Source organism: Medicago sativa, chromosome 8 (genome assembly GCF_051527215.1).
Source record: "Medicago sativa cultivar Bolivia chromosome 8, Bolivia_mono, whole genome shotgun sequence".
Taxonomy (NCBI): domain Eukaryota; kingdom Viridiplantae; phylum Streptophyta; class Magnoliopsida; order Fabales; family Fabaceae; genus Medicago; species Medicago sativa.
The window spans coordinates 4,511,823-4,636,402 of record NC_140756.1 but is presented as its reverse complement, the minus strand read 5'-3'; the positions used below and the strand labels follow the sequence as shown (position 1 = coordinate 4,636,402).

General features: G+C 31.7%; 9 protein-coding genes, 3 long non-coding RNA genes, 1 other non-coding gene and 2 pseudogenes across 31 annotated transcripts in view; 6 read left to right on the top strand and 9 right to left on the bottom strand.

Moving 5' to 3' along the window:
• Positions 1-1,885: 1,885 nt before the first annotated feature.
• Positions 1,886-2,952, bottom strand: LOC146896312 (uncharacterized). The gene is made up of 2 exons (XR_015023560.1): positions 2,296-2,952; positions 1,886-2,172 (listed from the first exon to the last, which is right to left on the bottom strand). It is a non-coding gene; the product is annotated as an uncharacterized LOC146896312 (long non-coding RNA).
• A 3,341-nt stretch (positions 2,953-6,293) lies between these two features.
• On the top strand, positions 6,294-17,027 carry LOC146896311 (protein PIN-LIKES 3-like). Of its 3 annotated transcripts, none has more exons than XM_085732299.1 (11): positions 6,294-6,437; positions 12,380-12,564; positions 13,925-14,004; positions 14,097-14,221; positions 14,325-14,446; positions 15,068-15,277; positions 15,364-15,456; positions 15,697-15,797; positions 16,015-16,067; positions 16,158-16,343; positions 16,721-17,027. In XM_085732299.1, the coding sequence occupies exons 2-11, from the start codon at positions 12,427-12,429 to the stop codon at positions 16,843-16,845; spliced, it is 1,233 nt and encodes a 410-aa protein (XP_085588425.1). In that variant the 5' UTR covers positions 6,294-6,437; positions 12,380-12,426; the 3' UTR covers positions 16,846-17,027. The 3 variants fall into 3 exon arrangements, with proteins under 3 accessions (XP_085588425.1, XP_085588424.1, XP_085588426.1); XM_085732298.1 differs by lacking the exon at positions 6,294-6,437 and adding an exon at positions 12,009-12,132; XM_085732300.1 differs by lacking the exon at positions 6,294-6,437 and adding an exon at positions 12,208-12,228.
• Positions 17,028-18,090: 1,063 nt separating this feature from the next.
• On the bottom strand, positions 18,091-24,333 carry LOC146896310 (protein PIN-LIKES 3-like). The gene is made up of 10 exons (XM_085732297.1): positions 23,843-24,333; positions 23,501-23,580; positions 22,453-22,577; positions 20,446-20,567; positions 20,085-20,315; positions 19,765-19,857; positions 19,410-19,510; positions 18,999-19,051; positions 18,708-18,893; positions 18,091-18,343 (listed from the first exon to the last, which is right to left on the bottom strand). Exons 1-10 carry the CDS (start codon positions 23,975-23,977, stop codon positions 18,219-18,221), a joined length of 1,251 nt encoding a protein of 416 aa, XP_085588423.1. The 5' UTR covers positions 23,978-24,333; the 3' UTR covers positions 18,091-18,218.
• Positions 24,334-26,240: 1,907 nt separating this feature from the next.
• TRNAG-GCC (transfer RNA glycine (anticodon GCC)) lies at positions 26,241-26,311 on the top strand. The gene has a single exon. It is a non-coding gene; the product is annotated as a tRNA-Gly (tRNA).
• Positions 26,312-26,866: 555 nt separating this feature from the next.
• Positions 26,867-28,505, top strand: LOC146896308 (uncharacterized). Its single transcript, XM_085737445.1, has 3 exons — positions 26,867-27,288; positions 27,424-27,541; positions 27,987-28,505. The coding sequence occupies exons 1-3, from the start codon at positions 27,255-27,257 to the stop codon at positions 28,339-28,341; spliced, it is 507 nt and encodes a 168-aa protein (XP_085593571.1). The 5' UTR covers positions 26,867-27,254; the 3' UTR covers positions 28,342-28,505.
• A 10,275-nt stretch (positions 28,506-38,780) lies between these two features.
• Positions 38,781-44,809, bottom strand: LOC146896307 (uncharacterized). Of its 5 annotated transcripts, none has more exons than XM_085732829.1 (8): positions 44,620-44,809; positions 43,869-44,009; positions 42,621-43,032; positions 41,954-42,264; positions 41,809-41,865; positions 41,323-41,583; positions 41,190-41,233; positions 38,781-39,252 (listed from the first exon to the last, which is right to left on the bottom strand). In XM_085732829.1, exons 3-8 carry the CDS (start codon positions 43,007-43,009, stop codon positions 39,106-39,108), a joined length of 1,209 nt encoding a protein of 402 aa, XP_085588955.1. In that variant the 5' UTR covers positions 43,010-43,032; positions 43,869-44,009; positions 44,620-44,809; the 3' UTR covers positions 38,781-39,105. The 5 variants fall into 5 exon arrangements, with proteins under 5 accessions (XP_085588955.1, XP_085588958.1, XP_085588957.1 ...); XM_085732832.1 differs by having other exon boundaries at positions 42,621-43,027; XM_085732831.1 differs by having other exon boundaries at positions 43,869-43,977; positions 44,620-44,759.
• A 399-nt stretch (positions 44,810-45,208) lies between these two features.
• On the bottom strand, positions 45,209-48,735 carry LOC146896306 (FKBP-like peptidyl-prolyl cis-trans isomerase family protein). The gene is made up of 7 exons (XM_085732828.1): positions 48,636-48,735; positions 47,256-47,331; positions 46,955-47,169; positions 46,693-46,802; positions 46,155-46,263; positions 45,973-46,049; positions 45,209-45,483 (listed from the first exon to the last, which is right to left on the bottom strand). The coding sequence occupies exons 1-7, from the start codon at positions 48,700-48,702 to the stop codon at positions 45,364-45,366; spliced, it is 774 nt and encodes a 257-aa protein (XP_085588954.1). The 5' UTR covers positions 48,703-48,735; the 3' UTR covers positions 45,209-45,363.
• Positions 48,736-50,217: 1,482 nt separating this feature from the next.
• Positions 50,218-51,757, bottom strand: LOC146896305 (uncharacterized). The gene is made up of 4 exons (XR_015021540.1): positions 51,626-51,757; positions 51,468-51,531; positions 50,970-51,047; positions 50,218-50,783 (listed from the first exon to the last, which is right to left on the bottom strand). It is a non-coding gene; the product is annotated as an uncharacterized LOC146896305 (long non-coding RNA).
• A 6,853-nt stretch (positions 51,758-58,610) lies between these two features.
• LOC146896304 (uncharacterized) lies at positions 58,611-60,552 on the bottom strand. The gene is made up of 4 exons (XM_085732827.1): positions 60,429-60,552; positions 60,250-60,313; positions 59,054-59,131; positions 58,611-58,879 (listed from the first exon to the last, which is right to left on the bottom strand). The coding sequence occupies exons 1-4, from the start codon at positions 60,432-60,434 to the stop codon at positions 58,722-58,724; spliced, it is 306 nt and encodes a 101-aa protein (XP_085588953.1). The 5' UTR covers positions 60,435-60,552; the 3' UTR covers positions 58,611-58,721.
• Positions 60,553-64,305: 3,753 nt separating this feature from the next.
• Positions 64,306-66,295, top strand: LOC146896303 (uncharacterized). Its single transcript, XR_015021820.1, has 3 exons — positions 64,306-65,380; positions 65,620-65,661; positions 65,745-66,295. It is a non-coding gene; the product is annotated as an uncharacterized LOC146896303 (long non-coding RNA).
• An 11,992-nt stretch (positions 66,296-78,287) lies between these two features.
• LOC146896302 (hydroquinone glucosyltransferase pseudogene) lies at positions 78,288-79,872 on the bottom strand (annotated as a pseudogene). The gene has a single exon (XR_015022067.1). The product of XR_015022067.1 is annotated as a hydroquinone glucosyltransferase pseudogene (transcript).
• LOC146896301 (actin-related protein 2/3 complex subunit 5A-like) lies at positions 78,288-85,373 on the bottom strand. Its single transcript, XM_085733914.1, has 4 exons — positions 84,975-85,373; positions 84,800-84,872; positions 83,963-84,063; positions 78,288-81,269 (listed from the first exon to the last, which is right to left on the bottom strand). The coding sequence occupies exons 1-4, from the start codon at positions 85,070-85,072 to the stop codon at positions 81,134-81,136; spliced, it is 408 nt and encodes a 135-aa protein (XP_085590040.1). The 5' UTR covers positions 85,073-85,373; the 3' UTR covers positions 78,288-81,133.
• Positions 85,374-86,390: 1,017 nt separating this feature from the next.
• Positions 86,391-88,428, top strand: LOC146896300 (hydroquinone glucosyltransferase pseudogene; annotated as a pseudogene). The gene has a single exon (XR_015021124.1). The product of XR_015021124.1 is annotated as a hydroquinone glucosyltransferase pseudogene (transcript).
• A 2,528-nt stretch (positions 88,429-90,956) lies between these two features.
• On the bottom strand, positions 90,957-94,099 carry HAT3 (homeobox-leucine zipper protein 3). Its single transcript, XM_085731491.1, has 4 exons — positions 93,418-94,099; positions 92,612-92,952; positions 92,249-92,328; positions 90,957-91,594 (listed from the first exon to the last, which is right to left on the bottom strand). The coding sequence occupies exons 1-4, from the start codon at positions 93,584-93,586 to the stop codon at positions 91,264-91,266; spliced, it is 921 nt and encodes a 306-aa protein (XP_085587617.1). The 5' UTR covers positions 93,587-94,099; the 3' UTR covers positions 90,957-91,263.
• Positions 94,100-123,349: 29,250 nt separating this feature from the next.
• LOC146896298 (transcription termination factor MTEF18, mitochondrial-like) overlaps positions 123,350-124,580 on the top strand; it is an 8,716-nt gene continuing 7,485 nt past the window's right edge. For all 11 annotated transcript variants that reach the window (XR_015022066.1, XR_015022062.1, XR_015022064.1 and 8 more), the window contains exons 1-2: positions 123,350-123,702; positions 124,187-124,580. The exon at positions 124,187-124,580 is cut by the window's right edge. Coding sequence is in view for 1 of the 11 variants with exons in the window: in XM_085733912.1 (XP_085590038.1) it covers positions 123,365-123,702; positions 124,187-124,580 (732 nt within the window). In the remaining 10 variants the exon portion in view is untranslated. The remainder of the gene's footprint in view (positions 123,703-124,186) is intronic.

The window sequence follows — 124,580 nt, the reverse complement described above, 5'->3', positions numbered from 1 at the left end:
TTACAAGGTCGCTATTTTATAGGGACTAGAAACATAATTAACCCTAAAATAAAAGATTTGATCTTTTGTAATTTAATAACTTGTGTGTTTTTCTTCCCTAAAAAAAAAAAAAAAACTTTTGTGTTTTTCTTTAACAGTGTAATTTTTTAAAAAGATAAAATATAGAAATGGGAAAGAAAAAAAAATAAAGGACATAAACATTACCTAAAATTAAGTTAAGGGACAATTTGAGTAATTTTTCCTATTTTTATTGACCCCTGAATCATCTCTGTTTTAGCCGTGCAATCTTAATTGAAAAAAATAAATATTAGTTAATTATACATTTTTTATGTGATTTCATATTTATAAATTACTTTTTTTATGTTATTTCATATTTATAAATTACTTAAACCTCTAATTTTACTAAATACTACAAATTCAATCAACTATGCGTATATCATCAGCGGTAAGTTAACTTATAAATCATCCAATATAAATTCATCTGTTATAAGTTAGCATAATGGTTATACTCTATTTTTTATCAAACAAAAACCTTAACGTGTTATCAAACAGTTATCCTGTATTTAAGTTTTCCATAAATATTATAGATATTTTAAATTATATGAAATTATTATTTCAATGTTGTGACTAAGGAATTATTTTTGTGTAATATGTCAGTGTATAATTTTTCAAATGATTAAAGAACTCGATTTAAGTATGAATGATTTTGGAGAAGGTGAATACAATGGTACATATGTAGTTTGGTTGAGTATAAATTAAGTATAAAGCGATCATCTAATCAAAATGATATGTCGTTGTTTTATATTGATTTATTTTTAAATAAAATCAAATGTTAAACAAATTTGTTTAGAGGATATGGATATTCAACTAAATTCAAAGGTACCAAACAATTTACTTTTGGGGAACTTTGATTGAAAATTTGACAGAAATATTTTTTTTTATGAGACTGTACTTCGTGTTACGAACTATCGAGACTCATTTCCAGATGATTAAGACCAAAATTATCAGATGTGTCTTATACAAACTATGGCTAAGAAAATTATATTGCGTCCTTTTCTTTTATGTGTATATATATATATATATATATATATATATATATATATATATATATATATATATGAGGCAGGATCCGTTGACACCAGGTGTAAGTCAAAAGACTTACACCATATCTCAACCGTTAAAACTAATAAATCATATGGTTTAAATTATATCCACAAAAGAAACATAAGAAACGCATCACATGGGATCTCGTTAAAGCATTTCATCTGAACCAACTACAACCTTCGATTAGTGTCGCCAGAACAAACAACAACGAAGGGTTGTGTGTATGGAAAGATCAGAAATCAAAGGATCTAGATGCAATTGAAAGTATTGAAATCTCAAAACAATCATTATTGTAATTATTGTAATATGAGTATAAAATAGAAGACTTCAATTGGTGCAGTAAGAATCATATATAGCATAGTACCCATACAATTTTCCATGATCATGAAAAGAAACGTGAAAAGGGGATAAAAAGATAAATTGATTTTTTTTAAATTACTTTGGATTCATAAAATTGATTGAATCTCGTGATTTGCCATCCATAGAAAAGATTGGCGTCACATTAGGAGGTTTATTGAAGACTAACACTCTGTTTGGTTGGAGAGATTTAAGAAGGAGAGAGTTAAAGAGGAGAGAAATAGAAGAGAGACACTGAATTTCTTTTGTTTGGTGAGCAGAGAAAGAGAGAAGAGAGAAGACTGCAGCGTGGGCCCCACTCAAAATCTCTTTCTTCTCTCAACAGCGAAGAAAGTGGAAAGAAAGACACTGTTCATTTTTTTTATCCCCTTTTTGCCCTTTTCTTTTCTTTTTGCACTATTGATGTATATCCTGGACAGAAATTAAAATCAGCAAATGTAACAGAACAATAAACAAAAACAACTGATAATTACACTGTTTTGATTCATTCATAAATTAATAGTGAGTGTGTCTATGACTTCTGGTGAATGCTTTGATTTATCAATAGCAAAACAGCAACAAGCACAGGAGTTGAAATGATAACAAGAGCCAACACAAGATTTGGAGTTGTTATTTCTGGAAAAATAGCACTGCCATACTTTGTTACACCTGCACGGCTGCACCACCAAATGAACCCACCACTAGTTTTGCCACATACATTAAATCCTCCTTCTGTTTTACATACACTATTGCATGTGTATTAGCAACAAGTAGTTTAATTATGAATTTATCATAGCTCAAGAGGAAAGAAAATTAATGATAAATAAAATAGAAAAAATGGGGTTGAGATTTTACTTGAGATGAATAAGTGCTAGAGTTCTGGGCTCGAACAACAACACTGGACCATTTCCTCCTTGTAGGGAAGATAATTGATGATATTAAGGTCGTGAAGTAAAATTAACCCTCAGCTGAAAACGCGATAAGTTGCAATATCTTACACTATTTAGCCTTATTTCCTATTATTATGTTGTTGAAATTCACTTTTTATTGTGTTTGTGTACTTCTTCTACAAGATACAATGATAAAAAAAAATATTTGGTTATTAAAAAAAATCACTAAATTTTGATTGTTTAAATTTTTTTATCGAGAGCAGGATCTCACCCAAAATTAAAATAATGAGCTTTTGTAGTGTTTTGTAGCAATTCAAGTTTTGGTAATAAGAGTGTTAAATTGTTTTGTAAAAAAAAAAAAAAGTGTTCAATTGTTTCATTATAACAAGGCTATTTTTGTCAATGTCTAAAATATTGTCATTTCTCTCTTCTCACTTTCTACTCAACCAAACAAGAGAGAGAGGAGGTTTACACTTCTCTCCCTTCTATTTCTCTCATCTTTCTTTTATACCAAACAACCTCTTAAATCTACTCTATTTCTTACATATTTCTCTCTTCTCATTCTCTCTCTCACCTCTTTCTCTCTTCCTAATTTCTTCTCTTTGCCAAACATAGTGTAAGAGATGAAAACATGAAGGCATAAAGTGATGGTAAATGTGAGATTGTTGGTGACAGGTTGGATCTCAAGCCACAGAATCACAGGTTTCATTGTTGGAGAAAAAGCTACTGTGAGGAAAGAGAAAGAGTGAGCCGTGTTCCAACATCCAAATTTTACACCGTATGATTTATTAGTTTTTATGGTTGAGATTTGGTGTAAGTCTTTTGACTTACACATGGTGTCAACGGATATATATATATATATATATATATATATAGGATCCGTTGACACCATGTGTAAGTCAACGGATAAATATATATATATATATATATATATATATATATATATATATATATATATATATATATATATATATAACCTTAGATGAGATAGATCTTTGAAGGACTCAATGAGTGTTAACAAAGAGTTTTATATATCACTCTTCAAAGATATTTTCAATGGGTGTAGTTTTAATTATTTGGTTCAACCGATTTTAAAAGTGTCAGCGTGAGTTACCTCACGCTAAAAAATTTCAAACATAAGTTAACTCACGCTAAATTTAAGGAATAAATAATTTTAAAAGGGAGAAAAACAATTTTCTTATATTATGCATGAGTCTCCTTGATGCTCCCTCCAGAAGAAAAAAATGAACTAATGTTGATTGACAAATTCTATCGCATCCTTAAATGCACGAATAATGCGATACCCAACACATTCTCACATGACATGACACGAAATGTTATACTCAGCATCAAGCAAGCACCAACATCAACGCTACCATTCCATTGTCATTTCACTACCAAGTTTTAATTGTTCTTTGTCGATCATAACAATATTCTCCAATGATTTCTGTCATATTTGTATCTTACAACTACCATAAGCAACACATATCAACGTTGCACCTAAATATAAAGTATATTCACAATTGATTTCAAGGGTCCAATCCAATTTCACCGTTCACTTGTGCGGCCCCTATCTAAAGTTAGAGTATAGTTCTATATAAATTTAGTCGACCAAAATTGATAAACGAATGCAAGATCTTGAAAATAATACATTATAAAGTCTCAAGACAACACCACTAAACCAATTCAAATGTATTACTATCAATTTAATCATCAACTTACTCTTGAAATGACTAATATAGTAATGAGTTTTGCTAGAAGACACCTTTTATGAAGGTGTCTTTTAGCAAGTTATTCTATGAGCATTTACTAAAAGACATCAACTAATTTTTATGAAGATGTCTTTTAGCAAAGTTATAATTAAAAAGTGAAAATCACACCTTGAGGTGTGGGTTGCTAAAAGACACCTTCATGGGTGGCTTCTAGCAAAACCCTATAGTAATATGGGTAAAATTTCAAAGACTTATTTGAAATTGTCCACACTAGATTTTGTGATTTACTCGATAATCATCTGTAGTTATTTTTTTTTACCAATAACCATTCGTAGTTGATTAGAAAAGAAACTGATTATATCAAAACTCTTTAATCAATATATGAATGTACCGTACATAGAAATTACGGTTATTGATACATTTCCCCGTTCGCAAGTGTTTCTTTTTATTTTTGTACAAAAAGAGGGTAGAGCCCAAGAAAAAGAAGAAAAAAACATAAGCAATTAATCGAACATTCCAAGGCATGCAAGCGCCATAAATGTCATTGAAAAGGAGACGTTGAAGCTCTCTAGGAGGAGTCTCAATCATATGTAAATCAAAGGAGTCCAAAGATTGACCAAAGTTAGCTACCCAATCTGCTGATCTGTTTCCTTCATGCCATGTATGGTTGATCTAAACATGTCAACTCATGTTTTTTAGGTCGCGAATGTGCCGAATCAAGGTAGGAACATTCTCATTGATGTTACATTTCCCTGTTACCATGTCAACTAAAAGGGATGAGTCATCTTCCACTTGCAGGTGTGTGATCCCGTGTCTCTGAGCCATATCCATACCAATATACATGCCCCACATCTCTGCATGTAACACGCCGTATGAACCAATCTTACGAGCATAGCTATTCAAACAATTTCCACTGCTATCACGGAGAAGGTCGCCACATCCTGAAAGATTAACTGAGCTTTTATGCGCGCCGACAAAGTTAAGTTTAACCCAACCCTCTCAGGGTCTCTTCCATCCAATGAAAATAGTGTCAGTAGGCTGAAGTCATTCAGTTACGTGTGTTTGCTTGTACTTATCGATCTCCATAGCCATCTTAAGAATCACATCAATTGAATTGAAAGTGTTTCTACTAAATGCACAAACCTAACTTGTCAAAATTTTTATGGTTCTTCCTAAAAAAAAAAATTGCATGGTTCTTGTCACAAGAATCAAGAAAATGAAAGTGACATTTGTGTTCACACGAAGTTCATGAATTTTTGTAAAGTAGATTTTTTAAGTCCTGTAAAGTGTGATTTGGTACCGGTATAACATAGATAAAATTAATTCAAAATTTGCATTGATTTTAAAATAAATTAAATATGTGTATAATATATTTTTTATTATTTTATTCGGTCTCAATTATAAACATAAAATTGATTTTGTAACCAAAAACAACATAAAAATGAGTTTTAGATTTGTTAATGTAGGATAGACAAATTACATCAATTATCCAATGAATTTAAAAAGTGAATTGTTGTTTATGACAAATTACATCAATTATCCAATGAATTTAAAAAGTGAATTGTTGTTTATAATTGAGATAAAGTGGAATATTGTTTACATGTGCCAAACAATTAAAAATTATTTCATACACTTTTTAAATGGATTTAAAATAAAATGATGAGACTCACATAAATTTCATCAAGTAAAAAAGTGAACGTTAGATTCAATGTTAAAAAGAAAATTTTGATAACACTTTTCTCCAACTTATATATATATATATATATATATATATATATATATATATATATATATGAGATTTGCTAGAACACACCCACTAGTTTTTATGTGGAAGTGTTTTAGCAAGCTACACCTTAAGGTGTATTTAACTACTTTTTAGTTATAACTTGCTAAAACACACCTTCTAAAAAATAAGTGGGTGTATCCTAGCAAATGCCTATAGGAGTTGCTAACATACACCCACTTATTTTTTAGAAGGTGTGCTTTAGCAACATTCACCTTAAGGTGCATTTAACAACTTTTTAGTTATATCTTTGCTAAAACACACCTTAATAAAACCTAGTGGATGTATCCTAGCAAACCCCTATATATATATATATATATATGTATGTATATATATATATATATATGTATGTATGTATATATATATATATATATATATATATATATATATATATATATATATATTACAAATTACAAACATACACTCAATCTGTGTTGAATAAATACACGACACTCGAATTGATTCTATAAATTATGAAGTTGGTGTTAGCTTCATTAGATAAAAAGAAAAAGAGAGGAATTGAGGGGGCTGAATTCAGGGGAATTTATTGAAAGAGGCAAAGAAAGAAAGAAGCAAAGAAAAAGCAAAGGAGGTGGGAAGCTCAAATCAGAGGTATATGATTTTCTGTGCTTCGAAATCTAACTTATCTTATGTGGATATAAGATGTGATACCTGCTGATAATATATGGTTCTTTATATATATATATATATATATATATATATATATATATATATATATATATATATATATATATAAACAAACATTTGTTTGATACTTCAAGTATAATAATTCTTGAAATTATTTTTTTTCTATTGAAAATTATTTAACGGCGCAACTTTTTGTCAAGTTGCCTCCACTCATGTATAATTTTCTGTATAAATATAAATTCATTTTTTATGCATTTAAAATTGGTGAATATATTTTATAATATAGAAATGAAGGACTGAAATTATGAATTAGAAAAAATAGTAGGATCAAAATGCAATTAAGTTATATATAGAGAGAGAGGGAGGAGGAGAGGAGAAAGAGAGAGAGAAAGAGATTTTACACAAATAAAAAACAATTTGATATGTATCAAGACCCATCAAGATTAAGGTCGTCTCATATGTTTTAATTAAACGTCGTCAGCTATATAGTGGACATGAGAATTTTTATGTGTTTATACACCTTTAGATTAAAATGAATGGTTGAAATTAAAACACCCAATTAAAATGCTAATAACATGAATAATATTCCTTCTACATTCTATTTTTTGTTGACAGAACAAAAATGAGTTTAATCATGAAGTCTCCATACACCAAAAACTAGTTAGACTTCTAAGCATGTTAGACCGACCTTATTGGTAAATGGTAATCTAAGAGTGTCCTCTTTAAAAACGTAGTTTGACTCATTTGTGTTTTTTTTTTCTCATGTAACAAAAGAAGCCTTTGAAAGTAATTCACATTTCTATTTTTCTATTTTTCTTTCCATGCATCAAAAGAAGCATTGGAACAAATTAATGTTACCTCAAACTACTTAATGAAATCTACACATCAAAATCACCTAAAAATTAAAAGTGTATTAATCATTTTTTTTGCATAACTCATCTATCTTTTTCAAAAACCCGCACACTGACTCACCACATGTGCATCATATCACATGAAAACATCTAAGCCTCACTAATCACAATCAAATTTTCTGTTTTTTGTTTTTTTAAATTCACTTTACATTCATATATCGAATCATATTCAAATTTTTACATAACTCATCTATCTTTTTCAAAAACCCGCACACTGACTCACCACATATGCATCATATCACATGAAAACATCTAAGCCTCACTAATCACAGTCAAATTTTCTGTTTTTTGTTTTTTTAAATTCACTTTACATTCATATATCGAATCATATTCAAATTTTTACATAACTCATCTATCTTTTTCAAAAACCCGCACACTGACTCACCACATATGCATCATATCGCATGAAAACATCTAAGCCTCACTAATCACAGTCAAATTTTCTGTTTTTTGTTTTTTTAAATTCACTTTACATTCATATATTGAATCATATTCAAATAGGTGACAATTATTTTAAGATATTGTATAAAATTGACCTTTTGCAATATAGTACTACTAAATGCGTACCTATGGGCTATGGCCCCTAGCTTTACCACTTATGTAATTTGGTTTTCAACATTAGTGCTTAATTACTAGATTATTTTATATTTTTCAAAGGAAGAAACCACATAATATACCAGCTCATCCTGCACTAAAACTCAGCACATGCCATTAACAGTTGTTTTGTTTAAACTTAAAAGAATTTTGATTATCTTTATTGAAAATTTTCTCAAGTTAAAGTGTTGTATTTTAATAGTGACAATTAAGTTAGTCAATTATGTTGACAATTTATACTATGTTAGTTTAATTTAACTTTAGCCTAGTTCTAATAATGAGCCAAATGGATTGGCCCTAGTATATATGTGTTGATCTCTAAATTAAACCTTTCCTTTAATGGCAAAGACATTCATTTATTTCATTAACTATGATTGAAATATGGTTAAAATTGATAAAGTCGACTAAGAGGAGTGTTATAATCACTCTTTTTCAACATTATCTTAACTAGGTAGGTTCTATCATTTTATGTGAAACACATTTTTAAAGTATAAGCTCCACATTCTTTAGGTGTTTGGTTTTGAACCGAGTTTTTCGAGGTTGAAAAAAAAACTCTCCAGATTAACTTGATTACATAAACTTAAAAAACAATGTTGCTTCCATTTCTCAGTGAACTAATTGTTATAAGTTATAACCATGCACAATGCATACATAGTTATGAGAACTTGTTAATTTTGAGCTGTACCATAATTAATCAATCAATGTTGTAGCAAATTTAGGTACACCCTCCGGTCACTAATATAAGCAAAAGTTTGATTTTTAGATTCATTCATTAAATGACGTATGTAACCTATAATAAGGACTACATACGTCATTTAATGAATGAATCTAAAAATCAAACTTTTGCTTAGTGACCGGAGGGTGTATGTAATAAGAGATTTGACAAAAATAGAATGAGTTGAGTGGCGATGTTAGTAGAAAGAAAAAAGGAGAAAGAATTAGAATGGTGACGTAACTTTGTGTGTGGTGGTAAAAGTCAGAGAACATAATATGGAAGAGAAAGTGGAGCACCACCTATAGATAGGGACATAGTGTACAACCAAACATTTACTTTTTATAGCATAAATAAATATTTTCAATTGTAGCGTGCACTGTGCATTATGCCATTTCTATTCGAATTCTGGAATTCCATTCATTCATGATTAAATACGTGTTTCACATTCCCACTTTTATATGCGTTCCAATTATATCATCTTGTCTTTTTTTTTTTTTGGTTACTATCATCTTGTCTTGTTACAAAAAGGAGAAAGAAAACGTGAAAAAATTTTACCACCATTATTCTATGGGAAGTTAAGAAGCCTACAAAAGAAATTTTATCTTGGGATTGATTCCATTCAACATATTGATTTTCTTTACATAAAATTTAGGGTCTTGTTAACGAGTGCCCCCGGGACACTCTTTAAGCATCCTAAAATTAGTAATTATTCTTTTGAAAAGTCAACTATTACAATTTCCAATGCATTCAATACACAACTTTTCATTAAAAACTTGCTATTTAAAGTGTCTAAAGAGTGCACCGGAGGCACTCGTTAACATTTCCCAAAAATTTATCATGTTAGCAAGACCCTTATTCTTTATTCATTCAAAATTTGGAAATAACTTTTCAATTTCTCCTTTTACATTTATGCTTAGTAAATATTCCATCAGATAGCTGAAATCGTATAAACATATTACCATAACATACAATAATTTTATCAATATTTCAAAATAATTCATGAAATCATAAAATATTAAGCAGGTTTGTTTCTCACTAATTCTACTAAGTTAGTTTTAAATATATCTCCAACAATATTACTAACTTAATGTTTTTTTCCCAACAATCTAAAATGATATATACCACATAAAAGTTTTTGCTAACACAAGATATGCCAAAGGAACTCGAAAGTTTTGCAACCAATCGCAAACAGAGAAAAAACGAAAGAAAAAACATTATGTTGTGATAAAGGGTGTAAAAACCAATTATGAAAATCAAAATCTAAACAAGATTTTTTTATTTATTTCAACCACAAGAAAGACAATAGTCTGAATCTATCTAACAGTTGAGCAATTTATTCCTCATTATTTTTAAAACACTAGTTGTTCCTTTCTTTCCAAATTATCCATACACAAGCATACAAGCATGTTATTATAGTCTCTAAATACCAAACAAAAAACAAAATGATCACCATTATACTTATTTAAAGATGGGTCATGTTAACTTGTGCCCTTAGGGCACAAGTTGAAGAGATTAAAAAGGAAATTAAAAATAAATTTTATATTAAAAGTATAACTTTTGCAACTTTTAAGATATTTTTTTTTGAATGGCTAAATTTATTAGGCACCCAACCTCAAAAGAAAAGAGGAAGGGGCGAAGCAGAAAACAATACAAGGCAGCAGCGGCTGCCAAAGCAAAACCGCAAGGCAGCTGGACACAACACCAGAAAAAACAGCAGCCAGATAACAGACAACAGCACAAAAACCAGCAACAAATTAAACCAACTGTAGGCTAAAACACACTGCCGTGCAGTTGGGCTATTTGTACACCGCACCACAATCAGTGGCGGATCTTCTTGGGAGCCCATGGTAGTCATGGCTCCCCCCAGATCTAATATAAATACCATATTACACAGATACTATCAGAAGTTGTGCCTGTGTCGCAGCGGAAATTGAAGTTGTTTTGCGTTATTTGGTCGTGAGTTCGACCCCTTCCATCTCTTTTTTCTTCATATTTTTATTTTAATTTCACAAAAAATGGCCATGCAGGACTCGAACCGTTGATCAAAAGGTGGTATCCAAGCACTATGAACCAACACACCACATATCATCTTGTTTATATTATGTGAAAAAACTTATATATATATATGTAACAAATATTTGGCTCCCCCCAAATATTTTGTCAAGATCCGCCACTGACCACAATCCGGGCAGCTGCACCAAAAACACCAAAAAACCTACCTAGATAAACAATCCATAGGGTTCCAACACCATTCGAAGAACATAAAGGCACCAATATCCAATCTATTGAGACACCAACACCAAGATAATGTCTTGACCGCATCAAAGATCTCCCCCACTTCCTTTTTGGCCCCTTTGAAAATCCTATCATTCCTCTCAAGCCAAATAGACCAAATGGTAGCATGCCAAATCAACAACAAACCTCGCCTCAATTTTTTAGAACTAACCTCATTAAACCAACAATCAAGGTGAGTAGTCAAAGACGGAGGAGTAATAAATGCACAAGCTCCAAGAAATTTTTTCTACATTTGTCTTCTTAACTTATGCCCCAAGGACACAAGTTAACATTTCCCTAAATTTTATAAACAGTGGGTTAAACATTATCATTGTATCAATTTGGTTACTCGTTAATATTCTAAAATACTCCATCCCTTTTAAAATGAGTGTCGCTTTAGCCAATTGCACACAGATTAAGGAATAGAATAATGTTGTTCAAAGATATGATATTTTTACTAAAATAGCTTTGCTAGTTATTGGTGCATTTGTCATCATTATAAATTAAAGTACAAAATGATACTTTGGAAGTTGTGTGGATAATAATAATTAAGGGTACTATTGAAAAAAAGTACTCCCTCCGTTTCAAAATGAGTGTCGTTTTAGGTGTTTACACACATATTAAGAAATGCAATGATTAAAAGAAAGAGAATAGTTATTTTACCAAATTATCCTTATTAACTATTGGTTATTTTTAAAAGTAATACTTTGGAAGTAGTGTGCAGAGTATTAATTAGAGGGTACAATTGAAAAGAAAAAGTTATTATTGCATTGGAAACTGAAAGTGACATTCATTTTGAAACAAATTTTTTTGGCTAAAGCGACACTCATTTTGAAACGGAGGGAGTAATTAATAGTACATTGAAAAGTGAGAATGACATTCATTTTAAAACAAATTATTTTTGCTAAAGCGACACTTATTTTAAAACGGAGAGGGTAATCTTTAAAGGGTATTGTTAACTTGTGCCTTTAACTCATTAATAAAGTGACAACATATGAATGTAAAACTTTTATAGGTGCATATAAAATAAACTCTTCTACTGGTAGCCAATTTGATTTCGTCATGTACTTTTCATATAGTGCGCTATATATGCATATATAAACTAAGCATTTAGCACTTAATTACCCATCAACAATTAGTCCCTTTGAAAACAGAGCATCATCAGGTAATTAACATTTTTTATCAACATTTCTTCATTTTTCATTCTAGCTAGTTGAATTAAGTTGTTTTTTCTTTGGTTCTTTCATATATCGAAGGATATGTAAGTTACTCTCTCTGGAACGAAATATAAGTAAACAATATATTTGATCTAAAAGAATGACTAATTTTTAGAAGATTAAAATAAATAAATTATAATTTTCATTAAACATTTATTTGATGTTTATTTAATTGAAATTTATTTCATGTAACAGGATTGTATTTTTTGTGATACACAAGAAAGAAGATATAGAAAAACAAAATGGAATTCTTGAAGCTTTTTATTGTAGCATTGATGCCAGTTCTTAAGGTACTATTGATCACTGTTCTTGGAACATTCCTTGCACTTGATCGTTTTGATATACTCAGTAGAGAGACTGCAAGGAAAAACTTGAATACTGTAAGTTTCATTTCATCTCTTTCTTCCATTAATTTATACCACAAGTGCTGTTTTTTTTTTTTTGTTCTAAAGTTTTTACTTTATTCATGTTAATTTTTCATTGGAGTGCTATAGAGCTTTTCAATGGAGATTATGATATTTTGCAAAAGGGACATTAGATATAATTGATAGTTAAGGAATAAAGTAAATGAATGAGACTAAGTGTGTGTTTGTTCACACGTTAAATTGAATGCTGACGTGCGTTTCAGTGAAGCTAGGATATAAAGCTTCTTGAAATTGCACCAAAATTGACTATTAAAACGTATAACCAAACAAGCTATAAGAAAATTGAAGGAGACTACATGATACATATCGATCACTCACATCACAAAAGAAATGAGTTTTTTTTTTTTTTTTTAAAGCAACTTTTACCTTAAAGTTCTTAAAAGCCACCAAAATCTACTTTTTATATATATTTTTTTCTTCTAATTCTGACCCTCTTTGGATTTGCCAACCAGGCATTTACCCATTATAAGGATCTAAATAATGATTCAATCTCAAGTTATCGTGATTTCATATTTAACATGTTGGTTTTATAGCATGAGATGACATCTAACCTTGTTGCATGTGATACAAGTGGAAGTTACATTTATTTAAAATGACAAATAGTGTTAGTATTGTTGCATAACATACATTTTTTTTATATATGTTATATTTTTCTTGCTGTCCTTTATTTATAAATAAGGTTATTCTTTTTTGAGAGGCTATAAATAAGGTTGTTTTTTTTGAGAGGCTATAAATAAGAGTGATTGGGTGATGATGGAGGTGGGGGGGTGTATTTCTGTTTCCATAAACAACATAAACGCCTTAGAGAGAAGCCCATTACATCTATCCAATGGACACCGAACCACATTTTGGATAAAATAAAGTTGAAAATTGCTTTTCCCACTTCACACAAAACTAAGAAACACCACGAAATAATAAATTTAACCTCAAATTTTATCGGTAATTAACCACCATCGGTTAAAATTCAGCGGCAGTTAACTGCCGTTGAGGTTGAACTTGTTAGTTCATGGTGTTTCGTAGCTTTGTTTAAAGTGGGAAAAACAATTTTCAATAAAGTTAAAGATTTCAAAATAGTTCTTAAAAAAGAGTTTAGAGAAAAGAGGGATGATATGAATAAACTATTTTTGACGCTCACTTTGATATCAATTTTTTTATTCGGTGAAATTTACACGAATTTCATGTTTTGAAAATGATTTCACATAAAGTGGTAAAATGGTTCACATGAAAAGAATGTTAAAAAGAGTGTTTTTAGTGTTTCTGTAGAGAAAAATATAACGATACTACTTACATAACTTTTGTCTCTTTTTCCATGTAGATTGTATTTTTTGTCTTCGCTCCTGCTCTTGTTTGCGGCAGCCTAGCTGAAACAGTAACATCAAAGAGCATCATTACGTTGTAAGTTTATCTCTAATATTTATGCAACATTTTCTCTAAACAAATTCCATATAACTATTGGATTAAAAAGTTATGTCTCATGAATTATGTAGGTGGTTTATGCCATTGAATGTTCTTATCACATTTATAATTGGGGCAGCTCTTGGATGGTTGCTAGTTAAATTGATGAGAGTTCCTCATCATCTTCAAGGTCTTGTGTTGGGGTGTTGTGCTGCAGGTACAAAGAATCACTTACATTTTTAATGACTAAAAAACATTGTAAATCAAATAAGAATATAAAAAAGTTGATGTTAAAGATGAATTTGATTTGATGTCTACAGGAAATCTAGGAAATTTGCCCTTGATTATTGTCCCAGCTGTATGTAAACAAAGAGGCAACCCTTTTGGAGATGCGGATATTTGTCATAGAAATGGACTTGCTTATGCTTCTCTATCAATGGCGGTACGAAACTGAACTAATGCATATTTAAATTAATAACGGTGAAATTGTCAGAATCACAGTAATCATGGTATTACACCATATTTAATCAACTATAGTTAGTTGATAGGTTAACTAAAGTTATTAGCTTGGTCAAAGTTATTAGTTGGAGTTAGTTACTCCAACTAACCTCTATATATAGGAACACACATTCTACCATTTTTTTTATTATTCTTTTAACAATCTATTCATTCTACTATGAAATTCTATGAGTATCTCCCACATGAATACTTCCATGATTGCTTTCTTGTTGATCACTATGATCTATATCCATAAGATTTCATGATTACTAACACATAGAAAAACTACAATTTATAACTTCAACAAAATTACAATGTCACCAGCGAAACATACCCTTTATTACAATCGAAACATACACTTTAAACATTTAGAATTCAAGTATGAGATTCATTGTAGGGTAGGCCTTGGCATGAGATTCGAGTGAGAGTATACTTTAGCAATTAAATTGATGGTTTAATCAAAAAAGATATTATACCCACATCTTGGTCCATCTCTTAGTGGTATCGACATTTCTTAATAATGTTGAACTAATTTTTGTTGTTCTTTTCTTTTCTTCTTTTTCAGATAGGAACCATTTACATTTGGTCAATTGTGTACAACATTGTTCGCATATATTCAAGCAAGATTTCCAATGAAGTTAAAGTTGATGATTCCATGATTAGTTCAAATTCTGCATTAGAAAATGATCCAGAAAACATTTCAAAGGATAGATCACATAACAATCATGTGAAGCAATTTGAAATTGAATGTACAAATTCTAATGGACAAGTAAAGGTAGCTTTATATAATTAGATTATGAAAGCATTGTATTATTCGATAGAAGTTATTATGATCTTATATTTTTCAAGAATTTTACATAGGTATCAAAAAAGGAAAAGATTATGAAACAAGTAAAAGTATTAGCAGAAAGGATGAAATTAAAGGCACTATTTGCACCAGCTACAATTGGAGCGGTATGTCATATTTCTTCCTTATTTTTGTATAATTTTTCATTTAACCCATTCCTCATAGAGAAACTATAGCTTAGATCACACATGAACATAATTCGACAAATTTCAACTTGTGTTTAAATACTACGGTGTATTTACAAAATTAACAAACTAACTTAATTTTATACTTAACTTATGACAATTAAGTTGAAATATAATTAAACTTCAATTATTTGTTAACATTTTTTCTTTGTTTGTAAGCAGCTTGTTGGTTTAATAATTGGCGTAGTTCCTATATTTCGAAAACTGTTGATTGTAAACAATGCTCCTCTTGGTGTTTTCCAGGACTCTCTAGTCATGGTGGGGTAAGTATTCTAAAATTGGTCAATATATCCACTGCATCCATATTTTGTTATTATTAGGTTAGTATACTTTGACGTCGGTGTAAAAACGTTTTACAATGTCAATAAGTTACTACTCATATTATTAAAAAAGTTTTGTACAATAACTACTTTTAAAATAATTCATTTTATTGGTTTTGATTTACTAACAGTATATACAAAATTATACTTTGATTTGTAGGGATGCAGGCATTCCGGCAATGACCATATTGGTTGGAGCAAATCTTATAAAGGGTAACTAATTTTTTTTATTTTATTTTTGTCAAAATTTAGTAGTTTATTTGAAAATGAATGTGATAACAAAATTGAGATTTTTTTTTTCAGGTTTAAAAGGATTAGGAAAACAAGTTCCAATTGTTGTTGGCATAATTGTGGTTAGATTTATAATCTTGCCAGTAATAGGTATAGGAATTGTTAAAGGTGCCATTCATTTTGGCTTGATCCATCCTGATCCACTGTATCAGTTTCTTCTACTGCTTCAATTTGCTCTTCCACCTGCAGTAGCCCTAAGTAAGTTGTTTATGAAACTTAATAATAATATTTGTTTTTAGAAATAATTATGTCATATTCCTAAAATTAGTTTTTTAATTAGTGGTGATTTTTTTAATAGGGAACAAATAAAATAAAAATTATTATATGTGAATTGTGATTGAGGCCAATTTTACTAACTAAATCATAAACTCAAACATTATAGTTTAATGATTTATCACTATATTGTTGAATGACTCCATTTTTCACTATAAGCTTTAAATTAGTTGTTATTAATAAAATAAATATCACTCTTTCTAAACTTGTTTGCATATTTAGTATTTTTTGCTCGATTTTCTGTCTCTAGAAGATTTGAACTTTTTTTGGTTGAAAATGCACTTACTTTATTAATGTTACAGGTACAATTACTCAATTATTTGGAGTTAGTGAGGGTGAGTGCTCAGTTATCATGTTGGCAACTTATTCTTGTGCTGCATTTTCACTTACTTTATGGAGCACATTCTTTATGTGGCTTGTACTTTAATTATTTTAAATTGCAATGCTTCAAGTATACTATTTCTAGATGTAAATCTATATATAGTATACCTAAATTAGGAGTGATTTTAGGCAAACATTTTTTTTAACTATATTATTAGTGGGAAGTATTTGCTTAGACAAACAATTTTAATAAATAAAAAGCGTGAAAAGCGTATATTTATATAACAACTACATTTATCTATCACAGAAAGTTGAGTATTTTCTGTTAAGCAAAATTATCCCTTTATTTTTTTTTTTTTTAGAATTTTATATTTTTCTAAATGACTTTTGTTTTACTTTTTGGATATTAATATGCAACAAATCGATGCACAAAATCATAGGTTTTTGTTGAGCTTGTTCAGTACCAAGCTTACTAGCATGATGAGGAGAGTGAGAGGAAGTGTTATCATTACGAGTGCCCAATGTTTATGTCATTTTTTTTAGTTGCGCTTTATTCATTACTATATTTTTTGATTTTTTTTGTTGAAATTTTAGTATACAAGTAGAATAGATTTAACCAAAACTGATGCACATGACCTTTGAAGAAATGTATAATTTTTTTGAAAAAAGAAAAAGAAATAGGTTTGGTTTGCATTAGAATTAAAGAAAGATTATAGTATGGAGGAAGCGATGTTGGTGGGGGAGATTAGCATCAATGCTGTTTTGTCCCTAAAAAGTCATATTGCTACTATTGGGCTACTATATGAAGAACTAAGATACGGTGAGATTGGACAAGGAATTTTGATGGTACACCCCCACCTTTAACGAGCATGCCATTATTTTCCTTTTTTGATGAGTGGATAGTTATTTAACTAGTAAAATTCCATCAAAATTTCACATTAAAGGATTAATTTACGAGTTTAAAGACTGTTATAAAAAGATTGTAATGTATGTTGGATTGATTTTACATATGTTAGGCATGAGGCTAACCAAATTTGGGTGTGATCATCGCAAAGTCTCATATTTAATTATCCATGATGTCAATTTTGATAGATTAGATTGACTTCCTAAAAAAAAAATCTCTAAAAGATATTTTCAAGTAGCCTCATATTTAGATACAAAGTTAAATAGTGTCGGATTGATGTTCTTGTTCCGGTATATTCATTTAATTAAAGGTTATTCTAACAACAATGCAACCAATAAAAGACAATATTTTTGTGACAACTTTTGGTATAATTTTTAAACTTTTTTTTTTTTAAGATGAGAGAGAACTATCCTAAATGATGATACAACTATCATTTCTCATAATTAATTATAGTCAACAGTACCTATATTATTGATCTTAAGATGAAAAATCCTTCATATTTCAAATTAACATTCCACACTTCTATGCTGAGCAATCATATTATACTTCATTGATAATTTCGCTAAAATTATAGTTTATAACACAAGCCACATGAATACGGTGCACCAAAGGGTAAGTAAAAGTGGAGCAGAGGAATAAGTTGCAAACATGATAAGCGAGCATTCACTTTGACCAACTCCAAGCAATTGAGTCATTGTACCTAATACATTCATAATTAAAGTTAGTAACTATCCAAATTCAATGTCAAAATAACAATTTAGGATGTAATAAAAATATAGAACGATAACATCGATTAACATGCGTTTGATTGACAAAAATTGATTTTGAATGATTTGGTTTTATAAAATTGGTTATGGATGAAAGTAATTTAAACCTACATTGATTTATGTTTGTATACATTCATAAAAAGTGATTTTATAAATTTGTGTTAGAAAAGTTTGGTTTAAAATTATAGCTTTTTAGTACTATATATACATACTACATAGTAATAATTTGATAAATACATGAGGAAACAAGTAATAATAATAATAATAATTGTAAAGTATGATAAATAAACAACTTACTAATGGATACTGCAGGAGGAACAACATAGTGAAGTAGTAAGACAAATTGATATAATGGATCAGAGTTTATCAAGCTGAAATGAGCTGCACCTTTCACAATGCATATACCTATTGCTGGTAATGCAATATACATAACCACAATAATGCCAACAACTAGTGGAACCTTCTTTCCCAATCCCTTCAAACCTGAAAATTATTCCCTCACATTCATTTTCAAATGTAATTAACAACTCAATTGAACTTAAACACAAAGTTGAAAATTTCATTTCATTGTGATAATTGATTCATTACCCTTAAGAAGATTTGCTCCAACCAATAATATCATTGATGGAATGCATGCTTCCCTGAAAATAAAAAAAATTGCTAAAGGAAATAGTATATAATTTATTAGAATAACTATATATTTTAATATAAGGACCTAATTTAGAAGCATTATCATAACTTCATGAATTTGTTTAGATGCTTTTTTTACGCTCTTTCAAAAATATTGGTGACAATTATCCCATCATTTTAGTAGAGAATAGTAGGAGCAAAAATATTGGTGTCCCTCTGAGCATAACTCGGTTAGTAGAGACATTGTATTATATATACAGTGGTTAGGGTTCGACCCTAGATTTTTCATTTATTCACCTTAAAAAGGTGAAATTCTACAATATACTTGAAAGAAAGAAAAAAACCAAATAGGTGGTAGAGGATACTCACCCCAACATAGCTATAGAGGTTTGAACGACATGGAGAGGAGCACTTTGACCAACTAGTAGTTTTTGAAATTGAGGAACTATACCAATTATTACTCCAAAAATCTGCATGAATATATTCTTAAATCAAGATCACAATGTCTCTATTAAGCTTTAGTGTATAACAATCAAATTGTTGAAGTTTGTTTAAAGTAGACATTAACATTAACTCAAGCATATCAAACGAACAATTAGTACTAGGAGTTAGTTTGAATAAACTTCTCTCTAAACACTTAAGAAAAATTTGTATACCATTTCCTTATTACTTGATTAAAAATAATCATAAAACTAATGAGAAAATAATAGAATTGTGGACATACCGATCCCCATAATGCAGGTGCAAATAGTTCCTTCAATTTGATTTTGTCACCTAATATTTTCAGATGTTTCATAATGTTTGGCTTTTCTGGTACCTGTGAAACACTTGAAAGTATAAAAATTTCTTTCTTTTAAATAATTAAATTAAATCCTTAGTGCATGATGACATGCCATTTTGAATTCAATTCACATTATCCTTTCTACAAATACAATACAAGAACCTTTACATAAAGTAAATTATATACTAGGAGCCATTAGACAAAAAAAAAAGTTGATCAAAAAGAAAAAAAAAAGTAAATTATATATTAGAAAATACACCAACCTCTTCTTGATCATCAATCACTTTACATTCTACTTGAAGTTGATCAATATGACCATTAGACAATGATTCTTCCTTAATTGGAGTCAATGCTCTTATGGAACATTTAGAAAGATTTTTTGGATTATTAATTTCTTCAAATTTTGTGGATTCATCAAATTTGACAACCTTTGTCTTAGGTGTATATATGCGGAGAATGTTGTACACAATAGACCAAGCATAAATGTGTCCTACCTGCAAAACAAGAACCACGTTTAAAGTAAAAGTTTTAAATAGTTTATAAATCTCAATTAATTCCACTATATATGTGATGCACATATTATATATACATAAATTTTTCAAATGATTGGAGTTAGTGTCATACTGCCATTGTTAGAGAAGTAAATGCTAGTCCTTTATGGTAGCAAGAATCTACGTCTCCAAAAGGACGACTTCTTCCTTTACAGATAGCTGGAACTATGATAAGAGGCAAAGAGCCCAGATTTCCTACATACATCAATTACCACACAATTAGAACACGTGATATAATATTTTTTTGGTGGTGGTCGTGATTTGAATCCCGGACCTTGTATATATTATGCATTGTCCCTATCAACTGAGTTAAGCTAACAAGGACAGAACACATGATATAATCTAAATAACTTTAAAGCATACGGAAATTCTTGATCATTGTCTAATGACAATAGCATAGAAAAGATTTTTTTTTTATTTTTTTACAATACATAGATATTTCTCTCAAACTCCTCACGACCACCGGTAAACCCACACTCTCCAAGAAATAACTATAGTCTTGATCTCCTTCTTCCTTTATAAGACTAAGCATTGAGATTTTTTTCAACACGTATCATTTCAAGCATCACTAACAATTTTCATCTTGATTGAAAATGATACATATATGCTTTTATCATCAACACAGATAATCATAGTTCAACCAAAACTAGCATACTTCACCATACAAATTAGATTTCACGTAAAGTCAAACCACTTTAAGAAATTTCACATTGTCTTCACCGACAACCATAATTCAAAAGAACTATCATACTCCATCATAAAGAATACACTTCACTTTAAGTTAAAGCACTCTAAGAATTTCCATTTGTTGAAAATCAGACTGAAAATTTATGGTGCAACTTCTTGATGGCCGAAAGTTTTTCAACCATTGACATAATCTCGCAACACACCTTGCATCAATGTAAATCAGTGCCCATATACTAATCAATAACTTGTGCAATTTTGATTGTATCAACGAATCTTTGACTTTAATACTCAACAAGACAAAAGTTGATTCTTCCATCAAATGTCTATAACCTAAACTTCACATCTAAACATGAGATTGCAACTAAATTCATACCGTAAATTCTGCACAATAGAGGTTGTCAGGAAAGAGAGGCGGAGTCACAATGGACACACTAAAGTATCAAATATTTCCCAACCAAAACCTTTACAAGTTAGCACTCACCACCCTTATTTTATGATGTGAAATATCAGACAATGATATAACCATATAGAGCATAATAAGAATTCTTATCCCTAGATGAAACCAAAACTCTAGTAACAATCGTTGAAGAGTGTTAGAACTCGGAAGCAAAAACGGGTCAATGTTTTAGGACCACAAGAGAGGGAGACACCGTGTGTCAACCCAAAATCTTAATTAAGATATTGAAAATATGAATCACGTTTTTTATATATCTAACATTTAATCGATTTATAGTTGATGTGAGATTAACACTCACAATTAATTATTAGGACATGGAGTCTTCTCAAGGATTGTCCACCTAAAAATATTTTGTGCGACATATCAAGGGAATTTGAATCCTCAATTGAATTCGAAATTTGGGGTTTTCAAAACAACGTCATTGTGTAGGACTAGGTTATTTAATTTTTGTTTAAATTATCTCAAAGTTGATTGATTTTTAGAGATATTAAGTAAACTAGAAATTTACTTGTATTTGTTTACAAACTACAATTAAAAAAAATAGAAATGATTTTAACAGTCTCTTCCATATATCACATTCGCTTAATCAGATTATTCCTCATACACTACTAAATTAGAGTAGCTTTTCATTATTTTATACGTTTAAGATTATTATTATTATTATTATTATTATTATTATTATTATTATTATTATTATTATTATTATTATTTTTGAAGGGGTTTAAGATATTTATATTTTGAATATTTTTAAAAGTGTTTATGTCTAAAAAAAGTGATTATGTTTCTTAAAAAATGATTTTAAATATAAAATAATACTTTTTTTTAGGGAAAATATAAATAATATAATTAAGCTAGACTTTGATTGGTATATCAAATCTATAAGATATGATTAGATCATTAAAGAAAAAATATATATAAATGTTCAGATAAACCTGCCTGCAGCACAACACCCCATCACAAGGCCATGAAGATGACGAGGAACTCTAGTTATTTTAGTAAGAATCCATGCAAGAGTTGTCCCAATAATATATCTCAGAAGAATATTTAACGGCATAAACCACCTATAAAATTAATTCATCAAAGCACCCCTCAAAAAATAAATCATCACAATAATTAAGCATCTCTTCTAAATTCCAAAATCAATTAAACCGAGAAATAAATTTTAAAATGGGGCCTTTTAAAACAACTGAAATAAGAGATTATAAGGACATGTCCTGTTAACACTCGTAAGACCCATAATTTACAGATTGGCATCTCATTTGGAATTGGAAAAAACCACACTGAATTCAAACATTTGTTTGGTTAATGGCTCATTAGAGAAACTTGACCCATCATAAGCGCCATAAATGGATTAGATTAGTTTCTTCTAATTGTTTGCCTCAATGTTATTATTATTCTTGCATGGATTAGGGTTTTAATAACCTTATTGAGAACATTTTTTGGTTCGAAGAATTCGAGAGTTAGTGAAAAAGGATTGGTACGTCAATTTCAACCATACTTGGTGTGAGGAAAATTGCTGCGTAGATTAACTTGCGAACTTCAGTCTTAGCTTAAACATTATGGATTTTCTCATCGTTCACAATATTCCTTTGGATGCGTTGAAGATTCTCTTAGTTGATAATACCTCTCGAGTCGTTTCTCCTAGGCTTGTTAGAATATTTTTAGGTTGTGATTGATTGTTTCTTCTTTGGCGGTCAGGCCCTCTCTTTTACCCAAACAAAAGGGTTGACAAGTTGTGATTGATTGTCGGTGCAAAAAAGTTTGCACCGACAATGTATAGTTTTTAATCTCTTAAAATTTAATGAGGAACTCTTTTAAGTCGATAAGAGACCTATCTATTTTTTGATATTAGACTATCCTTAAAAAAATCTATGGAAGCAAAAGCCGAAAGCAAAGGCTTTCCAAGCTGGTGGTTAAGTATAAAACAAAGTCTATGGAATGAATGAAATTACAGTTAATAACAAGAAAGTACAAATTAACTTACAGCATAATCAAGCTCTTCAAAGTTATGGTTTTTGCCAGACTGCTATAAAGAAGAGCTGGAGTGAAGACAAAATATACGATCTGTACAATAAAAATATGCATTCAGAAATATAAATAATTATTTTGTTGCCAAGTAATATTCTATTTTTCCCTCAAAAAAAAAGTAACATTCTATTTTCATCTACTCCTTAATTAAAAACAAAACAAGAGAGGATTGAAAGAAAGACAAAAAAAAAAAAAAATTGTTCATAATGAGAATGATTTAAATTTTAAACCTATATATGAGTCATGATAAAAAAAAATGGTGGTATAAAATCACAAACCAAAAAATTAATTAACTTACAATATTGAGGTGCTTCTTGGCATTCTTTGTGAGTATGCCAATGTTATCAAGTGCAAGTACAGCCCCAATAATAGCAATGAACAAAGTGTTCACAACTGGGGCTAATGCAACTAAGAAAAGCTTCAAGAAGTTCATATTGATATATCTTTTTGCACCACTCCAAATCAAGTTGTATATTATATATATGAAACAATTTCAGCTTTCAAATAAACACCAAATATAATGAAAGGGATTTTAATATTTCTCTTAGACAAGAAGGTAATCACTAATATGATTATTTTTGTTAACACAACCAATTGGATTATGGACAAAATGGCTGTAGAGTGTTGAAATTAGCCATTTTGAATTTATAAGGACTTTTCAAATATAAAATACATTTGAAAATTTAACAACCAACAGCAGCTAATTTTAATGTTTATTATAATTAAAAATGATAAAATAAATTATCACAATTTTTTTCATAACTTGAGCAAACACGCTTATTATTATTCTTTGTTATTATTTATATTTATATATTTATATTATAACTATTTGTCATTTAGAACCATCTACAGCCAATTTTGTGAAAATAAGAAAATAATATTGTCCTGGCTATACAATTACATGAACCCTACAATACTTCTAATTAATGAACAAAATAAATGAAAACATATGAATATATATACCCTAATTAGATAAATGATGTCAACCGAGTCAAGATAATTTCAACCCATCTTTTTCTATTTCAGTGAAGGGTTAGGCAGCAACATTCCTCACCCCCACATTTAAAAAAAAAACATTTCTAAAAAAATCACAAATGATTCTAGAAACTTCAGGACACATAACTTGTTTAAAGTACTTTCAGACGTTACAAAATTCATTTTTTTCTTCAAATAAATAAAGTTTATCCCGAATTGTTATGAGAGTTTTTTCCCTTCGAATGTACACTTTCAGACGGGATTTACCTCCGGACGGAATTTGTCTAAAAGTAAACTCACTCTCACTAAAATTTAGACTTAATACTCAATTTACTCACTCCTACACTATTTTGGCACACTTTATCATTGATTGCTTACTAATCTGATCCAAAATCCCTTCTTGCTGTTGTTTTTTGCATTTGTTTTTACTTTGACTAGTATTTTCCGAATGTGTACTTTTTTGTGCACATTTAAATTTCAAATGTTTGCATATGGAGAACCATTCTTTTTCATTCTACTATGTGGGATAACCCTTTTGATTGGAAGCAAAACATGGGAAAATTGATTGGTACAACCTATTGTTGAGTATCATGATTGTGTACAATTATGACAACTATTTATGTTTCAATATGAGATCAGTTTCATTTTTTGTTGAATATTTATTTCAGAAATTTATAGTGTTCGAGATGACCTATTGAAATGAGTTTGAAATGAAAAACCATTATTAGTTTTTATTTTTATTACAAGGTTAGATCATGGTGAAAATAGAAGAAAGATGACATTGGTATTGGGATGTGAAATAAAAAGAATACAAGAAATTGTTGGAATAAGATACATGATCCATAAAACGTGATTGTCAATTCAGATTATGAGATGTGCTTTTGACCATTGGTGTTTAGAAGATTAGTGTATTGTGTGAAAGTAACAAAAAATATGGATCAAAAACATGATCGAAAGTAACAAAAAAAAATATGGATCATGTATTTTTACAAAAATATGGATAAAAAAACATGGATCATGACAAAAATATGATCGAAATACAATCGTGATCACATTGTCAACATGTTTTTGGTGAGATTTTTTTTTTTGAGGGAAATGTTTTTGGTGAGATGTAATTATGAATTGATTAGATCTTACTAAAGTAACAAAAATACTTTATGCACTTTTAGTGAAGTTCTATTAAGTTTTAACTTGGTAATAAAAAATTGATTCATTAGATGGAACTGATATATCGTGAAATAAACGAATTAATAATAAAATCTAATTGTGTGGTTTACGTTTCAGGTGATCTGTTTTAAATTAGGTGAAAGTGATATTCAAACCGATAGAAATCGAGTTTGATTTGGACCCAAACATGAAGGGGAAAAAAAAAAACTAAACCAATTTAACTGGTTTATATCTTTGAGTTCATCGAGTTATTGTTTTGATTCTTACATATCCTGAGATCTGATGAAACTTTTTAGATGGTCCAATAAACATAGAGCCGATTCATATTTTACAAAAACATGAGTTCAATCTCTTTAATCCTTGAGATGTGTCTCACACCTTCATTAGCATCAAAAACCCTAACTAATGTAAATTTTCTTTAATGACGAAAAAAAAAGTGATTAGGAAAGATTTCGTTCATGTAAAATTGATTGGTTATTAGTAAAACAATCATGTTGTTCACTAATCAATGCCATGCTAATATATATCGATAATGAGAGAAAAGAAACAACAAAGCACCAGTGGTCTAGTGGTAGAATAGTACCCTGCCACGGTACAGACCCGGGTTCGATTCCCGGCTGGTGCATTTCTTTTTATCAATTTCATATATTTTGCCAAATTGTGCTTTGTAAAACACAGGTTCGATTCCCTAAAAAATGATTATAACTTTTCTATCTCACCTTACTCAAACAAACACAATTTTGTTACTAAAATAACAAAAATATAATAATTTTTTTCTTTCAAATTTATTATTCTTTATCAATCCATGTCTTCTTCTAGATAAGGGATGATTGAGTTTGTTTCTGGTATGAAAATATCAGAGACTAATTTAAGTTTATTTTTTTGCTATATAGGTTGAATTGACCTACACGAAAATTGTGAGAGGTTGAATTGAATCTTCACTCTTTTTATTATGCGAAGAGAATATCATTTAAAAAAATGTGAAGATAATATATGTTGAGATAAATAGATGAAAATTGCAGTTTGATCAAGACTAAAAAGAAAAATTAATGAGCTATTTATTATTTGAGTAATAAACTAAACACTAGTTAAAAGTTAAGTGAAAGTTAAAGAGTGAAATGATAATGAGGTCAAAAATTCTATTTTTCGTTTAAAAGATAACACCGGATAGGCGGATAACATAATAACATTTCTCATTCCCTCCTTCTAAAAAATATCATTTTTCATTCCAGCATAAAGATAAGCATCAGATTCTTCAAACGAATGATGTTATACATGTACTAATTTTTCAAAATTTGAATGTATAAAATTGTTAGGAAAAACAATAGAACAAAGATGAACCCTATATTTGATATGGAATCTCAAAGCTACATGCTCTTCCAAGCCAAGAATCTCACATATGAAAAAGAAAAGAAAAACATAACTTAAATCCTGAACAAAAAATACTTTACTTTCACCAAAGAAACAGATATACTCACTTCCTAGGTCCACATTTTTTCTTAAAATATATACACAAATATATATTTGGTAGCTTTTGTGGTCAATCATTCAAAAAATACAAAAACATCATGGGGATGATCATGAGTTACATGGGAGGATCAGGTCTCATGTTCTTTTATTTTCTACCTTTAATTCCACTAGTTTTTTTTTATTGCTAGGTTCTATTTTAATTTTTTGTTTATTATTATATATTTGTCTTAAATTAAATTTGCACAAAAATTTAACATATTTCATCAGGTGAGGGAATAGCATCCCAGACATTAGATCTTGTATCAGGAGCACTCTATGATCAATTTATGAAGAAAGAAGTTAAAGACTTTGAAACCTTCCACACTGCCATTCTTGATATCTTCAAGTAAGCATGTCATTTCAATGAAAATTTTAATCATTTTACTTGTAAAAAAAAAAAAAAAGGAAAGTGGGGAAACTTTAATTTTTTTTTATTTTTTTTAATTTCAAACTATATACTAGTATAATGGTATAAATATGAATATTATTTTAAAGGAAAATGATTTTCAAATAATCATCTAAAATATGGTCATGGTAAAATTAAGGATTATTTTAATTTACAAATTCAAGAACTAAAAAACCAAACCTTTTGTCATGCATGGTATGTATTTGCCACTTTTGACAAAATGATAATCAAATTTATCATGAAAGTAGAATTGAATACCCTTAAATTTATGCAACTAAGGTATAAAGTAGAATTGTTAAAAAATGTAATTAACAATTTCCATATTCAACATTTGATATCAATTTGGACTATAGTTTCTGACAATTTTTTTCTTGTTTTTTACTAGCACTATTAACATGGCCTTGCCTGGTAAGCATTATGATGTACCATCACACAAGGAAATTAAGGAAGTTTTCGAAAACTGGAATAAAACATCCGAGGAAGATAAGAAGAAACATATTTTCATTGATTTCATGATCAATAAGGTAAATATAAGCAAAGTAGATGATTCTATGATGATAACTGGAATAGTGGCACCTCCAGCAGCTATGGTAGCTAAGAGAACAGGACAATCTGTGCCTCAACTAAGTGTTATGAAAGCCATTCCTGATGTTATCTTTGTCCCAACAGCTACTATTTTAGCTCTCATTGCTGTTAAAGTCACCAAAAGTATGTCATTGAAGAAATTGAATCCTATTTAATTTTCACTTTTAATGTAATAACATGACTACTAATCTCCAATTGCTTGTAATTGTGCTATGTTAATTAGAACTTGTCCACTGATGTTAATAAGGCAGTGGCTCTTATTGCTGTAAAGGTTACCAAAAGAATGTCATTCAAGAAATTGAATTCTGTTTAATTTTCACTTTCATGTAATAGCATGACTAATCTTTAATTGCTTGTGATTGCAATATTAATTTTCATCTCATTTCCAATGCAAATACTTGTGAGCTTTGAGTTATTGAACAAATCTTAAATAAATATAACAATTTTACACCTTAGACTAACGTGACAAAAATGTTAAACTTTCATCTTCTAAAAGCTTTTTTTCTTCTCCTTTTATATAACTCCTTGAAATTTGACAATCCAAATGATTACCAATACAGAAAATAAATTGACCATCAAATCGAACAAGTCAATATATAAAATCAGTAATTTTGCATAGCTATTAGTAGTCATAGGTTCACAATTCGTTTTGTTTTGTGGTACAATACGCAATTTGCCACTCTTAAAGAATTAAGTATGTAGGAGTGTATACATAGTTGGTACGCAATTTACATTCGCGCAATACTTTCAAATATCTGTGAGCATCTCACATTTATTTATAACACGATTATATTGTTTACCTAATATTATCAATTTGAAGTTTATATTATCAACTTGTTACTTCATAAATTTAAAGTTCAATTTTGTTAGAAAAGAATTTATAACGTTGTTTTCATATACTGATAGTTTTATTGATGTATGTTGGCTAGGAGTCTAAGATTGTGAGATAACCTATGTGATTTCAAAGATAAAAATATATTAGTTTCAAAGAGTCACTCATGTCATAGTATTGGTGGGTCCGGTTAGTTTTTCTTTTTATTTATGGGTTAAATATGTTTTTGTTCGCTATAAGGAACCTTTTAAGTTTAATCCTTAGTTAATTTTAATAGTTCTTTTAGTCCCTAATTTTTTTTTGTGCACTCAATATTAGTCTCTTCACAATTCAAATTTGTTTAATTTATGCTTAAACTCGTGAGTTTTTGAACAATTTTTTGAAGACGTATTAAGAACATTACTAAAAGCTCCTCTGCTAAAAATTGTCGTAAAATTTGATTTCTACGTCTTGATTTTGTTAATTTTATCTTTAACTTTTGTTGTTTTAAAAAATTCATATTTAATTCGTTTCATGTTGAAAAAATTCTAAATTTTAGTAAATGAACCTTTCATAGTGTTCTAAAGGTGTCTCAAAAATAGTTCAAAAATTTAAAAGTTTAAGGATAATTGAACAAACTTTGTTGTAACAGGGACTAAAATTAGAAGTAATTTTTTTTTGCAGGGACTAAAAAACCTGTTAAAATTAAGTAAGGACTAAACTTAAAAATTCCTTATTTTATAGGGACCAAAAACATATTTAACCCTTTATTTATTTCCATTTTTCCTAGTTCGTTTGTTGGTGCTCCATTTTCTGCAAATTTCCTGAAAATTGTGATGACCCAATTCGCAAAAATACCAAGAAATGCTACTCAACTTTTTGTAAATTTACTGAAAATTTTGGTGACCCAATTCACAAAAGTACCATAAAATGGTACTTCCAAACCAATTTTGAATTGCGTTCAGTTAATTATGTTACAATGGCTATTAGATAAGAGTGGCATCTGCATACCATATCACTTACTAATCACCACTTGTGTATAATATCAATAATTATAAGATGTGCAAATATTAGTAATTCTGAGTTTATCTAGTGGCATAAACACATTCTAGAGTTATGTATTTGGGTATGTTTGACTTATTTGAATTTATCCATTGACATAAACACTTGTAAGACTGTTTGAGAGAGCTTATGACATATCCATTAATTGTTATGAGTTTATTTCCACATATAAGTGCTTCACTGAAAGGAGACGTTTTTTCTTAAAAGATAGACTTGTGTCTGTATTATAGGATCCATTAATATTGAAAAATTGATATATTACCTAGGCCTTTTCAAAAAAATTGGAGTGTGAATGATTACATATGTACTAGTATTCTATCAAGGTGAGTGGAGTGAGTACTTTGATAGTGTAACCATATCAAATTTAGCTTATGATGTCCGAATTTAGCAGTACTTAAGTTATAAAAAAAATTAATTCTAATTTTATATATTTATATATTATTATAAAATTATGTATAACTATATATATATATATATATATATATATATATATATATATATATATATTTGGCAAGCTAAAGAAGTAATTATTACTCCAAGTAAATGGTTAAAAGTTAAACATAAGTTTGAAAAATATGTACTTTTCCGTGTTTTACATGAATATGATCTAATGAAAGCATTGAATTTCTACTTCGGGTTAATCTTGTCTAAGAAGAGAGTCACATTCTTAGTTTTGTTTTCACATGTGACTTGATTATGACAGTAACTAATAAAATCTCATATTTATATTTTTTAACGTAAAATGAATTAAATATGACTTTTTTATATTTTCAAATGAGTTGGATCCAAATATGGTTTTTGATAGAACACTGTGACGTCATTTGATCCATGTAGCCGACCCCACTTAGTGAGATAAGGTTTTGTTGTTGTTGTTGTTGTTGTCAAGGTAAATCTGATGAAAATCAGGACCCAAAAATCATATTTTGAGTTAATTCTTTACGGAAGAATTTTTTATAATATTTAAAATGTGTATGAAATCATTCAAAAACTTACAAGTGTAAGAATAATTAAATAAATTTGAATTTAGTGAGGACTAAAAATATTATGTTGAAATTTTTTATAGGATTAAAACATGTTAATTTTTTTTATGAAGATTAAAAACAAAATTTGATATATTTATAGGAAGTAAAAACTTATTTAACCCTTTTATTTAAAAAGGTTAATCATAAAGGGAAAACATATGACAAAACCAACTTATCTAAAACTCTAAAATGGATTTGACTAAAACGGAATACTTGTTATCTCCATTGTTGTTGTGTCAAGATGAAGCTCCTTGTTCAAGACATGAAAACAATAATCAATGTTGTCACAATCACAAATAAGTTTCGTATTGCAGGTGGTCATTGATTCTTCAAGTTTGAGAACTTTCTGTCTTCAAGACCTTGTGGATACGCAAGTTTTATTGTATTTGTCTAATCTATGTTATTATATGACAAGATTATGTTAGTGTTTATGATGATTTTACATGTTGTTATTGTGCCTTAGACAATTGAGCTCAAGTCTCTCTCGGTAACGGCTTCTAACTGTCAAACTAACAATCTTATTCCTATTTATGGTAGTTATAAAGATTAAATATATGAGCATGCATATAAACTAAGATCTACGACATGATGATTTTGATATTTACAACGGTATTGAGCTCAATAGCTTGAACAAGAAGCAATATCATATAATACATTCCATTGTGTATCAAATGCATCGAGGAAATTCTTTTTCATCTAAAATGGATTTGACTAAAACTGGATACTTGTTAACTCCATTGTTGTTGTGTCAAAATGAAGCTCCTTGTTCAAGACATGAAAACAATAATCAATGTTGTCGTAATCGCAAATAAGCTTCGTGTTGCAAGTGGTCGTTGATTCTTCAAGTTTGAGAACTTTCTGTCTTCAACACCTTGTGGATACACGAGTTTCATTGCATTTGTCTAATTTATGTTATTTTATGACAACATTATGTTAGTGTTTATGATGATATTACATGTTGTTACTGTGCCTTAGATAATTGGGCTCAAGTCTATCTCTCGTTAACTGCTTCTAACTGTCAAACTAATAATGTAATTCCTATTTATGGTAGTTATAAAGATTAAATGCATATAAATTAAGATCTACAACATGATAATTTTGGTATGTACAACGGTATGGAGCTCAATAGCTTGAACTAGAAGCAATATTAAATAATACATTCCATTGTGTGTTAAAGGTTTTGCGCCCTCTCTCGTGACCTTGTTCAATAACTATCATAGCACCGGTTATTTCGGTTAAAAAAGAGAAGCAACATCCAAGATGAGTAACAAAACATCCTCCAAATGAATCCTTTGAATTTGTATTGCATTTTATCAAATTGGAGTCCAAACAAAGAATAATTTTGTCGATGTTGTTTTTACTACTACTAACGTCAAAACGGGATTATTCTTAATTATATTTAATTGTATATTTTTTATTGCACTTGATTATCTATACTATATATAAAGAAAATAACCCTTTAGGAAGATTTTGGGTTGGCTTTTTCGTTATTCCAATTATACCTTTAAACATTTTCTCATAATAATGCTATATTGTTGGTGTTATTAAAAAAGATAAGAATTTTTATTACATGTGTTATATTATTGTTGTCATTGAAAAGATAAATATAGTTTGTTGAATTTGTTACATTTGAAAGTCATAAATATTTATATCTATAATTATAATTTTAATATATATATATATATATATATATATATATATATATATATATATATATATATCGTTGATAATCTGCACGTACTAGCGTGATAAAAAGAGCAGAAAGCGGGCACGTGAGTGCTCGTCTTTTCGCAAGTAAATCATAATAATGGTATTTTCTTTTATTGCAATTGATTATAAATTATAATACACCACACTTAAATAAATATTTAATTTATATTTTTCCTATTTTAATGAGATTGTTCCTTTTATAAAAGGATTCAACATTTTTTAATTCAAAATCTAAATAATATTTTAAAAGGATAAATTTGTAAATACAATACTTTAAATTCTTTAAATAAAGGGTAAATTTAAAACAGTGAAAAATTCAATCTAATAAAACATAACCCCTGCTGTTATAGTTAATTATTATAGATTCTACTTTAATTCAAAATCTAAATAATATTTTAAAAGGATAAATTTGTAAACACAATAGTTTAAATTCCTTAAGAAAAGTTTAAATAAAGGGTAAATTAAAACAGTGAAATCAATCTAATAAAACGTAACCCCTTTGTATGTTGTTATAGTTAATTATTATAAATTCTACTTTTGATAATTAATTATAATATTTTCATGAGTGCAACATTATATGATAATATATTGTCAACATATCAATCCAACTATGGATTGATCGGGAAATTTCAACAATTGTTCGTAATTATTTACTTTAATTAATTATTTATTTGAAATATATAAATTAATAAGCAATAAAATGATGACATAATTATTTACTTAAATACCAGCCGAATTTGCGTCATTGAAAACCTAGCTCCTCCGGTGAGCTCAAACCGGAGGTGGAGAAGTCTAAGAAGGTTGTTGCTGAATTACTACAACGATACCATGCAGCAAAAGAAGCTGCTCGTGCAGCAGAAATAGCAGCTTATGAAGCTGCTAAAATTGAGAGTGAGGAGGAATTGATCGCTGATGAGGAACTGAGTCTCGATGAAGAAGCTAAAAATCGTGATCCACATTATCCCGACGATGAAGAAAACATGCCTGAAACTTATGAGCATGATGATGAGGAGGAAGATGATGGATCTGATTGAGTTTGATGTTTGAAGGTTGAAGGATGAAGGAAGATTTAAAAAAAAAAGGAAAAAGAAAAATATAGAGCGTTTTATAGGACTAAAAATATTATGTTGAAATTTTTTATAGGACTAAAACATGTCAATTTTTTTATGAAGATTAAAAACAAAATTTGATATATTTATAGGAAGTAAAAACTTATTTAACCCTTTTATTTAAAAAGGTTATTCATAAAGGGAAAACATATGACAAAACCAACTTATCTAAAACTCTAAAATGGATTTGACTAAAACAGAATAATTGTTATCTCCATTGTTGTTGTGTCAAGATGAAGCTCCTTGTTCAAGACATGAAAACAATAATCAATGTCGCCACAATCACAAATAAGTTTCGTATTGCAGGTGGTCATAGATTCTTCAAGTTTGAGAACTTTCTGTCTTCAAGACCTTGTGGATACGCAAGTTTTATTGTATTTGTCTAATCTATGTTAGTGTTTATGATGATTTTACATGTTGTTATTGTGCCTTAGACAATTGAGCTCAAGTCTCTCTCGGTAACGACTTCTAACTGTCAAAGTAACAATCTGATTCCTATTTATGGTAGTTACAAAGATTAAATATATGAGCATGCATATAAACTAAGATCTACGACATGATGATTTTGATATTTACAACGGTATTGAGCTCAATAGCTTGAATAAGAAGCAATATCATATAATACATTCCATTGTGTATTAAATGCATCGAGGAAATTCTTTTTCATCTAAAATGGATTTGACTAAAACTGGATACTTGTTAACTCCATTGTTGTTGTGTCAAGATGAAGCTCCTTGTTCAAGACATGAAAACAATAATCAATGTTGTCGTAATCGCAAATATGCTTCGTGTTGCAAGTGGTCGTTGATTCTTCAAGTTTGAGAACTTTTTGTCTTCAACACCTTGTGGATACACGAGTTTCATTGTATTTGTCTAATCTATGTTATTTTATGACAACATTATGTTAGTGTTTATGATGATATTACATGTTGTTATTGTGCCTTATATAATTGGGATCAAGTCTCTCTCTCGGTAACTGCTTCTAACTGTCAAACTAATAATGTGATTCCTATTTATGGTAGTTATAAAGATTAAATATGAACATGCATATAAATTAAGATCTACAACATGATGATGTTGGTATGTACAACGGCATTGAGCTCAATAGCTTGAACTTGAAGCAATTGCCTATACAACTGTATATACAACACATTAAATAACAACAAAACCCTGTTTCATTGTCGTGCTCTGTTTTTTTCACACACACTCTGTTTTTTCTCAAACTTTTTTCTTCTCCCTTCCTTCATTGAGTCCAATCCATGGATGAAGAAGAAACACCACAACCACAACCACAACCTGAGCATGCCACTGTTAATGATAGACAGAGGCTTGCAACAGTTGTTGGATACTCCATCCAACTCATCCTTCTCATCTATACATTTCTTCTGACCAATCTTGAAGGACCAATTAAACACTATCTCACTAACCATGAAGATGTCAAACAATTGGTTTTTTCCTTTATAACTGGTTTTCATCTCCTCTTTGTTTTCTCTCTCTTTGCCACCATAGTACAAAACCTAGGAATGGTTCCCTCATTGAATGTCTGGTTCTGTTAGGCATCAATTGTTACATTTCTATGGTCTTTGGTAAATTTTTCAAAGATGAATATACTAAATATCCCTTAATATTCTGGGTTTCTTTCATAATGTTAATTATCATCTTCAAAAGGAATGATTTTTATGATCAGGGTAAATTCATTTTGAATGTTACTGGGATAATATGTCTGTTTTCGTCTGTCATCTGATATTGTTGTGGTGGTTGTTACCAGTATTGTAACTACAATCACTGGTTTTCCTTTTGTGGTCAGAGACATGAGGAGGAGAGTGAGGATGAGGAGGAGAGTAATTTTAGTGTTTTAGTGTATGAATACTGCCCCTCACAATCTAAAACTTCTGGCTCCGCCACTATTAACAACATAATTCTTGCCATTCTGTTACTCTAAATATATGACATGTTCATGAAATTTGGTTTATGTTTTTTGCAAAAATATTGATTGTAATAAAATATTGATTTATGTTTTCTGCAACCCCGTACGTTTTGAGTTTTACGTGCATAACCAATAAACTCTTCAGATTTCAAGTGTAGCAACCTCTTCCCAACAATCAAGTTTATAACAATCTTTACGCTCGATTTATGACTTATTTATGGCTAATTAATGACTGCAATTTTTTGGAAGAGATGAACACTCACATTCTCATCCATGACCATGGTGAACGGTGAACAAATTCATTTTATGAATATATGTTGTGGTTGATGTTCTAAATTTATGGCTAATATCTCAAATATTTGTTTATGTTAAATTTATATGTGGTAGTAGATACATGTATGCATAATTTAGAAACTATTTAAGTATGTGAATTTTGAGAAATGAAAATACATGGAATCAGTACGTAGTTGACATTATGACAGTTTCCATGTTGGTCTTAAGGATTTTAATAAGTCATGTTGAGTTTGCAAGAGATTAAATTGAGTACGTAAATATATGACATGATTATGAAATTTGTTTTATGTTTTCTGCAAAAATATTGATTGTAATAAAGTATTGGCGTTGCATAAGATTAATTTGGTTGCGTATTTACGTGAACTTGTTTTCTAATATTGGGAGTACATAGTGATATTGCTTACATGATATATATAGTTGTTAGTGCAATTTGTATTGTGATCAATCAATAAGTTTGATTGAAAATTAAATGGTTAAACTAAAATCATGAGAGACATTGGTTTATTGAAATGTCGTTCTGTCTAATTGTTAAGTTTATTTATCCTGATATTAAGAATTATTTGAGATGTTTTGAATTATTGTAAATGTTCATGGAAAAAAGTAGTAGAAAGTATTAATGATTTTGGTTCTTTGTTTATTTTTCTATTGTATTTATTTGGATTAACCTTTGAATATTTTAAACATGAAACTTGAATCTAATACAATGAATTTATGATACATGTATTATGTATTAGTTATATGAAAACTAAGATCAAAATGTATGTGTTATATTTAATTTTATGTGGAGTATATGACTTGCATGTTGACTAAAATTACAAGACAACTTTTTAAAAGTGTTAAAAGAAGTTCTATGGTGCTAGATTTAATTCATTCAGATGTATGTGATTTATATGGTTGGTAAAAAGTATTTTGTTACTTTCATTGATGATTGCACTCGATTTTGTTATGTTTATTTAATGCATTCTAAATATGAAGTTTTAGATAAATTCAAAATGTTTAAAGTACAAGTAGTACTTCAACATGAAACTTTCATTAAATGCTTTAGAAGCGATAGGGGAGGAGACTTCTATCAAAGTTACTTTGAATCCACTAGTATTGTGCATCAAGTTACCGCACCCTACACCCCACAGGAATATGACTTTGGTAGAAATGGTTAATGTCATGTTGTCATATTCTGGATTATCTAAAGGATATTGGGGGTGAAGCAATGCTAACAACGTGTTACATCCTCAATAGGGTTCCAAATAAAAGGAACAAAATAACCTCATATGAACTTTGGAAACAAAGGAATTCAAATCTTAATTATTTAAAAATTTGGGGTTGTAGAGCAATTGTGAAAGTGCCTGTTTTTTTATGTGAAAATTCTGGAAGTCACTCCTTTAAGTGGAACAAGTAAACAATTCGTAGGCCCGGTTTTAATCTTTTTAGAACAAAAAAAATAAAATTTTGGGCCCAAAAAACTAAAATGAGGCACTATAAAAGAAAATTATTAAAAAAAAAACCAAAGAACATACGTTCAGCCACAAGTGGCCACACCACTAGAGATCCATACATAACTCAATATATTTTCACTTTTTTATTTATAAGTATTAAATTAGTTGCTGACATATTAAAAAAAAGTACCCCAAAAAATGAGGCCCGATGACATAGCCCTGCCTCGACGGGCTGTGGGCCGGCCTTGCCGCTGTCTACCAGTCGTAATATCACCGCCGTCTCCTCACCACCACCACCTCCTCATTCTCCTCCTCCTGCAACCACCACCACTTTCTCTCTACTATTATTATTAATATTATTATTATAATTATCAATTTTTTTTTAATTTTTCGTCTAGTAACAAGAGACTTATAAAGTTATAATCTCATTTTTCCCATTAGTTTTAGGAACTATTATTGTAATTGGATCTATTTCCATGTTTTCTTGTTAATTAATGAAAATCAATTTTGTTATTTATTTAGTATATTCTGTTTTTTCCTTTTGAATTTTATCCCATTTATTATTGGATTAAATATGTTTTTGTTCCCTATAAAATTGGGACCTTTTAAGTTTAGTCCTTACTTAATTTTAATACTTTTTTTAGTCCTTAAAAAAAAAATCTACACATAGTATTAGTCCTTACACAATTCAAATTTGTTTAATTTATGCTTAAACTATTGAGTTTTTGAACAATCTTTTTTATAGACATGTTAAGAACATTAGAAAAAGTTCCTCTGCAAAAAATTGTCACAAAATTTGATTTCTACGTTCAGATTTTGTTACTTTTATCTTTAACTTTTGTCGTTTTAAAAAATTCATATTTAATTCGTTTCATGTTAAAAAATTCTAAATTTTAGTAAACGAACCTTTCATAATGTTCTAAATTTAAGAGTTTAAGGATAGTTAGACAAAATATTAAGAGTTTAAGGATAGTTAGACAAACTTTGTTTTAATAGAGACTAAAATTAGAAGTAATTTTTTTTTTTGTAGGGATTAAAAAACCTATTAAAATTAAGTAAGAACTAAACTTAGAAGTTCCCAATTTTATAAGGACCAAAAACATATTTAACCCTTCATTATTTTACTAAAACAATTCACTCTGGCGCGTGAACACAATGGCAAATAAAGTGGCATCTCATTTTAGCATATCACTTGCACCAATCAACACTTGTGTGCAAAATCAGAATTTTTAAGATGCGCAAACATTAGTAATTCTTTGAATGAGCAAAAACCTTCATTTTGAAACATCTCAAAGGCAAAGAAGGTATAGTGCAGTAGTTCCAACCAGAAATAATTTTTTTATGGCTAAAGAATAGTGCATGGTGCCATATTAACATCATGTACAACTAAAATAATTGCATGTTGCAAAAGAGTGGAACACACGACCAGAATTTACACACTGTACATGATGTTAATAGACCAGCATATATACATTCCCTCCTAAGCAGTTTCCAACATGTTTGTAGAATTATCAGTTCCTTAATCTGTGTCGAACTCTAATCAGATTCACTTTAACGCGATGTCCTTGACCTCTTTAAACCAGATTTCTTCAATGCAGAACATGATCTCAAAGTATAATTCACATTGACATTATGCACATCATCCTCATGCAATTCTTCCTTGGCTACCTGATATTGTGTAAGATCTTCATCCTTGTTCTGCATATAAGAGCAGACCAAAATTATAAAAATTCATAATGTATGCATGTAAATTAGATACAAAGATATAGTTCAAAATTTTCCCTTTCAAAATACAACCAAGGTATCCGGGATCTGGATGCTTGTGATAATTAAATTTACTGTTATTAATTCAAAATTTCAGACATTAATTGCAGTATCGCAGCATGGAAGATAAATACATCATTATCAACTCTCAGATAGCTTTTACAAGTGTATATTCTGGAAATGAGAACTGCAACTTTCATCTGCAAACATGCACAACAAAAATATACCGCTACAACAGTACCATCAATGATATTTATTTGAAAATACGTTGTGTTAAGCATCTCAATGTTTCAGCACCACTACAAATTGGATGGCAAGATATTATAAAGAATTACATATTAACCAATATCTGTCAATGAATTATAATTTTGTAATTGGGTTATGTTGAGATTTTTGTTATTGTGCTACGCTACTCGCATTTATCCTTACTCTGGATGTCCAATCCTAGTCGTGAGGGAGAGTTATTATAGGGCCACCAACATTTTTCCACGCTCCAGATATTCAATATTGAGCATGAGAGGCGTGTTGAGACTTGAGATCTTACATAGAGATATGGTCAAATTAGTCCTTATAAGGCTTGACCAGTCCTCACCCCTCAAGTGACTTTTGGAATAGAGTTAAAGCCTATCACAAATTCTAAGATGGCATCTCACAATAACAGAGATCAAAGTCTATCCTAGAACTACTATTGAGCCATCGATAGTGTTGAGAGTCCCAAGGTGGATAAAATTATATGGCCTAAATAGTGGTTATTATATGTGGCGGTGGACATCCCTCGCCACACATGCAAATTTTGTGGAATTAAATTAGACTAAACTAAACCCAAGTTATAAGATATAGATATGTTGTTGATCCACTTGAGATATCTGTTATTAGGATACCGAATTTGGATCCTGGACCTAATCTAACTCCAAAAGCTTAGCTTAAAGAGTGAAGCTAACCCAAAACTTATAAGGACTATTTTGGCTATATTTCTAGTCAATGTAGGATCTCAACAACCGTCTAACAGTTTGATCCAAATTGTACTCTACACAAGCTCACCAGACCATGTTCCACCTTCAACTATTCTTACCTTACGACTCAATCTTCAAAGGCTTTGAAATCTTATGCTTCTTTGTTTGATGCAGAACATCACATAGCCACTTACCATGCTCTCTCTAACCCTCTTTCTATTAGAACTCACTTGGTCTGGCCTACACACAATAATGGAACCCCAAAATGCCGACTCCCATCATGTCAGATGTTTTTCCAACAATCTCTGTTTCCTTTGAGTTTCAGATCTTAAAGAGCCTAAATGTTCTTGCTGGGTCTAAATCTTAAACCACAGTTGTACATGCAGAGTCATTACTATACTCATACTTCACGGAAGAGATACAACAGAAAATCAACCTTCAGAATATGATGTTTTAGTGCAGAACATAGTCACATAATTCGCAAGTCTCTTTGGTACATGGTACGGGTTCACGGTATGCAACATGAGAAGAATTTGCTACGTATGAGCGTATCGAGCTTTGGTATGTGTTTCGTAGCAAAATTAAAATAGTTCTCCAAAACCCCCACTATCCTTTGGTATTCCGTAAAAAGAAAAGTGAAGGATGTGTGGATGTGTGAAACTTCGGTTACGAAATTATTTGGTCTTAACCCCCTACTATTTTCGTTGTTGTGCTTAGTGGTTAGGAAATTATTTTCGATATGCTTGGGGGTGTCGAACTTGTGCTTAGGTAGTAGTGGTAGTGGTACTTTGGTTACGTAAAAGTACTGCAAATCGGTTTGCGCAAACCAATTTGTGGTTCTCTGATAAAACCAGCGAATTGTGTTACTGGTGCAGAAAACAAACTTTGACAAGATCAATCAAATTATAGAAAGCTTACATCATCCCGGGGAGCTATCCTGTGATCACCTGATGATGCATTTCCTGGAATAAGTAAATCTCCCATTAGAAACTCAGAATGAAGCCGAGATAAGAAATGAAAATTAAACTAACTGGAAAATGTGTTTTGTTACCAGCAAAAGAATCAGGCTTCAACTCAGAATGATTACGTCCATCAGACGGTCCAAGTATGCTCAATTGATTTACAGACCAAAATTTCCCTGAATTTTCACCGATCACCTTCTCATATCTATTTTTCAAATTTTGAACTCGAGACTGTATTTCTATAATCTTTTGAATGATGTCATTCCAGGACTTGTCATTATCATAATAATCCTGAGAATACCGCAAATCAACAGAAGACTTGAACTCTACCAAATTTTCAACGTCACCACCTGATATTATTAAAACGGGATGTAGCATAAGAAATCACAAACTCTAATGTAAACAAATGACTAAAACCTGTTTCTAAAAGAGATCATATACTTAACATATGAAAAATCCAGAGGAAAACTGTGTATCAAATTCTTTGTACTCATTTCATTAACAATAATGGATAGAGATTTTTTGTAAGTCACATAAATAACAAAAACGACATCACATAAATATCTGCTACTAACCTATTGCAACTTTGTGACTATCTCCCAAACCAACATCAACATTACAACTTGATTTCTCTGGAAAATAAGAGAAGTGAGAGACAGAAAATTATAAACAAAAAGAGAAGAAATATAAAAAACAAACATATATAAGGAAATGGCATACCATAGTAGGAGAATAAAGTATGGTTAGACATGTGTGATGCTAAATCACATTTCTCTTCAACTCTTTCTCTTTTTTTCCTCTTCATAACTTTATTCCTATGCATCCGACCAGAAATAGGTACCGATTTGATGCCAGAACCATCTAATGTTAAGTGTGAAAAATCAAGCTGCTTTGTATAATCGAGTGCCGCAAGCTCCTTTTCATATTTACGTTCTTGAGAGTGAAGTAACCTCAGTTTCAACTCAATCCACTTACAGCGCCACGTAATCGGGCTTATGTACCTCTTCCAATGATCTGTTGTCCTTTTCTTTCTGAATGGTTAATAGAGAAAATTGTAAAACATACTATAAACTATTGAAATTGAAGTTCAAATCAAAGACATTATGAATCGTAGTCAACATCACTCATAATAGTAATAATAGACATGTGCTATAGTTTTAAATATTAAACTAGCCTTCCCTAGTGTAGAGTGAAAAAGTATCTCTCCCTCTGATGCACTGACAGAACATGATCATAACAAAGAATAGAAAGAATTCCCAAAATCTTGGGGAAAACAATTCCCAAAATCAGAGGTCTCTCACAAACCAAAATATAACGAACTATATGAAGAAGAAAAAAAAAAAAAAACTGCGTCCAAGCTAATAAACCAACTCAAAGTGAAATATACCTTCGTCGGAGTGATTCATGCCAATCATCACGCATTGATGAGAATGCACTGTCAGAAGACATTTGTGATTCAACTTCTGGATCACCGTAGGAAGCAGTTACAGCATTCTCTGAGCCTGAACCTGTATCACCAAAGGAGCTGGCACTCTCAGTGACATCATCCTCACCGAAATCTAACACCATCAAAGCTTTGCCAGAATTTTTGCACTCGGTGATATTAACTTCTACATCCTTATCTCCCTTACACAGAGGAGTTTGTTCAATTGACATCATTTCGCTGGCACAATCATCAGCCTCACCGTTTTCCCTAGGCTCAAGAACATTTAGTTCCGAAAATGCAGGGGCGTTTATATTCTCCAATTGGCTCTTTATCTCCAAGTCTGGGGACATTTTCACAAATCATGCAACCTACACTGCTCAGAAATCATGCAAAAACCACAATAAACCAAGACTATAAAACATGAGTCAAAGGTTGACCAAAGAAAAAATTAGATGCATAATAAACCAAGACTATAAAACAAATCGCAAAACGTCACCTTGATCCAATTTTTTAACTATTATAAAGGAAAATACATTACTAAAACTACTACATTCTTCATAATAATGGTAAACACATTCATATCTTGAAGGGCTGTCTGGTCACTCATGAGTCATGACATACCAATTTATCGAACACGATAACCATTGGCATAACACAATTCTTGATAAATCATGAGATACGTAAAACATCTCATTTAAAGTTCTTGAATTACCACTCAATTATGACATAACAGTTTCATTGATGTATGATCATGGTATTCAGTGGAATTATGTAATCAACAATTCCAAAACTGACGAACCTTCCTCCACTCAAAATTATCCCTTTTTTTCATATAGTTCAATATCCTTAAATCAGGTGCATCAATACACACAAAAAACATTGCAAACATCATCACAGTCTCAGTTTCCTCTACTCAAAATCAGAAAAAACCACAAATTCAAAATAACAATTATCCACTCTTATCCAAAAATCAGACTTTGAAACAATAATTTAGAAAGATATATACAAACAATAATTTAGAAAGACTTTGAAACATAAACTCTTTCCCTGTTCGAGGTGATTTTTGTGTTATGTTTTGAAATTTTCATAATGTAACAACCTCAGATATAGTTTTTTTGTCAAAATTAACAAGAAAATGTTAACAAGAAACATAACAGCAGTAATATTGATTGCACAAAGCTAAAAATCGTTTGTGAATAATATGATTACCTGAGAACCAACAACAATATGAACTGGATTGATCACTTGGAATGGCCGATACACGAATGGCGACGCGCACATGAACAGCCTCGCGATATGAAACTTGAAAGTAGTCGTGCTGCAAGCAAGACCACGGCGGAACAGTACACACTGTAACAGTCACAAAAACAAAAAGCAAAGTCTAAGGTGCAGAATGCCATTGAAATATAATCATGGTATATACCATATACTATACAGTGGAGTTATGTATTTCAAGTTACACTTCCAAAACTGAAGAACAATAGCATATTCATAGTTAATCACAATTAATATCAACAGTGAACATCATGAATAACAACTAATACAAACAATGATTTTGAGATGATCAGAAAATAAATAAATAGTCGATATAGTCAAGATAATTATGTATTTACAAAATGTTATTGAAGAGTATCAACAAACTCGGTACTATCGACACTTTTGATCAAAGACGTGTTAGACATTGACACATGTGATGTGGTTCATAGTCAACAAATAATATCACAACTAATTTTACAGAGTGACACTAATACTATCACAAAATCCCTAATTTTGGACATTTGAAAACCCTAACAGTAATTCAATTGCATAATCAATTAACAAATAATACAATTAGAATAAAAAAACCCAAATCAAGATTTCAAAAAAATTCAGTGCAGATGAATGTTACACACTAAAAAACCTCAAATTCAAAAAACAAGAATGAAAAAAAATTAGCGATAACAAAAAAAAAAAATGATACCTTTTTAGTAATAAACGAGCAGTGAAGCAAGAATTATGGAAGAAATGAAAAAAAGGAAGAAGCTTGGGAGCAAAGGAATCGAGAAGAGAGAGAGAGAGAGAGATTTCACGCTTTCTGTTCCTAATGACACGTTACTAGTCGTTTAAATTTGTGAATTTGTTACATTAAGAAAAGAAAAACATTGAAACTTAATTGTAAAATTTATCACATAATAATAATATCATGGTGTAACACAAGTGATAAAAAAATTGAAGTGGGTCCATTTATATTAGAAATTATGGGTATGTTTGATTCTTTTCTTAAAATATGTTTTTCAATTTTTTTTTTTTTTGAAATTAGAAATTGAAAAATGGGTCATTCATTCATTTTGGTTGGGATAATTTTACTTTTTTTACAAATGAGTCACTTATTCGAGAACAAAATGAGTAATATATGATAGAAAATTGAATTATATTCTTTCGCACTTTATTGACTCTTCAGATATATCCTGATTTTTATGTGGTACCTTTTCTTTAGTATAAATAAAAAAGTGTGGTATAGTTTCATGTCCATTCTACAAAGATATTGTTGAATTTGATGAACCATCCAATGGAATGAAAATAAGAGGATTCAACTATAAAAAAGTCTACAGTATTTTCATAATACATGCATATGTTCCTTTCTCGATTATTGACAACAGCCTCGAAGCAAGATCATAATTTAGTTCCTAACTAATATTTGTGCTGAAGACATTGCAGCTTTATCTCAATTGCATACAACATCAGAGTAAAATCCTATGGTTCTTCTTTCACAGTTTTGGATGCTTAATAATTCAACATCAAAAACTTCAAATTGTTTTGAGCTGAAAAATGTTGAAGGTCCTACCTGCAAAATACAAAACAAGATTTAAGCCCACACATGCATAGTTTAAAATTGTGGCTCACAACCATAATTGTGGCCGTAATGTAAAAAATTATGTGATCTCCACAACTACATCGCGAAAGCAACTGATGCTTCACTATCAGAAGTATCAAGAATCACAATGTAATCACAACTGCAATTTAAAACATTGCCTATACATAAGGGAAGATAAACACAAGAAAACTTTCATTGACCTTAGCATAAGTTTTTAGCAACTCTATAGCACCGACACTTCTAATCAAAGACATGCTTGGTGTCTGATACGTGTCAATGTCTGACACCGACATATGTTCGGAATAAGTTACATTCAATTCATTTTCTCAAATTATTATCGGTGTCAACATGTACATGTTCGGTGTCTGTAGATGCTTCATATCTTAGCAATAATTATCAAACATGGAAAGACTCGCAGGTACAGTAGTGAATGGAGATGAAAGAGAATAAGAGATGTACCGGGGGTCCAAGATCAGGAGGAATAATTATTCTTCTCTTTCCACCTGCTCTCATGTCTCTAATTCCTTCCTCAAATCCTACATCAGAAAATGTGGAGAAAGATAAAAACAAGCCAATGACGAAAGCTTTTTGTCATACGTATTGCAGTGAGAAATGATAATACTAAATCTATCCTTTTTTACCTGGAACCAATGCCTTGTTACCCATGCGAATTTTGGCCGGAGAACCCTGTAAATAAGTGCTGTCAATACGCCGGCCGGATTCATTATAGCCAACATAGTGAAATGTGACCTGCAAGGCATGGTATACTGTAATTAGATAACAATTCGTGAATATAATTTGTGTTAAAGTGAAGTTTTCAACATAACCACTCAAACATCAATTTCCAATTTTCCCCATTTCAACAAACTCATCAAGGTATTTATAGTAGCCACTGCAAAATACTACTACTTGTATGTTTGGTTTAGCGTTTTAGTATGATTTATCAATTCCCAATGCAATCTCGACGTTGAAATAAGGAAGCTACCAATTGGAGCTTCTAACCAAACGTACGTCTAGAAGAATTTTGCAGTGAAAACAAACAGGCTTTACATAGAGACAATTTCAGTTCTCAGTCTGGTGCTTACTGCCTAATATTTGTGTTAACTTCTTCTCCCAAACAATTAAGATGAAAATTATAAAGAAAGAAATAGTTGATTGGAAAGAAAATAAAAGAAAAACCTGCTGACCATCCTTTGGACAATCACCTGTACCAACTTCAAAATCTCGGTAAATGAGCCCCGAATCACGCGTTATATAGTTATCTGGTGCTATTACTTTGACTTCAAAACCTGAAAAGCATATTAACAAACCAGAACATCATATCCAAAAGTTTGACACAAAACAACTGTAACACTTACAGGAGAGACATCACAGGGTAAAAAAGTAACAAACTTTTTCTTATTAATAACATAATCATGTATGAAAAAACAATGGTCATTACCTTCTCTAATAAAATTTGGGAAGTCATCTGGTGCGTTGTTTTGTTTTTGTATATTCTTGTTTTGTTGCAAGACACGTTTTTCATTATACGGATTCATATTTTTGGTCTTTGCATGAGAAGATAAAGTTGGAAAAACACAAGTTGAGACCAAAACAGAAAGCGCAAGTTTCCTCCTTAATACTTTCTCAGGATGTAATATGGTGTTATCCTGCACTCTATCCATAAATACAAACAAAAAATGCCCCTTAGAAGGATATTAAATGAAATGTTAATCCATTCAAGAAAATAATGTCACTCTTACATGGAATCCTTTGGTTTTTTATTAGTGCCTCCATGAGTTGATTGTCCTTGTCCTTGTACTGTACAAAGGAATTTTACTGCCAAAAAAGGAAATGCTTTATCAGAATACCAAATCAGGTTCTAAAGTAGTTAGATAAACATGGAAGAACACAACGATTGATCAGAGTTCAGTCAATTATGTCTACATCAGTCAAACAGAGTGACTGTCGCAGTTAACTATCATACAATGAATTAGGTAGGATTACAGAGCACAAAATTTTGGGTTTGTTTGGACTTATTTGAACTTATCTAGCTATTATTTTGTTTTTTTGATAAGCAAAATTTATTGAAGAGATTAGAAGGGGTTATGTTTGGATTGACTTATTTGAACTTATCTAGTGTAATAAATACTTTCAACATTGGTTGGGAGAACTTATCAAAACAACTTATGACATGTTCATAAGCCATTTTCAGCTTATTTCCACAAGCTTTCCATGATAGCTTCTGAAAACAACTTATAGATAATCTTGTGTTATAGAAATAGCTTATTCATATGCGCTTATGCTATAAGCTGCAAAATAAACTATCTATCCAAACAGGGCCGTTGTTTAAACACTATAGCTCAGTTTACAAGTTTACCCCTAAACTATAGTGCAATGGAACATCGCCCCCTGCACCTCTAAACTATCTTAGTCCTATCCCAACAAACAAATAGAATTGTTTTCATTTGAGTGTATCATCTGTCCTAAACTTAAGAATTGCTTATAAATATGAAATGACTAGCTTATAAATATGAAATGACGCAAATATGATATATTTAATTTTCAGTTAAGATTGCAGGGGTAAAATTGAGATAAATAGTGAAAAGCTGTAAGCTCTAAGTTACAGACTACTTGAATTAGCTTATAAAAAATCTGTTATAAGCTAGAAAAAATAATCAATAAGCTCGTGAGGAAGTAAGTGATGGTCCGAACAGGTCTTTTTTAGTCAAATGAGTTTATAAGACAAGCAATAAGCTCATGAACATGTCTTACCAAACATACCCTAATTTGTTGTAACTTTTCAAACCATTAACCTTAACAGCAACAATGAGAGTTTCAATCAATTAGTTCAATTTGTATTAACTTTTCAAACCATTAACCTTACATATCAACTATCAGAATTCGAAGATTCTAAGTTCCAGCAACATAAATTCAACTTCGAACATCACAATGCATCTAAATCTCAATGACCCATCAACTAAAATATTAACTTTAACATTAAAAACAATAAACCTCAGAAAGAAAAAAAAATATCAAAGTTTCTAAATTTTTGTAATTGAAACACATATATGTATGGTATGAAACAGAGAGAGAGAGAGAGAGAGAGAGAGAGAGAGAGAGAGAGAGAGAGAGAGAGTTACATGGAAAAGATTGCGTGAGTGAAGAAGAAGAAGAAGAAGAAGATGGTGAAGATAAGAGCGGTAGCATAATCGTGTGTTGTTGTTGTTATGAAATGATGATGATATTATAATATCTCTATCTATCTATGTTTGCTGTCGATATAATTAGTCTTACATATCATGTGTTACAAGTACATGGACATAGATCAATACTAAATGTAGATATTTAATTTAATTTAATTTAAATAAATAAATTTTTTATATATTAATATTAAAAAATAATAAATACGATCATTAAACCATTTTTTTATACAAAATATTTATTCATATATTTTATATTTTTCAATAAAATATATTTAAGTTAAATAATACTAGAGTTAGTTGTCAAAAAGGATAAAATATAGCATAAAAGAAAGGTAAAAGAAAAAATACAATAAATCTGAACGAAAACACCATAAAGGAAAATCCAAAACTTAGTAAATCATGACCATAAACATTTTTCGGGGCTAATTTGGTTCGTTAAGTTTTCTGATTAAATTCGGTTCATCAAATTAATTACAAAGCAAAAAGAAGGAGAATTGATAAAGGGAAATAAAGGAAAATAATAAGTAGTAATAGTCAAAATATAAAATATATTGGAGAATTGATTCTAGTTAACCCAAAAGCTAGAAATTGTAGCTTCAACCAGAATTGCTTTTGGAGGATAGAAGCAATTTTGAAAAGCCAAACCAAACATGATTGAAAACTCAATTTTCACTTTTGAGGTGTTGTAGAAGCCCTTCAAGCTCCCTTCAAATTATCAACAGGCTATAAACGTCCTTTTGAGCCAAAGCAACCAATTACGAATCGAATCCACAGAGTCGCAGTGGTCTTGAAACTTTAGCCACATTCCAGATCGAGGGATGAACAAACGACATAAATCTATCACTGTCCACCAACGACGCAAGAAGCAACCACAACGGATAAAATCCTTTAGGTACGAAGAACGACTGCTACCGTCAACACGGAGCATCTATGCACCTAGCCATTTCGAGCAACTTCATGAAACCAGTCATGTTGAATCGAGACATGCATTCAACAAAACAACGCCAGAACTAAAGAACCCGTATCTTAGACCAAATCCCAGAGCAGTAACAAAGCCACCACTCATCTTCATCTCCATGGAACAAAACGAAAACAAACACCAATAAAACATGAACTAAAAAAAATAGTAAAAACCAGATCGAAACTAACTCATAACCGCGTCGGCGCCAGAGCTCTACAAGACAACAACGACGTTGAATGAAACTAATGACCACAATGGAATTAAGACACACCAAGACTATGAAGGGACAAGTGGTGGCGGTTCATCGACGATATCTGAAATCCATAAATATATTTTCATTTACACATAAAAGCACGGGACATATATTTATCACTAATAAACATAAAAAACATGTGACACATATTTGTCATCATTGCGTCAAAAAAATACACTGACATATTTCAAAATTCGCGGAATAAATATTTTTTATCAATAAATAAAAAACTAAAACAATTTGAGATTGAAAAATAATAGTCTATCAGTGATGCATTGTACTAGTTTACACACTAGTTCAATATATTTCCAAATTTACTTTGAGACCTTATACATTGGATTTGAATCAAATTGTGTCTACACAAGTAAAAGAAATGACATGTAACTAGATAAAATTCAAGATTTTTGCACCTCAATTTCAATTTGTTTCAAACTGTGTTTGGTTGTTAGGCTATAGAAGATGGCTTGAAGCCCTTTTGGTTTCGAACAATTTTTTCGAGAGTTAGTAGATTCAACCTTTAGAGTTGAGTTGGTAAATTGGATGAGGAATGCCTCTACATTGGTTGATCAATTCCGGTGCAGATGCAAAAATTTGGGTTGAATTGAAACAATGTGTCATACTCAATACCAACAATATCAATTTTAAAGAAAAAGACTATTTTCGTGAACGCGATAAAATATGGAAAGAAAAAAATGCAATCGAATCTTTATACATAAGCATAATTGCCAACGTCAATTCTTCTTCTTCTTCTTCCACTCTTCCGGTCGCGGCCTTTTTCTCGATAAAAGATTGTTTTTTAAAACCTTGTCTGTCATTTGGACATCTTCGGCAACCTCTTGCACATCAATTCCAGGAGCAGCAAGAAGGGAATCTGTCAAAGTCGATTTTCGTGCAAATTTCAGACACAACAATAGTTATTTTTTCACACAGAAAATAGTTCTCAATCATAACATGACAAAATGTTAGAATTCACTCAGATAAAAAAGCTAAATGAAAAAATGATTCAACACTATTATCATTTGAAAAAGAGAGCTTCTGGTGGACTTAATAGTGATACCTTGTTCAGCTTCATGGAGAACCTTTACCACATTAATTCCAAAAGCAGCAAGAACCTTATCTAAATAAGTCGAATTTCCTGCCATTGAAGACAATAATTATTTTCTCACACGGAAAATAGTCCTCTCAATCATAATGTTAGAAATCACTCAGATAAAAAAGCTAATTAGTTGTATGAAAAATGATTATTATGATTTGCAAAACAAAAATCATAATTATTGAAATAAATAGTATGAATTGCATTCACTTTCGGTCCCTAATTTCTTTTTCATATGAGTTATTTGGAGGAACTAAAAGCAACGATTTTTCATAAAAAGTTTACAAAATAAGGACTAACCCTGATTGGATAAAAAGCTTAATTACAGCTAATTGCACAATATCATAAGCTGTTTCTATAAATCACAGAACTTATGTCAGTATATAGACTCGAATAAGCCTAATCCAAACAGACCCTAAACTTGAAATTGAAAAGGAAATTCTGAATCAAACCAAAGCATACCAGGAGTATGATCAGACTGAATATTAATAACACGACCCTGATCATCCAAGACTCTAAACGTAAACTACAAATATAAACACACAAAACAAAATAATATTAATATTAATATTCATATTCATATTCATTCAATTCAAACAACAACATGGAGTTTAACTTACCGACATGGAGTCTTTCTTATAATCTACACACGAAAAGAGTGTTGTTGAGAACTGAAAGATGAAAGATAAAAGAGTGTGATAGGTTTTTATTGTTAGGGTTGCCGCATGGGCCAAGGACAAAATGGGTATTGATTTGTTGCTTCTACATATATGGCTCAATAACACTTATTTCCCTACTAGTTTTTAAACAAGAGACCCCTTAAATACATATATATCTAATAATTATTATCGGATGTATATTAAAAATAAAAAATAAAAACGTAATGTTCTGTAGGTAATTACTGGACATGTATTTGTGAGACCTTAGAGATATTGATATTGGGGGCCTAAATAGAAACGTTTAATTTTTCATGAGTGAATGAATAATATATTACTCTTTTGATATTGTAACTTTCATCAATCCTAGCAAATAAAAGAATGTTTTATAAATAATTCATCACATAAAAAATGTATATTTATAATCAAGTATAATAAAAAGAACAAAATATATTTTAGTTTAATAAAAAATATAATATTATTTAAGGATATTTTAAATAAAAAGAATTTGTGCTTTATTTCTACAAAAAGTAGGACATATGAAGAGCAAGGCATTTGGCATAGGCTAAGAATGTTTTCTTAATCTCCCAGGTGCGCAAGTTCACTGCTGGCAAAAAAAACATAAGAGAAATGCAAAAATGATGATGGAAGGAATAGAATCGAACTAATAACAGTGATGAAAATAGTTGCTGGTACTTACCACTAGGTTTGTGTTTATGCATGCTTGCTCTGTTTTCTTAATTAAAATACGTGTTTGGAACCCACTTGTTTTGTTGTATGTGTTTTTTTACTGGTACATGAGAACTCATACACACACATGGGGTAGTAAGAGTTCAAATTCCGATCACAACATCTCATACATAAAGAAGTCACACAATCAATAATTTATCTCTTTGTCATTGATTTGTTTGTAACTTATATAATAGTTGTGTTTCATTGGAATTTAAAGGAACGTTGCCAAGACGAGATCATCTGACAAGCACACAAATGGGTAAATTAAATTAAATCACCTCTTTTTCTTTTTCTAACTTACTTCACCTTTAGGGTTTCTTATTTGATTATTAATTAAACAGGACGCCATACACAAACAAGAGTTTCTAGGAAGCAAAAAAGATAAGCAAAAAGAAAGTAGCAGCACAAACTCAAATGTATCCTCTAAGTGCTTGATGCACGAGGTCTTACTGTGGCAGCCACGCGTGAAACTCACATGGGCTATGGCAAGTTTTCTTGAAGTCTCTACAAAATTTCACTAATTTGAATTCTTTTAACTTTATATCAATCTTTACAGCATGAGGCCATGATCTTGGCTCGGAAAACAATTTTGAGGGCCAAAAGAAAGCTACAAAGAAAGGAAGAGAAGGAGGAGGAGAAGAAGAAGAAGGAAGCGAAAGAAAACGAGAAAACGAGAAAAACGTTTTTTTTTTTGTGGTGCATACCACCGGCCAAAAGCTTCTGATGCAGTCCGGAATATAAAATCTGAACTACACATGGATTCCAGATTATATATTCAGGAAAAATACGATCATGGGTGAAACAACGGGAAACTTGGTTCTTTTTGTAGGGTGAGGGCTTTGGTTCGGATTGTATATTCCGTAAAGATGTTCATTTAAATGCTAAAATAGTCTGAATTCAAGTCACTTTTTTTTAGGGTGCAAGTACAATCCAGATTACAAAATCCGTACTGCCTCAGTATAGGATTCTTTTGTGAGGACCACATTTCACAGACAGTTTTTGTGGTCCACAACATCCATAAACCCCTATAAATAAGTGTTTCCGGTTTTCATCTTCATTTCCATAAAAACACACAAACACACCAAAGAAACCAAGAAATTTTTTGTCATTAAGCTGAGGATCTTTCTCACGCAGTCACAAATAGATAGCTCTCTATTTGACTGCATCCGCGTGATGAAGATCCTCGACATGCTGTCAAAAATATTTAGATACAAAAAGGTTACTCTATATTTGAATATCAAGAGGTTTCTATGAGTTAGATCTTGCTGCCTGCCAGATGAATATGTCATTTGGCAAGGCAGCAAGATCTAACTCAAAGAAATCCTCTTGAAACACCTTCCCAAAAGATTCATTATTTATGTTATTATGGTTTTTTTTAACTGTTTATTTGTCTTATGTTGCTTCTGTTTATGTTATGTACCTTTGTTCTATTTTTTTCAAGTCATTCGCTACGAAAACGCTCAAAATACAAGGTCTGCTGCGGTTCGGATTTTATAATCCGGACTTCCGGAATATAAAATCCGTAACCCACAGTTTCATTTTGGACGGTGGCATTTCACCAAAGGTTTGGCCGGTTAGTGGAGTTTGAATGCATTTTTTGACGGTTTTGAATGTGGAACACGTTTTATTTGACTGTACTTAAGACCTATGACTGATTTAAGGCTATAAAAAGGCTTGGATCTTCACCAATTTCCTTCATTCTTCTTCACCTCCTTTCTTACATTTTCTTCGAAAAAAATTAAGTTTTTTAGTAGTTTTTAGGTGTGTTTGTGGTGTCATGGTCATTGTTGACCATTCATACGACCCCTGCAATTGCATTGCAACTTATGTGGGGCTCATATAACGGTCAACAGAGATCCTTGACATCAAAGAAAGACACAAAATTTCATATCGTATTTGTCCGGATTTTAAATTCCAGAAACACTAACAATCTGGTTCGGAAAATATTTTCCGGACCAGAGATATTTTTGGAATTTTTGGAGGACGCAGGAGAACACAATAGGGTGGAAAAAGTAGGACTCTCATCATTATTGTTGCTTAAAATATTTCGTTTGAGGATATTGTCAATCTTTATATATCTAAATGTTAAACAGTCTTGAAAGCAACCCTAATTAACCCTAATCCCGCCCTTTTTGATTAGCTTAAAAAAGCTTTGTGAAAAAAAATTCCTTGGTGGGAGTTGAACCACGTTATTGATGGTCATCTTTCATTGTTTTTGCCATTACGCCACACATGTTTTTGTTAAATTTATTTCGCTTTCAAATTCTAAAACCGCCTCCCACTACCTATCCCACCTTTTCCACTTCCCATAAACTGTTATTTTCTCTCCCTTTTATCATGCACATCATTTTTTGTTCTCAAATAATTATTTTGGTGTGTTAATTGTTGTTAGAAATCTGGTTGCACCCCCCATTTCTTATCCCACCTTTTCCACTTCTCATTAACCGCTTCTTATCCCACTTTTTCCACTTCTCATAAACTGTCATTTTCTTTCCCTTCAGTTACGCGTATCGTTTTTTGTTCTTAAATATTTGTTCAAACAATTATTTTGATGAATTGAAATTAAATAGTTATTTTGGTGTATTAATTGTTGTTAGAACTTTGATTGCACGGGTTGAAATTAAATAGTTATTGAAATACATAATTTGAAGTGATCTGAAGATTCATCATGATTTTTAGATTCTTTTCCTATTCTCTAAATTCCGTGAATTGATTTTTTTTCCTCTTTTTCTTTTATTGTTTCTTTCTATGCATGTAAAATTGTTCACAATAACAATGACCATAGTTAAATATGTTACTGAATTTCAAATGCATAAGAATTAACAAAAAAAACCCGTGCATCGCACGGGTTAGAGTCTAGTTATGATCTAAATAGCCAATCCACATGGTGATCTAAAATTTTCTATCAAATGTCACATGTCATTCATAATTTTTTGCAAATTATTGAATTGATTTTTTTTTTTTTTTGGAGTAAACGATTCAAATTAATTTATTTCTAATAACAAGCCCTTCAAATATCATTGACTTATATACGTAATAAATTCACATTAAACTTGCTCGAATTTTTTGTTGTCATATGAAACAATTCAAATAAATTTTTTCCTATAATAAGTCATTCAAATAGCGTTGACTGATACAAAAAATTAACATTAAATCCACAAATAACTCTAAGATGAGTTACTCTGCTGAATAATCAATTATAAACAACGAATTTCAATACTCTAATACATAAGACAAATATTTGTTGCTGATAAACATTAAAAAAATACAAGACAACTTTTTGTTACCTATAACATAAATAAAATATGAAACAAATATTTATCACCGAAAAATATAGAAAAAACACAAGACAAATATTTATAATCGGTATAAACAAAAAAATGGAACAAATATTTTCCACTAATAAATATCTATAGCATGGGACACGTATTTATCTTTGATACATAAAAAATATCATTGATGAATAACAAAATATGGGTCTAACATTCGTCACTAAAGAATATAAAGAAAAACATGGGACACATACCTATCACTGATATATACACATACACACACATAAAAAAAAACACAAGACAAATATTTATCACTGATATATACAAAAACATGATATAAATATTTGTCACTAATAAATATTAAAACACTGAACAAATATTTGTTATTGATGCATAAAAAAAAACAAGAGATGAATATTTATCTCTGATAAATATATAAAAAATACAAGATAAACATTCGTTACAACTACTTTAAAAAAATACACGAAAAATATTCATCACTAATAAATATTAAAAAAAATATTTTTCTCTTATGTATAAAAAAACACGAGACATATACATGTCATCAATAAATAAAAAAACACATTGTAATATTTGCCCCTAAAACACAAAAAAAAAAAAAAAAAAAGTGGAAAAAAACATAAAAAATACGGGCTGTTATTTTTGAAAAAACACAATATATATCTTTGAAAAAAATACACAAGACTATTATTTTTCATTAATACATAAAAAATATGGAACAAATATTTCTCATTTATAAATATAAAAAAGAAATATGACACAACTATTAATCATTGAATCCTGAAAAAACACGGGAAAAATATTTGTTATTGATAAATATTATTATTTTTTTAAACAAAAGTGATGCTAGACAGATTACCAGAAAAAAATAAACAGATATATAAAGAAAGAAAAGGGAAACGAAAGCGGTAATAAAAGAGAACAACCCGAAACAACTACTACCACGTACAATCCAGCGAACCACGTATGGGAACGAATAATGAATATTCTGAGCAGGCCCCTTCAAAGTATAGATCGTATGTCAGCATATAAACGACCCAAGTTCCAACAGCTCCCTTCAAAGTATCAGCATGCTATAAACGCCCTTTTGAGCCAAAGCAACCAATTACAAATCGAATCCACATAGTCGCAATGGTCTTGAAACTTTAGTCACAGTCCAGATCGAGAGATGAACAAACGACATAAATCTATCATTGTCCACCAACGACGCAAGAAGCAACCACGACGGATAAAATCCTTTAGGCACGAAGAACGACTAATACCGTCAACACGGAGCATCTACACACCTAGCCATTTCGAGCAACCTCAGGATAAAACCAGTCATGTTGAATCGAGATATGCATCCAACAAAACAACGCCAGAACTAAAGAACCCATATCTCAGACCAAATCACAGAGCCGAAACAAAGCCACCACCCATCTTCATCTCCACGGAACAAAACCAAAACAAACGCCAATAAAACATGAACTAAAAAACATAGCAAAAAACAGATTGAAACTAACTCATAATCGCGTCGGCGCCAGAGTTCTACAAGACAACGACGACGTTGAATGAAACCAATGACCACAATGGAATTAACACACACCAAGACTATGAAGGGACAACCGTATGTTTACACTGATTTTGTAAACAATCGCTGGTTTAAAAATATTTACTTGCAAGATCAACCAGTAAATCTTAAAGACATATTGTGTTTGTTTATTTTCCAGAAATTTATTATTGTTCTTGAAGAACTTGATACAAAGAAGTAAAAAGTAATAGAATTCATCCCAGTTGAATCCAAATCGAAGTTTATGTAAAATGAAAGTAAAATGAATTGCTCAAAAGAAACAAGTAAATTGAAAGGATATTTAAGAACATGAACTTAAATTGCATTGATTGAATGTAAATTGGTACACATATTCATACATTGCCACTTGTGACTCGTTTCTCTCTTCCATGCGGATAATTTGAGTGCAAGTTTTTGTATGATTGGATTGTGACCCTTTTCTCTTGCGGGAAACTACTATTTATACTAATAGAAATAACTACCTGCGTTCGAATTTAAAATTACAACTGCTATAAACGAACAACACTTATCCATTCAATTTGAATTTCGAATATGTGCACCTTTGGAAATACCCGTTTGCTTGACCTTATCTGAAACAAACCGCCCTTCGATGCCTATATATGTCGATTTGAAACACGCGCTTCGAATATCTCCAGCAAGCTCAGCTTCGAAAATATATAAGGATAAGAGAACATTCTTCATTTCTTTTGATTATAAGGTCAATGGTTTGACTGCATTTAAGATAGCCTTTAAAAATATTGGCTAACACCGTGGTGGCTGTTCATCGACAATGATTTGAAACCCATAAATATATTTTCATTTATACATAAAAATATGGGACATATATTTATCACTAATAAACATAAAAAACATGTGACACATATTTGTCATCACTGCGTAAAATAAAATACTGACATATTTAAAAATTCACAGAATAAAGAATTTTTATCGACAAATAAAAAAAATTGAGATTGAAAAATAATAGTCTATCATTAATTGATGCACTCCACCGGTTAACACACTAGTTCAATATATTTCCAAATTTACTTTGAGACATTATACATTGGATTTGAATCGAATTGTGTCTACACAAGTAAAAGAAATGACGTGTAACTAGATAAAATTCAAGATTTTTGCACCTCAGTTTCAATTTGTTTCAAACTGTGTTTGGTTGTTAGGCTATAGAAGATGGCTTGAAGCCCTTTTTGGTTTCTGAACAATTTTTTCGAGAGTTAGTAGATTCAACCTTAGAGTTGAGTTGGTAAATTGGATGAGGAATGCCTCTACGTTGGTTGATCAATTCCGGTGTAGTTGCAAAAAGGAAACCTTTATGCAAAAAGGAATGCCTCTACGTTGGTTGAACAATGTGTCATACTTAATACCAACAATATCAATTTTAAAGAGAAAGACTATTTTCATGAACGTGATAAAATATGGAGAGAAAAAAATGCAATCGAATCTTTATGCATAAGCATAATCTCCAACGTCAATTCTTCTTCTTCTTCTTCCACTCTTCCGGTCGCGGCCTTTTTCTCGGTAAAATATTGTTTTTTAAAACCTTGTCTGTCATTAGGACATCTCCGGCAACCTCTTGCACTTTCATTCCAGGTGCAGCAAGAAGAGAATCTGTCAAAGTCGATTTTCCTACAAAGTTCAGACACAACAATCGTTAGTTTTTCACATAGAAAATAGTCCTCAATCATAACATGACAAAATGTTAGAATTCACTCAATAAAAAAGCTAATCAGTTGTATGAAAAATGATTCAACATTATTATCATTTGCAAAAGAGAGTTTCTGGTGGACTTAATAGCGATACCTTGTTCAGCTTCATCAAGAACCTTTACTACATTAATTCCAGCAGCAGCTATAAGGTAATCTGTGAAAGTCGATTTTCCTGCAATTTCAGACACAACAATCATTATTTTCTCACACGGAAAATAGTCTTCAATCATAACATGACAAAATGTTAGAATTCACTCAGATAAAAAAGCTAATCAGTTGTATGAAAAATAATTATTATCATTTGAAAAACAAAAATTATAATTATTGAAATAAATAGTATGAATTGCATTCACTTTCGGTCCCTATATTCGTTTTCATATGAGTTATTTGGAGGAACTAAGAGCCCGTTTGTTTGGGTTTTTTTTAAAAAAAAAAATCTATTTTTTCAACTAAAAAATCACATTTTTTTATTTTTGTAGTGTTTGTTTCAAATTTTTTAAAAATCCATTTTGTTAAAGCTGAAACAGAACATATTCAAAAGCTTGGTAAACAAAGAACTCAAGTGTAAGAGTTTCAAATCTTAAAAAATGTTTTTTATGTTAGTAAACAAACATAGGGCCCGTTTGTTACGGATTAAAATAAAAGTGATTTTGATATAAAATAATTTAGAGATTATATTTTAGAGATTATATGAAAAATCAGAATCTATTTTGCGTTTGTTTACTGTAATAAAAATCACTTTTTTTAAACAAATAATCTAGTTTGTTTGGATACAACTATATAAAAGGGATTTTTTTGTTACAAAATTAGTTCAATCTTTTAAATTATATTTTCTCTCTCCACTAAAAAAAATCTATTTTATTTTAAGCTGCTCCTAACAGCTTCTCATTTGAAGCTGTTTTTAGATTATTTTTAGATTCTGATTTTTTTTAAAATCTGTAACAAACGGATACAATACTCTTAAAAGTGATTATTTTTTTAAAATAAGTGATATTTTTCTTAAAAAAAACTATAACAAACGGGCTCATAAATAGCTTTAGATTTTTTTTAAAAATCTCTAAAAAAAACAATCTCTAGATTCTTTTTATTCAAAGCTTATGAAAAAATGTCATAAGCTGTTTCTATAAATTATCCCAAACAGTCTCGCAAAACTTATGGCAGTATATACACTCAAATAAGCCTAATCCACACAGACCCTAAACTTGAAATTGAAAAGGAAACTTTATAAATTATGACAGTAATATGAATTTAATAACAAGAAAATAAATTCTGAATCAAACCAAAGCATACCAGGAGCCTCATCAGAATGAATAGTAAAAACTCGACCCTGATCATCTAAAACCCTCCACTGCAACTATAAACACACAAAACAAAACAAAACAATATTCATATTCATATCCATATTCATTTTGTAACCAAAAAAAAATATCCATATTCATTCAATTCAAACAACATGGAGTCTAACTTACCGACATGGAGTCTTTCTTATAATCTACACACGAAAAGAGTGTTGTTGAGAACTGAAAGATGAAAGATAAAAGAGTGTGATAGGTTTTTATTGTTAGGGTTACCGCAACGCTAAACACTACAAGTTTTTAAAGGCAAGTCCCCCAATATTTTTAAGATCCCCTGAAGCATCTATTCTCTTCTATTCTCTATCTATTCTCTAATTACGAAACTTAATGTCTACCAAAAATACAATATTACTTCTTCTTAATTTTTTGACACATCATCAAAATTATACCCATTTGTGTCTTTTCCATCAACTTCCCCCTACTTTTTCTCTCTTAAAAACAAATTAAAACAAACTCATTCGATAAAACACACTAACTTAATCTTTTTTTAAACAACAAACAAACTTATTCTTAATCTCAATCAAAACAAATTTTCCTTTAATTCAACTTCTAAATATCAAAAGAGTTAAAAAAAATTACAATCTTCTAGAGTATTCTCTAATTCTCTATTCTCTAATTATAAAATTAATGTCTACCAAAAATACAATCTTACCCTTTCTTAATTTTTTGACACGTCATCAAAATTATTTATGTCTTTTGCATCAATTTCCCCCTATTTTTTCTCTCCTAAAAATAAATTAAAACAAACTCACTCGATAAAACACACTAACTTAATCTTTTTCTAAAGAACAAATAAACTTAATCTTAATCCCAATCAAAACAAATTTTCTTATAATTCAACTTTTAAATATGTAAAGAGTTAAAAAAAAATTACAAAATATTTGCCTTTGTTTTTTCTTTATCTTTTTTTTTGACAAGAAAAATTATATTAAATAAAAAGAAATAGATAAAGAGACTGAGGGCATTATACCTGACTTAGGTACAACCTAAAACAGGGATACCACATAATAAATCAGATCAAGTGTATCGACCCAAACCTATCGTAACAAAAATTCACTAATCAACAAGCGAACCCGTACACGGGCACGAAACCAGGTCACAAAAAAAATATGAAAAGTGAACCTCTACGAAAAACAATTAATGGATCGACTGTCAGCACAATATCAAAATCCAAGTGCCAACAACTCCATGAAAAAATTAAATAGCATAAAAGCTCTTTCAAGCTTGAAGAACCAGAGTGTAGAAAAACAAGACACTTTGAAACCAGATCTCAACATATTTGGAAACAACAGAGAAGCAAAGAAACCAGGCTACCATGTCATATTATAATTTTTTTTATTGTTGTAGAATATTAATTATTATATATATAGAAAGATGACTCTAAAAAACACTGAAAACATGATAAATGAGTCACTAAATGATATTGTTGTACAATTCATACACGGGACTCATAACGACATCTTTATCACTAGACATGACAACAAAGCCCATACCCGTGGTTACTCGCCCGAACCAAACCCAATTTGACGGGTTTTCCCCGCTTTGACTGGGTTTGGATATGAGTTTGGGTTTTCCTCGATTTTAAAACACGGGTATGGGACGGGTAACGGGTATATACGTACCCACCCCGAACCTATACTCAAACCCGTCCTGAATGCAGAAAATTACTTTATGTTGATATGCCATGTTATTTTGTTTGATAATTGTTGTGTTATAAAAACTATCATTGATATTTTAAGGAGCAACTAAATCAATCGGTCTAACAAATATTAAAGTGAGCATATTTCTAGATAATGCATTACAACATTTCTCTAGGAATTGCAAAAAAAACTTCTATTTTTTATTAAAAAATTATTCAACGTAGGGACGGGGATGGGGCGGGGATACCCGAACCCATCGGGGGCGGGGATGGGGTTCAATTTCTCATCCCCGTTGGATATTGGTAGGGTAACAGGTAAATATATGAGAATCAGGTATGGAGACGGGGAATGTAAAACCTGTCCCCACTCCTCCCATTGCCATGCCTTTTTATCACTAATGAAATCTTTACTATTTTAAACATTTCTACATTTTTTTAATTTACCGCTTCATAATATTTAATAACAACTATTTCAATGATTTTATCATGGACAAACTACACTAACATCCCTTAAGGTCTTCTTAAATAACATAAACACCCGCTCTATTTTTTAACTAAACACTAATCTCCCTTTTTTTTATCAAATTGACAAGCACTTCTCTTATAATATAACACTGTTTAAACTTTGTAAATTTGATCCATTTATTTTGAGAAATTAACTTCTTCATACGAGTATGAACTCATTTAATTTTCGACCATTTTTATTTCCATTTTTCACTTGGTGATTTTTCTCAACTTATTGTTCCTCAGTCAATGTGGTTTAATTTTTAAATGGATATATCGAAGATGATTTTATTTTCATTGATCAACCACAATGTCCATCCATCAAAAGTCTTCTCAATTTTGCATTCTCCTTTGATCTCTTCTGTAATTGCCGATGTTTGATTTTATTTGGTAGTAAAAACAAATGTTGTTATAGTTTCTCCATTGCGAATAAAAACCTCATTTAACTTAATTTTGAAAAGAGAAGACATATACAAACAAATCAAGAAAAAAAACATCATTTAACTTTATTGTGAAAAGATAAAACAGATACAAACAAACCAAAGTAATTGAAATTAAATTGAATATTAACAAAGTTATTGAAATGGATAAAATGAGGGGAGATTGATTTGTTTGGAAAATAATAAGTGTTGTTGGTGTTATTTAAGAAAATCTCAAGGGAAGTCAAATTAATTTTCCCTTTTATCATTAGCCATCTTTATCATTAGTTTTTTCTGATTTTCTCAATTCATACAGTATTGCAATGCGCTTTGATGTATAGCCCCCCATCTTGAATTAACCCGTGCGGAGCATGGGCCCGTGCTTACCACGGGTTTGTTGCTAGTTCTTTTTGAATAAGAGACCATTTAAATACATATCTGATAATTATTTATTGGATGTATATTAAAAAAAAAAAACGTACGTCAACCCCCGGATTGTGTATTTGTGAGACCTTAGAAATATTGATAATGGAGGCCTAAATAGAAACGTTTAATTTTGTATGAGTGAATAATCAATTACTTCTTTGAAATTGTAACTTTCGTCAACCCTGACAAAAAAAAAAGAATGTTTTATAAATAATTCATCACATAAAAAATGTTTATTTATAATCAAGTATAATAAAAAGAACAAAATATATTTTAGTTTAATAAAAAATATAATATTATTTAAGGATATTTTAATTAAAAAGAATTTGTGTTTTATTTCTACAAAAATAGGACATATGAAGAGCAAGGCAGCAAGCAATTGGCATAGGCTAAGGACGTTTTCTTAATCTCCCAGGTGCACAAGTTCACTGCTAATTGTTTTAAGAACATCTCTTTCTATATATGTTACAAGACGGTCATTTAACCATGGATCCGCCATCTTGTTATATAGTAAAATCTCTTGGTTGCGTCTAGTACCTAAAAAGAGATTTTTTACATAGAAATATCAGACCAAAGACCTCACTCTTAACCTATAGCCTATTATCTTAACAAGCTACGAATATAACTCAGTTTTCAATGAGAATCTCTAAGATTATCTTTTAAGGGAAGGTTGTAAAAAATAGCAAGTCAAAATGTACAATGCTACAGCCTACATCAGATACTAAAAAACGCAATGCTAGGAAGTGTTGCGCTATACCAGCATCTATGGTGGCTGTATTGATGATTATAGAGTCTCAAAATTGCATTATTCTTTATTCCTATTAATAACAAACACAAGCCAGTCCCATTCAAAGTAATATCTTATTTTAAAGAAATAATTATATTCAACTTGATGAAAGAGATTTAGCTTCCTTAATTGATTTTGGTTAAAGTGAATTGAAAGTAAAGTGATATACACTACAGTCATTATATTAGATTACGGCAATGTCAAATTCAAAATTATGAATCAATCAATTATACACTACAGTCATGACCTAACCTAACCAACCTAATCTAACCTAAGCAATCGATTTAAGCTGTGTAAAATTAATCATAAACCCAATCAATATTCAAGACATAAATAATTTTCTACCATATGAAAAAGAAGGAAAAAGAGAAATTATCTAAAATTTAGATGACCTAGAATTGATTATACTGCTGCCTGCAGCTGGTGTGATGGAGGACTCATGAGGGGTGATGAATGGAATTGCATATAACCAGACCAGAGAAGGGAAGGGAAGGGACGATATGGATTGATGGAATGAAAAGAAAACAGATCGCGTTGTTGCAGATGAGAAACAGAATGGTAACCAAAAAAAGATGAGAAACAGAATGGAAGGAATAGATGTGCGATGGAATGAAAAGAGGGAAGGTTAGGCAACGCGTTTTTACCTTTGTTTTCTGCATAATAAGAAAAAAAAAATTGGGCCTGGGCTGGTGTGGCACTTGCCACAGCAGGCCCAGGCCAGGTCCGCCCCTGAGAGAAATGCAAAAATGCTAATGGAAGGAATCGAATCGAACTAATAACAGTGATGAAAATAGTTGCTGGTACTTACCACTAGGTTTGTGTTTATGCATGCTTATTCTGTTTTCTTAATTAATATACGTGTTTGGAACCCACTTGTTTTTTTGTATGTATTTTTTTACTGGTACATGAGAACTCATACACACACATGGAGCATGGAGTAGTAAGAGTTCAAATTCCGATCACAACATCTCATACATAAAGAAGTAACCGTTTGAACCCCGGTCACGAGATTCAACATAATGACTTAAGCATTTTTGCTATAGAATTTATAAGAACAAAACAATAATGACTTTCATAACATTATAGTTTACCCTTAAAAAAAAATATTATAGCATATAGTTACATGGGCCAATAAAGCTTATATTCTGGAATTGGGCCATTTGGATTAGAATAATTACCATTAAGGTGCAAGATCCTTGAGGTGCAAGTTTCGTAATGATAATTATTCTATGTTTGGTTCAAGCAAAGGGTTGCCTTGCCGTCATTCATTCATTGCGGTTTCAGACTTGAGGTATTTTCGTTCTTTTTAAATTCTAATTCATTTCATTCATAGTTCATTATGTTCAGTAGGGTTTGTGTTTATGCTTCTTCTGTTTTCTTAATTTCTGTTTTCTTAATTAATATACGTGTTTGGAACCACCTTGTCCGGTTCCCTTCTAAACAAACAAATACTTAGTCACACAATCAATAATTTATCTCTATGTCATTGATTTGTAACTTATAATAGTTGTGTTCCATTGAAATTCAAAGGAACGTTGCCAAGATCAGATCATCTCAGAAGCACACAAATGGGTAAATCAAATAAAATCACCTCTTTTTCTTTTTTCTAACTTACTTCACCTTTAGGGTTTCTTATTTGATTATTAATAAAACAGGACGCCATACACAAACAAGAGTTGCTAGGAAGCAAAAAAGAGACAGCGGCATAAATGTACGCCCTAAGCAAAAAAAAAAAAAGCAGCAGCACAAACTCAAATGTATCCTCTAAGCGCTTGATGCACGAGGTCTTACTGTGGCAGCCACGTGTGAACTTCACATGGGCTATGGCAAGTTTTCTTGAAGTCTCTACAAAGTTTCACTAATTTGAATTCTTTTAGCTTTATATCAATCTTTACAGTGGGAGGCCATGATCTTGGCTCGGAAAACAATTTTGAGGGCCAAAAGAAAGCTACAAAGAAAGGAAGAGAAGGAGAAGAAGAAGATGGAGAGGGAAACAAAGGAAGCAAAAGAAAACGAGAAAATGAGAGAGGTGGGAATCATGTGTGTTAATGCGTAACTTATGCTGTTGGCTATGTGTAAGAGGAGTTTGACAGTTGACTCTATGGTGTAGAAAGACTAGATTTTCTATTGGCTATGTGGGAATTTTGTGTAATATTGCATGTTTGCTATTGTTAATCTTCAGTATTATAAACTAGATTTTCATTTGCATCCAGTTATTCTTGTTTTCTTGAACCTATCAACAAATTGGAAGTCTGAGAAATCATTCCAAAACAAGTTAAAAGTTGTAGTAGATGAAATTAAGATGTTAAAAGTGTCTCATTTTTTTGTTTTATGAATGGAATTGTTACCCTGAAGGTTGCTTTAAGCGATGACGTCTTCGCTTTTGTATTCTGGATCTGTGTGTTACTCGTGTGTGACTTTGTTTGTGTAGGGGCCTGGATCTGTGTGTTAATGGTGTGTGACTTTGTTTGTGTAGGGGCGTGGCTGTTTTCTGTGTTTTGTTTGGTACATAGTGGTGTGTTTCTGTTCTGTGTTTTTTGAATAAAAGTGAGTCTATGTTATTAGCTTCTATGGAGCACGAAGCAAATCATAGGAACCAGCAGCGTACATGCAACACATATAGATACCGTAAAGTTTAAGAAAATGTAATTGATTGAATATAAGCACATAATGATCGAATTTAAGCACATGTGTCGTTGGTGTTGGACATTAGACACATTTTCAATTTGAAGTATGTTCTATAGATTGTCATTGTCCAATCCAAACATCTATAATTGTGTATGTTTCGATGAATTGTGTATGTTTCGATGAACGACGAGTTTGAAAAAATCAGTGACTTTGTTGAAATTTCAAAGTATGCATCTAATTCGGGAATTTAAGAGCAACCCTTTATATGAATGGGTTTAAAGCTAACAAAATGTGAGTCTTGTATACGCGTCTAAAGTCAGACATACTTGAAGGTTTTGTGCTTATATTTGGGACATGATTTTGGAGGGTAGGGGTGAGTTTATTGACAAAATACATACTAAGTAAGGAGTTTAGATTGGACTAAAAAATGAGAAACAACCACTATAAATTATGTAGATTGAAGCAATTTGACTATAAACAAAAAGAGATCGTTATAAATCGAAGAATTAATGCAAAATTGTACCTGTAAGTTTTACCATAATCATCAGAGAGACAGGTTTACTAAATAAAAAATTTAGTAAACTTTTTGGAGACATGAACAAAATGTATCACTTTTATGTTACATGAATAATGTGATAACTTAAAATTAAATTAGTGAATACTGAAGTGTATAAATGAACTACTGGTGTGATTGGTTTGGCTATTAAGGCACAAACTAGCAAAACCAAGAGCAATAAAATACATGAGCAAGTTCAGAAACCAGAAATGGAAAACAAATTAGTTGCATAGAAACTATCAATGTATTTCCAAACTCATTCAAATTTGACGCAGAACCTAAGCAGAGATCATAATGCAAGAGCTAATATACATAAACCAATCAAATGATCAGGAACTTTTATGTATCCAAACCAATTTAGTTTTTATATGTGAACAATTTTGAGAAGGTTTCAAATGCAACAACATCAAAGGAGGCTTGAGATTCTCTTGTGAAGTACTAGATTGGTGGAGATGGAGGCAGCAGAAAAAACATCAACCTATTTCACATGACTATTGTCCATCACTGATTGTATGATAGTGGAAAAGGTTACACGTAATTACGAAGTCAACCTGATCACATTGTTGTGGCCATCGAAGAATCAAAGAATGTAAATAATTTGAAGATTGAAGAGCTACAAAGCTCTTTGGAAGCTCATGAAATTCAAATAATAAAAAGTTTCGGAACTGTATACCAAGCTCTTCAAGAACTTGTTTCTAGAGGAGGTGGTGATGATGAGAAGTGAAAGGGAAAGTACTAACAAAAAGTACCTCTTTTTTTCTTTCTTTCTTTGATGTTTTGTTTTGTTTGATGTATGCATGCATTTGATCAAATAACCAACCTCAGTCACTCGTTACTATTACTATACATAAATAAACAGAATTGACTTATTTGCAAAATAGTCAACTTAAGGAGAGAGAGCTCCATAAAGGGACGCCCTTTCTTTATATGCCAACCAGAGAGCTCAAGTTTCATCCAAGATTACCTAAGGCAAGTTGCTTCCGGTACAAGTTTCACAATTTTAGTTACTTTCTATCTGCATATTTTAATTCTTTAGTATCACTGTCTCTTAACCAACAGACATCATTCGCGAAGAGGGTCAAAATGGCGGCTGAATTTTTGGCTTCTTTATATGGAAGCGATTCAGGGGAGGATATGGCTACTGGCTACTGATATGGACCAAGGACTAGCTGTTGAAGGAAAGAGCAAAGAAGAAGAAAGAGAGGCTCCAGAGAAAGGGAAAGATGAGTAGTTACTCAACTACTACTGATTTAGGTTGGAATCATGTGTTTTGCTTTTTTGGTGTATTATGTTGTTCGATTCCAGTTCTTGACTATGTTTTGCTAACCTTTGTGGCACATGTTGTGCTTCAAGATTAGTTCTCATGCTTGGATTTCTTTAATAATTACCCCTTTTATTCTAAAGCATAGAGCAAATTTTTATTTGTCTATCTACGATTTCTTTTCGCGAAATTTAGCGGTGTGATAAAGTTTCCTACATTTTGTGATTGAAGGGGGAAAATGTGTATCTAGCTTTTGAATTAAATTTTTTGAAGCATAATCCAGTTGTTTGCCATGGTAGCATAATCCTCTTATTTTATAATACTCTCATTGTAGAAATTTTCAATTCTCACCTTACACATCTTGTGTTAGGATTTATTTGTTGGTTGTTATATATATTCTCCTTTTTGGCTTAAAAAAAATCCCTGAAGGCCCTCTTTGATTCATCTAATGGATATACCTTGTTGAAGTTTCATGTGTGTTTAAAGCAGAAGTTTCTATGACCATTCATGAAGCATGTAATATCACTATTCAATTGTGTTTATAGCTATTTACTTAGAAATATTAAAGTTTTTTTTAATCAACCTGTTAAGCAAACATTCAAACTATGTTGTTGGCTTAACTGTTTTTCCAAATCAGTTACAGCACTTCATCTTAAATTATGTCGTTGGCTTTGCTGATTAGCAGGAAATAAATCAGTTACAGCACCTAAAATTATGTTCATAACCTCAATTCTTTCTCTTTATCTGCAAACTGCAATGTTACTAAACTAACTCTCTTTCTCTATTTGTTTTATGCACATCCAGCAAATAAGTTTTTTGAATGCCATATTTGTAAAAGAGAATGCAATGATTAATGTTTATGAATAGCAAGATGAAGCTTACATTATTAATTGATGATGAGTCTACTTTAGTCAAAACTGGTTCAATTCGTTCAACTATTGCCCTCTCAACCTCTGCCACAAAAGATAGTGACCCTAAGCTCGTATATATGATATACGCTTATGTTAAGCTGCAAATTAAATTGTTTATCTAAATAGGACCTAAATATTTCTGAATCTTGATAACATAAAACCTTAATCACCATATGGTTCTAGTTGAAATACAGGAAAGTTTAATAAGACGTGTTTGCTTTTGATTAATGGAAACCATAATATGCATTAGTATGAAGAGACTAAGCTACTGAATGTAGATAAAGGTATGGAGCTGAAATGGATTTCTGTATACATTGGAGGAAATCAGTGTTGTTGGTTGCAGTTGCAGTTGCAGAAGTAATGGTTTGTTCAAATTACGCCACATAAAGTACAATAGCACCACTATAACCGCTATTTGACAACATTTTATTACTAAATAGTGTATTGCAGAACAATAACAGTTTGTTTCAAATTATTCTATGTTATAGTGCTATAGCGCCGCTGTTATTTGACAACATTGTAAGAAATTTTGCTGCCAAAGTCATAACGTTGAGTAGGATTTAATTCACACGATGACTTGAGTAAATAATACACAACTTTTAAATGTAGGGTTAAATAAGTTTTTATAGGGACAAAAAACTTATTTAACCCTTTAAATGTATACAAAACTGATCTGTTCCTGTTTGCCTTCATGGATGCTACGACAAAAGGCAAATTAGCCAAACCTTAAAAGTTAAAACATAATTAAAAAAAAACACTTATAAACAATAAATTGAAACAAGCAACATACATAACACAAGAAATGGAATACTTTTGACTTCATGCTTAAAGTATGCTCACCTAGACAGAAATAGGTGATTGGAAAAGCATGACTCCAAACATACAATTTAAATTTAACCATTACAAAATGACTCCAAATTCGACCACGTCTATTTTTTTAATTGCCTCTCTCTCTATCATGTTTTCTCCCTTCTCATTTTACTAAACCATTGTTCTTTATATATAAAAATAAAAAGTGGCAGAAGCCTTTGGTATTTTCTATTGTTTCCCACAAAATTCTTAATCCAATCGAGTACTACTACTTAGAGGCATGGTCGGTCCTAATACAATCAATAAATTTGTGCCTTTGAATTATTCAAATGTCTTTCTTTCTATATTTTTTGTTGCAAATTTTTTTTACATAAATAAGGTCTTTCTTTCTATATTTTTTGTTGCAAAAAATTTGTACATAAATAAGATTCTCGAAAAAATATTTTGAATAAATTTAATGATAGCAAGTTAAAAAGAAATATATGTATGTACTACAAACTACCAAGTAAAATAATAATTTTGGTGTCCCTAAAAAAGCGGTGCCCTGGGCAGCACGACCCTCCCGCCCATGCTCAGGGTCACCCCTGCTTAGAGGCATATCCTTTTGTATGAATAGGGTAGCAATGGCTATCCGGAAAAAAAAAAAAGGTTTAGTAGTTTTTTTAATTGAAAAAAGGTTTAGTAGATATATAGTATAAACGTTTTGTTTTTTTGAGTAAATAGTATGATCTATCTATTTGCTTAGATATATTTGCCTTTTCAAACAATTATTAAGTTTCTCTCTTTTCTTATTTTTCTCTTATTTCAAATAATACTTCTATTTTTCACCTCTTTTTCTATTCTCGCACTCTCTTTTATTTACTTCTCTCTTCACAATTTCTCTTGAGAATCAAATATGCATAGTGTGGTGAGAAGCTATAATATTTCAAACAATACTTCTATTTTTCACCTCTTTTTCTATTCTTGCACTCTCTTTTATTTACTTCTCTCTTCACAATTTCTATTGAGAATCAAATATGCATGGTGAGAAGCTATAATATTAGTATGTATAAGTTAGTATATATAACTTCTTTAGTTTTCTCTTTGGAACATTTATCCCCATTATTTAACCTACATATTTTAGTTTTTAAATAATTATAATTGTTAATATTTATTAAGATAAAACTCCAAAACAAAATAGATGTGACACGTTTCTTGCAAACAACATACTTTATTTATATCATGTCTTTTAAACTATTGATAATTTGATTCTTTTTTTATTCTTTAAATGTGGTTGAGTTCTACTCTTATAAATGACTATGATAATTTTTTTATTTCCTTATTTATTAAATTTACACTTTTACTATACGTTGAGTTTAATATTCAAAGGTTAAATATGTTTCTCGTGTTTGTAAAATTTTATTTTTTTCGTCCCCAATGAAAATTTTCATAAGCAAACTCATACCATAACTTTTGTGAAGCCGAAAGTGAAGATTCTCCAGCCTGGAGAAATTCCAGTCGGCACTCCACCAGATTTCGTAGCTTCAGAGGAAGAGAGCTTTGATGATGAACTCAAGAATCGTGATCCTGATTATTGGGATGATGAAGAAAACCTACCTGCCACTTATTATGAGAACGATGATGAACTTGCAGAGGGCCCAAAAGAAGAGTATCCACAATATGTTCTTGAGGACGATGATGAAGAGGAGTACGGATCTGGATCCGACTGAATGCATAGAGTTTGAAGATTGAAGTGAATACAACACAGTATATATATGTGTGTATATATATATATATATATATATATATATATATATATATATATATATATATATAGCTACAGTTTAAATTCCTCTAGGAAAGGAAAAAAAATTCCAATTAGGTTTTTTTTCTTCTGTTTTTTCCTCTATTTCCGTATTATCGTCTTTATATTTTCATCATTATTTAAAAAAAAATCATATTATGAAATTCCACTGTTATATATTCGCCAAAATGTTGTGCTATTAATCTTACTTTTTCCTTTTTTATTTATTTTTATATTCTAATCATTTAATTGTTTTATTAGTTGTTGTTATTTTTGGTTTTCTTTGTTATTATCATGTTCTGTCGTCAATGCCTCAGTGCATAAGAGGGAGAGTCTATAGTAGGCAATGCCAGTTTAATATTTCTTGTTTCATAATGAATTACTCGATTTTTATAAAACTCAAAATACAAAAGCTGAATGTTAAGGTTTCTTGTTTGTGAAAATTGTAGCTGTGAGTGTTTATTGTTATAATTAGTTCAGTGTCTTCTTCAAATTAGTAGTTTTCAATCTTATAATATTCTCCTATTTGGCTTAAAAAATCCCTGGAGGCCCTCTTTGATTCATCTAATGGATATACCTTGTTGGAGATTCATGTGCGTTTAAAGCAGAAGCTTCTATGATTGGCCATTCATGAAGCATGTAATATCCCTATTCAATTGTGTTTATAGCTATTTACTTAGAAGTATAATCATTCGACCTGAATTTTTGCATGTAATATCATTATTCAATTGTAAACAAAGCACCGACACAAACATTCATGAAGCATTCATGAAACCAACCTGTTAAACAAACATTCAAACACAATGAATGTAGGGTTAAATAAGTGTTTATAGGGACCAAAAACTTATTTAACCCTTAAATATATACAAAACTGATATGTTCTGTTTGCCTTCATGTATGCTACGGCAAATGGAAAATTAGCCAAACCTTAAAACATAATTAAAAAAAAAACTTATAAAAATAAATTGAAACAAGCAACACACATAACACAAGAAATGGAATACTTTTGACTTCATGCTTAAAGTATGCTCACCTAGACAGAAATAGGTGATTAGAAAAGCATGACTCCAAACATACAATTTAAATTTAACCATTACAAAATGACTCCAAATTCAACCACATCTATTTTTTTAATTGCCTCTCTCTCTCTCTATCACGTTTTCTCCCTTCTCATTTTACTAAACCATTGTTCTTTATATATAAAAATAAAAAGTGGCAGAAGCCTTTGGTATTTTCTATTGTTTCCCACAAAACTCTTAATAAAATCGAGTACTACTGCTTAGAGGCATGGTCGGTCCTAATATTTTTGATGCACTATGCAAATCAATATAGTTGTGTCTTTGAATTATTCAAATGTCTTTCTTTCTATATTTTTTGTTGCAAAAAATTTGTACATAAATAAGATTCTCGAAAAATTATTTTCAATAAAATTAATGATAGCAAGTTAAAAAAGAAATATATGATGTACTACAAACTAACAAGTAAAATAATAATGGTCAAATGCATCTAAAGGTCCTTTAAGTTTTTCGTTTTTCCCAAAGTGGTCCTTTAAGTTTCAAAAGTCACAAACAAGTCCTTTAAGTTTCAAAAGTCCCAAACAAGTCCTGCCCATGCTCAGGGCCACCCCTGCTTAGAGGCACATCCTTTTGTATGAATGGGGTAGCAATGGCTATCCGGAAGAAGAAAAAAAAAAGGTTTAGTAGTTATTTTTATTTGAAAAAAGGTTTGATAGGTATTGTAAAGGTTTAGTAGATATATAGTATAATCGTTTTGTTTTTTCGAGTAAATAGTATGATCTATTTGCTTGGATATATTTGCCTTTTCAAACAATTGTTATGTTTCTCTCTTTTCTTATTTTTCTCTTATTTCAAACAATACTTTTATTTTTCACCTCTTTTTCTATTTTCTATTCTCGCACTCTCTTTCATTTACTTCTCTCTTCGTAATTTCTATTGAGAATCAAATACGCATAGTGTGGTGAGAAGCTATTATATTAGTATGTATAAGTTAGTATATATAACTTCTTTAGTTTTTTTTTTTTGAGTAAACTTATTTAGATTTTTCTTTGGAACATCTATCCTTATTATTTAATCTATATATTTTAGTTTTTAAATAATTATAACTGTTAATATTTATTAAGATAAAACTCCAAAACAAAATAGATATGACATGTTTCTTGCAAACAACATAATTTTTTTATATCAAGTCTTTTAAACTATTGATAATTTGATAATTTTTGTTTTATTCTTTAAATGTGGTTGAATTCAACTCTTATAAATGACTATGATAATTTTTTTATTTCCTTATTTATTAAATTTACACTTTTACTATATGTTGAGTTTAATATTCAAAGGTTAAATATGTTTCTCATCTCTATAAAAAATAAAAAAAAAATTGTCCCCAAAGAAAATTTTCATAAAAAAACTCATACAATAACTTTCGTCAAAATCAACATCTTTCTCTTGAAAATATTGCATCTTAATCCTCTTCTCAATTGGTACTCCATCTTCAATCGGGTTATGAATCGATGGTGTCCAACTAAGTTATATGAATTTCGTATTGTGAATTATCATTTTCCCTTTTTGTATTCAACAACTTTTATCAATGTATGTGTAAAATAGTACATAGATATATTTTAATCGGGACCAAACCAACCAAACAAATTGGAAATTTTATCAGTCAGATTCAGCCGTCCACAATGAATGGGAAATACTTGTTTGCCATACATTTCAATTGTAGTGAAACGTGTAGTAACTAACTTTTGACGTATACCTGTTGTGTGTGAACTTTGAATATGTAGCTATCTAAGCTTGACATATTGGTATGACATCAGGGCTTTAATTTAATGGGTTAATTATGTTTCTAGTCTCTATAAAATAGCGACCTTGTAAGTTTAGTCCCTACTTAATTTTAATAACATTTTTAGTCCCTAATTTTGTTTTTCTGCAATGAGTATTAGTCCCTACTCAATTCAAATTTGTTTAATTTATGCTTAAACTCTTAAATTTTTGAACAATTTTTTGCAGACATGTTTAGAACATTACTAAAAGTTCGTCCGCAAAAAATTATCGCAAAATTTGATTTCTACATCCAGATTTTATTACTTTTTATCTTTAACTTTTGTCGTTTTAAAAAATTCATATTTAATTCATTTCATGTCAGAAAATTCTAAATTTTAGTAAACGAACCTTTCATAGTGTTCTAATCTTGTCTCAAAAAAATCGTTAAAAAATTTAAGAGTTTAAGGATAATTAATCAAACTTTGTTTTAGCAGGGACTAAAATTATAAGTAAATTTTTTTTTATAGGGACTAAAAATGCTATTAAAATTAAGTAGGGGCTAAACTTACAAGGTCGCTATTTTATAGGGACTAGAAACATAATTAACCCTTGTTTAAAACTACCCGATTTTTGCGTGTGGTTGTTTTGGTAGGAAATCGTACAATACACATTTAGTAGCCACACGTGTTTTCAAATGTCGGCTTCAAAAGAGGAGTCATATTAAAGATTATTTTAAAAAATAAATAAATAAGAAAAGATTCTTCCTTATTTCATTTCCAATGTAAAAAAATATTTGATTTGACTTGATTTATTCCATTACTTTATTTTATTTGTTTTTTTATTTCCTTCGTGCGTGTGGCATAAATATACATGGTTTCCTTGAATAGGTTATATCAAGGCAAAATGTTCAAATGGAATTCAAGCTTATGTATAACTCTGCCTCCAAAATGGATATTTGATTTTCTCAATTTCTTCCTTGATTTTGATCACTTGGCTATGAACAGCAAGACATGCATACACATCTTCATCACTTCTCTTCATCTCATCACTCTTTTTATATATCTCGATTGTTTAATCAAAATGTTGAATGTTAATTACAACCAAAAAACTTTAATTCTGATAACAATGTCGTCCAAACCAGAGTCACATAATTCGCTCTCCTCCCAGGAGAACCGCGAATCAGTTCGTCCGTACCGATTCGCGGTACTTTCACGTACCAATTCATCAAAATTCATTGTTTAATTCTCCTAAATGGCGAACCGGTGTAAAGATGGAAGCCATGGCAGAACAAACGGTGGAAAGTACGCTTTTTGAGTCAGGAAGATGATGCGGTCCATAGAGTGATAGAAGAAAGGTCATTATAGCAATTAATGATGAGAAAAAGAATTAAAAAGTGTCTACACAGCACACTTTCAAATGCTTTGGTAAAGGAAAAACTCTCTTCACGTGATCTTTACCTTGGGAAAGTAAAATAAAATTAAAAAATAGATAGTCATTTCTATTTCTTTTTATTGTTTAATACATTAATTTGTAATTTCATTGTTTAATTAAATAAAAAAATTGTTGATAGTATAATTATTAGTATAACATACGTATATTACGAACCCGAGCGTACCGACTCTGTATACCCCTTGACGTACCGAATACTTGGTAGATTGCGAACCGCGTACCCGTATCACGTACCGAACGAATTGCGAATCTGGTGACTATGGTCCAAACAAGAACAAAATATAAGAAACTGGATTTTGCTTTGATCAAGAGCTAGCATTTCTATTTTGGCCCCAAAAATGCGCGTTGGGATGACTGTTGAACAACATTTTTTCGTGTTTTCAAAGGTTTTGGAAGATAACTCCTGAATGTTAAAAGCAATTAAGAGATCAAAAGAGCAACACTCGTGATCGAATAATTCGTTTTGAGTCCAATTAGGGAATAAATTAAAGTGAAGAAAAGAAAATGGTAAGAAAAATATGTTTCCCTCAACAACAGCAAAAAATGTAAATTGGATCGCGGGATATATGATGCAGAGTGTGTTTATAATTTTTTAATCAAGCTGAAGCAGTACACAACTTTACATACAACTCTGGATCCAATCCAACAGTGTGAAATAAACATAAAAACGAGCGAGCCTGACGGGATGTTTAACAAAATGAAGGTAAAATGTATATCTATCTATTAGAGATTGGAGGCTACATAAACAAACATTGATTGATAGATATACATAAACAAATTATAATTATCAAATTTTTAATACAAACTTGAATGTCTTAAACAAATAAAATTTTGCAAGATCACAACAATATTTTAAAGATAGAGTTTAAACCTAAAATGATATGGCAAAAGTCCTCAAGTTCCCAACACTCACTCTTTTATTATACAAATTTGAAGATGAGACTCATTTTGGAAGGGGTAAGGGTGTAGAAGGCAATCACCACTTCCAAGTTAACATTTCAAAAGAAAAATTACATAAAATTCACAAAACTTGATAAACCAATATTCTGCTAAGCACATATCGACTGCAAATGTAAGTAAATAAGTGGTAAAATCAGTTCCTCCGCGTGCCTAGGGCTGTTCATGGTTTGTGAAAACTGGTTGCATCTCTCACATATATCAAGTAACACTGATCCGACCTGTTTTACAAATCAGTTACAGCACCTTAAATTATGTTGTGTAACCTACAAGGTTATTGCCTTCTCATGGAAGTTACTCCAAGATAGGGTTCCAACTCAAGAGAACCATTTTACGTGGAGGGCTATCATTGATCTGAGTGGTACCTCCTGTGTTATGTGAAGTTACAGTGGAGTCTACTAATCATCTTTTTGTCACTTGTGATTTAGCCTCCAAGGTTTCTTAACGAGTTCATAGGTGGGTTGGTTAGCGGTTGGTGTTATCCCGAGATCTGGCGAGTTTGTTTACTGTTTATTTTAGGGTCTAGGGTAGGGGAAGGACTAGGTTAGGATTGGTCCTGGTTTGCCATTCTTTCGTGTGGTTCATTTGGAAATTGCGTAATGATCTCATTTTTTTTCTTGAAAATCAGTGGACGTTGAGCAACAGGTGGATATGGTTATTTTCATCTCTTGAAAGTGGTTTTTTGGTAAGATCATTGGTACAAAAAATTAATATGTGAATCCTATAGAACTCCTTTTTAAGTTCCTTAAATATGCAATTTTGATTAAATCTATGGAACTCAAAATCACACTTGACACTCTAAAATATAAGTATATTGTTAAGAAACCGGTATGCAATTTTTATTGGAGATTCTATAAGTGCTACAGAATGAAACAACATAAATTTAATAAAAATAAATAAAAGTACATGTTTGTTTTAATTGATGACCATGAAGTTTTCTATTGAAAGTTGATAGTTTTACTACTGTCAATCAAGTTGGAAGTTGATAGTATCTTGCTACTCTAATATCTGTTGATATACCTTTTCAGGGGATATTCAACCTGCTTTACAAAATGGAGCACGGTTTATTAATCATCAGCACAGTGATGAAAATAGCTTATTTGTATAAATCATTGATTTACAAGTAGAAAGCTTACTGTAAGAACCATGCAAACATGCACAAGACAAAAATGTATACACATGCCATTCAAAAGTTATGTAATTTCAATGCTAAAGAAGAGAGTGCCTTCCTAGATGAACCGTGTTCACTTGTTGCAACAGCAGCACCATCACTCAATTCTTTGATTCTCTTTTGTATCTCCAAGCTTTCATCACCTTCCATGATTCTCTTCACACATTTAGCAACTTCCTCTCTTTTCACTATCCCACTTTCATCATCAACCTTTGGCCTCACAGCCACTTTGAGCACATCTGTCAATAATCTAGCATTCAATCTTTGTTCTGCAAATAGAGGCCATGCAATCATAGGAACACCATTAACCACACTCTCCAAAGTTGAACCCCAACCACAATGACTCAAAAAACCACCAATTGAACCATGACCAAGAATCTCAACTTGTGGTGCCCATGATGGAACAACCAATCCATTTTCTCTGTTTCTTTCCAAGAAACCATTTGGTAAATACTCTAACGGATCATCTTTTGCTCCAACAAAATAAGCAGAGTTAACAGCTTTACTTGGAACTCTCACAACCCACAAGAATTTCTTGCCACTCAATTCTAATCCAAATGCTAACTCATTGAGTTGTTCATGAGAAACTGTTCCACCACTCCCAAAACATACATAAAGAACAGAACTTGGTGGTTGATTTTCCAACCACCTTAAACACATTGAATTAATGTTATCTTCACAATTAGACTCATTTCTAATAATGGGTCCCACTGGATAAACACAAGGTTTCACTTTTTCTTGAAGAACCCTTATAATATCTGGCTCCAAATCAGTGAAAGTGCTGATTATAAAACCATCAACTAATGAGAGTTTTTGACAAACTTCAAGAAATGTTTTGTAATTTACATTTGATCTTTCACAAAGAATTATTTCTGGAATATCTTTGATATGAAATGGGATGACACAACCTGGAATATTCACAGTTTCATAAGCCGATTCTAAAAACTCTACTTCAGAGGAAACAGAGTCGTCGAGATTCGGAAGAGTGAGAAAGAATGAGAATGAAAGAGCACCTGAGGCATAGAAAAGGTAAGAAGATAAGTTGAATTGTATGGCAACTTCATGTGCATCGGTTGAGAATAGACCGAAGATTAAAGAAACAAGGTTAGTTTTGGAAATGAGTGATTTTACTTCTTCTTGTAGAAATGGAATAGAATGTTTCACAATGAGTTTCATTTGTGTTGCAGGTTCAAGATTAATCTCTGGAAGGTGTTTTACTTGAGGAAGAAGAATGAATTCTATGTTTGGTGGAAGAGTGTTCAAGACTTGTTGCATTGAAGGAGTGAGAGGACCAAGTGTTGGAATGAGGAATGTGACAATGAATTCATTGTGTTGTTGGAGTAATTGTTTGGCAAATTCAACTTGTGGAATTAAATGGCTAAGTCCAGGGGAAGGAACCATAGCAATGTATGTTTTTTTATTCATGATGTGTATAGAAGTTGAGATAAGTGATTATAGAAGAGAGAATTTGTGAGATGAGTATTTAATTTGTTAAAGATGGTTTTTATAACAAGTGAGTTTTGGTTTTTTCTTTCCTGAGGAATGAGATTGACATAATAATTGGTCTATACTTGATGGTTACACTGATTTCTATTTGAATAGGTAACGTAAGCTCTTGCGTATATATTTTTGTTTCTATGGTTCATATAAAAATTATAAATGTATGGACCAAAAGAAAAAGATAGAGTCACAATCACTAGGAAAATGCTCTTTAATCTTCATGTCCCAGCTGCACTTAACTGCATTTGGAGACTGACTCAAACACCCAGATTCAAACAACCACCCATCGATTCATGTAGACATTTCAACTATTATCGCATTTTCATTAGTTGATTAATCTAACACTTGCCGGATAACAACAAACAGCCCAATACTTCAGTGGCTGCTATTGACCTGAGTCTGTAATCCAAGTCAGTCATATGTTGATGGAGACCATGGAGTTTGTTTGTTTCTGTTATGCATGCATGTTCCTCATAATTTCAATATTATTGCTCATTAAATATCTCTTTTCTCTATAGTCAATATTAATGACCACCAAAACATGAATTCATCATTATAAATAAATCATCAGCGCGAAGAGGAGTATTCGACCTACCACTCTTCCAAACAGTCTCAAAACGGAGAAGAGAATGAACAACTCAAGCTATCTAAGTATGGGGATATTTCTATTTGTGGCTACAATTCCCTTCAGAATCTTCTCAACTGCAGTTAGAACTCAATTAAAAATATGCTGTCAGGCTCCAACTGCAGTTAAGTGCAGCTGGGACATGAGCCAACTGCAGTTGGGTGGCTAACGGCAGTTGGGGGTATTAAGGTAATTGTGTGGGAGAGCAATTTGTGTACACATCACAGATCAAGCACATCACATTCCATTTGGCTGAATGGATCACATTTAAAATTGTGTTTAAGTTTTTATCAAAATTAACATTGAAAAAAATTAATTAGGCAAAACTAAAATTGAACCTGAGCTAAAGCCACCTTTTATCATCAATAGTCAAACAGAGATTTAGAGGCAAAACTTATCTTACTTGCCAGTAACCAATCATCTGAACTTTTACCATAATCATTTTTGACAAATAAAATCATTTTTGACAGATAAAATCAATTCTTAGGGTCTCCACTCGACGTCAAACCAAATGATACCAAAAATATATTTCCTCAGTATCTCAGTACATTGATTGTTGTAGTCATGCAAACAAATAAGGTAACTCAAAACATCAAAAGGAAAGAATAAGAAATCAAACAGTATTTACAGTATCAGTCAAGAAACGTAGAATGCAACCGTGGCCTGCTCTCTCTGTCAATTTTTCATGAATCCGAAGACATTGGTCACATGTTGGACGATCTCCCGTAGATAAGCCTCTATATAAATACCTGTGTATGGAGAATAAAAACCTCTTAGGGAAAATAAAAGAGATGGAAATATAATAGATTACAATAGTGACCATAACTTATCGACTATATCATTAATCATACACACTTAAATTTGTTAAAAAAATTAGATTTCCACAAGAATAAATAAAAGGTAAAGAGAACACTGCTATATCAAATAAACCAGAGACCCATCATTTACACAGAATTACGACTATTATATAACATTTTGGAAGAAAAAAAATTCAAACATATCGTAGCATTTAATTAAAGTTACCATTTTAGATACATAAATTTCAAACAAATTTTTCATCACTTCAGTACCAATGTTTCAACACTGCGATAAGAACTGGCAATGACACAATGTAAAATTTGTCACACCGGTCCATCACATTTAATATTATACTAGAGATATAAAGTCTATATTTGAAAATTTAAATCAAAAGTCGCTAGTACTATACGCAACTTCATAAGAATGATCTGCAGTCGAATGTATGCATGTATCTTATAAGTAGGGATAAGTATGCATTCTAGAAAATAATTCGAATTTGTAATGGTTTAAACCATTATCTTATTCTATCTTCTCAACACTCAGCACAAGTCTTGAACAAAAGATTATTTCTTTTATCTTTATAGAAGTTTCTAACCAAGTAAGACTCCTCTTTACATTCTCCTTGGAACATGAAAAACACACAGGGCGAAGACATATGCATGCATATATATATATATATATATATATATATATATATATATATATATATATATATATATATATATATATGTCATGAAAATACTGCAGCAAACAGTTTGGAGTTATCTGTTAAGATTTCTCCTTCACACAATTTAAGCATTGCCACTTGGGAAGTATTTTCTCTATCAAGGCAAGATAACACAAGTCAGCAAGGTCTGTCCTTTTTACAGTGTAACACCATTGTGTAGGCCACAGTATATATATTGAATAGAGTATTTGTTCATTTTTTAAGCAACCAACTTTGTGAACTGGGCATAAATGCGAAGCAATTAAGTATCATGAGAATCACGACCCGAAGAGTCCTAAGTTATCAGGAAAGAAGTCACCTTCAAGAAATTTAAGTAGAGTGCTAGGAACACTCTCTAACACTCACTCATTTTATTGGTGGAATCCATGTGGGTCCCACCACTTTATGTGGGACCCATTTCCAAAGTGTAGGATCCACATTGATTTCACCCAATAGTGAGAGTTGGGGAGAGTGTTCCTAGGTGGTTTGGGCATTTACTCGGGTTCCACTTTGGTGCCATAGTTGTGTGCCATTGGTGCCATTGGTGCCATCTCCGATTCTCCACCACACACACACACATCCCCACACCCATCAACACACATCAACGGCCAGGATTGCATCAATGGCACCAATGGCACCCAAGCAATGTCATGGAAGTATTTCCCCATTTACTCTGTATTGGGTTGGAAAATGCGAATGCCACATTGAAAAGCATTTTCTCTGTATTATTTTACTGTACACTTCAAATATCCTGCAGCAAACAGCCACTGCTTTTTTGTGTTGAGGTAACAAGGCAATTTTATAGTAAGTTGTTTGGAGATTGCAGGATATGGCCGATAGTGCTGTTTCCTCTACTGGTTATAAAGGTTCCAATAACAAAAGGACGGTAAAATGTTCTAGATTTGTAGAATAAATATTTCAGATCTGATTGAGACACTCACTCTTAAGGAATTCTGTGGTTGTGTCTCTATGCACACACATGAGTGATGCCTAGTAACTCTTAGCGTGGAGACCAGTGACTTGGTACGCAGCTTCATGTGAATAATGTACATAAGCAAAATATAATCTGCATCTCGTTTCACAACTAGCAGGCTCTTGTAGGAACCCTTGAACTTGACAGGAAGAACAAGCTTCTATAACTTCCCTATTCAGTATCCTAATAGGACTGTAATAATTACTTTAATTATGCACAATAACCCAATCAAATTCCTGGAAATATTCACCTACCAAAATTATATAAAATATCATTTTGTGTGAACCTATGAACCTAAGAAGGCTACTCAAAAATTTGGACAAAGACATACCATAGATATTACAGAACCAGAAAAGGTCAAAAACAGAATTGCTACAGCGGAAAAAGATAAGATACTGTTCTTTTCTTCCTAACTTGGTAATCCGATAAATTCCCAACTTATTTAAATACTCCTTAGTGCTGTTCATAAATCATACTTATGTTATGAGTTTGCCATCAAACTATCATTCCGCTTGTGAAATAACTATAAATACAAATTAATATTAAATAATAAAGTTCCATATTCCAATTTCTAGGTGTAGCTGTTTCAGTGCATCACAAAGCATGCCAGGAGGTCCAAGTTTGCAGTGATATTACATATAACACACCTCTATCCTCCTAATGAATGAGATGGCAAAAGCAAGACAAACAGTTTTTGCATTCTGATAAGCTCATCGAAATTGTTTAAAGTTGTTCTTCCCAATTGAAAATTCAATATCTAAATGCAGGTCAAGATAGGAAAGGCAAAGTTGACGATGCATGTGCCCTAAGTTTCTATAGATGGAATGCAGGGAATCCAAGTAATGCTCACTAACTATAAACCTCAGTTTATCAGAACTTTACCATCATCCTAGCAAATTAGTATCCGAAAAAAATAAGAAAACACACATGTAAAAATGAGCTCAAACAAATATTTCACCACTCACTTCATTAGGATATCATAGTATTCCGGATCCAAGGAAGAAAGCATCCCATCCACATCTTTTATAGCCATTATTGCTCTATGCACAACAATCCAATGTGCTGACTGCCAAAATTGAAAGAAAAAAAATATATACATGAGAAATATACTGTGAATTCAACAAATTAGAAATCTTCAGATTGCAACTAAAGTTAAAAAAATTGTTTCTTCAACATCAATAAGGCACTGTTTGGATAAACAACTATATTTGCATCTTATAGCACAAACGTTTATCATGATAAACACTTATGTAAAAGCCATTTGTATAGCAAAAGATAAAATAAAGTTAATATATTTTAGCTATAAGTTGTTTTCATAAGCTATCTTGAAAAACTTGTGAAAATAAGCTGAAAAGAGCTGTCATAAGCTGTTTCTTAAGTTCTCCTAAGCAGTGTCACAAAACATATGTCAGTATATAAGCTCAAATAAACCAATTCAAACAGGCCCTAAGTTATCATCTTAAAGTCATTTGGAAACTCCAATTGTACAAAACTCTAAAATATGCAACACAGACACAAACACGAACATTGGACACAACAATGACACTAACACCAATATCTATTAGAAAAAGAAAAAAAACAGATGACATAATTGAATGTGATCACATATGTCGGTGTCAGACACCTGAAATGTGGCACCAAGCACCAAGCACGTCTTCGATTAGAAGTATTGGCTCTAAAGTAAGAAACAAAAGTTAATTCAATTCTAACAACCCAAATGAAATAAAAGCACAAAATAGTAATAAAGTTTAAATTTTTATGGAAAAATGCATAAAAATAGTAAAAGGGGCTAAGGAAAAAACCTTGCAACGTTCATCACTAGTCATGGCATAGGTTCCTTCAAGTGCAGTTTTAAGGGCTTCCACTGGTTTATATCTAAAATTGCATAAAAATTAACAAAAATTGATAAAAATTCAGCATTTGATTCATCACAAAAAATGAAATTGAGAGTGAGAGAGAGTAAGGAATGTTACATACTGTTTGAGCAAGGTTTCGATCTTGCGTGTTTTGTGTTCAATTCTTGTAATGATGGCTTCTGCGTTATCAGCTTCAACGAATCCTTCTGATCCTGCCATACAAATCAGAGTGATTTTCTTTGCAGCTTTTGCTTCAGCTCTAATTTTCCCGAGAAAACGTTTTGCTTTTCTTTTCCTTCAGCTTCAATTTTCCCGAAAAAAATGTTTTTCCTACCTAAGAATTTGTATTTTTTTTTTCAAATAAATTTTTTTTAGGGGCTTTTCAAATAATTTAAGTCCACCCCTATTAAATAAACATATATATTGAATGATTCCCGTAAAAAAAATATATATATTGAATATTTTTTTTTGGAAAAATTTAGAATATAATAAAGAGTAGTAGATAAGATAGATGTCACATATAAGAAAAATTGGTAGACATTAATAGGAGTAGATAGATGTCACATGAGTGCTTTTGCATTGTCGGATTCCATAAAAACCAAAATTAAAGAATCTAGAATGATTTGTAGCCAATAAAAAAAAAATCTAGAATGAAATGGTTATAATCTAAACAAGTAAATTTATAAGGATAAAACCAAAATTCACAGGGATCAAAAACTTTTTTTTTTTAGAGTACCAAAAACATTTTAACCTTGAATTTTATTATAATTAAGGTCAGGTTAAGATGTGTTTTAAGGTACATATTCAAATTCCACAAATAATAAATATTTATTAAGAAAAATCTATTTTTAATTTTTTTAAAAATAAATTGAAACAATTTTCAATACTTAATTTTTATTTCCTTTTATTTATTTATTTTTGTGTAAATCATATATCCTCCGCAAGCAAATGTAGAAACTAATCACTCAAGCATTTTGGGCTTCAATTGGACGTCAAGTTTTTCTAAGAGTTTTAATGCTACTGAATGCTCAAGGCGGAACCTTGATTAAACTAAAAGAGATCTTGATCATCTCATATATTGCTCTCTTGGCTATTTTTTTAAAAAATTAGACATGAGAAAATTTGTTCCTCACAATTAACATTTTAACATTCCCCACATTTATCATTTTGATCTAATTGATCTTAAAAGTCTCAACACCTAACTTTTGGTTCATACATTATGTACATTCAATGCTTGAAAAATGAAAAGATAGAGAAATGATATTTTTTTACAACCATTTTGTGATAACTTTTAGACAACTTTCTCTCTCATACTCACATTATATTCTTACTTTCTCTCTTCATTTTTCTCTCTCCATTGTTTTTGACCAATCAAAAGAAAGAGAAGGAAGGTTATCAAAAAGATTGTACCAAATAGTTATTCAAATATCATTGCTCGAAAAGATAACGTTGCATAATTGATGTACAAGTAAGAGGTCGGTGTAACTGTCACTCTTAAATATATAAACCAAAGTCAATTGCGTTCCTTAAAGGGCAAGAAAATAAGCAACACTCACTTGTTTCTTTATAAAACCATCTACAACAAATCAAATACACACATCTCACAAATTATCTTTCTTTTTCTATAATCACTTATCTCAACTTTATGCACATGATGAATAAAAAACCATGTATTGCTATGGTTCCTTCCCCTGGACTTAGCCATTTAATTCCACAAGTTGAATTTGCCAAACAATTACTTCATAGCCACAATGAATTCATTGTCACATTCATCATTCCAACACTTGGTCCTCTTACTCCTTCAATGCAACAAGTCTTGAACAATCTTCCACCAAACATAGACTTCATTCTTCTTCCTCAAGTAAAAAACATTCAACAAAGCCATGATCCAGCAGCACAAATGAAACTCATTGTCAAACATTCTATTCCATTTCTACAACAAGAAGTCAAATCACTCATTTCCAAAACTAACCTTGTTTCTTTAATCTTTAGTATATTTTCAACAGATGCATATGAAGTTGCTAAACAGTTCAACTTGTCTTCTTATCTTTTCTATGCCTCAGGAGCTGTTCCAACATCGTTTTGTCTCACTCTTCCGATTCTCAACGACTCTATTTCCTCGGAAATAGAGTTCTTAGAGTCGGCTTATGAAACTGTGAATGTTCCAGGTAGTATAGTCCCTTACCATATCAAAGATATTCCTGATCCACTTCTATGTGAAAGATCAAGTTTAGAGTACAAATCATTTCTTGATGTATGTCAGAAATTCTCATTAGTTGATGGTCTTATCATAAACACTTTCAATGATTTGGAACCTGAGGTTATAAGGCTTCTTCAAGAAAAAAAGAAACCTTGTTTTTATCCAGTGGGACCCCTTAACAGAAATGAGTCTAATTGTGAAGATAACATTAATTCAATGTGTTTAAGGTGGTTGGAAAATCAACCACCAGGTTCTGTTCTTTATGTATGTTTTGGGAGTGGTGGAACAGTTTCTCATGAACAACTCAATGAGTTAGCATTTGGATTAGAATTGAGTGGCAAGAAATTCTTGTGGGTTGTGAGAGTTCCAAGTAAAGCTGTTAACTCTGCTTATTTTGTTGGAGCAAAAGATGATCCGTTAGAGTATTTACCAAATGGTTTCTTGGAAAGAAACAGAGAAAATGGATTGGTTGTTCCATCATGGGCACCACAAGTTGAGATTCTTGGTCATGGTTCAATTGGTGGTTTTTTGAGTCATTGTGGTTGGGGTTCAATTTTGGAGAGTGTGGTTAATGGTGTTCCTATGATTGCGTGGCCTCTATTTGCAGAACAAAGGATGAATGCAAAATTATTGACAGATGAGCTCAAGGTGGCTGTGAGGCCGAAGATTGATGATGAAAGTGGGATAGTGAAAAGAGAAGAAGTTGCTAACTGTGTAAGGAGAATCATGGAAGGTGATGAAAGCTTGGAAATACAAAAGAGAATCAAGGAATTGAGTGTTGGTGCTGCTGTTTCAACAAGTGAAAATGGTTCATCTAAGAAGGCGCTCTCCTCTTTAGCATCGAGATTGCATAACTTTTGAGTGTGCTGATTCATTGATGACTAATTTTGTTGTATTATGGCTTTACTTGTAAGCAATAAAACCTGGTTTCAAGATTCTGAATGCAGATCCTAAGGAATATGGAGCATGGACCTTTCAAGATAGTTTCCATTTCTGTTCGGATACAGATTTGCTCGGATGATGGTAAAGTTCTGATAATTTGAGTTTTATAGTTAGTGATCACTGTAACTTGAATTCCCTGCATTCCACCTATAGAAACTTAAGGCACGTGCATCGTCAAGTTTTCCTTTGCCTTTCCTATCTTGAAATGCATTTAGCTATTGAGTTTTTATTTTGGAAGAACTATTTGTCTTGCTTTTACCATTTCATGCATTAGGAGAAAAGAGTCAAAGTGGTTTGTTATATGTAATATCAGTGTAAACTTGGACTTCCTTGCATGCTTTGTGTTCACTGAAACAACTTCAGCTAGAAATTGGAGTATGGAACTGTATTAATTATAAATAATTTTTATGCATAGCTTATTTCACAAGTGAAATGATAGTTTGCTAAGGTAGATTGAACAGCGCTAAGGAATTTAGGGAAATTGTAAAAGATTGTTTACCTACAAGAGCCTGCTAGGTGTGATACATGATGCTTCAATAGATATTGGGAATCTCGCATGAGTGTCCTTGGAGTCACGAACACGAAATGCCATAAGAACTGTTTTTTTAGAGCTCTTGATGCCTGGTGTCTCAATCTTAAACCTGATATATGTTTTTGTACTAAGCTAAAGCATTTTACTTTCCTTTGTGTTCTTGAAACCTTTAGAACAAGTAGATAAAACAACTTCAAAATTATGCGACCATAACCAGCAATCTCCAAACAGATTGCGATGAAATCGCTTACCTCAACGCAAACAGCTTGCTATTTGAAGTAAGCAGCCCTATAGCATATCTTCAGCAACAAGCAAGACTCCAACATAACCCTTACAGAAAGTCATCATCTCTGAATTGATCTTTACAGCAATGGACTCAATCTCTCCCCACCTTGTTGCTACTTATCTCTATTCGTTGATCACACTTCTCATTTTCCTCCAACTAACTACCTTGAGAAATGTAGTAAAATTAGCATAACCATACTTGGTCACTCATTCAGTCCTATAGGTTAAATCATTGACTCAGTCAGTCTCCTACCTATAGGTTAAATCACTCAGTATGTAGTAATCTTGCCTTCACAGAGAAATGTAGCAATGCTTAAATTTTGCAGAAAGAGAAAGATTGTTTGCTGCAGTATTTGCATGACATTTTTATGCTTAGAGAAAAGACCTTACCCTGTATATGTTTTTCAAGCTCCAACGAAAATGTAAAAAGGAGTCATACTTGGGTTAGCAACTTCTAAAAATACTAAGGGCAAGGTTTTAAATAACGGTCGAGGTCACAGTAGCGTTAAGGATTTTGCGATTTCGGTTGTCATGGAGTAAATTAACCACTAATAAATTCATGTTTTAAAGTTTTTAGAAGAGACCAAAAATGTGGACGAAAAACTTTTTTAGGACTAAAAGTCGAAGAAATTTTTTAGGGAACTAAAATGAAGGGTTTGAATATTTATAGGTACACAAACATATTTAACACTTTTATAAAATGTGATGCGGTGTGTGTTGGGTCATTTGCCAACTCTTGTGTTGATACATTTGGTACTGAAGAGATGAAAAACTTCATTTTGATTTGCAAAGTTTGGAGCCACCCTTATTTTCTTCATCTGGCAACTACATTCTTTTCTAATATTGCTAGAAAAGGTAGACAATAAGGGGGGAAAATTATTCAATTATATGATGGCATGACAATTTTATGTATCTAGAATGGTAACGTAACTTAAAAGTTAGCACTTGTTTGAATAAAATTTCAAAATGTTGTATAAAAGTCGTAACTTTGTAAATGGTAATGGTGGGTATCTGATTTATTTGATAAAGCAGTTATTTCTTTACTTTGCACTTAGTTGTACTTGTAGGAATCTGGGTTTTTAAGAAAGATAAGCAAGTATGATTAATGATGTAGTAGGTAATAGGTCTTTAAGTAGGTAATTGTCCTTTAAGTTTAACCTTTATTTTGGATTGGTCATTTAAGTTTTATTTTTTTCGAGTTAGTCTTTTACGATACATTTATTTGCACCGTTAAGTTATCTTCTCGTTGCATTGTAGTCTTTTATATTACTATATTTTGTGACTATATGAACCACAAGTTTTGTTGTATAGTTAAAGATGAACAGCATTCAAGTGTTCATTCATCATGGCCTCAGACAGAGAAATAACTCGTTTTAAGTTCGTAAATTTTAGCCATTCCTAGAAGATGAAGTCATTGTTCCTAGCATTTAGGAACCTAAATAACTCGTTGCTACAAGTATGCTAGGAACCTAAATTTTGGACTCAATATATCATTTTCAATCACACTTGATTCATTTTTTGAATTATTTTATAGCTTCCTTTACTTAATTTAGAAAATGAAAAATATTCTCTCCACTGCGTTCAAAATTGTCAATCCAAACATACTTTAAGTTCTTCACGATTGACATTGACAGAATTGGCAAATATTCCCAAGCAAAAAATCAAAGTCATGGGCATATGGACCATGCTAACTAGTAGTAACTATTATTTTGTATATTCTTTCCCTTTAATACCAAACCTTTAAAAACACATTGATGCAGCATTGTCACTAGTGCGTTACCACATTTACCACTTCACTATATGGTAAAAAAAATCCACATTTTAAGGAGTATCATGGAGGACATATGAAGCCAAAGTTGAGTCCCACACAATATGACTCATCACTCAACCCCATGTTCAAGTATAAAGACCAAAAGGAAAAAGAATCAGAACAAAAGATAGACAAAATCATTTCTAATTGAGACCACAACTATCCCCTCATGGGAATCCCCTTAATTTGTCCCCCTCTTCAATCTTGCACAAAATCCCACCTTTTCTCACCAAGTGGTATGACAAATCCCATGAAGAAATATATATTTAAGAGATTCGGATTCTCCTTTTTCATCCTTTCAAGGTTAATAAATTAAAAACTAGTATTCAGCATATGAAAACACAACCTACTTTAACATTTCCAAACTTTACACACTCTAAAGTTGAGTAAAACATGTTCTCTAGGCCCAAAATAAGAAAAGGCTAGACTTAAAAGTAAACCAACACTAAAGTAAAGTGCAAAGTAAAATTGATTCATTTTTGTGCATGTTTGGTATCAAGGTGAGTTTGTCAAAATCACACTACGAGTTGCCATGATTCTACAAAAGCTACAAACTCACCGCGAATCCAAACATACACATTTGTCTAGCATCTAAATGTCCCTGCCTACATTACCCTACTACTAGGATCTAGAGCGAATACTCATGGTCGGGAACGATTTTGGATAGACATTGCCGCCCAAGGGTTGACAGGTGTTGGCCGTTGAACACTTGGTCCTGACGGGCTGGCTGAAGCAGAGGGAGGAGCAGCAGCAGCTGCTGATGAGGACGATGCAGATGACACGGCGACACGCTCGCACGAAGGGCACATTGTAAGAGTGGTGGGAGGGTTCATTTGCATGTAGAGTTGTGGAGATAACTTCAATGCCCTAAGCTCTTGCACTTCCTTTTGCAACCTCCTATTCTCATCAGTTAGAGTCTCACAGCATCTCTTCAAGTACTCACAATCCACTTCAGTTTGCTTCAACTTGGTCCTGCATCATTGAACCAAAGCACTCATGTCACATTTTTTTTTTCCTTCCATAACAGCATGGAACACAATACAACACACATGAAACACATACACATAACACAACAAATCCACATACATTGGTTTGTACATGACATGTTAAAAGTATTTCTTCTATTAACTAATTTAACTCATGAGAAATTAATGAATGTATGTAAACTCTTAAAATTGAAAGGTTTCAAATTTTGCCTTCCCAATCCATCATCAAAAGATTATAATAACATGCTTGTTACATTTTTGTGCATGTAGTAGGTGGGCCCTAACATACTCATGTTGCCACATACTTGTTACAATACAACTTCAAATTTTTTTTATGCCTAATTTTTTACTCCCTCATAAAAGTTAAGTTGTGTTATTGATCACTCATAGATTTATTTCAAAGAGTAATATTAACATTTTAATTTTTTTTAGTGATAGCTAACATTTTAATTTGTAAAAAACAAAACCAATTAATATGATCCAAACAGTGTGGGGTATATAGTATGGTATGCAACAGAAGCTTACAAAGTCACACATGACACAACAAACAATGCCACAACATCACAACAATGTTTATTTTACTAATTCCAAATTAATATTCAAAAATGACAGTAATGCCCCTGAGAAGAAGAAAGCTCACCTTGCTCTTCTGTTTTGAAACCACACCTCCACTTGTCTTGGCTTCAGATTCAACTGCTTTGCCAATGCTTGCTTTTGTTTCTGATAATAATAACAATAATAATAATAATAATTAAAATCAAAATCAAAGTAATAATTAAAATAATTATTTTAAGATTATATAAAGAAAGACAACCTTAATTACTCAACCAAAAAAAAAAAAGACAACCTCAGAATAACCTCAAAACAATAATAAAAACAAAAAAGAACAAGTCAAAACAACCAAATTTACACTTCCAAATATAGCCTTTTATCCTGTAATGAAATTCCAAATAAGCCCTTAACATAAAACTGAATTACAGAAATACCACTACAACAAACTCACCGGATTCAGAGTATTATGCTCCTTGAAAGTTTCTTCCAATAACATTGACTGTTCCTTCGACAACCTCAGCTTCTTCCTTGACGAATCACCGTCACCACCGCAACCTCCGCCGTCATCATCATCACTTCCGCCGCCGCGAGAACATGAACCCCTTTCGACGGCGTCGTTTTCATCTCCGTTTCCTTCTCTTTCGCTCCTCTTTCCACTGATGCTTGACACGGTGCTGTTCGGTGATGAAACTCCGTTTTCATCGTCGAATGCGGCGGCCGTCGCCGCCATGGATGGTAGTGGAGTGTTGCCGTCTATTCCGCGGAGAAATGACCTCGTTTCTGTGCTTAGATCTGTCACGTGATTTGCATGTGAGTGTTTTAGTGGTAAACGTGTAATTATCAACTAAATTTAAGGCTATTTTTTTGTAACAAAACCGTTTTAATTCATAAATAAATAAAAAATCAGAAAGTAAATTAAAATGTGTTCTTCATTTTCATGACTTGAATTCATCTCATCAAAGAAAATGGGTTTTTAGTTATGATTAAAAAATCTATTTTTAGTGTAAAAAATAGTTTTTTTTATAAAAAATAAAAAAAAATGGTATGTTTTTCATTATATGATTCAAGGGTTATACCAAAAATGAGAAGGGGCTTTTCCCCTTACCATTCACCCAAAAAAAAAACCAAAAATGAGAAATGGGGTTCTAGTATTTACCCTAAAAAATATGAAGAGAAATCAAGAATGGGTTTTTTCAGAACAAAAAAAAAATTAAGGAGAAAGGAAACATAGAAATTTAGGAGAGAGAAAAAACATACCATGAAAATGGAACAAGTTATTGAAGGAAACCCTTTGGTTTGTAACCGTTTGAGGAGGCTTGTGCATGTGAGTCACCTTCAAAGGAGTTTGGTTGTTGTTATTTGCATATTCTCCAAATCCTAAACTCAAGCTTAAACCCAAACTAAATTCATCATCTTTCTCACCCATTTTGTTCTCTTGTTTGAATTTTGAAGAAGGGGGGGTGAAAGAAAAGAAAAAAGAAACAAAAAGGTATTAAGAAGAAGGGAAGGACAGCAGAAAATGGATGGGGTTGGGCAGCTATGGACTATGATGGCAGTGTATGTCACAGAACATTAGGTGGGTTTATGGAGAACAGTATAAGAAATGGAGGAAAGATGGGACTATATATAGATACATACTATGGAGAAGAGAAATGAAAGGGATAGATAGATAGAGAAAAGAGAGAACATGCAATAGAGTTAATGATGACTTGTGTCAGAGTGCCAAAATCATATTGATACTATAATCATAAATAATATTATTAAAATATTGAGATATCTACCTAGGCTTTAAAAAGTTAACTTAGCATACAGTCTTCTTTGCTTTTCGATGCTTCAAAGTCCAACTTTGGTTGCTTTTTAACCATGGTTGTGTTTTGTTACAAAGTTCAAGGTGAACAATGTCAAATTTACATTTTATTCAAATTTTTGGAAGAAAAGTACTAGCACTACTCCATACATAGGCTACAAATACATGAAAAATTTGGTCAATATACATTTTTTAGGGATAAATACATGAAAAAGTTTGGTCAATATACATACATACATTTAGTTTAAAATAATAAATATTTAGCTCGGATTAGACAAAATACATCAATTTTTATTGATGAAGGAGTAATTTTTAGTCCATTTTTTTATATATTTTTGTTTTATTCAAATAAATTTCATTAAATTTATTCAGAATTATAGATTTTATTTAATCACAAAATAACATGTTGAAAATAGTACCACCATTTGCTTTTTCCAGGTATCAGTTTCTTAAGTATAACTATGGTTTGTTAGCAATATTCAAACACTGGTGAGCAATGTCAAATTTACATTAAATTATGAGGATAAAAAATATTTTGTGATGCATTTTTTAATACTATTTGTGTACTATTTAGATAAATTTCATTAAATTTATTTTTAATTGTACATTTTTTAATGAAAAAATATGATAAAGAATAATATTTTATTTTAAAAAAAACAATTTAATTAATACATAAACCAACAAAAAAATATATAATTTGATGAAATTATTTATACTTTTGACTGTATATTATCTCATTACGTCTATTTTCAGTCAAAAAACCTCATTTCTTCTATGTCTCTTTTCTAGTACATTTTTTAATATAATTTTGTCTTATTTAGATAAATTCATTTTAATTTTAATTTTTTAATAACAAAAATAAGTTAAAATAAAATTTTATTTCTTTAAGTATCCCTTTAATTAAGTATATAAACAAAGAAATCAATATTTTCAAGAAATTATTTTACGCTTTTTGTGATATACTTTTGACTATATCATCACATTTATTTTCAGTCAATGTAGCCAAAAAAAACATTTATTTTCAGTCAAAAAAATTGAATTCAACTATTTATCTCTATGTAATAAATATTATAAATTTTTGATAATATGAAAAAAAATCTCAAATAAATATTAATAAAATTCTAAAAAAGGTAAACCCTTACAAATTATTACTCCTTTGTCAAATAAAAAAAAAAGTATTACTTCATCCATCCCAAAATAAAAGACTCGTTTGCAGCAAAAAAAAAAAATTCTAAATCATGACTCTTTTCAATCATTTTAGTTTTAAATGTATCATCTAAATTAATAATACTTGCATCACTTACAATTCAATATTTGTTTACTTTACTCTTATGAGAAAAGTGTATAGTTTAATGCATGATAAGAATATTTTACTCTCTCTCTTTCACTTGTACATTTTTATTTATTTATATGAATTGGTCAAAGACTTACATAACCTCAAATACAAATAAAATTATTTGGGCACACACAACAATGACAAAAATTAAATGATAAAGAAATTTGTCACATCATTCAACGTCATTAAATCATTTTATCTTTACAAAGAATAGTATTTATGTCAGTGTGCCTAAACTTTTTAAATATAGGGTTGCCTCTAAGTAAGTATTTCTCTTGGTCAACATAGTCAGTTATAACGGGAACGAGGAAGTATTAATTAAGGGTCTTGTTATCTTGTGCCCTTAGGGCACAAGTTAAGGAATTCAAAATTAGAAACTTTTCATAGAAAACAACAAAATTTTGACTTTTAAAAGTTGAATAAAATCAAATGCACAACTTTTGAGACAATTGTTTCTATTTTAAATTTCTTAATATGTGCCCCAAGGGCACATGTTATCATTTTCCATTAATTAAATATCTAGTTAATTTTTTCTCTTTGCTCAATGATCCATATTACTCCCTCCGTTTCAAAATGAGTGTCGATTTAGCCAAAAAAATTTGTTTCAAAATGAGTGTCGCTTTCAGTTTCCAAAGCAATAATAACTTTTTCTTTTCAATTGTACCCTCCAATTAATACTCTGCACACTACTTCCAAAGTATTACTTTTAAAACTAACTAATACTCCCTCCGTTTCAAAATGAGTGTCGTTTTAGGTGTTTACACACATATTAAGAAATGCAATGATTAAAAGAAAGAGAATGGTTATTTTACCAAATTATCTTTATTAACTATTGGTTAGTTTTAAAAGTAATACTTTGGAAGTAGTGTGCAGAGTATTAATTGGAGGGTACAATTGAAAAGAAAAAGTTATTATTGCATTGGAAACTGAAAAATGGCATTCATTTTGAAACAAATTTTTTTGGCTAAAGCGACACTCATTTTGAAACGGATGGAGTAGTTAATAAGGATAATTTGGTAAAATAACCATTCTCTTTCTCTTAATCATTGCATTTCTTAATATGTGTGTAAACACCTAAAACGACACTCATTTTGAAACGGAGGGAGTAAAAAAAAAATCATGTTAACTTGTGCCCTTAGGCACAAGTTAAGAAATTATAAATGGAATTAAAAGATAACTTTTGCATTGAAAATATAAAATTTTAAACTTTTAATACAATGAATGTATAATTCCCAAAAAAAAATTCTATGTTTAGTTTTTAAACTTGTGCCTTGAGGCACAAGTTAACATTTCCAAAAAAAATAATTCCTTCATATTAAAAAGTTACATACAAATTAAATATGAGTACTTTTATTTATAAAAGAATAATATTATGTGTGAATATACAAGTTACACACTCTAATCGTGTGATTTTTGTAATATTATGTTAATTTATGTTATGATGAGTGGTTACAACAGGATCGTTAATGGGAATACATTTTTTCAATTTGAATTCTCTCAAATTTTGTAGATTCGCAACAATCAAATTCAATATTTTATTTTATTTTTTTTATTTTTTTTCTCATGTTTAATGGTTAAGATGCGATGATTGAAATAAAAAATAGAGGATATAAATTGAGATAATTCATTGTCCTCTTCAACACACATTTTTCAACATGTCTATTTGATTTATGAAAATTCACGTAGTTCCACCAAAATATGTAGATCAAATATAGATGTAGATATGGATAGGGGTAAATTTGGTTGAATCTATGTGAATTCTAATTAATAAATAATTGTGTTGAAAAATATATGTTATAGAATACACCCTCCGTCACTATTATAAGCAAAAATCAACATTTTAGATTTATTCATTAAATAATGTATGTAGTCAATAATAAAGATCATATACATCATTAATTAAATGAATCTAAAATGTAGTCTTTTGCTTATAATAGTGACCGGATAGTGTATTTTGTTAGCATCAGTCTTTATGTTATTAACTCGAATGTTGTAAAAGTGATCGCAAATTGATCCTTTTCAGTTTTATCGACATAAAATTTGTGTTGTTTTTTATCAAATTTATCGACATAAATTATATAAAATAATAATATTATATAATAATAAACAACTCATAAAGATACCAACAATGGATTGTTTTAAATGGTAAGAGATTTTTATTGACATAAAATTTGTGTTGTTTTTTATCTAATTTATCGACATAAATTATATAAAATAATAATATTATATACTAATAAACAACTCATAAAGATACCAACAATGGATTGTTTTAAATGGTAAGAGATTTTGTTCACGTAAACTTAATTTAGTTGGTATGGTCATTGCATAATATATACATGAGGTTTGATTTGAAACTTGAAAGTTCCACTTTAAAATAAAAAATAGTATGAAATATAAACTTCTTAAACATGCGGTCAATTATTGTTAAACGCTGCGAAAACTTTTTTTTTGGTCGTAGATGAAGTGGTAATCCACTGAAATTAAACTCACATACAACTATGAAATCGCGAGTTCGAACCCGGATCACGACGTCCGACCTTACAATTTCGACATTTGCCAGTTGAGCTAGGACTTCTAAATAACGCTGCGAAAACTTTATATTGATGATAAAAAAATCTCATAAAGGTAAGTTTTTCATTCATGAGATAAATTAACTAAAAAAAAAAGAACTTGTTGGTGTTTTCTGTTGAGAAAGAAAAGGGCCTTTTTTTTGCTTAATAGTAGGAGTTTGACTATTGACTCCATCATCCAATCCATAATGAAAGTGAGTAATGTGAGTGTGTGGAGATATGTGAGCTTGTGGGATAAGCTTCACGCGCCACGCGCTGGAAATTGGAATAATGACCTCATGATCATTATGATGATGAGAGAGATGATGATCATGTATTGTGCCATCATCAATGTGGGTCCCACTTTAGCTCATTCATCATTTGTGAAAAGAAGGGTTCTCATGTGAGTGACATGGCTTTTCCATGGCATGCCAACTCCAACTCACGAGGCCAACTTGTTTGTGTAGGGACTACTTTTACTCAATTTATTATTTGGTGTACTTGTGTGGGAAGAAAGAATTATTTTATTATGAGTTCAACTAATATCTTATGAGTACTTCATACAAGTCTCGTGAATCCTTCTATGAATTGGAAATTTAGTCTACCTTTTATCATTAATGGGTTTTAATTTTTATTTATTGTTTACTTAACCAAAATCATGTTTTTTTTTTCAAATTTAACTTGTCCATATTCATGAAGTTTATTCATTTCCATAACAAAATTTGTTTTAGGTGTGATACTTAAACACACAAAAGTCGGAGATACCGTATAAAATACAATTTAGAAGAGTGTGATGTTGGAATCAAGAAGAGAAAAAAAAACAATTTATTTGGGTGTTTCTCTTGTTGCATGTCTTGTGCACGGTGAATCACTCTTATTTCAGTAATATAATTCATTTCAACTTATTAAAAAAAATATCAAAATAAGTAAATTTATTTTGGTTCGACACTCTTTAAATTTTCACATTGCTTAAAAGAATGAGGCGAAGAGTATTGTATAGATAACACACTTTTAAACGCAAACTAAAACATGAGCGTTCTCATGAATAATGTCATCATCAAAATAAATTTCAAATTTTTTGTTCTTTAAACAAAGGTCGTTCTTACATTTACCATTGGAGCTGTAATTATGGGACTCAAGAGTTGCAACTTTATGACTTTATATTGCTTTTAGTTTTACAAATTAGTTGCAACTTTATGACTTTATATTGCGTTTAGTTTCACAAATTAGGCGTGTTTTAAGAGTTACTACATATTAAACGAGGTAAGATATGAAAATAAGTTTATAAGAGGGGACAATTATCATCTTACAAGTTTGTTTTTTAAAGGTTGAGTTAAGTCTGACCTAAATAATTGATACGTGTTTGGCGATTGATGCGACTTAGGTCATAAATAATAATATTGTTTTAGTCTTACAAATTAATACTATGAGAAAACAAACATCCTTTACTGTATTTGGTTTTGTTCTAATAAACATCCTTTATACTTAAAAAAGATTTAAAAAAAACAATATGATGTGCATATAACCACCCTATACCTAATGGTGGATATACCCATGACTCTATAGCATATAAAAAGGTGTATGATCTTATTTGGTAACAGTTTCTTAACTCACGTGAGTTTATTATAGTTTTTTTTACAAGCTTATACTCCCTCCGTCCCGGTATAATTGACCTACTTTGGTTTTTCACACAGATTAAGAAAAGTGTATAAATGAAGGGGAAAGTGGAATATATTGTATTGGGAATGATAAAAGTAGTATTATTTAGTGTTATATTGTATTGAGAATGATGAAAGTTGTATTGAAAATTGAAATAGGTCAGTTATTTTGGGACACTTTTTTTTAGAAAATGGGTCAGTTATTCCGGGACGGATGGAGTAGTGTTTTTTCATATGTTGTTTAAATACACTTTAAGTTATCTGCTATCAATCTTTCAAAAAAAAAAAAATTAATCTATTATTAACTAACTTATTCACAGTCTACCTTAGCTTCTTCTTGTTAATTTATCTGCTAGCTCGCTATTTTTTTTTATCAAATAGAGCCTGTTAAAGCAGTACTACTATTTAGAAGTGTGACTTCCTTCACCATTGAAAATAATACGAGAAGTATGCGAATAATTACCTCTATTTTCACCAATAAAAAGCATCGTTGCTTGAAGAAATGCCTAAATATTCTTAACTATGATGAATTTCAATGATATTTAATCATGAAAGTCGTTTTCTTAGCTATACCCAAATATCTAATCCAAAACGAATATTGACCATAGTTGCAGTCAATATAAATGAATTATCAACTGGAATCTTCATTTCCAATGTTTTTTTTTTTCTTATTCTTTTTCCCTTAGCACTTTTGAGAAGCTAAAAACATTGACAATAATGAGAATCATATTCTTAGCTTTCTTTATAAAGGAGTTGAAATAGGAGATAATATGGAGGTGCATGAAAAATGAAAAGTTTCTTACATTGGAGACCGGAGGGAGTAATAGTTGACATAATCATGTATATATGATCGAACGGCAATGATTGGGACTTGCATGAAGTTCACAAGTATGGTCTCAATAGCATGCGTCCCCTCATACTTTATCCGACCAGATCTTTCACAAATCTTTTTAAGTCTTGCCGTCGCGTGGTTGATGCATATGCATAATTTTTTAATACATAAATATTGGACAAGTAGTATTTTTCAAGTACAATAATCTTCAATGTAATAGAATTGGAAAATTAGTCACTTTAGTTCTTGAATGGGAAATGAGCAGTCACTTTAGTTCCTAAATGCAAAGAAATTGCAAAACAATCCCTGAATGTAGACTTTGTTAGTCAATTTCAGGGACTAAACTGATTAACGGAGTCTACATTCAGGGACTAAATTAACTAACAGAGTCTACATTCAGGGACTAAATTGACTAACAGGGTCCACATTCAGGGACCATTTTGCAATTTATCTGCATTCAGAGACTAGTGGCGACTCATTTCTTATTCAGGGACTAAAGTGACTAATATCCCTAATAGAATTACTACAAGTATTTTTAAGTGTGCAATCTTAGTTAAAACGAAAATGCTAAAGAGTGTCTTTGGACATTGGTTAAAAGAACATAAATAAAAATAATTTGTTGAAAAGTGAAAAGTGTTGAATTGAACTTTTAAAAGTCAAAAATTTGTAGTTTCCAATGCAAAACTATAGTACTTTTAGTTTTCTTAATTATTGCTTTGAGGGCACTAGTTAGCAAAAATCCTACTCCCTCCGTCCCATATTAGATGACCTAGTTGACTCCGACACACATACCAATGCATACATTTGATCTTTAATATCTTTAATTATCTATTTGAAAAAATGATGAAAATTTAATATTTTGAAAATATTAATCGAGACGAATCCAACAACATCTTATATGATATTATTTATCTTTGTATATTAGTAGAAAAATATGGTCAAAGTATGTTAGGTCAAAATTGCACATTGTCAAACAGGTCATCTAATATGGGACGGAGGGAGTAGTTAAAATATTACATATCAGAAAATTAAGTTATATGCAAAAGTCATAGTTACGTTATGTCTATTGATGTAGTATCAAAGAGTAAGTATATTTTAGTATCGTTTTCACACGGACTAGTACAATATTATAAGCCGTTCAACAATTGTTATCGTTCTAAGTTAAAGGTTTGTTAAATTGTTTGTTGCGAAAATTTAATCGGACTAAAATGTGGTAAATAAAATCGAGTTAAACAGAGACGTAAAACTGTTGGGATTAGACTTCATTAACGAAACGTCGCATATATTTTCATGATCAGCATATAAACTCTAGTTATCAATCCATATTACCATGTATCGCTCGACAACATCATTTATGTCTAAATAATGTCGTGAGTTCAATTGTATTGTTTAATCGACGATTTCGCGGCCTATTAAACAATATAATAGCATTAAGACTTGATACATGACGTGGTTATCAAAACCTAAAACCATTTCTAGTATTTAGGATCCGATAGATGTTATTTTAACCTAAATTCAAAAGGTATTTTTCAATAACAATTTAAATCTATATGATCAAAAGCATAGAAAGTAAGAATAACTTCAATATCATGAATAACTAGAATCATATATTACTAAGATCATAAAAAATACATACTGAGTTTGATCAATTGCATATAATCTTGAGATTTAGCTGCTCATTATCATGCTAGCCTTGTAAAATTGGAAGAAATAGGTGAAATACGTATCAAGATCTGTGATTTCTCAAATGATCTTGTTGATTCCACTTCCTAACATTCTTACCTTCAGTTTCTCTCTTAGATTCATCATCATTTCTCTCTAAAAAGCAGAAGTTATCTTGGCTAGAAATGAAGGAATGGATTTTATAATTTTCTCTGTTTTTTTACATATTTATGTAGGTCGGAACATTGTATGTTTATATATCTTTTGTACACCTTACGCTTGCGATACCTTTAGTTTCATTCAATTTCTACTTTAAAATAAATCAAAAGGTTAAAGATCTAAAAAATTGGACTTTTTTTTTTTTTATCAAATGACTTTTAAATTATGTGATTTAAGAAAATTAACTAAAACGAGTTGAATCGAGTTATTGGTGAACTTCAAATAAACTTTTTTTTTTGACGTTTTCAAATAAACTAATTTCATGTTGGAAAAGAAAAATTTCATATCAAAGTTAAATCAAATTTTGAGTTGAATAATTTTTATCGAGTCAAACCCGCCACAACTTGACTTAGCACATTTCTAATTATAATATAATATTACCAGTGTGAATAACATTTTCTAAAAAGACCGTCAGTGGGGGCTCAAGCCCCTCTAGATGGCAACATATACCTCCGCCCTTGATCATGATTATGTCTACTTTCATTTGTTATTGAGAAATGAATTTTTCACACAAAAATTAACAAATAATACAACACTTTTTTGTTCTTAAATAGAGAAACTCTTGTGTGAACTAGGACCAAGAAATTTGGTTTGGTCACACATAGAGTTTTTGTCTTCTCTCTCTCTTCACAAATAAACAAAAAACATTTATAAGCAAAAAACAAAGAAAGAAGAGACGCCACACTCTTACCCAAAACCTTAAGGCAATGACTGGTTGCCTCGGACAGACAAGCTTAGACCGTCGTTGCTGCTTTCTGCGCACGGACTGGTTGCCTCGGTCGCACCCTTCGTCGAGCCGGGTTCTGATACCACTGTTGGGTCATGCGGGGAGCTCAGGGGTCTCGTCCACATCGAGGCTAGAACAACTATACAAGTGAGAGAGACGCCACACTCTTACCCAAAACCTTAAGGCAATGAGTTTCTGGATGCTCTTACTTATAAGGTGTTCAATTTTTACTTTGTTGGAACAAAATGTGTTTAACAATAAACCTTAAAGAGTTTTGATGATAACAAGGTATTAAAAATTGTAAATTGGATTAGCTAATATTTGTTCAAGTGTACAGGACCATAATTATAAAGTTACATCATCATTGGTTCTGAATGAGCAAATAAAGAGCTATGGAAACAACAAAAATTTGAAGCTTGGACGCTCCTGAAGGCAACTTGCTCCTGAAGAAAAAGCGCTCCTGAAGTCAAGCTGCTCCTGAAGAAATAGCGCTCCTGAAGTAAGCTGCTCCTGAAGAATAGTGCTCCTGAAGACAAGAGGTCCAGAAGTCACATCATCAGAAGCTGCATCATCAGAAGCTGCAGAAGTCATCTCATCAGAAGCTGCATCATCAGAAGCTGCCTCATCAGAAGCCATTTCACCAGAAGCTGAATATCAACTGGATTTGCAAAGAATCAAGAATTGAAGAATTATCAATGCAAAAGCTGTCTATTGGATTCGAAAACACAAACAAAGGATTAGTGGAGTTTGCAACGGTCATTTCAAAGGTGTTTGAAGGCATGTGTTTGCAATTTGGACGAAAGCGTTGACATTGTACTTTGTACGAATTGTACAACCACGTTCTCCACTACTCTGTTTTGTGTCTGCACTTCAAGACAAGAAAACAGCTCCAGAATACGGTCTCGCCTGCATAGATGTTCCTTTGGATAAGGAATGGATTTCAAATTTGTTCTTCATAGGACAACAACCAAATCAGGCAAAAGATCATTGGTGAAAGATCAAGCTTCAACAACGACTCTTTGGTGTGCTGGCAATTTCACAACGTCTCTTTCACACCTCTATATAAAGGAGTGAAGACCTAGAGAATTGGTAATGCAAGAACGCTGAACGAAAGACTCACAAAGATTTTCACAAGTACCAAACCTCTGCTGAAATTGTTCTGCATTCACTTAGAATTTCTGTGTCTCAAAGTCATATCTTAGAAATTCTTAAGTCCATTGAGTCTGTATCTGATTTGTATTGTGAGCACCTCTGATTGTATATCAAGTGTTCAACCTTAAACAATTTTCTGTGTAATTTTGTTTAGTTAGGAAGTCTCTTGCAGTTGTGCTTGAGCAGGAAGTCTCTTGATTGTGTTCTTGAGCAAAGGAAGTCTCTTGCTTGTGTGCTTGAGCATTGGAAGTCTCTTGCTTGTGTGCTTGAGCATTGGAAGTCTCTTGCTTGTGTGCTTGAGCATTTGTAATCAGATATTACTCATAGTGAAATCTCCTTGGAAGTGCAAGGGGGACTGGACTACTTCCGGATTGTGGAAGGAACCAGTATAATTGCTTTGTGTCGTTCTTCTTCTCTCTCTCTGTTTTATTCCGCTGCATTTAGATTCTGATTATCACTTCAGAAGCTGTCTCACTTAGCTTCTGATCAGTGTGTTCAGTTTTTAGGAGAAACGAAGAATTTTTCTAAAACACAATTCAACCCCCCTTCTTGTGTTTTTCTCACCTTCAATTGGTATCTAGAGCCTTGGTCTGTTGTGTATCACTTAACCGTGCAACAGTCAAAGATCTGAGAAAAACATGACTACTCCTCCTCCTGATGGTGATACTAGCTATAAAAATGTCTCACATGATTATAGTGATAGTAAGAAAACCAGTGTTGGAAAAGTTCCAAAGTTCAATGGAGATGCTGAAGAGTTCTCTTGGTGGAAGACCAATTTTTACAGTTACATCATGAGCCTAGATGAAGAATTGTGGGATATTCTGGAAGACGGCGTTGGTGGTTTAGTCCTTGATGAAGAAGGAGCTGCTGTGGATAGAAAGAAACATACTCCAGAACTGAGGAAACTTTACAAGAAGCATCATATTATCAGAGGAGCTCTTGTCACTGCCATACCCAAAGCAGAATACATGAAGATGAGTGACAAATCCACTGCTAAAGCTATGTTTGCTTCTCTCTGTTCAAATTATGAAGGGAGCAAGAAGGTCAAAGAAGCAAAGGCTCTCCTGCTTGTACATCAGTATGAGTTATTCAAAATGAAGGATGATGAAACTATTGAGGAGATGTACTCAAGGTTTCAAACCTTAGTTTCTGGTCTACAGATTCTAAAGAAGAGCTATGTTGCTTCTGATCATGTAAGCAAGATACTCAGAAGCTTACCTGCCAGATGGAGACCAAAAGTGACTGCCATTGAGGAAGCTAAAGATTTAAACACTTTAAGTGTCGAAGATCTTGTTAGTTCTCTCAAAGTTCATGAGTTAAGTCTTAATGAACATGAGTCTACTAAGAAGAGTAAATCAATAGCTCTTCCATCCAAAGGCAAGTCATCAAAAGCTCTCAAAGTGGTTGAATCTGAAGAGGAAGAACAGTCAAGTTCAGACTCTGAACCAGATGCTGCTGAAATGGCCATGCTCTCAAACAGACTTCAATATCTGGCCAAGAAGAACAGAAAGTTTCTCTCCAGAAGGGGAAACTCCAGAAGCTCAAGGAAAGAAGATCAGAAGGGATGCTTCAACTGTAAGAAGCCAGGTCACTTCATTGCTGAATGCCCTGATCTTCAAAGAGAAAAGTCAAAGGACAAGTCAAAGAGGTCTACATTCAAACCAAGCAAATTCAAGAAGCAGATTAAGCAGAGTTTAATGGCAACCTGGGATGATTTGGGTAGTGAATCTGGATCTGATAAAGAGGAAGCTGATGAAGATGCAAAGGTAGCTGTTGGGTTGGTAGCAACAGCAACTTCAGAAGCTGGATCAGATTCAGACTCAGAAGATGAAAATGAGGTATATTCCAAAATTCCCAGAGATGAACTTGTTGAGTCACTTAAAGAACTTCTTACACATTTTGAAGTAAGAACCAATGAGTTGAAGGATTTAAAAGAAAAATATGCTGATTTGGTACAACAGCAAAAATCAACTCTATTGGATCTGAAAGCTTCTGAACAGGGACTTAGGGGCTTTGACTTCATGTGTAAAACATATGAAGACCAGCTCAGGTTCTTATGTCAGAAGCTACAAGAAAAGTGTAATGAAAAACCTTTAAGTAATCATGAAATTGCTCTTGAAGACTTCATTATATCTGGCATTGACAGAAGCAGAGTGGCTTCTATGATTTATAGCATTTACAAGAACAATGGCAGAGGAATTGGTTTTCCAGAAGTGAAACTGGAGAAAACCAATCTAAAGTCTTGTTGTGAATGCATCAAGGAAGGTCTGAAAACATTCTTTGTACCAGAAGGGGCTGAGTTGGAAACTGTTGTTCAATCAGAACCTGAAGCTTCTAGTTCTAAGGCTAAGATTACTTCAAAGCCAAAGAACTCTAAGTCAAAGGCTATGATCAAATCTGATTCCAAAACTTCAAAGGTTAGGATCCTGAAAAGATCAGAACCTATTCCTCAGAGTCTGGTGAAACCAAAATCTGGGGTTCTGAAGTCTAAGTTTCAGAAGAAGACAGTTACTGCTTCTGAAGTACCAAAACCTAAGGTGATGGCTAATCAGAAGCAACCCAACTCACAGCACAAGGTACAAGAAGTGAAGAGTAAAGCCTTAAGTACTAACCTTCCAGGACCCATAGAACAATGGGTACCTAAATCTAAAAATGTCAATGATGCAGGTATGTCTAAGAGCAGTACCAAAGCAAAGATCATGGTACCTAGACAGCGGTTGCTCAAGACACATGACAGGAGACAAGTCCATGTTCCTCAGCCTAACAATGAAAGAGGGAGGAAATGTGAAATTTGGAGGCAACCAGTCAGGCAGGATCATAGGTACAGGAACTATTGGTAATTCCTCTACCTCAATTAATAATGTATGGTTGGTAGATGGTCTTGAACATAACCTTTTGAGCATTAGTCAATTTTGTGATAATGGTTATGATGTGCTTTTTGAAAAACCCAACTGTACAGTAATCAACAAGGAAGACAAATCCATTGTGTTCAAGGGAAAGAGAGTTGACAATGTCTATAAAATCAATTTTTCTGAACTGGCTGATCAGAAGGTGATTTGCCTACTATCAGTGAATGATAAGAAATGGATGTGGCACAGAAGGTTGGGACATGCTAACTGGAGGTTAATCTCTAAGCTTAGTAAGTTACAACTTGTGAAAGGGCTACCAGACATTGACTATCATTCAGATGCACTTTGTGGTGCATGTCAGAGAGGGAAAATTGTGAAATCATCTTTTAAAACCAAAGACATTGTCTCAACCTCAAGACCTTTAGAATTACTCCATATTGATTTATTTGGACCAGTGAGTACTGCATCCTTATATGGAAGTAGATATGGATTAGTCATTGTTGATGATTACAGCAGATGGACTTGGGTGAAATTCATAAAGAGTAAAGATGTTGCGTGTGATGTATTCAGTAGCTTCTGCACTCAAATTCAATCTGAAAAAGAATCAAAAATTTTGAAAGTCAGAAGTGATCATGGTGGAGAATTTGAAAATGAGCCATTTGAAGCTTTTTGTGAAAAACATGGAATTTTCCATGAATTCTCTTCTCCTAGAACACCACAACAAAATGGAGTTGTAGAGAGAAAGAATAGAACTTTACAAGAAATGGCCAGAACCATGATTCATGAAAACAATTTACCAAAACATTTTTGGGCAGAAGCAGTGAATACAGCATGCTATGTTCAAAACAGGATCTATATTAGACCTATTTTGGAGAAAACAGCATATGAACTCTTTAAAGGAAGAAAACCCAATATCTCTTACTTTCATCAATTTGGATGTACTTGTTACATTCTGAACAACAAGCTCTACCTAAAGAAATTTGATGCCAAGGCCCAAAGAGGAATCTTTTTAGGTTACTCTGAAAGGTCAAAGGCATACAGAGTGTATAATTCAGAAACACTCTGTGTTGAAGAATCTATGCACGTTAAATTTGATGACAAGGAGCTTGAAGATAAAACTTCAAAGCAAGGTGAAAGTTTTGCAGAGATACAGGTTCCTGAAGCTACTCCAGAACCTGATCAGATAGCTGAGTCTGAAGATAGTCCAGAAGCTGAACCCACATCAGAAGCGCAAAATGAAACTGCTTCTGATGAAGCACAAGATGGCTCACATCAAGAAGATCCTCCCAGAAACACATTCAAACACAAGTCTTCACATCCTGAGGAGCTAATCATTGGAAACAAAGATAGTCCAAGAAGAACAAGATCACATTTCAGACAAGAAGAGTCAATGATTGGACTAATCTCAATGATTGAACCTACAACAGTTGATGAAGCACTTTCAGATGATGGATGGATCCTAGCTATGCAAGAAGAGTTGAATCAATTTCAAAGAAATGATGTGTGGGATCTGGTACCCAAACCTCAGCACAAGAACATTATTGGAACAAAATGGGTATTCAGAAACAAGCTGAATGAGCAAGGTGAAGTAACAAGAAACAAAGCCAGACTTGTTGCACAAGGGTATAGTCAACAAGAAGGCATTGATTACACTGAAACGTTTGCTCCAGTTGCAAGATTGGAAGCAATCAGGATGAATTTGAAATGAGCATGATGGGAGAGCTGAAGTTCTTCCTTGGCATTCAAATCAATCAATGCAAAGATGGAGTCTATGTTCATCAATCAAAGTACACAAAGGAGCTTCTGAAGAAGTTCAAACTTGAAGATTGTAAAGTGATGAACACTCCAATGCATCCTACGTGCAACCTGAGCAAAGAAGATGAAGGAGCTAAAGTAGATCAGAAGCTGTATAGAGGTATGATTGGTTCTTTGTTATACCTCACTGCATCTAGGCCAGATATTTTATTCAGTGTATGCTTGTGTGCAAGATTCCAATCAGATCCTAGAGAATCTCATATGACTGCTGTCAAGAGAATCTTCAGGTATTTGAAGGGAACAACTAATCTTGGACTCCTTTATAGGAAATCCTTAGATTATAAGCTAATTGGATTCTGTGATGCTGATTATGCTGGTGATAGGATTGAAAGAAAATCAACCAGTGGCAATTGTCAATTTCTGGGTGATAATCTTATATCCTGGGCTAGCAAAAGACAAACAACTATTGCTATGTCTACAGCAGAAGCAGAATACATTTCAGCTGCAAGTTGTTGTACACAACTACTTTGGATGAAACATCAGTTGGAAGATTATCAGATAACTGCTAACAGTATTCCCATTTATTGTGATAATACTGCTGCTATTTGTTTGTCTAAAAATCCAATTTTGCATTCAAGAGCTAAGCACATTGAAATCAAACACCATTTTATCAGAGATTATGTTCAAAAAGGAATTTTAGATATACAATTCATTGATACTGAAAATCAATGGGCTGATATATTTACTAAGCCTTTAACTGTTGAAAGATTTGATTTTATAAAGAAAAATTTGAACATGCACTTCGTGTCTGATTAAATGTTTGCTTGCTCCTGAATAGGATTTTAGGTTCTGAAGTTAGTTCAGAAGCAGTAGTCCATCAGAAGCTCTTTATTGAGGTTCTGAGGAAAACTCGCTTCTGATGATGACATCAGCATCTGAAGTCCAGAAGCTGGATTTGTTGCTTCTGAATAGTTGGATTAGTGGAAACGTTGGGAGTTACTTTTTAAAGTAACTTCTGGCCCACTAACTTGATAGTTACTCTGTGAACTTCTTACGTGGCCTGTATGTGTTGGTGTATAACTAAAAAGGGCAATGATGATTTAATAGCTATGAAAGTACTTTTCACGCGCCCCCAATTTTGTCATTAATGTTATGTTTGTTTGTCTCTTTTGAATTGCAATCGTTTTACTTTTAACACTTTGTCAATTCACACACTACTCACTCACAACAAACACATTTGCTCTCAAACCGTTTGCGAAGTAAGCGCATTCTCTCAACCTTAGAACCCTAAAAATCTTCATCTTCTTCAAATCTTCGTCAATCATCAAATGGCATCATCAAGCTCGCAACGAAAAGATTCAGTATCTACTTCAAGAATGGTCCCTGAATATGACTACAGAGGAAGAAGCATGAAATTGGAAGAATGGGATTTGCAAGTTCAGATAGAGAATCCAGTGGACTTTGATTCTCTGAATTTTCATAGGTGTTCTATCAGAAGCTACTATGAAGAGCAAGGACTCATGGATTATTTCAGAATGTTGAATGGACCAACATATGAAGCTCTGGTTAGACACTTCTGGGTAAGAGCAAAATTTTACAACAAAGCGGCATCCTTATCTGAGGAAAGTCAAATGGTGCTAATGTATCCTGAATTAGAAGGGAAAACAAGAGAAGAAATGGGTCTTGCGCCATTTGTTGAAGATGAAATCAGGTCCAGCATCTGTGGTATTCCAATAAGAATTGCACAATGGCACATAGAGTATGTTCTCAAGGCTGCAGCCTCTGGATACTACTCTGGAATTGATCTTTCAGATGCTGCTGAAAAACGCATTTGGAAAAAGCAAGCCAACTTGGTGATTTACAATTCTGAGAAGGAGAAGAAATATGCTGAATTGAGCATGGAAACCAAGATGCTTCTGAAGATTCAGAATGAGACCCTGTTTCCAAGTGGTGACTGTGTGAAGCCAAATCTAGCTCAGAAGGTCCTTCTCCAGCACTTCATCAAGAAGGAAAAGGTGAATGTGCCCAAATACATGTTCAAGTACTTGGTAGAGTGTTTGAAACAGAGTCAGCTACTGGATAAACCCTTGGTTCCTTATGGAAGACTCCTCTCAGAGATATTCTATCAAGGAGGTATCTTGGACAGTCTCAGTCAATCTCAAGGCTTTACAGATCAGCTACTTGACACAAAAACTGGAAAATTCATTAATGCTCATACTCTCTTGAATATGAAGCTAGTCAGTGAAGTCACCAAACTTCAAACTGATTTAAGTGAATCATTTGTTAAGTCTGATCTTATGAAGGACTTTCCACCCATCTGCAAGAAGGATCCCATTGAAGTGCAGATGTATTATATCAAGGAACATTTTGAGGCAACCAATGAGAGAATCAGATTGGAAGATATTCCTGAGGAAATGTATGGTGGTGCTCTGCCACGAGCCAGAGGCAGAAAGTCAAAAAGGAAGATGACTGCAGAGCAATATCTAGAGGTTGAACAACCTACTAAAAAGGCAAAAGTTGCTGCTGACAAGCTCAAAATTGGAAGTTCATCAGTACCTTCTATTGAAGAAGCCATTGAAGACATGGACTCCAGGATGATCATGGGTGTTGACATTTCTCTTGATCAACCTGCTATACCAAAGAGGAAGAGAAAGCCAGCCTTGAGGAGAACCAAGGATTTTCCTCATATCACCTTAAGAGCTCAAGCTGCTTCTGATTTGAAGTTAAAAGAGTTACAAGAGAAGAAAGCAGCCGCTGAAAAGGTTCTGGAAATTGCTGCTGAGCTACGAGAGTCTGTAGTTTCAGAAGCCAAGCAACTGTTGCAGGTGTCCAGTGAATCTGCTAAAGAGGATTCTGATCCTGAACCAGAAAAGGTAATTAATATATCTTCAGATTCCGCATCCGCATCATTATCAGATTCTGATGATTCTGATGATGATATACCCTTAGCTCAACTGTTTCGAAAACCAGTAAAAAGCCAATCAACATCATCCAAAACCAACGATAAGCCCTCTCAGTCAACTACTTATGAACCAGTTGGTCACATAATTATTGAGAAGTTGGCTGAACTGGCTGAGCAGAGAGAAAGAGTCATTGACACTATTTTTCGCCTTCACCCTCAACCTCTTAACATTCAACCTCTCAACATGATTCCTCCTGAAAATGTTGAGTCCACCTCAGAAAAAGCCTCTGAAACAATTCCAGAAGCAGCTGCTTCTGAAAATGTTGTTTCAGAAAACCCTCATCAACAAACACCTGAACCACATAAACCCACAACACCCCCACAATCACCAATAGCCATCACTGACCCCCAACTCAACACTCAAACAACAACTTCACCACAACAACCACCATCTGAAACTGAATTTCAACCTTTACCTGAACACTCTCCTGAACCAACTCCCATGGATGTTGACATCTCTCTAGTCAATGTTCAAGCCTCAACCTCCACCACACACATTGATTCTGACCAGCCCTCATCTTCTAACACACAAACACACCTTACCATTCCAGTTCCTAACCCTATTCAAGATTTAGAAATCAGTGATTCTGATCTTGAAATCCTTGAACATCCACCCACAAACATCCTGGAATCTGGATATATCAATTCTGAGCTTCTGACAATCTTGAGTCAGATGCACAATCTGGTGGATCAAAGAAGGACGATTGATCTCACAGGTGCATATGAAGACTCCTGGGTATCTCTTCAGAACCGGGCAGCTGAGCTTATTGAAGAGATCAAGGCTAAATGCATCAGAGTCAAGCAAGCTTCAGTCAGAAGGCTAATGGAAAATCTGAATCAGAGTCTTAGAGTAAGAAGTTCTACACTGCTCCTGGCAAACCAGCCTTTCTTCTTTGAAACGGATTACTTGACCAGAGAAGCAAGGCTGTGTAAGCTTCTGAAGAAACAGATAGCACAGCAGCAGCAAGAAGCTAAAGAAAGGGAACAAGCTCTTCTTCAGAGGCAACAACAACTTGAAGAATTGTTGAAAAAGAAGATTGAAGAAATGGAAGAGATGAAGAAACAACAACAAACCAACCCTTAGTTGCACACCCTTGTGTTTTTCTTTGTTTGTTGTTTGTTTTATTTTCTTAGTCCTTGCTTCTGAAATCATCTTGTCTTATTTCTTTTGCTTCTGAATGCTTACTGATTCTGACTGTTTAGCTGCTTCTGACAATTGAATATACATGATTTTTTGCTCTGATTTATTTAGTTCATTGCTTAGTATACTCTCTCACGTTTGAGTTTTTCTCATATCTTTTTGTCTTTTGTGCTTAGATTTATTTTAATTTTTTTTGATAATGACAAAAGGGGGAGTATATGTGACAAGTATTTAAAGGCTCTGAGCCCCATTAATGGCACTTGAAATTTTTGAAAAACTTCTATCTTTTTACCTTATTGGTATAAGCTATGAATGAACGAAGGAGTATCAAAATTCAAGTAAAGTTAATTGAACCATTCTTCTTATCTATAAGTTAAGTTAATTCTTTCAATGATTCAATTTTGCTTTTAAGCTCTGATAATAATTATTGTGCGCAAAATGAATTTAATTAACCTGGATAGAACTTAGGGGGAGCTTACAAACCTCACCTTAAAGACTATCAGACTCAGGGGGAGTTTGAGCTTACAAACCTCAGATTCTGAGCTTACAAACCTCAGAACCCCAAAGTCAACTTGTTAATTAGATTAACAACAATTGATCAATTTTAAATACTTTTGTTTGTTATCATCAAAAAGGGGGAGATTGTTGGAACAAAATGTGTTTAACAATAAACCTTAAAGAGTTTTGATGATAACAAGGTATTAAAAATTGTAAATTGGATTAGCTAATATTTGTTCAAGTGTACAGGACCATAATTATAAAGTTACATCATCATTGGTTCTGAATGAGCAAATAAAGAGCTATGGAAACAACAAAAATTTGAAGCTTGGACGCTCCTGAAGGCAACTTGCTCCTGAAGAAAAAGCGCTCTTGAAGTCAAGCTGCTCCTGAAGAAATAGCGCTCCTGAAGTAAGCTGCTCCTGAAGAATAGTGCTCCTGAAGACAAGAGGTCCAGAAGTCACATCATCAGAAGCTGCATCATCAGAAGCTGCAGAAGTCATCTCATCAGAAGCTGCATCATCAGAAGCTGCCTCATCAGAAGCCATTTCACCAGAAGCTGAATATCAACTGGATTTGCAAAGAATCAAGAATTGAAGAATTATCAATGCAAAAGCTGTCTATTGGATTCGAAAACACAAACAAAGGATTAGTGGAGTTTGCAACGGTCATTTCAAAGGTGTTTGAAGGCATGTGTTTGCAATTTGGACGAAAGCGTTGACATTGTACTTTGTACGAATTGTACAACCACGTTCTCCACTACTCTGTTTTGTGTCTGCACTTCAAGACAAGAAAACAGCTCCAGAATACGGTCTCGCCTGCATAGATGTTCCTTTGGATAAGGAATGGATTTCAAATTTGTTCTTCATAGGACAACAACCAAATCAGGCAAAAGATCATTGGTGAAAGATCAAGCTTCAACAACGACTCTTTGGTGTGCTGGCAATTTCACAACGTCTCTTTCACACCTCTATATAAAGGAGTGAAGACCTAGAGAATTGGTAATGCAAGAACGCTGAACGAAAGACTCACAAAGATTTTCACAAGTACCAAACCTCTGCTGAAATTGTTCTGCATTCACTTAGAATTTCTGTGTCTCAAAGTCATATCTTAGAAATTCTTAAGTCCATTGAGTCTGTATCTGATTTGTATTGTGAGCACCTCTGATTGTATATCAAGTGTTCAACCTTAAACAATTTTCTGTGTAATTTTGTTTAGTTAGGAAGTCTCTTGCAGTTGTGCTTGAGCAGGAAGTCTCTTGATTGTGTTCTTGAGCAAAGGAAGTCTCTTGCTTGTGTGCTTGAGCATTGGAAGTCTCTTGCTTGTGTGCTTGAGCATTGGAAGTCTCTTGCTTGTGTGCTTGAGCATTTGTAATCAGATATTACTCATAGTGAAATCTCCTTGGAAGTGCAAGGGGGACTGGACTACTTCCGGATTGTGGAAGGAACCAGTATAATTGCTTTGTGTCGTTCTTCTTCTCTCTCTCTGTTTTATTCCGCTGCATTTAGATTCTGATTATCACTTCAGAAGCTGTCTCACTTAGCTTCTGATCAGTGTGTTCAGTTTTTAGGAGAAACGAAGAATTTTTCTAAAACACAATTCAACCCCCCTTCTTGTGTTTTTCTCACCTTCATACTTTTCTATCCGATGTAGGACGTATAACTCACACTTGCACACAACAAAATAGAGAACCTAAAGTTCCCATGTCAATCTCTACATATCGTTATTTTTGGAGCTACCAATCAAACAACACTTAGAACATGTTAAGTGGGATTATTTCTTCTGAAGCAACTTAACCCTGCTTTTATAAAATAATCTGTCTATAATATTACTCCCTCCGTCCCGGAATAACTGACCCATTTTCTAAAAAAAAGTGTCCCAAAATAACTGACCCATTTCAATTTTCAATACAACTTTCATCATTTCCAATACAATATAACACTAAATAATACTACTTTTATCATTCGCAATACAATATATTCCACTTTCCCTTTTATTTATACACTTTTCTTAATCTATGTGAAAAATCAAAGTAGGTCAATTAAATTGGGACGGAGGTAGTAGTAGTTAACATCAATATTCATTATTCATGGCTCGGCTCACGTGAAGTGAAATTTGTTTATGGGCTAAAGTGAGAGAAGTCACGTGGGGGTGAAGCATAAGTTATGAGGTGGTGTGGTGGATGAGCACGTGAGAACACGTGGTCCCATGATTGCACTCGTGCGTGTCATATTGTCTCTCCATAACAAGACACGCACTACCTCTACAATCATTGGATACTCTCAACTTCTCTTTTTCATCTCACTTTAATTTATAGGCCATGCCCTTCATTATTCCATAATCTTCATGCTTGCATTCTGCTTTCTTCCATTCTTACTTTTTTGATACTCCCTCCATTTTAAATTAGATGTTTTTTTATAGTATAATTTTTCACAATTATTAAAAAAATTAGCAATGTTGATTTTAATTAATCATAAAATGTGTTTTATTTACCAAAATATATTATTAATTAGGTTAATGTTAACTTGTGCGGGCACAAGTTAAAAAACTCAAAAGAAGAAATATTCTCTTAAATTTTTTGTATTAAATTTATTAAAAAAGTTGAAATTAAATTTCATGCACACATTTCAATAAATTATTTCTATATTTGCTTCATTAACTTGTATCTTAAGGGTACAAGTTAGCATTACCCTATTAATTACAAGTTAACGGTGTAATTAAGAGATTGAAATATTGTTTTGATATAATGAGATAAAAAAAATATTGTTTTAATTTGATATTATTCGCTATGTCTCAAACCGGATGTTTTCTTTCTTATTTTTCTTTGTCTCAAATTATTTATTCATATTACAATACTAATACAACATTTATTATTATTTTTCACTAACATACTATTATTTACTGCATTCTAATCATATAATTATTTCATTAACTGTATTTAACAAGTGTTTTAGTAAATGAAACACATTTTACTATAGAAATCAACACTACTAATTATTTTCTTAATAATCGTATAAAAAATGAGGTATGAAATAGACACCTAATTTGAGAGAGAGAAAAAAGTAAATGAAACACTTGAAATGAAACTAAGGAGTAATGTATATATGAGAATTAAAAATGACAAAGATCAACAAGCACTCACTGATTTGTCAAAAATTATTGTAGTTAGAGATATAAGTACAAGTGAGGCCTACATTACCCTCTCTTGTTTAGGGGGTAATTACCCTCTCATGATATCAACCAATCAAAATGTAATATACATAGGCAACATTAAATGTCAAATAAATGAGTCAATTTTTTCTAAAAATAAAAGAGTTAATCTTAATCATAAGATAACTTTTAATACTTTTAATTTTTATTTAATTATATTAAGGTGTTCAATCTTAATTTATTTACACTACAAGACTTATAACAAATAAAATTTTACATTTAATTTCTTTCATCTGGATGTCCTTAAATTCATCACTTGCATTCATAAAATTTCTTCCATTCCAGAACCCCGAACGTGAGAACAAAAACATCTCCTTCATTCAAATTTCTTCTTCTTTATTCTTCCCTATTGATCAATTCTTGTTTCTTTTTCATTCTTCTTTCCATTTTGATTGTTCAATTTTGTCGTTCCAAACTGCCACAATTTCCAATTATAGTGAGAATTATCGTTGTTTCTAGAACCGCGTTAGGTATCGTGACTTGATTTTTTTGTATTTAAGCAGCCAACCTAATAAAATCTACTAACACGCATAGACCTACCTCACTATCAGTCAAAACCTTTAAGTCCAAACAAAAGAACAAAAGCCTCATGACATAACCATTTCAGCATCAACAAAAAAAATGCTAGAAACTCCCACAACATTGCAGTGGCAACACCTGCTAGCAGTCCTCAAAGTACAACGGATGACTTACTCAATTATTATAATTAACTACCTCATAACCAAGAAAAATCAAATCAAAAAGAAAAATCAAGTCTCCATGCCTGACATGGTTTTGGAAATAACGGCAATTCTCACGATATTTGGAATCAAACGAACGACGACGATTCTCACGAAAATTGAAAACTGCAGCAGTTTGGAACGACAAAATTGAACAATCAAAATGGGAAGAAGACATTTTATGAATGTAACTGAGAAATTTAAGGACATTCAGATGAAAGAAATTTGATGTGAAATTTTAATTGTTCTAAGTCAGTCCTGTAGTGTAAATTAATTAACATTGAACACCTAAATATAATTAAGGCAAGATTACAATAGGAAACCTTTATCTTATTTATTTGTAACACTTTGATCCTTTATATTAATTTTATCCCGTTTAGGTCCTTTATATCTCTTAAAAAATACATAATTTTATTTTTAAAAATATATTTTTATTAAAAATGAAAAAAATCCAGAAATATGATGAAGATGTCATCTTCATCTTCTTCCATTGAATCTTCATCATCTTCTTTAAATAAATAAAAAATTCTACTAAAATATATCTCTAAATATCGTGAATTAATGTTATATTCACCTCAAATCTTCTTTTAAACACAAAAATCAAAACCTTAATTTCACAAATGTTGGAAGGCGGATGGTGGAGGCTTAGTCAATGGCGGAAGGGTTAGGCTTAACGAAAGTTAAGATTGTTCTGAAAACAACAAAATTGATGTGCAAAGCTGCTCTCAATTTTGGGGTTATTTTTATGTCGGGTTTGAATATTGAGTTAGAAAATAATAATAATAATAATGATGATGATGATGATGATGATGATGATATACGGTGTGACAATTTATATAACTAAATCTTTTTTTTTGTGATGAAACTAAATCTCTTTCTTTATAGTGTTCTGATTTTTGTGTTTAAAAGAAGATTTGAGGCGAACATAACATTAATTCATGATATTTGGAGATATATTTGTGTAGAATTTTTTTTGATTCAATGAAGATGATGAAGATTCAAAGGAAGAAGATGAAGATGATGAACATCTTCATCATATTTCTGGATTTTTTTTTCATTTTTAATAAAAATACATTTTAAAAAATAAAATTATGTATTTTTTTAATAAAAAAATGAGAAAAAGGATGTATATGTGCTTTTATGAGAGATAAATGACCTAAACGGAAAAAAATAAAGATAAAAGATCAAAGTATTACAAATAAATAAGATAAAAGACCTCTAATGTAATTTTGTCTATAATTAAATAAAAATTAAAAGTATTAAAAGTTACCTTATGATTAAAATTGATTTTTTTTTAGAAAAAATTGACTCATTTATTTAACATTTAATACTGTCAATGTATATTACATTTTGATTGGTTGATATCATGAGGGGTAAACATGCAGAATTAAGTATTTCTACATCATAGAGCCAAACTCCTATTACAAGGACAATACAATTCTCTACTCAAAATATCACACTGATATCTTTCCCTTTATCTTGGCCCTTTCACTCTTCTTCTTCCTTTTTTTCTTAACAGCTTCTGGACCAATATCAGTAGCCATCTCACACTTTTGCTTTGCCTGTAAAGAAGCCTCGTCTCGAGCCAAAAGAGCTGAATAAGCAGACCTCTCAACTGATGAGTATACTAATTGTAGGTTTAGACATTGATGCTAAAGAATTAAAATATGCACATAGAAATTAAGTATGTGAAACTTGCACCAAAAGCATTGCTAAAGGCCACATAAAACTATGTTAAGGCTTCTAGAAAAACTTGCCTTGTCCAAAAATATAAGACAAACAACACTAAACTTGGTAGCAACTTCTGTTTATTTATGTATTGTGTTTGATCAACTAAGAAACCAAAGGTGAGGTTATTTGAGCAACTGCATACATCAAACAACACCAAACTAAATATAAGACAAACAAAACAACAAAAAACACTTGTTTGACGTTGACCTAGTTGTAACATAAACTAGGATTATGTTTTCATTGATAAAATTAAAATTTAAAAGAGGTGATTTGAGTTACCTAATTAGAATGAGGCAGAAGTACGTGAGTAACTAAGAAACCATAAGATGCTAGCATGCATGCACAAACACAAACACACCGAACAGATTTAAATTATAGTATCATCGAGGATTTGTTTAAAATTACATAATTACAATTTGATAAAATGCCTTTGAAAAAAAGGTAGCCTCAATTCAAAGGTTGTAAACCCTAATCACACAATATTTAAACATTGAAGAGATTGAATTATGAATGAAATAGAATTGAAAAAGAATGAAAATATACACTTAATTTTTTATAAACAAAGTTTAAAGGTGGTGTATCACAAGCGTGAGTCTGAATGATCGTTACATTAGGTTAAGAACAATCACACAAGTAAATTGAATATCATATCTTAATCCAAACCATGCATCAAGTATATGAACCATCTCACATATATGTTGTTCAACATACATTTTTCTATTCAATGTGAGATTTCTAACTCACATTTGCAACAAAAGTTTGTTAGGTCATGACATGAGGAGAGTATGTGAGATCATTACAAAGGGTTAAGAGCAACCATACAAATATGTTCAAAGGGCCGGCCCTAGGCATAGGCCGGGAGTGCAACGGCCTAGAGCCCATGCCGTAAGGGGGCCCTAAATTTTTTTATGGAGGGGGTGTATACAGTAATATTTGGTTTATTGGGGGTTTATATAGCGAAGTTCATCACTGAAAGGCCCCAGATATTTACAAGATGGAGGGCTGGGCTCAAGTCTGTTAAAGTTTCCCTTTTGACAATATTTGCTATATATACCCTCGTATAACACAAAGATTTCTATATACACCCTCCCTATAAAAAAATTGATTTTTCTTAATAATGTGCCTAAAAAAATATTATGGGAGAAATTGATGATATTTTTTGAGCTTTTTGTTCCTAATAATGTGCCTCACTAATATTAAAAATATTGGTGATATTTATTATCCAAGAAATTTGGATAATATTCATAACAAAACAAATTATATTATAGTTGAAAATGAGCCTACGAAATTAATATTAATCTTGTATTTTTAAGGTTCCAAAAGATTAATTATATCAATATTGTAATGCCAACTTTCTTGAATTGATTGAAAGAGTTGCAAAATTGAATATGATATTGCAAGATCATGCGAGACGCATTAACCCACTTGGGTTGGCCTAGGGGTATTGACTTGAGATCTGGGAGTGTGCTCCTCCTCGAGGTCTCAGGTTCGATTCTCTCCAGTGTCAATTTAGGTGGGCTAATTTAGCTTCTTCAAAAAAAAAAAATCATGCGAGACTGTTAGCCTGTAATTTCGACAGGCTCATTTAATGTGATCAACATTTAGTTGACTTTTAATTTTGCAGGAATCAAAGGCTTTCTCATTTTAATTTGAGGATTTCGACAAGATAGCAAGCTTAGCGGCATGGTAAAGAGTTCGATAGAGCAAGGTTAAAAGCGTAATCGTGTCGAAGTCAAGTAGTCAAGGCGGGAAAAATATGATTTCAAGCTCAAAGGTGGTTTCCTTAGTGGAAGTGTGGGACAAGCGGTTGTCCAAGATGGAGGAAGTGTTGGTCATGGGATTAGTCGTTTGCCAATTATTTTCTTTATGTATAAATAAGAGTTTCCTAGTCGGAAAATGGGTCGCAAATCATTTATAGAAATTCTACAACACTCAAACTACCGGCGCATAGGGAAACGGGTTATACAGAATGTATGTAAACTGATTTGTAGAACATTTTACTTTTAATGCAATGCATTTTACATTTCCTTTAAGTTTATGTGTTTAAACTTTTACTCTTTCCTTTAATTTTATCTTGCTTTTACTTGCAGTATCAAACCTGTCGAAAGACAGTGCCCTTTTTACTCTAAAACCCGTCCTGCTCTCTAAGTAACCTGAGTGCATCTCGTGACCTTTTTCAAACTGTTTTCGATCAAAACCTTTGCACAACATGTCCTGAGATTTCTAGTTCGGCATCACTTGTAATAATCAGAACTAGTCTGTAGTTTGCCGAAAACACCGGTAAACAGAGACGCATTCAAGATCATGAAACCGATGTTAGACGCATTCTTGATCATTTCACAGGTGCTATTGTTCTTTTCTAAGGTATTTTATTTTGTTTTGGTGCTATAAAGTATTTGATTTATTTTCAGATGTTGCCTAAAAAAATCTACTTGGTAGTGAAAAGCGGGGGAAAAAAATGAAGAGCTAATAAAATCACAACAATGAGCTAATTTTTTTTATGACGTATTATATAAGGGGCCCTTTCTCATATTATGCCTAAAGCCCGTAAAACTTTAGGAACGGTCTTGTGTTCGACACAACAACAACAAAGGAGTAATATTTATAATAAAAAAAATTCTTATATATCTATTTATATAGAATTTAATTCTATAAATGTTGTATGGGCTTAAATGGTTATCAAGATCAAAAAGTTATTTTTTAAGGGAAATTGCTTTTTTAACATAAAAAACTTCTAAAATCACATGGAAAATACTTAAATGCCTCCAACGATAGTTAACTATAGCTGACTTATAACTAGAAAACCATCAGTAATTAATTACTGTTGGATTTTTTAGTCTTTTTCATGTGTTTCTAGGAAACATTCAACGTCAAAAAAGCAACCATCTTTTTAAGGGAAGAATTCACCACAGTAGCTTACTATTATAAAGCCTCTCAGGTAATTGTTTTCCTCACCTCATCTTAAAGAGAAAAAAATGATTTCAATTTGCGAAAAGAAAATACAATTCGACAACATTGACATTGATTTTTTTTCTTCATCTTATAATAGTGTTTTTTTCTTCCTTGGACATCTAAAACAATTCACGTTTATTCACTAAATATTGAGGCCTTTTTATTTCATCAAGAGGAAAAGGAAACAAGAGAAACAAACTAAGTCATTTGTTGTCTATACACCCCAAAGCTATCCACAAGCAAGATGATATTCAATTGAAGAGGAGGATCAATTCACATATTCAAAGAGTCAACATTAAAAGTATCAAACTTAGCAAACCAATCAACACATTCGTTCCCTTCTCTCAGGAGGATGAAAGCCATTATGCTTGGTGTCATCATGTATGACTATGGCTTGATGAATATATACCATTAGGAGAATGGCTCTAAATGAGTTTATCATATGATCAATGGTAATCCTACAAATACAATCTTAGTAAAAAGTAGGGAGTTGAGTATAAAGTTCCAATCCGTATTCCCTCTCAAGTCGCAAAGTCAAAGATTAATGACTAATGTTAACATAAGGCAAAACATCACACACACACCATCGGTCCATTTATCGTACCAAACATATATATGGTCTTTCCCAACTCTGCAAACAAAATTCGACCGTAATATATCTAATACCTTCGTGTTAGCTTGCCAAATGCAATAATCTCTAGGTTTAAAAGGAGTGTACAAAATATGAGTGTCAGATAAATATTTATTCCTCAATATTTGAACCTAAAGCTTTTGTGATTGATACAAAATATCCCAGATGTGTTTGCCAAGAAGAGAGATAATTGAGTCATGCAAAAACTTAAACCCCATCAGATTTAGAGTTAGTTAAGCTCTTCCAATTAACCCAATGACAAGAATTCATCCCTGGTATAAAGGAATGAACAATAACATTAGTAATATCACAAATTTAAGAAGGAAGCCAAATGTTCTACATACAGTATAAGTAAACATAATGGTAACAACACTTTGTGCTAAAGTGAGTGATCTTGATATATTGAATGTTCATTTTCCAACCTGCCAGCATCCCCTTAATCTCATCTAAAGTATAGGGAACATTTGAATTTTTGACTATTCCCGACAACATAGAAAAACCATGGTACACCAAGATGATAAGTATGGTTAAACTGGTTTGTTCAGTTTAAGGAAAATGTTGTAATGTGTTAATCAAGTGATTAACCTTAAATTTTTAATGGACTTTATTTAAAGATTAATCATTCAAAATAATCTAAATTTGATGCAAGCTTAAAATAAACATCGATCAAATTTTACTTATTTTATCAGCTCAACTTCAAGTTACTAAGACACCCTATTTATTTATTTATTATTTTTTTTACTTTTATTTTTATATTTGTTTTTAGTTAAAAATAATTACACCAAAAAATAATAATTCTGTTTCGATCAGATGAATGAATGAAAGGAGAAAAGAAACCCTGCCTGCACTTCACCGCAAATTGAAAGTGATGTTGCTGAACAACCTTAAACGACATTTCTGTTCCAACATCATCACACCAACCTTAAACTCCTCAAAAAAGAAAATCCCTTGTCGCCACAAGAAACTTGCAGTGTCACATGCTCAAAAAGCACTCACTGAATATCTCCATTCCACAAGATCCATCCCTTATGCTTTTGCCGATCAGATTTCCAAAAATTCATTTCATTCTCTCTCTAATCTCATTTCGAAGTTGGGTTCTTTTTCACCAAAAAACTTGGATTCTTTCACCAAAAAAGTTGAAAAGTTCTTGAGGTAATGTTATTAGATTTTCTCCATTTGTATGTTTGGTTTCACGTTCTAGATGGTGTAAAATTAATTCCAAAATGGATTGCTCTCTAGTAGAATTGAGTTTTCCTCCAAAATTGATTTACAAAATCAATTCAATTCTTGTCACTGCAGAACCAAGTTTCAATTTTGGAAGGGCTAAAATTGATTTTAGAAGAGTAAAATTGATTTTGACATGTTTGGATGTTTTAAAGTAGAATTGAATTTACTTTTAGAATTGATTCTACACGAAGCTAGAATTTGTAGCTGTTGGCTTCTAGAATTAACTATCTTTTGGACCAAAATTGTGTAATTAGAAATAAGGGAACCAAAATTGCTGTTTTGTCAGTATAGGGGGACCAAAACTGCATTATTATAACTAGGTTAAGAGTAGTCTAGTCTATTTATGTTTGACTATATATTCTCTCTAGCCTCATTTGTTACTCTCTCTGATTATCTGTATTGTCAACAGGTACAACCCCATCAATGAGTTTGAGTTTTTCTTTGAAAGCATTGGAATTCATCATACACGTGTTTCTAGTTTGTTGCCGAACGATAAGTTCTTTTTTTGCGACGATGAATCACTTCTTGATTCTGCTTGTGTGCTTTGTGAATTTGGATTTCCTTGGGATAAGCTTGGTGTGATTTATACGGAGAGTGGTTTTATGTTTAGGAAAAGTGGTTCTGAGATAAAGGGTAGGCTTTGTTTGTTGAAAAGATATGGTTTTTGTAATGTGCAAATTGTTGGGATTTGTTTAACTTTTCCTTTTGTTTTTGGTGCCGAGGAAGGGGGATTTATCGATGATGAGGTTGATAGGTTGCTTTCTGATTTGAGGTTGGTGTTTTTGGATTTTGATTTGGGAGGG

Excerpts from the sequence above, each read along its gene's own strand:
- LOC146896310 (XM_085732297.1), bottom strand. The coding sequence starts at position 23,977 with ATGAACTTCTTGAAGCTTTTCTTAGTTGCATTAGCCCCAGTTGTGAAC. Across the intron at positions 19,511-19,764 it reads CACCTGCATTATGGGGATCG|ATTTTTGGAGTAATAATTGG; the intron begins GTATGTCCACAA and ends ATATTCATGCAG. Across the intron at positions 18,894-18,998 it reads TGGAGCAAATCTTCTTAAGG|GTTTGAAGGGATTGGGAAAG; the intron begins GTAATGAATCAA and ends AATAATTTTCAG.
- LOC146896301 (XM_085733914.1), bottom strand. The coding sequence starts at position 85,072 with ATGGCAGGATCAGAAGGATTCGTTGAAGCTGATAACGCAGAAGCCATC. Across the intron at positions 84,873-84,974 it reads ATCGAAACCTTGCTCAAACA|ATATAAACCAGTGGAAGCCC; the intron begins GTATGTAACATT and ends ATGCAATTTTAG. Across the intron at positions 81,270-83,962 it reads TACTATGATATCCTAATGAA|GTATTTATATAGAGGCTTAT; the intron begins GTGAGTGGTGAA and ends CTCCATACACAG.
- LOC146896306 (XM_085732828.1), bottom strand. The coding sequence starts at position 48,702 with ATGCTACCGCTCTTATCTTCACCATCTTCTTCTTCTTCTTCTTCTTCA. Across the intron at positions 46,264-46,692 it reads GTCCAAAGGATGGTCAGCAG|GTCACATTTCACTATGTTGG; the intron begins GTTTTTCTTTTA and ends CATGCCTTGCAG. Across the intron at positions 46,050-46,154 it reads TAACAAGGCATTGGTTCCAG|GATTTGAGGAAGGAATTAGA; the intron begins GTAAAAAAGGAT and ends TTTCTGATGTAG.
- LOC146896304 (XM_085732827.1), bottom strand. Across the intron at positions 59,132-60,249 it reads TCATTCTGATGAGGCTCCTG|GAAAATCGACTTTCACAGAT; the intron begins GTATGCTTTGGT and ends CTGAAATTGCAG. Across the intron at positions 58,880-59,053 it reads TCTTGATGAAGCTGAACAAG|GAAAATCGACTTTGACAGAT; the intron begins GTATCGCTATTA and ends TGAACTTTGTAG.
- LOC146896307 (XM_085732829.1), bottom strand. The coding sequence starts at position 43,009 with ATGTCCCCAGACTTGGAGATAAAGAGCCAATTGGAGAATATAAACGCC. Across the intron at positions 41,866-41,953 it reads TACTTTATTCTCCTACTATG|AGAAATCAAGTTGTAATGTT; the intron begins GTATGCCATTTC and ends CTTATTTTCCAG. Across the intron at positions 41,584-41,808 it reads TAGTCACAAAGTTGCAATAG|GTGGTGACGTTGAAAATTTG; the intron begins GTTAGTAGCAGA and ends TAATAATATCAG.
- LOC146896311 (XM_085732299.1), top strand. The coding sequence starts at position 12,427 with ATGGAATTCTTGAAGCTTTTTATTGTAGCATTGATGCCAGTTCTTAAG. Across the intron at positions 14,447-15,067 it reads ATGCTTCTCTATCAATGGCG|ATAGGAACCATTTACATTTG; the intron begins GTACGAAACTGA and ends CTTCTTTTTCAG. Across the intron at positions 15,278-15,363 it reads ATTCTAATGGACAAGTAAAG|GTATCAAAAAAGGAAAAGAT; the intron begins GTAGCTTTATAT and ends AATTTTACATAG.
- HAT3 (XM_085731491.1), bottom strand. The coding sequence starts at position 93,586 with ATGGGTGAGAAAGATGATGAATTTAGTTTGGGTTTAAGCTTGAGTTTA. Across the intron at positions 92,329-92,611 it reads AGCATAATACTCTGAATCCG|AAACAAAAGCAAGCATTGGC; the intron begins GTGAGTTTGTTG and ends TATTATTATCAG. Across the intron at positions 91,595-92,248 it reads TTTCAAAACAGAAGAGCAAG|GACCAAGTTGAAGCAAACTG; the intron begins GTGAGCTTTCTT and ends TCAATGATGCAG.
- LOC146896308 (XM_085737445.1), top strand. The coding sequence starts at position 27,255 with ATGGGGATGATCATGAGTTACATGGGAGGATCAG. Across the intron at positions 27,289-27,423 it reads GAGTTACATGGGAGGATCAG|GTGAGGGAATAGCATCCCAG; the intron begins GTCTCATGTTCT and ends ATATTTCATCAG. Across the intron at positions 27,542-27,986 it reads GCCATTCTTGATATCTTCAA|CACTATTAACATGGCCTTGC; the intron begins GTAAGCATGTCA and ends GTTTTTTACTAG.